Raw genomic sequence first — 116,690 nt, 5'->3', positions numbered from 1 at the left:
GGTTGTTGACAGATTTCCATTAATAATGAGTTGTGCATTTTGTTGCTGATAAATTGCTCCAATCGCCTGCCGAAATCGTGGTCCCATATCCATATTTTCCAAAGTCTTGGTTAGAAAGTTCCAATTCACTCAATCGAAGGCCTTCTCCGCATCCAAGAAAACCAGCACTGCAGAGATCTGCTTATTCTTATCAAGATAGTCAATTAAGTCTATGAGTTGCCTTACATTCTCCTTCATGTGTCTGCCTTCAATAAATCCTGCTTGATCATGATGAATAACCTCTTGGATAACTGGCATCAATCTGTTGGCTAGTACTTTAGCAAATATTTTATAATCTGTGTTCAGAAGAGATATCGGTCTGTAATCCTCTGGTTTCTTAGGGCCATCTTTGTCTTTGGGTATCAATGATATAAAAGCCGCGTTCCATGAGAAAGGTATTTTACCTCCTTTCTGTATGTTGCAAAATAGTTCTGTAAGATATTCAATCATTTCCAATTGTAAAGTTTTATAGTACATTGCAGTCAAACCGTCAGTCCCTGGAGCCTTGGCTAGTTTAAGTTGGTTTATAGCTAAAATAATCTCATCAGCAGTTATCAGATGTTCCAAATTTGCCTTTTGAAGCACGGATATTTTAGTAACCCTTTTTCCTTCCAAAAAGTCATCTACTGACTTGTTCTGTATATTGTCCTGTACATATAACTTAGCATAGTAGTCCACAAATGATTTTTTAATCAGGTTTTGTTGATATATCGTTTTCCCTCCATACTCGATTCTATCAATAATTCTGTTATTTGTGTTCTTTCTCAAGGTATAAGCCAACCACCTACCAGGTTTGTTAGCATTAGCAAAGGTGTTATGTTTGGCAAATTGTAAGTTGGTTGCTGTTTGTTCTGATATAAGCATTTGAAATTGATCTTTCAACAGCTTTATCGCCATCTGAAGTGCCTCGTCTTTTGGGGTTACTATAAGTAACTGTTCCTTTTTTTAAATTTCATCTTCCAGTTCCATTCTCCTTTTCTGTCTGTTTTGTTTATGTTTAAAATTCATATGTATCAGGACCCCACGCATATAAGCTTTACTTGCATCCCAAACTGTTTCAATGGGAGTACCCTTATTCATATTAAAACTAAAAAATTCCTTCATGTGTTTTTTAAGTTCATCAACATTTTTTTCATATCTAAATAAATTTTCGTTTACTCTCCAAGACCTTCTTGGCCTCTTCCCTAACTCAATTTCTAACCACACCGGGCTATGGTCAATTAGTGTCCTGGAGAGTATCTTGGTTTTCTTAGCTTTAGGAAGTAAATCCGGTGTTAGCAAAAAAAAATCAATCCTTGAGAAGGATTTATGTCTATCTGAGTAGAAAGAAAAGTCCATCTCATTTGGATGTTGTATCCTCCAAACATCTTTTAGTTTCAAGTCGTCTTGTAAATCAAAAAAAGCCTTGGGTAATTTGGTAGTAAATTTAGTCATTGTTCTCTTATCTATCCTTGAGGAAATCACTCCATTCCAATCTCCCATAATTAAAATACTCTTAAAATTCCAATCCAAAATTTTTAAATGAAGCATCTTATAAAAGCTTTCTTGTTGTTGATTAGGTGCATATATTCCTACCACCAAAATAGGACCAAAATCTGTATCAAGTTCAATTGCTATATATCTACCACTATCATACGCCTCTATAACTTTAGTTGAAAATCTTTTATTTATATATATCACCACTCCATTTTTCTTTACCAAATTAGAGGCAGCATAAGATGTTCCCAATTTTGAATTCGCTAAATACTTCTGGTCTTTCAACCTAATATGAGTCTCTTGAAGGCAAACAACATCATTATTAAATTGCTTCAAATAATAAAATATTTTTTCCTTTTTTGTGGAGAATTAAATCCATTCACATTCCAAGATAATAATTTAAACATCTTTTGGCCTGATCTGAAGCGTTGAGAGCATTTGCTGAAGATCTCTCTCCACAAGACTAATCTTCGGCTCTGCTCTTCCCATGGCTCCAATTTGCTTCTTACCTTCCTTCTTGGCACATTGTGCTTGGGGCTTCCCCTGCTTCTGAGATTCTAGCATTTGTCTAGTCGTAGATCTAGTAGCACGTTGTTCCACTGGCTTAAGTAATGGCATTTCAATGAGGGTCTTGGACGGTTCCTCCAAGAAAGAGCTTAAAAGAAATCCAGAAGGGTCCATTTGTGATCCACCTACAGCCCCCTGAGCTTCCTTCTCTTTTTGCATCTGCTTTATTTGTTCTTCTGTCTCTTTCTCAAACAGCCTCTGCTCTAAGACATCCAAATCTGCTGGTGTTGGTGTAGTAACCAATTCAGTTTCTGAGTCTCTTTCTAACAATACATTATATATTCTTTTAACCTGTTTTGGGCCAGTCTCTTTTATCTGCTTGATCAGTTCCACTTCTTTGTCCATAAAGCCGACCCTACGATCTTCTTTCCATCTCTTCTGTAACTGTATATAACGTAACCAATTTAAAGTAATTCCTTCTTCCAACAGTTGCTCCAAAGTTTTCAACTGCCATTCGTCCCTATCAGCAATAAGCACGTCTTTATATAAACACCCCCCGAGTGACTTAGTATTCGTAATCCACATGATGTTTGCAAGATCCAACCAAAGCGGTATTTTATAATCCCAATTAGGCCGGTGCTTCTTCCATATTCTCATCAAGGCATTTCGAAGAACATGATTGTTAAACACTTTATCCACCCTATCTTCATAAAAAATCCATGCTTTCTGATCTCGTTTCTCTGTTCAGTTTATTTGTAATCTGTTCTAAAACCCTGTAAGGAAGCTGTACCTGCAGGAATAATGCTAGGAAGATAATGATGGCTGTATTAATATTAATTCCTCCATTCTTCACATCTCCATGGTTTTTAAGGATGATAAACTATTCATGCTAAATTTTATAATAAAATATGTTCTAAAATGTTCATTACATTTTTATTCTATTATGTTTATTAAATTACTATGAAACTGTGATAAAGAAACTTCTGAGCAGTAGGATCTCTAAACATTTCTTCTGGACTACATAAAACATTCCAAAGTCCTCCCCTTTGAAAATGGTCCAAAACAATCTTGCAGTTAATATAACAAGGAAAAAAATTCCTTACAAATTAGGACTGTTAACTTTAAAGGAGAGCTTCCTTGTTTATTTGTATATTTTTTCCTTTAATTCATATGGCTGCCATATTGGTGAAAAGGGACTAAAATTGACTGCTTAGTTTCTAGAAAAAGAGTAAAATGAGATGGAGGTGATGTCCTGAGAATGTGTCCCTCAAACAAGAATCTTTTGCTGCAGCTGATGGGACAAGGGAGTGAATTCTGTGTTAGAAATTGATACTTTGCAACCAGCCTGTTTTTCAAGGTAGGCCAAGCTCGTATCCCCACCTACAAAACGTGGTTACATTCAATTAGCCTCTGGATAGCCCAGGGACCTGTGGCTTGCCCTCCTTCCCCAACCTGAGGTCAGAGAGCTTCCAAAGGTGTGGGGTATGATGGGCATGTGGAGATAATCATAAAATACGTTAATAATAACAATCATTCCTAATTTTTTTAAAAAAATATTTTTGAAAGACATTTTTTTAAAAAGTGTACACATCTGTAAATAGAGGCAGTTGACTTTCAACCACTACCAAGGCCAAAATTTCTGTGGCTAAGTGCAACATTTCTTAAGTGACCTTTCTTGCCACATTTATTAAGTCAATCACTGGAGTTGTTAAGTTAATAACATGGTTGTTAAGTGAATCAGACTTCCTCATTGACTCCGCTTGTCAGAAGGCTGCAAAGGATGATCACATGACCCCGGGGACATTGCAATCATCATAAATATGAGCCAGTTGTCAAGCATCTGAATGTAAATCACATAACCATGGGGATGCTGCAACAGTCATAAGTGTGAAAAATGATCATGTCACTTTTTTCACTGCTGTTGTAACTTCAAATGGGGTTGTTGGAAGAAATATCCATCTGGTTCAGTTCCAGTTCCACTGGAAACATGGAGGCTGATTGGAAAGATAGTTTATTGGTGAACAGGACGACATGGGTTTGAGGTCCTGGCAGCTGACCACATGGAATGGAGAGTGAAGGTTATTTATACCCTTTCTTGGGCCTTGCCCTTGAGCCTCCTGTTCCTGTACAAGAAATGTATTCTGTTAGTTGTCAGACTCCCAGGGGTTTTTGCAGGGATCATAGCTAACTTTGTAGGCTGTCTGAGTCTCAGGTGTGGTTGAAGCTTGCTGATGCAATGAAGGGACTTTTACTTTACTTTACTTTACTTTTATTTGCGCTTCTAGACCGCCCCCTCTCCCAAAGGGACTCGGGGCGGTGTACAGTCCATACAAGAAATACAACATATGAATAATTAAATAATTAAACAGTTAAAATTGTTAAATAGATAGATAGATATGGAGGAGGTTAAAAAGAAGGTTAAAAAGAACTGTACAATTGAGTAAAGTATCTAAATATAGTCTTAAAAACCCCTAAAAATATCCCATAAATTAAATTTAAAAACAGTTCCCCTAAAATACCAGTTAAAAAATATGTCTGCCAGGAGGTAGCAATTATGAATGTGCCAGGCCAGCTAATCGGAACAGGTGAGTCTTCAATTTTTGTCGGAAGGAGCGGAAGTCGGTGGTGGTTCTAATGTTGGGGGGGAGGTCATTCCAGAGGGTTGGGCCCATCACAGAGAAGGCCCTACTCCTTGGCGTCGCCCGTTGGCATTGCCTAGTGGACGGCACCAGGAGAAGTCCCTCCCTGTGAGAGCGAATTGGCCGCAGGGATGTGTGTGGCAGGATGCGATCCCACAAGTAACTAGGTCCTGTGCCATGGAGCGCTTTAAAGATGGTAATCAAAACCTTGAAACGCACGCGAAAAACCACAGGCAGCCAGTGCAGCTCGCGCAGGAGAGGTGTTACGTGGGAGTACCTAGTACTCCCCGTGACAGCCCGCGCGGCTGCGTTCTGGACTAGCTGCAGTCTTCGGGCGCGTCCCAAGGGAAGCCCCATGTAGAGAGAATGACTTTTGAATGACTTTGCCCTGGTTTGGATCTAGGAAGCAAAAGTAGGAAGCAGGCCATCCTGTGAAGGTACATTCTAGTCCCAAAACATACTTAAAACCTTGCTTTCTAAGTAATTCAGTGAAGTCTATTTCTCAAATTGTCCCTGGGTAGCTGCCGTTAAGTTGGACTCATAGGAGTGGGTGACTGTCTACTTTTGGATTATTTCTTGCACAAATCAGGCAAGCTGCTACAGCTTGGAGATAGTGGAATAGAGACCTTGCCTACTACACAGCATGTCATAAAATCTACCAGTGCTTTTGACCCCCAATGTGTGCCAGCATGTATTTGTTATAAAAGAATCCTTAGAGGTGTATCTGGTAGAATAAATTTGTTTTCTACCCTCCACCACCCATCATTCCCCTCCATGCCTCTGATAAACTTGGTCGATGCCCTGTCCCTGGATGTATAAGAGGGCGGGGAAGCGGGTATGGATGGAGACATCGGAATTAGGGAAACTGGTCATTCTGAGTGTCATAGGGCAGCTTCCTTAGCAGCCTTATTTGCAGTCCGGTTCCCTTCGTGTAAAGGGAACTGGGTAAAGAGTGTCTTCCTTAGAAGACACATGCCCCTTGACATGTATGACTGCTACTTCTTTTGGCTGCCAGACTGCTTCCAATAATTGTAAAATTTGTGGCCCATACTTAATAGTTGACCCCTTTGCATTTAATAATCCTCTTTCTGTTAGATCGGGTAATGGAAAGGCACACTCAGGCTAAAGGCAACAACAACTCTTTATTGTAACAGAACATGTATGTACAATCCAGCGAAGGCTCAGTCTGACAGCAGCCCTTTTATAGGGAGCTGTCAGACCCTTCAACCAATGAGATTAAACCTCTGTTCCCGCTGGAACAGAGGACCTTGGTGGAAACTATTACAACAGTTACTAGTATCTAATACCTCTCCCCTCTTAGATGGAATCATCTGACTGGTAACGTAGTCATGCAGGTAGGCGGGCTTTTTGGTAGCTCTGCCAGACCTGCGCAGTTCACTAGGAGGGTGTTCTTTGGACAGGTCAGACGGACCTGTTGGCTCTGCAGCTTCGCTTGGTGGAAACTCCTGGAATCTTTCACAGGCCATGGCTGGAGCTTCCAGAGCCGGTTCGCTCGGAGCTCGCTGCAGGCCTGCAACACAAGTAGCTAAGTAACCCGGTGTCTTTGGGTTTGAGTTGGCTGTGGAAGGAGTGACTTCATGCTCCTTTTGGGTAGGGCTTTGGCTAACTCGTGCAGGAGTTACCTCTGGCTGCCTAAAAGTGGAGTTGGAGAGGCGGCCACAGAGTTAGTCAACGTGCCTTCTCCAATTCCAACCGTCCTCGAGCTCTTCTAGATAAGAGCAAGGCCTGGTAATGCCTATCACTGTGGCAGGAATCCACAGAGTTCCCCCGGCGTAGTTGTGGGCGTAATTGAATCCCCTACGCTAAAGTTCTGAATTTTGCTTGTGGAGTCTGGGGGCGATGTGGCAGAATAGTTTGGGTGTAGTTGGTCTAAGTGGGACCTTGGTCGGCGACCCGTGAGAAGCTCGGAGGGGCTTCTCCCCGTAGTAGTGTTTGGCGTGATGTGTTGAATTAGAAGATAATGGTCAACCCATGTTTGCCAATCACCCATCCTGGATAGGGCCTCTTTTGCAGATCTCACCATTCTCTCCGCCTGACCATTGGGGGCCGGATGGAATGGCGCAACCAGGGCATGTCTGATTCCCTGTGCTGCTAAGTAGGTCTCGAATTGCATGGGCATGAATTGGGGCCTGTTATCAGAGACCAAGACATCGGGCAGGCCGTATGTGGAGAAAAGTCTCCGTATTACCTTGAGCTGGGTGTGGAGGGTCATGAGGACTACCTCTAGCCATTTCAAGTAGGTGTCCACAACTACTAAGAATGTCTGACCATGAACTGGGCCAGCAAAATCTTTGTGCACCCTAGACCATGGTGCTTGAGGTTGCTCCCACTCCTTAGCGGGAGCCTCTGGGGGAGCTGGTCTGGACTCCTGGCACGGTGTGCAGGTAGCCACCCATTCTTCGATCTCCCTGTCCATGTTAGGCTACCACACGTAACTCCTGGCCAAAGACTTCATCCTGACAATTCCAGGATGCCCTACGTGTAAAACCTCTAATACTGCAACTCAGTTTGGGTGGAACAACGACCCGGTCCCCCCACAGCAAACAGCCATTTCTCCAGAGACAATTCATCTCTTTTACAATAATACATTTTGAAATCAAACCCAACAGGCCCCTTGGGCCACCCCCTCCACACCCAGCTCAAAACCTGTTTGATCATGGAATCTCTTGCAGAGTAGCAGCCAACGCCACTATACAAGATGGGACCAGTCTCTAAGCAGTCAATACGAAGGACTGGCATCTCGGTGGTAGGGTCTGCAAGTAGTCCTTTGGTGCTCACATCTTTCAAAGTGTTGTTACCGGTCACTTCTACGCTCAGGGCTTCGAACCAGTCAAGCCCCAAGAGGCTCTGCAGGTCACTGGGAGCTGGCCGTTGAAGTTTTTGAAGTTCACCCGGAAGGTGCCCTGGCCCACAATGGGGACTCGGTTCCCCTGGTAATCGTGAAGGTGGATGTCAGCGGCGCGTAAATGCTGCTTCTTCAGGCTAGGGATAGCCTGCTTTAGTGTAGACCATGGCATGATGGTCAATGATGACCCCGTGTTGATACCCATCTCGCATGGAGAGCCCTCAATGAGGACTGTGACTTCAGTTTTTTTGACTGCCTTGTGCAGACTTGGCAATTGAGGTGTGGTATGTGACTCTGGTGTCACCCTCTGAGAGCCGTGGTGGTGGCTGCCATGCCCCTTGGTTGTGCCTCTGCTGGCGGTTAGGTCGGCTTCTGGGCTGCTTGCTTCTGCAAACCTTGACGATGTGCCCCTTTTGCTCGCAACGCTGGCATATGGCGTCACGGAAACGGCAAAACGATCTGGCATGGTCTCCTCTGCAGCTTGCGCAAGGCAGGACACACGGTTTGAATTTGCACACCGGCTTGGCACGGCTACTGTGCATGCAGCAGCTGTCACCTTTGCTTTCTGGGCGCTCGGCCTTTGTAGCCTTGCAATGTATGCATGCGCTCTTTTGCACGTCTTATGGAGTGCTTTAGCACTGCAGGGTTTGACTTAACAGCTGATTCAGATGCCCTGGCTTCATCCAAGGCAATTTGTAGAGTGAGGTTAGATTTGGCAAGTAACCTCCTCTGTAAATTAATGTCCCGTACACCGCATATAATGCGGTCTAGTATAAGTTCGTCTAGGTCTTGGAACTCGTAGTACGCTGCGGTCTTTTTTAGTGCCACAACGTACTCGTTGATCAATTCGCCTTCCTTCTAATTGTGAATATTAAATTCGTGGCGGCGGACGTGCTTAGACAGCTTGGGAGTGTAGTATGTCCTCTGCGTCTGTTGGAGCACTGACCAAGCGACCGATTGTAGCGGCGTTGGCTCAGATAGGTCTTCGGCTGTTTCGAATACTTCCCGTCCACGGTAACCAAGGAACATGTTCTTCTTGCAGCCTTCAGAAAGGCCCCTGAGGTCATTGGCTTTGAGGAAGCAGTCAAACCTCAGCATATACGATTCCCAGTGTTTGGTGACTGGGTCGTATGGAGTCGGTGGGGCATGCATGGCCATTTTGTGTCCTGAGGGTGCTTTGAGTTTGCTGCTCAAAAATGGCTGCTCGAAGCCACGCTGAGCTCCGGGCTGGATTTACTTGCTGGATTGCTACGCTCTTTTTGGTTCGACTAGTTGCCTTCCAATCCCACCCTCATTGCCAATGTTATAACGGGTAATGGAAAGGCACACTCAGGCTAAAGGCAATAACAGCTCTTTATTGTAACAGAACGAGAATGTACAATCTAGAGAAGGTTCAGTCTGACAGCAGCCCTTTTATAGGGAGCTGTCAGACCCTTTGACCAATGAGATTAAATCTCTATTCCCGCCAGAACAGAGGACCTTGGTGGAAACCATTATAACTGTTGCTAGTATCTAACACTTTCCTTCCATAAAGCTCCATGGGTGTGCAAGATTCCAAAGGCATATTTGCCATCTGTGTAAATATTTACTGTTAGTCCTACAGCCAGCTGTAAGGCTCTAGTTAAAGCTACCAGCTCAGCCAGTTGAGCAGAAGTGTTTACTGGTGGTGATTTGGTTTATATAACTTCCCACAGTATGACCACTGCATATCCTGCCTTTCTCAGACCTTCTATCCTAAAGCTACTACCATCTGTAAACCATTCACAGTCAGCATTTCTGAGAGGCTGATCACTAAGATCGGGTCAACTGGCATATACAGAATCCACCACCTGTAGGCAATCATGATGCAATTCTGTATCCACCTGGGGCAAAAGTGTAGCTGGATTAAGGGTATTGCATACACATACCTCTAATTGTATGGCTGGGGAGTCAAGCAGGATAGTCTGATACTTGGCTTGGCAGCCCCCAGTCATCCAAAGTACTCCCTTCACTTCAATAATCTCCTGAACCCCGTGTGGGACTTTGAATATTAGATGTTGTCCCAGTATTAACTTTTGGGCTTCCTCAACTAGCAGGACAGTTGCTGCCACAGCTCTCAGACATCCAGGCCATCCCAATGCCACCCCATCTATTTGCTTACTAAAATATGCCATAGGCCTTTACCGTGAGCCTAGTTTCTAGGTGAGAATTCCTGCTGCAATGCCTTTCCACTTATGTACAAAGAGGGTAAAAGGTCTAGTGGGGTCCAGAAGCCCCAGTGCCAGTGCTTTCATAACCTCATTCTTTATTTGTGTGAATGCTTGTTGGCATTCCCCAATCCATTCAAATATTTTCCCACCCCCCTTTTAAAAGCCTCATAAAGGGGCTTAACAATAAATAAATAAAAATAAGAATCCAAATTCTACAAAAACCAGCCATCCCCAAGAATCCCACTTGTTTTCTATTAACAGAGGGCTTTAAGAGATTTCTTCCCTTTTTAGGTTAACAGTCTCTGCTGTCCTGTAGAGATGCCATACCCTAAATTTTCACCTCCTGCTCTGCAATTTGGGCTTTTGTTATTTCAGACACATTTTAGCCTTTCCTGAAGCCCCAACAAAAGGTATCTCATTGGTAGTCCGAGGAGCAATACATCTGTTAAAAACAGATCTACTGGCTCCTGTATCTGTTAGCATCTTATGTTTAGATCCCCCAATTTGGACTTCCACAGAGGTGGGTTGAGGGAGCAACAGCTCCCTGCCCCTGGCCTCTTCACCCTTCTTTTTCTGCATGCATGGCTTTAGCCACCAGGGATCCACTCTTCCAATATCCTTCTTTTCCGCATATAGCACACTGGTAAGGTCCCAAGGGGACCTTTCCTCTTCCATGCCCATGCTACTTTCAGATTCCCTAAACTCCCACTCCTCACCATCTCTTCTGTTTTGTCCCCCTTCCTCCCACCTTTTCCTGCCTAAGGGCATCTGCTAGGAAGATAGCATTTCTGCGAGCCTTCTGAATTTCTTTCTCATTTCTTCTTACCCTCCAGTAAGCTATCTCAACCAAGTCTGAAATATCTTTCCACAGACCTCCTTCTACTTTCTGGAACTTTCTTCTAATATCCTCTGGTGGCTTCACTGTAAAAATCATGTTTATCATTTCCTGATTATCTGAGGCTTCATGATCTAAATCAGTGTATTACCTAAAATCCTGGTATATCCTTTCAAGAAAAGTCCTCAGGACTCTCAACTTTCTTTTGCCTTATTTCATATACTTTTACAAGACTCTTAATTTAGGAAACTACATTTTTGGATTCCATATAACATTAAGAATTCTGTAGCCTCATATTGTCCCCATCATCATCCAGATCCCATTCTAGCTCCGTGAGGGGGGCATTCCCAGTGGCTGTCATTCTCATGCTTTTAAAACTGCCACTCCACTGTCTCCCCCTCCCCCACCAATCTCTGTTTCTCTGGTGTTAAAAGGATATCCATCAATGTCTGAATGTCTGCCCAGGTGGGGCTATGCGACCTTATAATAGATAAGAACAGAGTGCATTTTCTCTGGGTCTTCCCTATAACTGGGATTTTGTTGCTTCCAGTTATGAAGGTCAGAAGTAGAAAATGGTGTGTAAACTAGCACTCGATAGAATCTATTTCCTCCCCCTACCACTATATTTTCTTGGAGTGATACTGCATCTCTGGTTTTAGTTTTGAATGAGTTTGGATTTCACAAGAGTCACTCATTGTTTGATTACATTGTTCCTCAGCCTCCCCCCTTTACTGGGATCTCTTTGTCTGGAGTGTCCCATTCCATTAGTAAGTAGGGTGTGGCAGACCAGTCTCAGAGTCCTCCAGTTTAACTGTAGGAGCACTGGGTTTCTTTGTAAGAAAGGTAATCAAAATAATTAACCCCTTTCACAGTCTGGAGATAGGGAGTCAACACACACAAACATTTACACATCAGCCTACTTACAGATTTATCCTCCATTCAAACTGCTTGCATAAAAATCCACATACAAACATTTTGTTTTATACTTTCTCCAGGCAAACCAATCATTATTATCATTATTTTAGGGCGCTTTCACAAACCAATAAACTCCATTTTTTTCCAAATCATTTTTTTAAAGTAAAATAATAAATAATAATAAGGTCCTACTCCTCTCCCAAGTCTTGGAAATGACACAACATAGAAACACAGATACACTACCTCCACACTCCTCTAACAGAAATGCACTATTAACAAGTTTCGCAAATAAACTCAAATATTGTATTTCTGTCTGACTCTTTTGTTTCTGCAATATTCTTTTTAGTTGCTCAATGTCCCATATTATGGGGTCCCTGAAATGGCCAAAAATCACCTGGATTGCCCAAGGGAAGTTGAGGCCAGACAGACATAAAATAATGAGAAGAAGGCTGCCTTTGATCCCTATATCTAATCCTCCTAATATCTCAGATTGAGGCAAAATACAACCCACCGGCAAATCTTTGGGCACCTTCCCTTTTGGCAACTCTGTTGCTCCTAGACTGGATGCCTTTTTGCTACCAATTTCCCATTTCAAAACCTGATCTCAGATGGATTCCTCTAATCCCCTGGGACATCTCCTGTCCAGTCTTTGCCTTTGTTGCCTTTTACTTAGGGTTGGATCTCAGACAGATAGCCCTTATCCCCTGAGATGTCTCCTGTCCAGTCCTTACCTTTCCTCCACATTTTGCCTTTTTCTGTTCCTCCACCAGTTCCTGCTCCTCGCTTTTCTTCAGGGCTTCAGACTTTGAGTTCAATTAAGAAGTCACCAAGGATCTTACTGAGGTTTGATGTTCATTTAGACAGTGGCTCATAGCATTCAATCAACCCACTCTTTGCATCAGTGGAACACATGGATCTCTGCATTACCCCTTGCTTTTCAGAGTACTCAATCACTGTCAAAAGACTCATGAGCTCTGAGGGTGGCGGGCAGTGCAGAAATACAGTCCTGGTCACCAACTGGGAGTTTTATTTCAGAGCAATCACACACCTTTCAGCCACTAAGTCTTATCCATCCAGGGGCCTCCTCTGGTAGTCTTTGATGCCTTCCAATTGAATCCAGGTGTGGAATCCCGGACGAGGCCCCAAATTGTTGTCCCCAATTCGGGTCTGAGCCTGGTGCCGAAGCTAATGATGGACACCAGACACAAGGTGTGATTGCTTTTTATTGGAGTACTCCAAGGAAAAGGGTTCCTGGTCAAAAGCCAAGAACCAAGAAAAAAGGATTAAGTAAGCTTTATACATTTTCACTAAAGGAAAAGGTGGGACAAGGTGAAATAATAAGAAATATTCTCTAATAAACATTTTAGCAGTAATTCTACAATTTGTTCTATTAGTCTATAGCTGTCCCATTCCTAAGCCTTGGCTAATGAATGCTCCAGGAGTTATCTAATAGACATTTCATTTGCTGCAGACCATCTCCATTGCTAACTTTTGGCTGAGGCCTGCAAGTTGTCTAATCCTTGTTATTTTTTATCAACTTTCTAACTACCCATAATTGCTACAAGTTTTACACATGCATATTTCTTGTTGATAAGCATTCTTTCTTCTTGCCAGACAAACACACACATCCCAAATACAGTCTTCCTGATTTACTTTCAAGTGTATGTTGTGACCTTGCTTTAGCAGCCAGCCCATCACTCCGGCCCCACCCCAGTCTCCACAGCTCTCTTGCGCAAAGTACAAGCGGTGCTCCACATGTCCGCGGAGTTCAAAGCAGGGAGAGGAAAGGGTCAAGTCCTCCAACACAGGGGCTGAGGGCCAGGTCAATTTGCAATGCACAACCCTTGCACAGAGACCTTTTCTCCTCCCCACCATCCCCAAGCCTCATTGTATCACGCGCAGAATGCCCAGAAGAAGCTGATCTTCTCACCAGCTTCAGAGGACTAATGGAACATGTGCAAGAGAACGTTGCCTGTAGTAATTCCTGTGGAGCGGGGGCGCAAAGCTTCCTGCGTCTCTCCTCCAGCTTGCAAGATAGGCTGCTGTGATAGGCGGGGACCACCAGGTGGCTCCCTTTGCAGTCTGCGGAATCCTGCCAGCCGCCCGAGTTTCAGAAGGGAACTGGCATGCACCCTTAATTTTTGCCAACCTCCACTTTTCTAGCTCTCCACCCCAATGAAAAGGCACCAAGACCCTTTGTGTCCCACCTCCCCTGACTCTTCACCTCCAGCACCAAGAGGCTGCAGGAGATGCTGCAAGGAAGGGAAGGGCTGGGAGGAACAACTGCTTCCCAGAAATGCCGAATGAGCCGCTGTGCAGCATCCCGAGGAAGGGGATTCCTCCAATTGGCAGGCTGCAATGGGGGAGAGGATACTCAGAGTGAGTGGGGGTCTTTGCAAGGAGGCCACACTCCAGGCTGGGGTGGGGTGTTTCCTCTCCCCTCCTAGCCACAATCTCAGCCAGCGCAGGAATTTCTTTGAAGTTTCTTTTCCACTTGATCCAGTGATGCTGGGAAAGATTGGGTGCTCCTCATGAGCCCCAGGAAGGAGTCCTGTCTTTAGGATGTTTTCCCAGCATGCCATGCAAGTGAGTGCCACGGTCTTCCCGATGGACAATTAGTGGCCTGGATGATTTCTCTACAGGAAAGAATGATGGCAATGTTGCTAGGCGCTCCCTGGTGGAAGCCAGGAGTGAGAGGTTGAGGGATCCCTCATTAGAGTGAGTGGGATTCAGATATCAAGTTTGTGTTTGGGTCTGTCTAGACTCCTGTTGGCCTATCAGCTGGAAGGTGAGGTGGCTGGTTCACTCCAGTCAAAGGAACATCCTGGTCAGATCTTGTTGCACTCAGTAGTTTGAAGACCGATTTGATGGGCTGGCTGCTAAAGCAAGATCATGGCACACACATGAAAGTAAATCAGGAAGACTGTAATTCTGGGAGTATGTCTCGCAAGAACAAAGAATGCTTATCAACAAGAAATATGCATGCATAAAGCTTCCAGCGATTATGGGTAGCCAGAAAGCTGATAAAAAGTAACAAGGATTAGACAACTTACAGACCTCATCCAAAGGTTAGCGATGGAGATGGCCTGCAGCAAATGAAATGTCTATTAGATAACTCCTGGAGCATTCATTAGCCAAGGCTTAGGAATGGGACAGCTAAAGACCAATAGAACAAATCGTAGAATTATTGCTAAAATGTTTATTAGAGGATATTTCTTATTATTTCACCTTGTCCCGCCTTCTCCTTTAGTGAAAATATATAAAGCTTTCTTAATCCTTTGTTCTTGGTTCTTGGCCTTTTGACCAGGAACATTTTTCTTTGGAGGACTCTCCAATAAAAAGCAACCAGAAAACCTGCACCTTGTGTCTGGCGTCCATCATTGGCTTCTGCACCAGGCTTAGACCTGAATTGGGGACAACACTCCTTTCCAGCATCTTTCCTCAGACAGGGAGGTCACTGGGCAGAAAAGGAAGCAAAGCTTCCAATCCTTGGCATATGCCACAGTGTGGTTTGATGGTTTGGTAGTGCTGCAGCCTGCTTTGAGCTGCCCATGCAAGGGCAGACTCATTCTGGTGGTCCGCCCCAGATAACTTATGGACACAGTTGATTTCTGATGAGAGCCTGATTTGCCAGTGATCCTGGTCTCTTGGCATAATTGCTTCTGAATAGTAAGTTTGTAAGGTTTCCTTTGTTTGATTGTAAATTTATTCTATTATTAAAAGTAAATAAATCTGATATGATAAATCAGATGTGCATATGTGTCTCCCTGTGTGTGTTTTTCGCCAAGGATCAGGCAATGGCCCAGGGGCCGGATAAATGGCTCTTTGGGAATCCAAACACAATGAATAGACCAGTTAATGAGGAGATTTCAGGCTTTATTAAGTACCTGTAGAAGGCAAATTAAATAGAAGAAACAATCAAGTCTTAGATGTTTCCCTTCTCATCCAAGAAGCTTCTTCAGCTCTGATTGGATGGTGGGAATGAGAGGATTAATATTCCTTGCAGACAGCTGGTCATTTGCATTCTTTTAGAGAGTTGTTGAGACCACTTGGATGTTTGCCTCATCCTCAGGGCGACTTGAGTAGTGCAAACGGGTGTGCAGCTTTTTTGGGACTGCTGAAAGGATTCCTGTAGTCTGCAATTTTTCTTGAAATCCGTTCATACTACCATCAGGTCCAATGATCTCTGTCTGGCTGCTGGGAACCCCATAACCCCCTATAGTAACGGTGATACTCTAAGGCCCTGGGTGCATAGCCCAGACCATGGACCAGACCATGGTCCAGCACTGTCTGACGGGAATGGAAGTCTCAAGAGGTTTCCTGATAATGCACCCCTTCCCTTCCACATAAGCTGAATTGTTATGCTAGCAATGCTGCAGTCAGGGGAGCCCTCCTGATTTTGGTTCGTTCACTTTCAAAGCTTAGTTTGTCTGTGCTCTACCATTGTCTATTTGTTTGTGGCATTTTGGCATAAATCATGCTTGTTGTTTAGCCCTTCTTTCCTTTCCTTCCTCCATATCAATGTCTCATTCTTTCCTTTTTCCTTCCACTCTCTTTCTTTTATCCTCCCACCCAACTTAAGGCAGCATCTAGATAATCACAATTGTTGATGACAAGGGTTCGTTGGTTATGAAGCTCATATTGTAATACCACAGTCCATTAGGAAAACAGTATGCCACTCACTCCAAAAAGGCCCAAGAAGTTCTTGAAAACCAAAACAATAAATACTTGCTGATAGGTTTCCAGTTTGTTCATTTTGTCAACTTGATCCCAGATCTCATGCTACTCCTTCTCATATTGCACGATTTCTTCAGGACATTTTCTATGGATTCTAGAGCCATTCTTCCGGATTGTTTCTGGCTATTTCTCATCTGTTTTTTTTCAGAGATGTTTGTAGCCATGCTTGCATATCTGTTTTGGATATGGTCGAATCATGCTTTCTGAAACTTGCTAAAGATGTTTGAAGATATCCATCCATCCGTAAGCTTCTTTCAGAGCAAAAAGGTTCTACCTAAATCACTCTCTCCTTCCTCTTTCCCATGCTTGTTTTTGATTCCTTAGATTATTTGAGATCCTAGATGCCCTTAATCGATGCTTCAAGCCATTCCTGAGACCTAGATGGGATGCTTCATGTCCTTCCTCTTTGAAGCTGTTTACAGATACTTCAAGCCATTTTTGGCATCTTGTTTGTATGTTTCAGGACCTTTTCCAAGTTTTTCAGGGATTGCTGAAGTCATTTTTCAAGAAGTGGTATATGTTCTTCAGAAAATGCAAAGCTTTCTAAGGATCTTTGAAACCATTGTAACATATTTCCCACAGTTCCTTCAGAACATTGCTTCTTGAGGTTCTCTATTGATTTTTCAAACCTTCTCATCTGGACTTCTGTAGATCCAGGATGATTTTAACAGAGGCTTCAAAGCATTCCTGAGTATCTAGGTGTGGCATTTTAGGTCCTTCTTCCTCAAGATTCTTTATAGCTATTTTAAGCCATTTGTTGGCATCTTGTTTAGATACTTCAGGACCTTCCTCTTGCACGTTTTTCAAGGATTGTGGAAGACATTTTTCAAGAACTGGTCTAGGTTCTCTAGAAAGTGACAGGCTTTCTAAGGATCCTTGAAGTCATTCTAATATATTCACCACAGATCCTTCAAGACATTGCTTCTTGAGATTGTCTATTGATTTTTCAAGCCATCCATTTTTCCACCCAGCTTCCTTGAGACTCTGACTTGGACTTTTGTAGGTGTTGAATGCCTATAATAGATGCTTCAAGCCATACCCCACATCTAACTCACACGTTTCTAGCCATTTTTCCTGGAGATGATTTATCGATGCTTCTAGCCAACCATTCACATCCTCCCTGGATGCCTCAGCAAATTCCTCCAGGAGATTGGTGGCAGATGCTTTAAGCCATTCTGGCAGGGTGTGTTTTGACCATTCAGAGGAATCCTCAGTATCTTTGGCTAATCTAAGGGTTCCTTAGATTTTTTAATTTTGTCTACCAAAGCTTTAAGCCATTTCTTGTTCAATTGATATTCCACCATTTGAGGCTTCATTTTGTCTTGAGCTTCTGTCTTGTCTTCCATCTGATCTCTGTATATCAATAAGGTGCAGCGGCCCATCTTCAGTTGTTCCTCTCTAGAAAAAAAATCAGAATGTTAGCTATGAATCTGGGCCAACCACAAAGTATTCTTAGTTAAAATAACGGGAACCACTTTGATGTCAGGAAACTCTCACTCTGAAAGTATATAAATATTATTGGGCAGTGGGGATGGAGGTTGAAAAGTCTCTCCTATACCTATCTTCCCATTCCATGAAACTAACTCCTTGATTTGTATATGTAAAAGTATAAGAGCCATAGTTTGTTAATTTATTTCTAAAGTAATGAGAATGTCAGGTTTTTCCAAGCTTTCTAAGTAAGGAGACCCTAATATGAGATTCTGGAAGAAGTAATTTGTGGCTATCTAAAAATTTCTCACCTGCACAGTATTTCTTCATACTCTCTGAAAAGCTCCTCTTTCTCAAGAGTTGTTAAGTAATTAAGCTCCCTGTTAGGAGAGCGAGTGTGCAGAAAAGCGTAATGAGAGTGATATGGAAGAACACGCACAAACCAGCATACACAGACACTGAATAGTATAAAAATATAGTAGTTTACTATGTAAAAATATAGAGGTATTCAGAGTCCAGTTAACAGTCTAAGTCATACACGGTTCAGTCAGTCAGTTATCAATATACTCAGTTTAACACACAAAATAGCTAACAGTAGCAAGACTCAGTAATTCACGAGCAGTATCAAACAGTATCCACAATCAGGATCTAACAAACAGAGAGCTAACAGCCATTCTGGCTCCCTCTTATGGCTGCTTGAGGTAACAAACCAATTGCATCTCTTAAGCATTTAAAGTAACAGTAAAGTAATCATAACTTATATACATTGCCAAGCCAAGCCTAAGGTTACATCCCTATCATTCTCCCCTCTTGGGTTGTCAATGTATTTACACACAACTTCACATTCTCAATCCATAAACATCACAATAATGTTTATGTTTGACCGTACCTTGTGCTTTGGTAAATGATCAGCAACATTCTCTTCAGACATACAATATTCTAGTGTAATCATTCTACAACTAACACTTTGCCGTACATTCATATATCTTAAGTCAGTATGCTTTGTTCTTGTCTTTACAGCAATATTTGTTGCCATCTGGATCGCTGCTTGGTTGTCCTCGTATACAACAATAGGCTCACGAACATTAATTCCCATATCTATCAGTAGTTGCTTGTAACAAATTAAATCGGTACATAACAAAGATAAACTTGAAAATTCAGCCTCCATTGTTGATAAACTTATATGCTTTTGGCGGATAGACCGCCATCCAACCAATGCTTTTCCTAAGAATATCGCGATACCTGATATAGATTTACGTGTGGAAACTTCAGTTGCAAAACTTGCATCAGCGTATGCAGTTAATATCAGCTCATCCTTAGGCTCTAAGTATAATGTATAGTGTATTGTCTGTTTCAAATACCTTAATACACGTTTTGCTGCTTGCCAATGCAGTTCAGTGGGTTCGGCATTCAAACTTGCCAATTGATTAATGCTATATGAAATATCTGGTCTAGACCAATTGCTAAGATAAGATAAACTACCAATTAGGGATTGATAAATATTCTTATCAAACACTGGGCTTTTGTTATCATCATTGCTAAATTTCTGACTCATAGGAATTTTAGCAGTTTTACACAGTTCCATTTTGTAATTCCTAAGTAACTGATTGATCTTATCAGCCTGTGATATTTTATATCCTCCCCTAGTCTTATCTATCTTCAATCCAAGATATTTCTTTATTTCACCAAGATGTTTTATTTTAAACCTCTTTTTTAATAGTTTAATAATTTCAATGGCCTTCTGCTCTGTTTTAGTAATAAACGCTATATCGTCTGTAAACAATAACAATAATGAAGTCATACCATCACTTTCTAGCTTAAATAAACAAGGATCAGCTAAACCAGCTTTAAACCCTATCCTTGCTAATTCCTTCACTATGCATTGATTCCACTCGTAGCCTGACTGTTTTAAACCATACAGGCTCTTTTTTAATTTCCAACAATCAGTGTTTCTATCAGTGTTTAACTCTTCAGGTTTCTTTAAATAAATAGTGTGTTGCAACGGTGCATGAAGATATGCTGTTTCAACATCTGAAAGATTTATTACGTATCCATGCTTAGCTGCCCAAACTAATGATGCACACAATGTTATGGCTTTTAAACTTGGTGCAAACACTTCATCATAATCAGTTGCCGACTGGTTGAAACCTTGTGCTACCAATCTAGCTTTATGGGTAACTGTCCCATCTACACTTGTTTTAATCTTATAAATCCATTTACACCCTATCGCCTGGTGGTAATCTCACATTCTCATATACCTCCAGATCTTGTAAAGATTTCAGTTCCCTGTTCATTGCTGCTTTCCAAACTATTTGCGCCTCTTTAGGATACATTGATAGTTTTCTCTGTTTTACCACTAGGAAAACCTGGGTTTCAATAACTACATCATTGTTTAATTCCAGTTTATCCCAACCAACATGGTCTAAAACTTCACATTTGCACTGTGATAGATCTTAATTGTCCCTAGTTCCCAGAACCTATAAGATCTATGGTTTGAGTTATAACCAACAAAAATAATTTCCTAGCTCTATATTGTCCCTTTAATCTGATCTGTGCTGAATATGCACCCATGCAGGAACTTCAAATATGTGCAAGTAGATCAAATCAGGTTTCCTACCATGCCAAAGAGTAAATGGTACTTCTCCAGTAGAAGCATTTACAACGTTGTTCAGTAAATGATTAGCACACATCATGGCTTCACCCCATAATGTTTCAGGCAATCTTGAATCGGCTGACATGGTTCTAGTCATGGCTTGTAACGTTTGCCCCCTTCGTTCTACAAACGAATTATGTTGAGGTCTATAAGGAGCAGAATGTTTATGCTCAATACCAGCTGTTTTTAACATAGTTTGGAACTTATAATTTGTAAACTCCATCCCATTATCAGTGACTAAAGTAATAACCTTGGCTTTTATCTTTCCGCAAATCTCAGCCAATTAAAAAAATATTGAAATGTTTCTGTCTTGTCTTTCATTAAGTAGCAGAAACCGTATCTTGAGTAATGATCCATGATACTCAAAACATAACAGGCACCTCCCAAACTGGGTTTTATAGGTCCAATTAGAGCAGCAAAAACAACTTCCAAAAGTTCCCTCATTTTAAACCCATTATATCTGTTTGCTGGAGTAACCTTGCTCTTTTCCTTACTACATACATTACAATTTAAATACTTACTGCAAGGTTTTAACCTTACTCCCTCTGACAACTTTACAGTTTGTTGCAGCGTCTTGAAATTAATGTGCCCCATATACCTATGTAGCAGATGTATGCATTCATCATGTGGCTTCACATTATCATAAACTGAGTTAGCAGTATGGTCATCAGTTATAATATATAAACCGTTGGTTAATTTTGCAGTAATCCTATTATCTTCCTTTTCTATGATACATTTATCTCCCCTAAAGGTTACTACATAGCCAATGTTAACTAGAGCTCTTACTGATAGCAAATTAAATTTCAGTTTAGGTATATACAACATGGATAAATGCTCATTTACAAATGAACACCTTGCCATACCTTCACCAGATGCTTTCATCCTCCATCCATTTGCCAAAGATACATTTTGCTTGCTGGCAGACATTTTTATAAAACAATTATTTCTAGTAATGCACTGTAATGCTCCACTATCAACAACCCATGAATCATGGCTTATTGGTGCATTTCTAGAGATAGTCAAAGTAGACATACCTAAGTTGACATTAGCATTTTTCTTAGCTTTTCTAGTATTCTGTTGTTTTGCATTTTTACAGAATCTAGCTATATGCCCTTTAGCCCCCAATAGGCAGTTGAAGGTGACTCTTCATGTTGTGGTGGTTTCACCCTCAGTTGTTCTCTTTCCAACCTTCTTCTGGACTCTTCCAACAGGCATACAGTTATGTCAGTCAATATTAGTTCATTTCGGGTTAGGACCTCAAGGGACGATACAAAATCATCATAACTCTCATCCAGTGATGACAGAATGATATAAACCTGATGTAAATCTGAGAAAATAAGTTCTTTTTCATGTAGCTCTTGGAAAACTTCTTTTATAAAGTTTAAATGAGCTAACATATCTCCACCCTTCAGAAGACGTGCCCTAAGCAGTTTTCAGGTAAGATGTATATGTGCACCTACAGTGCCACGTACAAATATCTTCTTCAAATTCTCCCAACATCTTGCTGCAGAATTCTCCCCACGAATATGAACTAACTGTTGGTCAGTCAATGTTAGACCAATTATACATAATGTTCATTCGTTGCATCTTTGAAACTCTGCTATCTTCTTGGCATCATCCTCGTCATCTGGATTCCAAGAAGTAACGTCCGGTGGATTCTCTACAGCATCCCACAATCCCTCAGTACGCAGGAGTAAGCTGCACTTCACTGACCAGGAAACATAGTTTGTTCCATCCAACCGGGTTATCAGTGATAAATTTGCTGATGGTGCATGTGCCATCTTCTCCATAATAGTAAACACTTATAAACTAAACAGCTATCTGTATACGGTATTGCGTATCAACACCAACTATCTTTTAAGCTACGTCTGGAACACTCTGGGCCCATAACCAGTGTTAAGTAATTAAGCTCCCCGTTAGGAGAGCAAATGTGCAGAAAAGCGTAATGAGAGTGATATGGAAGAACACGCACAAACCAGCATACAGAGACACTGAATAGTATAAAAATATAGTAGTTTACTATGTAGAAATATAGAGGTATTCAGAGTCCGGTTAACAGTCCAAGTCATACATGGTTCAGTCAGTCAGTTATCAATATTCTCAGTTTAACACACAAAATAGCTAACAGTAGCAAGACTCAGTAACTCACGAGCAGTATCAAACAGTATCCACGATCAGGATCTAACAAACAGAGAGCTAACAGCCATTCTGGCTCCCTCTTATGGCTGCTTGAGGTAACAAACCAATTACATCTCTTAAGCATTTAAAGTAATAGTAAAGTAATCATAGCTTATATACATTGCCAAGCCAAGCCTAGGGTTACATCCCTAACAAGGGTTACTTCAATGTTTTTGAATGTCGGAATCTCTGACATTAAATTATGAGGACCAGAGAGATATTAGCTCTCTTAATTTGTTACTTGAATTACTAAACATACCTACATTCCTAATTATTTTTGCATTCCACTATACCTATTGCTCTTCTCTTATTCAGTTATACATATAAGTTTCATAACATCGTAACATATAAATTGGGAGGGAGCATACTGCTTCCCTTTTCTGTCTTTCGGCTCACCCTAGGAGCCATCCAGGCAGAAAGCCATTTTTTTTATGTTGCCTTTGTTACATTTGTGTTGCATTTACTTATTTATTTATTATCAGCACAAATGCTATATATATATATATATATATATATATATATATATATATATATATATATGTATGTATGTATGTATGTATGTATGTATGTATGTATGTATGTATGTATATATATATATATATATATATATATATATATATATATATATATATATATGAATGGAATACTTCTTTTATCCAGTATATCTGGCCTAAGGGATCTAATAAATAAAACCAAATTTCAAAGAAAAAGTCAAATCGCTATCTAAAACTTTCTCACCTATAAAGTTCTTCTTTAAGGTCATTATTCTCTCGTAGGAGCTCTGTTTTCTCCGCAGCTTCTTTCTGAGCCTTGCAGCTGAGTCTCTCATTTTCTCGCCTCATTTTCTCCAGCTGTCCAGGCTCCTCTAAACTAATTTTTCTGTAAAATATCAAGAGCAAAGTGTAATTAGCCCCCAGGTTTTTTTTATTTGAATTATAAAACTTGTTTAAAATTAAAACTAATTGAAATAGCTGAGAAAGGAAGAGAAAGTCAGGGTTGCTATCTAAAAATTTTCACCTGCTCATCTTTTCTTCATACTCTTCGCAGAGCTCCTCTTTTTCTTTGGCCAGTTGGAGGTTTTTCTTTATAAGCTCCTGAATTTGGACTTCCAGCTCCTCTTTTTCTGCCAGTAGTTTTGAGATTTCCATTGTCTTTCTGCAAATTATGAAGACCAGAGAGAAATTAGCCCCTTGGGGATTTTTTACTCGAATTATCAACCTTTTGATACAATTACAACACATTCCACCCTTTTTTCCCAAGCTTTAATAAAATATAATTTTCATCACTTGTTTGATAAAATGACCAGTCCGATTGCCAACGTAGAAATTATGAATGTTGTATTGAAAGTGGGAACTTAATCGGGTTATGCAAAGATTTGATGAACTATGCCAAGACTTACATATAACTCTGGTCCCTCGCTCTCTTCAGGTCTCCTTCCAGTTTTTCGGTGTTTGTCTGAATAATCTAGAGAAGCCAAAATACATCACAAGTCAGGAATATATTTCCATATCAGCCCACTCAGTATCCCCACCTCATCACTCACACTGGGGCTTCTTCACCTCTTCTTATGACAAGAACTGTTTCTCTGTACTGGACTCTCAACAGATTCCTCACATGCTAGGTTGCTTACCTGATGGGAACGCATCTCTAAACTGACGTTCTGGCCCATGTGCATTTCTGGACAACTGGAAACCTGGCAGTTCCGTGAAGAATGAAAAACAAAATGAATTTTAAACGTTTGCTTGATAATTTTCTTCATTTCATGGTCATGAGAAGAATTACATGAATTTGTTTTCCATAAATTCTCTCTCATGTCAGTGTAAAGAAGATATTCATTGAAACATCCTCTTTAGGAAAAGAGTCTGGAGTGTAGACAAGCATATTTGTACATATTAAAATAATGCATGTCAAGATGAGCACAAACGTGCAACTCCCGATTTATTGCTGTAGATGTTCAATACAGGCAATAAAGGTTATTCACAATGGGACAGAAAAAGAAAGATCTAGTTTTAGTTAATTTGCTTAGGAAATGTAAAACACGATGGTTCAAACAAAATCTGAATCATCTACATTTTATTTCACTGCCATTGGTATTGTGTGTGGCCAAAGAAACTAGCAAATGTGGCAAAGAAAGAACCAACCAAGAATGAGCATGAACTCTGATAATTGCCATTCTGGACTAGAAATTACAAATAAAGTAGTTTGTATTGAACAGATGTGTGTGTATGGATTTCATATATATAGTAGAAATATAAAGCGAACCTATATACTATATAAAAGATGCTGCACATGCATTATTCACAATTACCAACTGTGAAAAAATCATTTATTTTCACTTTTCTAATAAATATATTCTAAGGTGAGCTACAAGTATATATTATATACTTCAGCACGTCTCCATTCTTCAGTGGTAGATGACAGAAGAGTTCTTCCTGCAAAGACCCTGTTTTTAATGATTATCAGGGACTGGCTGGATGAGTCCCTGCAGTTTTCTTAGCAAGGTTTTTCAGAAGTGGTTTGGTGTTGCTTTCTTCCTAGGGCTAAGAGAAGCTGACTGGCTCAGGGTCACCCACTTGGCTTTGTTTCTAAAGTGGGGCAAGAAATGTCGGTCTTTGGGTTTGCAGGTTGATGCCTTAACCGTGGCGTAACAGAAACCACAATTCATATTATGTCTGTCTCTAACTACCTAACCTATCATTCATCTGTCTGTCTGTCTCAAATTTCTATACATTTCTTTTTTTTTTTATTAAAAATTTTATTGGTTTTTCAACATTTATAGGGAAAAGGGTAAATGGACAGATATACAAATTTTGGCAGTTGCAAGGTGTGGTAGGCGCCCCTCCCTCCATACTCATAGTATACATTTATATATAATGCATTGGTATATAATTGATTACAATCAGCATGTTAGTTCTCTTACTATTTTCAATCAGATTAGACATTACAGTATAAAATCCAGATATAATTCCATTATCACTTTCGGTCAGTTTATAATAATATGATTTTCTTGTTTATTTTTGTGATCTGAGTTTTCTTGCTATTGCCCCTTCTCCCTCCACTGGCAGAGCTCTGGCCCCTCCCGTGTCCTGTGTGTCCGTTGTAGTGTCTCGTGTTTTTTCTAGGTGTGGTTTGTTTTTCTCCATAAAGGCCTGCGCCTCTATGGGTGAATTGATTCTGATTCTTGTCTCCTCCCAGAATATCAGCATACCTTCAGGCGTCAACCATCTAAACCACACCCCTTTCTGGTATAATTTATTCGCTAATTGCGAATAATTCTTCCTTTTTTCTCTAATCTTCTTAGGAATCTGCTTCAGAATGGTTATCTCCCTATCATGGTATGTCAATGCTTGCCCCCTTTGTACACCCAGAATTTCATCTCTTGTGCTTTTCCTAAGAAATTTAATGTGAACCTCCCTGGGTACATTGTGTGTTCTAGCATAGGCTGAGTTCACTCTATAAACCAGGTCTATATCCCACCCCATCTGTTGTTTTTCTTTGTATGTGTAGTCAGCCAGGATGTTTGTCATGATGTCCCTTATGTTTTCCCCATCTTCTTCTATAACATTTTGAAATCTAAGGTAATAGGACATTCTCTCAAATTCTATTTTCATCTATTGGGTGTCAAGATCTTTGTTCCCTTTCTGCACAGCTTCTACCCCCCCCTCACCTCCTCCACCCCCCCTTCCACAAGATTCAGTCTTTGTGAGTTCTTATATATTTGGGCTTGATTTTCTTTAATTTCATCTTTCATTTCCCTTAGCTGTTTCTTGATTTCCTCCTGGCCCTGTAAAATTTGTTGAAGCATCTGTTGAAAGTCCATCTCTGTAGTCTTAGGTTGCATCAGTTCTGTTATCTTTGACTGTGTGGCTGGACTGGATGTTGGAGATGTTGGAGCAGAAGTGGTAAAGCCAGGTTTTCCAGGAGGTGGTCTTTTGGGTGGCATCATTTATAACGTTAGCAGTTCAGTCCATATATAAGATAGACAGTTAGAAGAGAAGGGTAGCAAGGTGAGTTTCGGGAGCAGAAGAACCAGGCAGAAGAGAGTCTCTCTAATAAGTCTAGCAATAGATAGAAAATTTCCCCTAGAAAGTTTAAAAAATACCAATCCACAAGAGATTCCTCTGGGAGACACGGAGACAAAGACCGGAAGCCTGAATTTTAAAGGTGGAGTCAGGTTTCACAGTTCATGAAGACAACGGAAGTGTGCCATCTTGCCCTGCCAGTTTTGGGCACAGAGGCATAACAAAGTTTTAAAAGTTCCAAAAGTCCTCAAATCATCAATAATATGTAGAATTAAATTGAAGAGAAAATCATTTTAGCCTGAGTGAGGCTTCATTTGTTGGCTCTCCCCCCTCCTCCTTCCCCGGGGGTTGAGAGCAGAATTGTTCCTCGCCGCTCGTCCAAGGGGGGGGGGGAAACCCCCTCCCTCCAGCCGCGCCTCCAAAATGCTCCGAAAGTTAAGATTTTAAAAAGCTGAGTAATTCTTCCGTGCAGAGTAGGGAATGAAAAGAGAAGCAACCTCACCGCACTGCAGCTGCTTCCTTCTATTGTTACATTCTCCAGTCAGCTTGTAGCGAAGCGCGAGGCGCAGAAACGCGAAGCGCCCTCCGAGTTTGCTCCCCGGTGCCTTGGGCGCGCAAGAGACCTCCTGCCGGCCGCCGCTGCTGCAGGAGTCCTCCGCGATGCCACCCCTCCGGCAGGACCCCTCTGCGGGGTGTCCTGTGCCCCCCAAGGAGTGGGGAAGCCCACCGGGGAGCCGGAGCGGGCAAAGAGCTGCCCGTCGCCGTCGGCCGCCGGAACCGGAACTTCCAAATTTCTATACATTTCATCACACATTTACTGTGACAGCCTATGAACAAATATTTTCTCTTACCTCTTTTTGGAGACGTTTCATGTTTTCTCTTAATTTTCTCAACAGATCGTTTTCCATCGCAAAATCAGTGATGGAAACTAGAAGATAAAGTAATAGGTGATAATGCAGAATAGCTTTGACATTTTTATTTCACAAATTGGAATGTAAACTTGAGAGACAATGTCTAGAATAGGACATGATTTGTTAATTATATTTGCCCTCCAATCCCTCTAATCTGATCCTTTAGGACAAGTGTTGCCCATCCCTCCCCAGCAGTTTTCCCTTTCCTTTTTTTTCTTTCAACTAAATATTTGGCATTTCTATTCCAATTGATAAGGTCCCATAGCCTTAAGCTACTTTTCAATCTCCTATGACTTACAGGGGAAGTTTATGATTTTTTTCATGAAAGCAGATGGATAGACCAACATGTGAGAAACATTCCTATTCCCCATGCGATTTCCACCTCTTAAATTGTTTCTAGAAGCTACAGCCTACATATCTACACCCCACAGAATTCACTTTTTCTATTTATATGTGCCCCATCTTACCTAAAGGCAACACTAGGCAGCTAAATGAAATAAAACATTAACAGATTATAACAGGTAACATCAAAACTAACATTGCTTTTAAAATGTAAATCCTACGATGTAGGGGATGCAGCCATGGATCTGTGAACTATCTAAAATGATCTATATAACTGGCCATCAATTTTCCCCATGAAGAGCCTTCAATTCAAAGAACGTTTTTCTTTCATACCACAACAGACACAAACAATTCAAAACAATTTCGAGAGGTACATGTTTTGATTTAGTGTGTGGGAAAAGTTCTCACTTTGTTCCCAAATGCCAATCTGCAAAGGTAGCCCAACAAGTTACTTCCTCACAGTACCTTTTTTGTGAGGTTGCATGAGATCACAATTGCATCAATAAAATTTGCAATAGTGATGAAAGCTTCATATGAAAATCAAGCTCAGATATTGATGTTTGCAGCTTTTTTTCTTCAAAGTTTGATCAGAACAAAGGTCAACAAATAGCAGAGGTCTTTTTTTTAAAAACAAAATTTTATTGGTTTTTAAAACAAAATATTCAAGGAAAGGGGTAATGGATGAAGTACAAATTTTGACAGTTACATTATGCAGGAAATGGCCCTCCCCCCCATTCTCATAACTTTCATTTACTAATACATTGGTTTGTTATTACTTAGTACTATTTTGTCAGCAATAAACTTTTATCTTAAGATAATTTCAATCATTTCATATCACACAGATTTTCAAGTTCATTTTTGTGATCTGAGTTTTCTCAATGTTGCCTCTTCTCCCCCCCCCCCCCGGCAGGGCTCTGGCACCTCCCGTGTCCTGTATGTCCGGTGTAGTGTCTTTATGTTTATCTAGGAGGACTTTATTTTTTTCCATAAAGGCCTCAGCCTCAGTGGTCGTGTTGATTCTAACTCTCATGTCCTCCCAGAATATTAGCATACCTTCTGGCAACAGCCATCGAAACCACACCCCTTTCTGGTATAATTTATTCACTAAGAGCGAATATTTTTTTCTTTTATCTCTAACTTTCTTTGGGATCTGTTTCAGAATGGCTATTTCTCTATCCTTATATTTTAATGTTTGTCCCCTTTGTGCACTCAGAATCTCATCTCTTGTGGTCTTTCTAAGAAATTTAATGTGTACCTCCCTTGGAACATTGTGTGTTCTAGCATATGTTGAATTTACTCTATAAACCAGGTCCATGTCCCACCCCATCTGTTGTCTGTCTTTTCCAATAAATTCAGCCAATAAATTTGCCATAATATCCCTCAAATTTTCATCATCAGCCTCAATTACATTTTGGAACCTAAGAAAGAAGGACATTCATTCAAATTCCGTTTTTATCTGGTGGTTCTCCAGTTCTTGATTTCCTTTCTGCACTCCCTTCACCTCTCTTCTCATCTCAGCCGTTCCTTCCTCCAAAAGTTCCAGTCTCTGTGAGTTTTGGGTCACATGGTCTTTATTCTCTCTGATCTGCTCATTCATTTCTTTCAATTGATTTTTTAATTCCTCCTGCCCCTTTAAGAGTTGTTCAAACATCTGTTGAAAGTCCACCTCAGAGGGCTTGGGCTGGAACAAAGAAGTTAGTGTCTGTTGTCCGCTGGGGCTGGACGTTGAGGATGTTGGGGCGGAGCCCGCAAATCCCGGCTTCCCCGGTGGTGGTCTTTTGGGTGGCATTGTGGTAATCAAAGCTCAGAGATGAAAATGTCAATACAGAGAAGCAGCAACTGGGGAGGTGGGTAGCCGAGAGAGATCGCGAGGCAGAGGAGCCCAGACAAATAGGGACCTAGGTAGTAAAGCAATAAAGTCCTTTGTTCCAAGTCCAGGTTAAGATGTAACACGAGACTTCTCTGAGTGCCACGGAGACAAAGACAAAATGCCAGCAACTTCTGTAGGTGGAGTCAAATTTCAAAGTACATAAAGACAATGGAAGTGTGCCATCTTGCCCTGCCAGCTCCGGGATCCCAAGGCAAAAGTTTTCAAAGTTTTCAAAATACAACAAATCATCACCTCATTTCACAATTGCAGTAAAGGAAATCTGCTTTTTGCTACGAGGGTGATTCCATTCCAAGGCTCCCCCACCTCCTCTTCTTCTGGGGGCAGGGAGCAAAACAGTTTCAAGCCGCTTGTCCAAGGGGGGGGGAATCCCCCTCCCTCCAATCACACTTCCCAGCCACGAATTGAAGATCTTTCCAAATAGCTGACAGTCTGTTTATTTTCATTCAATCATCAAAGGGAACGGGGGGAATCTCCATCTCACCGCACAGCAAATGTGTCCTTCAAATCTTGGGTTTCATCCAGCTGCCTCAAAGCGAAGATGCCACGGAGCCTCCCCTCTTGCCTCCCAGTGCCTAGGGCGATGCGGGGGCCCCCTGGCCGCCGCCAACATAGGAGATCCCCCGCTACGCCACCCCCTTGGCAGGAGCCCCTCCAGGGTGTCCTGTGACCCCCGATCAAAGGGGAGCCCACCAGGAGTGCGCGGGGCGAGCAAAGCTTGCCCATCGCGTACCGGAACCGGAACCGGAAGTCAGCAGAGGTCTTCTTGATACTCTATATTTATTCTATAATTTATCTGCCTTTAAAATGGGGATTGGCAATAGGATTTTACCGAATCCACCAAGGTGTCTGCCCCCCAATTTCACTGTAAAAACTAAATATTGAAAGCAAACATGTCATCAAGGCTTGGAGCAAGGTGGGCAATGACATCTCAGTGCTTTCTCTAGAAGTGTGACCTGTGACCCACTGGGTCATCATTCCAGAAGTGTGTCCTTACCAGGATCCTCAGGTCCTCCACACTTTAGCACCTCAGCACTTCCGCACCTCCACACTTCAGTTTCTCAGCACTTCAGTGCCTGAACACTTCAGTACCTCAACTCCTCAACACCTCAGCACAAAGATTGGGATCCTGGATATATATATATGTGCAGCAGTCAAAGTCATCACAATCAGTGTTTCATGACACGGCCTTAATATTTTATCTAGCTGTGGATAGCTGCTAGGGGTGAACCTTATATGGCTCACAAGAAATGGGCACCTTTGAATATGAAGGGGGACAAGGGGTGCCCTCATGCCACCAAAATAAGGATATCATAGTTCTAATACCAAAGGCAAATGGCAAACCTTTACCCTAAAATCCCCATGGTTCCTCATATAGGTGGTGATCTCGTTTGCTTTTTTGCATTTTTACACTAGAAGCAGCAGAAACAAGAGAAAGGTCTACATGAAGGTTTTCCTGGAAAATTGTATCCACCTCTGTATCCCCTTTAGCCAAAGAATTCAATTTAATTCAATATTTTATGATCCCAGTTGTTGAAAAAAATGAAAGAACATCATCAACTTGCCACATAGGAAGCACTGTGGAAAGTACATTTTTCCCCATTTTTAAATTTGCAAGATGAGATCTAATTGAAGAGAATCTTTGTAGGTCAGGGTTGAAATGTAGAGTCCTTGGTGCTCTCTGAGCTTGGTTCTTTGCTTGCAGACATTTCATTACCCAACATCATCATCACCATCATTGGTATGAGGGTTTGATCCCTATTCATATACAGTACAGGTAGTGCTTGACTTATAACCATTTGTTTAATGACCATTCAAAGTTACAACAGCACTGGAAAAAGTGATTTATAATCAATACACTTACAACCATTGCATTTTCCCCATGTGAACCTGGGATGTGATCAAAATTTGGGTGCTTGGCAATTGGCATGTATTTATAACGGTTGCACTTCCCCAGGTCATATGATCTCCATTTGCAACTTACTCTTCCAGCTTCTAACAAGCAAAATCAATGGGGGAAGCCATATTCGCTTGTTAACAACGCTGTTGTCACTTAAGAACCATGACAAAAAAGTCATAAAATTGGATTTGAATCACCTAACAACTGCCTTGCTTAACAATAGAAATTCTAGTCTGAATTATGGTAATAAATTTGAGACTACTTGTAATTTGCCATGTCAGTGTTGGGGGGTATGATTTTCTCCTTGCTTAGGATATTATTTTCTGTTTGGTTGTTTCGTGTTAATCTCTGCTTATAAGGGTGTAGGCTACTGGAGATGATTCATTCTAGTCTTTTTATTTCCTTCTTAGCCTTTTTTATTGTCTCTTTTGAATGATGTGTAATTGTGCTTTATCTCAATGTGTCCACTGCTGGATGGCTCAATGTCTAGTGAAGAGAAGGACCAGGGGAGACATGATAGCAGTGTTCCAATATTTGAAGGGCTGCCACAGAGACGAGGGGGTCAAGCTATTTTCCAAAGCACCTGAAGGCCAGACATCGAATAATGGATGGAAACTGAACAAGGAGAGATTCAACCTGGAAATAAGGAGAAATTTTCTGACAGTGAGAGCAATCAACCAATGGAACAGCTTGCCTTCAGAAGTTGTGGAAGCTTCATCACTGGAAGCTTTCAAGAAGGGACTCAACTGCTATCTGTCAGAAATGCTGTAGGGTCTCCTGCTTGGGGAGAGGGTTGGACTAGATGACCTACAAGGTCCCTTCCCACTGTGTTAATATCTCTGAAAATCCCCTAGCATTTTTGGGTTTGGCTAGGATGGTCACAGTTTCCCAGTTGAAACTATAGTTGAGTCTGTGTGTGTGTTGTAAGATTAAGGGGTATTTGTGGGTATGTGTCTTCTGACTGCCAGTTGGTGTTAATGGATGCAGTCTGCCAGTCTGTCCTACATAGCAGCTCTTATTCCACCTGTCGTAGATGGCCTCTGGTTTGTCTTCTTAAGCTACTTAGTTGGTTTATGTTTTATGGTTTTATGCACCATAAACAATCTCAAGGCGCAACTGGAACAAACCCAAAAATGTTGACACTGTCATGACTCCATCTCTAAGCCAAAAAAAGGAAAACAAAATTCCAAATCAAACTACTCAAGCTAAACTCCAGAAACAAAGAGACAAATGAGCTCAAATAAGTAGTCAACACATCCAGTTGACCATTCTCTACTGGAAACCACAATATGCCAGAAAGGCCTCAACAATAACATACACAATGCTAATCAGTCAGAGTTTTTTTCTGTTTTAGAATCAGTTTTTAAAACCACAGAACTTCTTGCCCTGGAGATCCAAGCAAACAAAATGCAGGCAATCATACCAGAGACCAAAAGAACCCAGAATCGGAGCTCATTCAAAGTAGATGACAGAGCAACCAAAAACATAAAGAAGGACGAAACTATTACCCTCCTCCCCATAACTAAGGCTGAACCATGGGTATTTTACACAAAACACAATTTACACAAAACATAAAACCCCACGAATTACCAGCACCACCCTTGTGACTGTTCTCTTTTTCCCTTTCTTCTTTTCTTTTGAATCTTTTTTATTTGGTTTCCAGCGATGTGCAGTCAGGTGAGGCAGGGGAGGCACAGCCTCACCACTGTCATCATGAAAAGAAAAAAAAATGTAAAAGGAAAAAGGCGAGAGCTGAGGTCAGGCTGACCTAGTTGCTGCCTCACCGTGGATGACTCTGCTTAACTGTTTAAAAAAGCCTCTAAAAAAGCACCCTCTACTATGAGGCAGAAGAACTGCGTGCCTCATCTAGTCTGACTTTAGGCGTTTTATGATCACTCGAGCAGAGTTAAGCAAGGGTTAAAAGCCTAAAAATTCCTGATGAGGCACGCAGTTCTCCTGCCTCATAGTAGATGGCGCTCGTTTGGGCGGGGCTTCTTCAGAGGACCTGAGGCAAGAGCAGAGTTGAAATCCTCTCTGAAACAGCTGGAAAGGTACGTGTGGGTCAGAAGGAGGGGGAGGAATTCAAACTTCAAACTTCAAAGTGGAGTTTGATTGCAGGCAGAGCCACGTTGCCTTTTCAAACCTGTAATCAGTGAAGCTGGGCTGGATCCTTCCGGGGCTGGGGGAAAATGTGTGTGCTCCAGTATGGCTCTTTGACTGGCTTCCTGCCTCCTCCTGTGGTCTCCTCACTGGTGCTCTTCCCTCCAATCCAACTTTGTGTGTGTGTGTGCATTTGTTTGTTTGTTTGTTTGAGAGAGAGTGAGTAAGGAGAGGGAAGGGGGCAGGAGAGATAGTCCAATCCAGTGTGTGTGTGTGTGTGTGTGTGTGTGTGTGTGTTTGAGAGAGGGGGGAGGGAGGGAGAGAGGGAGGAAGGAGGGGAAGGGAGAAGAAAAAGAAAGAAGGAACTTCTTTCGCAAAGGAGAAAAACAAATGCTGTCGCTTTAAATCAGAACTGAGCATGCCCGGCTGTGGAATTCTGGGAGTTGAAGTCTAGAAGTCTAAAAAAATTTGAAACCCACCACTGTGTCAGTGCCTCACCAGCCATAAACCTCACCGCACATCACTGTTGGTTTCAGTTCATTCTTCCCAGAAACCGTCTTTAATAATAAATAATAAATTTAAATTTATTAGCCGCTCCCTTTCCAGACAGGACTCGGGGCGGCGTACAGTGGAGCATATAAAACATATACAGCACATAAACATACATATATACAGGACATACATACACGGAGGAGGTAACAAATTACATCACATTGGACAATTAAAAGTCACCATTAAAAATACCCCAATTGTAAAACACAATTTAAAATTTAAGGTTTTTGTCTCTGCTTCCTGGCTGTTGTTGCTTCTCTTACCATTAAGACTTTTTATTCCTCATAGTCATGTCATGATGTGTTGTCCTACACTCTGACACAATAGCGGTATTGATTTTTTAGATATAATTTTCTTTCAAGCATTTGAAAAGTATTATTATGTCTCCCTACATGTCATCAATTTTTAAAAAACTGAATTATACTCCACTGTTTGCGGTGTCCTTATCACCCAGGAAGAGGATGAAGGTAGGTTGCTGGCTCTCGTAGATAATCCTCTTTCACAGGGCAGGGCAGCTAAGGGAAAGATGCGCTAACTAGTTCTCACTGGGTGAGAACATCTAAGCGAGGGGGCTGGAGGGACACCTTATCTGACATGGTCGGAAGGGCATATACCCTCAGAGAGAAGCATGTATCCTGCCTCTGTACTATTCGTGCCTTGAAAACTGATACTCAGCACTTTGTATTGTGCCTGAGAAAAAACCAGAAAGTTTGCACAGCACGACTAGCTGTACAGCCGTTACATGACTCCAACTGTGAAAGGATGAATTTGTGACAGACTGCAAGCATTCCTCTCAGTCCAAGAATGGCTGCAGGAGACAGCTCTGTACAAAGCCAGTTACCAGCCACTCCTCGAGCAATAGTTGTGAGTCCAGAGAGAACCCAAACTGCACAGCGGCTGTCTATTGGGAGCGCTTACCCCACTGAGAGTCAGGGTTGAGGTGGGTGGACCCCGTTTCTCCCTAGGCTGAAATTCAAAGCCTCCAAGCACCATGTAAGCATATGAATAGGATGGTCTGAGTGTCCAGGGTTTGTTGCTGTTCCTTTTTAATACCAGTAGATGAAACCATTAGGTGAGGTCATTTGGCAGGAAGGGGTGTAGTACAGTTATTATATGGCCCTTTGTGAGCTCTTTTCTTTCAGCTTAACCTAGAATGAAAGGAACGGAAGGCTTTCTTTGCTGGTGCCCAAATACTAGCTGTCTTTGCTGTAGAATCAGCAAGCCAGCCCAGAACTCTGGTTTCTAGAAAAATGTCTTGGGAGGAAGGCTGCTCCTGGCATGGAGACGATGTGCTCCATTTCACATGGGGAGAGCAGAGCCTGGATTCTTCCCTCACAGACCAAGTGGCAAGGGGCTTGTGCTCCTGATGGGCTGGATGCTAAAGCAAGGTCATGGCACACACTTGAAAGTAAATCAGGAAGACTGTAATTGGGATGTGTGTTTTTGTCTGGCAAGAAGAAAGAATGCTTATCAACCGGAAATATGAATGTGTAAAGCTTGTAGCAATTATAGGTAGTTTAGAAAGTTGTTAAAAATAATAAGGATTAGACCATTTGCAGACCTCAGCTAAAAGTTAGCAATGGAAATGGCCTGCAGTAAATGAAATGTGTACTAGATAACTCCTGGAGCATTCATTAGCCAAGGCTTAGGAATGGGACAGCTATAGTTCAATAGAACAAATTGTAGAATTACTGCTAAAATGTTTATTAGAGGATATTTCTTATTATCTCACCTTGTCACGCCTTCTCCTTTAGTGAAAATGTATAAAGCTTTCTTAATCCTTTGTTCTTGGTTCTTGGCCTTGTGACCAAGAACCCTTTTCTTTGGAGGACTCTCCAATAAAAAGTAATCGGAAAACCTGCACCTCGTGTCTGGCGGCACCAGGCTCAGCCCCGAATTGGGGACAACAGATTCTAACAAAAAGGCTAGAAAGGTTCATTTCTGCCTGGTTTCAAGAATTGGGTGTATTCTCTCCATCCACTGAGCTGAAGCGATATCCATCCCCTTAGGGACCCAATTCAGATCCCCAAGAGAGATGTTTTATTGGCTCTAAAGAGCCAGCCAGGTGGGACTAGATCTCAGGCAGTTGGGACACCCCCAACATAATGGCGATTAATCCTGTGCACAGAGCAGATGGACAGGGGCCCAAGAATGTGCTGGCGATTATGCTGGGCATTTTCATATCAGGATAAATCTGGAAAATTTCCCTTTTTTCAAATGAAAGTCAAATGAACTTTCAGTATAGCAAGGAATGTGTTTGGCAGGATGCCAGTTTCCTTATGTAGGAAGAGGGGCAGCTGCATCCCATCTGATTCCAGCCCTCAAACAACATTTAATCTGGAAGATTTTTCTAAAAAGATCAGCGGGATCCATTTAAGAACTAAAGGATTTCATTCCACAATTGAATTTTTTCTACCTACCTGCAGGGGATAAGAGCACAAACAGGTCAAGGGAATTCCTGATCTTACAACTGATCTTAAGAAAGAATTTTCCTCTTTGCAGATCCAAAGAGATTTCTTGAGGCAGCTTTTCAGCATCATGAAAAAGTGTATTCCACCAGAGGTATAACACCCACACCCACCCCAATCTTTCTGATTGGACCTTGTGGGAAATTCTAGACAAGCATCAAGAGCAACAACCAGAGGCAAGGAACTACAAGTTTTGGTCTATAACAGTGATGGCTAATCATTTCTGAACTGAAAAGCACACATGCACCCGAACCATCAAAATGCAATGCGCATGTGGCCCCTGTGCATGTGCCCCATGTATGTGCTTGCGCCCCCCATGCCCCCACCCCCATGCATGCAGCCTCTGTGCATGCGCCCCACCCCCTACACAGTTGCGCGTTGCCCCACACATGCACCCAATCTCCCATGTGCACGACCCCACACATGCGCCCCATCCCCCACGCATGGACGTGTGGTTCCACCGCACACACCTCCTTGCACATGTGCGGCAGAGACCCACTGGCTGGCACACATGCATGTGTGGTGGAGCTGAACTAGGGCAATGGCTCACGTGCCCACGGAGAGGGTGCTGCATTCCACCTCTGGCATGCATGCTATAGGTTCGCCATCACGGAGAATTGTGCTAGCAGAAGGGACCCTGGAAATGTAGAAGCCACCATCATTGACATCAGTGACTGAACCCAGCAAAAAACTCCAGAAACTGAGATGCTGGACTGGATAGTCCTGTAGCAGTTCCTGGCCATCCTATCCCTAGAGATGCAGAGCTGAATTTGAGAATGTGGAGTGAGAATCTGTTTCTAGATGGTGTCCCTAGCAGAAGACATCTTCCTGAGCCAGGAAGAGGACAAGGAGTTGAAGATGAAAATTTTTTGAACAGCTTTTAATAGTTTATCAATTTTTTTTAAATGCCTCCATACTAGTGTTTTCTAAGAATACAACAAAAAGGGCTCTCCCTCTAGGTCATGGTGTCAGGTCTGCAGTCATCATCTTTGGCCTGCCACAATCTCTCTCTCTTTCTTTACTGTGCTGTTTCATTAGTGGGGAATTGGGAGGGGGAATAGTAAGGAGTAGAATGTGTTTGTTTTCAAAATGAAAAAAATCCTTTCTAGAAATCAAGGTCATCCTTTGTCTTTGGACCTCTGCACCTGACTGGAAGTGGATGGATGGAATTGCCAGTGTGGCAGTGGAAGATTGGACCATGTGATAAACTTGGAGGTGTGGGGGGCAAGATCATGAACTTTCAACTGGGTGGGAAACCCCGGAAGCTTTCAGATTCGGGTTTCCACAGATGTACCAACATGTCTTTCTTATTAAATTGGAACTTTGATGAAAGCTATGCATTGAACTCTGATTTAATTCTGAATGATATTTGGAACGCTAACATTAACCTGAATCTGCCTTTAAAATAAATCACCAGCAACCCTGGTACGGGCTGCTGGTGAAGGGTGCTGACTCCCAACACTGACCTGACCCGGTCAGCAGAAAATATCAGCGAAGAAGCTGAGATGAGACCTTTCTCTAAAATCTTCCAAGCAGCAAAGGAATTTGTGGGAGAGGAATTTTGGAGATTTATAGTGTCTGGAAAGATGCAGCCAGAGGGGGCTGGAAAAGCTAATTCAATACACAGCTGGGGAATGCAAGAACATTCACCCATTACCAATTGGAGCCTCCCAGACCAACTTGTGCAGCCAAACGTGAGTGAATCTTTCCCCTCCTTCAATAGTAAAAGCTGCAATGGATGGAGGACTGGAGTGGAAATAATTACTCCTTCCATACAGCGATAAATGAGCTGAGCCACCAGGAAGGGATTTGGCCAACATCTCCCATTAGGCAGCCACCGATATTTGGCTGCAGCCTGTGACTCAAGCACCACCAAATTGGGCTTTCTTCCACTGGCATGGATGGGAGAGATGCCAGTGGGCACCTGCTTGGCCATCAACATGGGAAAATCAACCCAGCCAGCAAATGATGATTAGGCTGCAACCTGTGAATCAAGCAACCCCAGAATGGCCTTCCTTCCCAGGTCATGGATGGGAGAGATGCCCATGGGCATCTGCTCTCCCTCAGCAGATGGCACCATGTCAGATAACTGGGCAGTGGCCAACCCGGGGATTGACCTCCCCCCCACCGAGTCCAATCTCAACTGCAATGCCCCAACAGGTTCTTACCCCACCTTCTGACAGAGAAATGTTCTCGAAAATGGAAGAAGGGATGAATGAGGGGGAAACTGCAGGATGGATAGTGGAACAATGTGATGAGGCGGTTCCAAAGTTTAGAGATGCAACTGGGTTCCGTCCCTTGGGAGGGGGAACAATAAAATGCCGCCGTTGCAACTCAGCCATAGAGCGTCAGAGTGCTTGACTCCAACCCCAATAGCACAAACGTGGGCACCAACTGCCAGCGCGGTAAAGAGAAGGACCCAGAAGCTACCACAGAAGAGTCATCTGGGCCAACAACCTCAGAAAAAGGATCCCCAACCTAAGGTGATGAAGAGTCCTACCAATGGGGAGGTCTCAGAGGAGGAAAATGCTGAATATGACCCAATGGTTAGTGCACCCATCCACCCCTTTACTATAAAATGCAACCTCCAAGTGCCAGAAACGTGAGTGGAAGGGGAAGTTGGGAAAATTGTGGACACCGTCTGCACCAGATGCTTAATCAGCATGTCGATTGTGGAGCAGCTAGGCATATGCACAAGACCTCTAAGCCATTCCATTTGGTTTGAGCAAGTGGATGGAACACTAATTGGAGGGGCCCCAGCAATGAAAATTACCGAGTTGGTAAAGTTGATGATAGGCTGCCACTATGAATTCCTCAGATTCATCGTAGCTTCAAGAATGCAGGGATCAATTATCTTGGGGCTTGCATGGCTGGACAAGTGGGCGCCTACAATAAAGTGGGAGGACGGTGTTAGGAAATTGATTATCGGCTTTAGGCCGTTATCACCGGTGGAGCCAAAAGGCCACCCAGGAATGATTGAACCCAACAGCCCAGACCATCTGGAACCTGCAGCACCTGCAGCAGACACCAAACCCCCAGGGATCCAAAAGACTACTGGGACCTCGTGGGGGTGTTCAGTGAGGAAGATTGCAATTATCTTCCCCCTCACCGGCCCACAGATTGCGCAATAGACTTCAAACCTGGGGCTACCTTACCGAAGCCGAAAATGTACTCCATGACTCTCAAAGAGATGGTTGAATTGAGGAACTACATTGACATCAATTTGAAACAGGGCTTTATTGAACCAGCCAAAAGTCGAAAGTAGCAGCCCCAGTGCTCTTCAGAGAAAAGAATGATGGCAGGGTTCATCTCTATGTTTAGCTGTGAGCCTTAAATGCGGTATGAGAAAAGAACACCTATCCCCTTCCCCTCATGAAAGATATGTTGAACCACTTGGCTAAAGGCAAAATCTTCACCAAGCTGGACTTGAGAGAGGTGTATTACCACATACGGATCAGAGACGGAGATGAGTGGAAGACCGCTTTTAACACCCCCCTTGGAAGTTTTCAATACAAAGTCATGCCATTTGGGCTACAAGGAGCACCCACAGTCTTCATGCAGTACATAAATGAGGTGCTACATGAACACCTGTACTGTGGAGTGCTCGTTTATCTAGATGACATCTTGATCTTCTCTGAAACCCTAGAAGAACACTTGAAACTGATACGGCAAGTCCTGAAAAAACGTCTGGCCGCCAAGGTATACGCAAAGTTGTTGAAGTTGAGTTCCACAAGACCTCGCTAGATTACTTGGGTTATCGCATCTCCAACAAGGGGATAGAAATGGATCCAGGAAAAGTGAAAGCTGTATTAGACTGGAAATCTCCAAGCACTCGCAGACAACTACAAAGCTTCCTCGGATTTGCCAATTTCTATAGCAGTTCATTCCGACTTTTGTGGAAATTGCCCTCCCATTGACTGAGCTATTAAAAATGGGGCCTTTCCCAACGAAGCCAAAAGCAAACCAACCCCTGGACAATGTACTGTCAAAAAGCCTTTAGAAATTAAAACAGCTCTTTGCCCAAGAGCCCATACTGCAACACCCCGACCCAAAACGACCATTCATAATCCAGATGGATGCCAGTGATGTAGCAATAGCTGCAGTGCTATTGCAAAAGGATAAAGAGGGCCACCTCTTGCGTGCGCTTACACCTCCAAGAAACTCACCACTACTGAAAGGAGGTGGGCCATTTGGGAGAAAGAAGCGTTAGCGAGCAGGTGGAGCCTGCTCACATGGAGACATTGCCTGGAAGTGGGGGATATGCCATTCGAGGTCTGGACTGATCATAAAAACCTTGAAGTTATCCACGCCCTTTGAAGACTATCCCCCAAACAAGTTCGCTGGGCACAATACTTCCAAAAGTTCCAATTCAAACATAAACACATCCCTACAGGGAAGAACTTGTTGGTGGATGCTTTGTCAAGAAAAGCGCAGTACGATAGTAAGAAGGAAGAAGTTATTTAATTCATCATTTCTTCCTCCCACCAAAAGGTGGCCCAGGTCACCACCGGAAGCCAGGATAAGCTGACGACAAAACTGAAATCGGTACTCCCGGCAGACCCGTGGCTCAACAATAACAAGGACATTCTAACGATGAGCGGTTAGGGTTATTCCTTTTAGGATCTTTGGCCTACCACAATCTCTCTCTCTTTCTTTACTGTGCTGTTTCATTAGTGGGGAATTGGGAGTGGGAATAGTAAGGAGTAGAATGTGTTTGTTTTCAAAATAAAAAAAAATCCTTTCTAGAAATCAAGGTCATCCTTTGTCTTTGCACCTCTGCACCTGACCGGAAGTGGATGGATGGAATTGCCAGCGTGGCAGTGGAATATTGGACCATGTAATGAACTTGGAGGTGTGGGGGGCAAGATCATGAACTTTCAACTGGGTGGGAAACCCCGGAAGCTTTCAGATTTGGGTTTCCACAGATGTTCCAACATGTCTTTCTTATTAAATTGGAACTTTGATGAAAGCTGTACCTTGAACTCTGATTTAATTCTGAATGATATTTGGAACGCTGACATTAACCTGAATCTGCCTTTAAAATAAATCACCAGCAACCCCGGCACAGGGTGCTGGTGAAGGGTGCTGGCTCCCAATACTGACCTGACCCGGTCAGCATAAAATATCAGCGAAGAAGCTGAGATGAGGCGTTTCTTTACAAATCTTCCAAGCAGCAAAGGAATTTGTGGGAGAGGAATTTTGGAGATTTATAGCGTCTGGAAATATGCAGCCAGAGGGCGCTGGAAAAACTAATTCAACACACGGCTAATTCTGGATGATATTTGGAACGCTGACACAGGGATCTGCAACTTTAAATACTCATTGGACCTGTTTTCCACAGAAAACAAAACACAGGTAGCCACAAAACCTGGGTGGGCACGGCCAACTCAATGTCATCCCCCCCCCCCAGGAAAACAGGTCCAAATGGCTGTGTGTGTGTGTGTGTCTGTCCGTCCCCTTCTCTCCCATCTTTCTCCCTTTCTCATCTTTTTCTTCCTCCCTCTCTCCCATTTTTCCACCTCTCTCATCTTTTTCTCCCTCCCACCCCACTTTCTGTCTCCCATCTTTCTCCCTCTCCCTTCTTCTATTTATTTCCCTCCCCTCCATTTCTCGATACCTCCCCATTTTTCTCCTTCTCTCCCTTCCTCCCCGTCATCGCTTTCTCTCTCCCTCTCCATCTTTCTCCCTCTCCCCCCGTGTATCACTGTGTGTGTGTCTGTCTGTCTGTTGTCCACAAAGGGCATCTGCCTGTCTGCTCGGTTAAGGAGGGTTTTAACAGGATGCAAAAGGACATGGCTTCTCTCCTGCAGTATAAGCCTCCAGCCATCACTTTGCCATGTCATCCCTCCCTCCCCCCACCCCCAGCTCTTCAGCCAAGCATGGAGGACGCGAGCTCCAGCCCGGAGCAGCAGGAAGCGAAGGCTGTCTTACGTGCAAATGTAGTGTGAAGGCAGGTACAGGGCTGCTTCGCTCCTGCACTAAGCCTCCAGCCATCACCTTTCCGTGTGTGTCTCCCCCCCCCCTGGCATGAGAGGAGGAGGGGAAGGAAGAGGATCACTGAAGCCTTAGTGCAGGAGTGAAGCGGCCTTGTACCTGCCTTCGTGCTCACATCCTCAGTGCTCGGCCAAAGTGCTGCAGGAATGGGGAGGGGCGACATGGCAAGGCGATGGCTGGAGCCTTAGTGCAGGAGAGAAGCCACGTCCTTTTGCATCTTGTTAACACCCTCCTTTGGCGTGCGCTTGAGGAGGGTCTCCTTGTGCGTGCACACTACCCCCAGTCCCGCTGGCCACGGCAAGAGGATAAGGAGGGGGAGGAGGGTTGCCCAAAGACAAAGCCTCCACCGCGGCTGGTGATCATTCCCCCACCCGGATTTCCAAAAAGAAGAAATAATAGTAGTGAAGCACCCAAAGGAGAGCTTGCTGGCTTGGTCAGAGAGAGAGAAGAGACACAGAGACCGAAGTGATGGGACAGGGAGCCACAGCAGAGGACCCAAAGAGCTGCATGCGGCTCTGGAACTGCAGGTTGCCAACACACGCTCTAGGTAATCATTCCTTTGCTTTGCCCTGGTAATTTCTGTTCTTCCAGCTTGTTCCTAGCTGGCAAAATGGCAACAGAAAGTGAGAATTCAGTCCTTATTGTATGTTGTCCTCTAACTCCTCTTTTCTTTGCTTCCAGGTGAAGAACCTGCAATGGAGGCAATACTTCCAAGTCAAGAGGGAATCTGCAAAGTCCGTCCCAACAGCCACACTGTTGGGGGGGGGGAATCTCCCTGGAGGATCTAACTTGGGTCACATTTGGGTTGGGTTGCTTGAATGCAGTGAGGTCCCAAGAATTTCCAACTGCCTTCATTCATCATCTTCTATTACACTCAAACTGTTTCAATCAAAGAGATTTATTACCCTTCCCAACTGACTGACACCGATTGAATATAAATTTCTCATTATTAGGATAAGTTTGATTTTGTTGTTGGACAGGAGATCACGCTGTAGTGACCCTTTTTATTTAAGAGACAGATGTGGTCACCCATCTTATACACAACATCCCTGGGTGGGTCAGTGCATAATAATAATATATAAAAACCAATAAAATAATAACCACAAACCGTACACTGTATGGTACCAGCAAAACCATTCTCCCTGTGGACTCAAGTCTCAAACTACCCCATGTATTGGAAGACGAACCGGCTGTTTGCGGGGTCCTTATCACCCAGTAAGGGGAGGGAGGGAGGATGCTGGAACTCAGAAAATCCTCTATCACTTGGCAGGGGCAGCTATGAGAAAGGTGCACTAACTAGGTCTCACTGGGTGACAACATCTAAGTGAGGGGAATTGGAGGCACCCACTTTATCTGGCATGGTGGGATGGGCATGTACCCTCAGAGAGAGGCCTTCTTGCAAGTATCCTAGCTCTGTGCTATTCGTGGCTTGAAAAGTGTTAACTTTATTTTAAACCTGAGAAAACCCCCGAAAGAGCATGATCCCAAAGGAAGACTAGCTGTATAGCCCATGAGTCCAGCTGTGAAGAGACCAAGTAGTGAGGGACCGTGAATAAACTCACTCAGTCAAGTGATGGGGTGGAAATGGACCCAGGGAAAGTAAAAGCCATACTGGAGTGACAAACCTCCCGGACCTGAAAGCAACTGCAGAGCTTCCTAGGATTTGCAAACTTTTACAGGCACTTCATCCCCTCCTTCGCCAAGTTTGCCCTGCTGATCACCAAGTTACTGAAAACAGGAAAGACAGGAGGAAACCTCGGCCAGGTCAACCCAACCACTAAATTGGACAATGGAGTGCCAGGGAGCTTTTGAGGAGTTGAAGAGATAGTTTGCAGAGCGTTCCAAAACACCCCAACCACAAGCCAGCTAGCTACAGTTAACAATCGCTCCTCAAGCAACAGTTGACCAGAGCCGTGATGGTGAACCTGTGGTACGCAGAACCCTCTCTGCGGGCATGTGAGTTGTCGCTCAGTGCACCTCCACTACGCATGCGTGCCTCATACCAGCCAGCTGATTTTTGGGTCTGCTGCGCATGCATAGGGGCAGGGTGTATGCAGGAGATATGTGCAAATGTGCAGGATGTCATGGGTCGCACACGCATGTGCAGGGACGGGGGAATGGTATAGGTTCTTCAGAAAATGAAAAGCTTTCGGGAGAGGAGGAGCCAACGTCACGAGACATCGTGCGGTCTCGATTGTCCGAGACCGTAGTTGATACTTTTACCGCTGCACGGTCCATATGGACCTAAACCATCCCATAGAGACGGTGAACAGGGAGACAAATCCTTGCTGGTCTCAGGGACATTGCAAAGTCCCTGATTGACCCAAGGGAAGCTCTCCAAGCTGGCGGTAAACAGGCAACCCCCAGGCTGACAAAGTCGGAGACAGCTCCGGAAAGAAGGCAGTGAAAGTGAGTCCATCTGGTGAGATTTTTTCTTTGAGAATGATTGCCCAAAGAAAATCCTCTTTTTAAGATAAATTAGTCTTTTAAACAAAATAATAAAGCGGCGAAATTTATCTCTATTGGACTGCCTTAGAAAGTTTTTTTCTTCCTTTTTCTTTGTAACAATGTTTTGTGGATTGAAGTGATTGTAACGCTTTCCGTTTCTCCTCTTAACTGAATGAATTGATTTTTTTCCCTTCTATTCTTTGCTACTTTATTTTTTGGCTGAATCAAAACCTTTTTTTATTTTAATAATCCTTCCTTCTACTGCTTACTAAATTTTATTAAAGACATTTGGGGACTTCTGTTTTCTTTAAGCTTGAAATGAATAAGAGAAAGTTGAATCTGCCATTCGGAAGCCAGAACTTGGTTTTTCTTTTTCTTTTTTTGAAACAATGTATCCTTTGTTCTATTTCCTTTGATTCTATTGACGTTGTAACTGGAGGGTTTGCAGCTTATTTGTGGAGACTGATAAGGACTCAAGGACACGGACTGTTAATTTGCAGGTGTCTGTGAAATATTTTGGGCAGGGAAGGAAAAGAAAAGAAAAGAAAAAGATAGAACCCTTCCTTTTTGAAAAAATTAAAAGAATCTTGTACTTAAGTAAATTCAAAGTAAAAGTATTTTTATACATCTAAGACATTGAAGGCGAGAGTGGCAGTGGATTCCAGACTCTTTCTTCTCTTTGGAGGAATATGTATCAATATACAGATGAGGAAGTCCTAAGTTTTCAGGATTTTTTGGATGGAATTCAAAATATATTGGAAGGATTTGAGAGATTTGATAAGAAGTTGGATAGACTATTGTCTGGCACAGCAAAAGATGAAGGGGTTGGAGCCCCAAAAATTAAAGGAGAGAATGAAGAAGATAAAGATAACAGATGATCTTACTAATGGAGCATTCATGAGTGAAAGTGGAAAGAAGGGAATATGGAAAAGTGAATTTGATAATCTGGAGCTCTATCTCTCTTGGCAAGATATGTATTTGATGATGGAATTAAGAAGAGAAACAATTTCAGAAATACATCTGATAATCAAAGATATGTTAATTTCAACACCAATTCAAGGGCAATAAACAAGCAAAACAGTGTGGAGAGAAGTCTTTAAAAACCTTATAAATAAGTTAATAAGAGAATTGACCCAACAACTGGCTAAAGAGATAAGATTGTTTTCTTACTGGAAAGATACAGGTTGATAAATGTTGATAATTAAAAACTTAGTTAATTTTTGGTGACTAACAAGTAGGATTTTCTAGATGTTTTTAGAATGTTTCTTTAAATGTTTATCCGTTAACAAATAATTCATTATGATAATAATAACAAAATAATAATTTCAACTAGTAAAAGCAATTTGGATATAAACTACAAATCGGGACCTGGGAAAAAGATTTATCAATTTTACTAACACATTTTTTTTAGATTTTATTATTAAGATGTAATCTTTCTTGGGTCGGATGAGAGGAGATGTGATATGAATAGTAAAAAATTTTTAGATAACTATAATAACAAGGAAATGTTAATGTCTAATATCTAATGTTTTCTACATGTGTTGGCATTGATAAAAGTAATTAGATATAAGCCTTGAACAGTGAGTTGGGGGAAAAATGTTATTAAAGGGTAATTATTGGAGTATTGAAATAGCTAACGAATGCCAGTAGGTGGTTGTGTCTTTAAATACAAATGATTCTAGATAAAAAAACATTTAAATAATTCTAGTCAAATGAAAATGATGGTACTTTGATAGTAAAATAAAGATTTTTGATTTAAAATGTACAATTTAATATGAAGGAAGTATAAATAATGATTGTGGTAGTAACACACAAAATCTATTTGTAACCAATCGACATGCTTTCTATAAGATGTAATGAAGAATGATTCTTTTTTTGTGTTTTTGTTTAATTAAAAATAAAAAAAAATCCAAAAAAAGAAAAGAAAATGAAAAGCTTTCTAAGGATCCTTCAAGCCATTGTAATATATTTTCTACTGGTCCTTCAGAACACTGCTTCTTGAGGTTCTCTTGATTTTTCAAACCATCTCTCCCTTGGCCTTCTTGTAATCTCTACCGTGGACTTCTGTAGATCCCGAATGCCTTTAATAGAAGCTTCAAATCATTCCTGAGTACCTAGGTGTGGCGTTTTAGTGATTTGGCATCTTGTTTAGATATTTCAGGACCTGGCTCTTGTAGGTTTTTCAAGGATTGTCGAAGCCATTTTTCAAGAACGGCTTGAAAAAGGGGGAAGCATGAGGGAGCACAAGGGTGGGGTTGCGTGTGCATGTGGGCGGGGCATGCAGGGGTGGGGTCGCTGCCCATTGCATTAAGGGTCCGGGCACGCTGTCACATGTGCACGCTTTTGGGACGCGACAAAAAGGTTAACCATCACTGGTTTAGAGGAATCCTCTTTCAGGATTTTCAGAGATTACTGAAGCCACCTCAGTATATTTGGCCCGGGTTCCTTGGGTTGTTGTTTTTTTTTTTTTTAGGCTGTCTACTGAAACTTTAAGCCATTTCTTGTTTAATTGATATTCCACCATTTGAGGCTTCTTTTTGTCATGAGCTTCTATCTTGTCTTCTGTAATGGCTGTCCTTGTTTGGCAAACACTCACAGAGCCTCTTTTGCACTAGGTCTCTGGTCCATTTGGTCTCTGTCCATCAATAATGTGCAGCAGCCCTTCAAGTTGTTTCTTTCTAGAAAAAAATCAGAAGGTTAGATGTGAATCTGAATATTCTTAGTTAAAAAATGATTTGCTTTGATGTCAGGAAACTCTCACTCTTAAAAATGTATAAATATTGTTGGGCAGTGGGGGGTATGGAGTTTGAAAGATCTCTCCTATACATATCTTTCCATTCACTTCCATGAGATTAACTCCTGGATTTGTTTATGTAAAAGTATAATGAGCCATAATTCATCAATGTCTTTCTAAAGTAAGGAGGTTTTCACCATTTCCCTAGCTTTCTAAGATAAGGAGACCCTAATATGAAATTCTGGAAGTTGTTTGTGGTGGCTATCTAAAAATTTCTCACCTGCACAGTATTTCTTCTTACTCTCTGAAGAGCTCCTCCTCCTCATCCATTACTTCAATGTTTTTGAATGTCAGCAGCTTGTTCTTGTTTCAGAGCTCTTCATTTTCTAGTGTCAGTTTGGACACTACTGCTATCTTTCTGTAAATTATGAGGCCCAGAGAGATATTAGCCCTCTTAATTTGTTACTTGAATTACTAAGCATACCTACATTCCTAATTATTTTTGCATTCCATTATACAGTGGGGCAAAAAAGTATTTAGTCAGCCACCAATTGTGCAAGTTCTCCCACTTAAAAAGATGAACGAGGCCTGTAATTGGCATTATAGGTAGACCTCAACTATGAGAGACAAAATGTAAAAAAAAAAATCCAATCACATTGGCTGATTTGGAAAGTATTTATTTGCAAATTATGGTGGAAAATAAGTATTTGGTCACCTACAAACAAGCAAGATTTCTGGCTCTCACAGACCTGTACCTTCTTCTTTAAGAGGTTCCTCTGTCCTGCACTCATTACCTGTATCAATGGCAACTGTTTGAACTTGTTATCAGTATAAAAGACACCTGTCCACAACCTCAAACAGTCACACTCCAAACTCCACTATGGTGAAGACCAAAGAGCTGTCAAAGGACACCAGAAACAAAATTGTAGACCTGCACCAGGCTGGGAAGACTGAATCTGCAATAGGCAAGCAGCTTGGTGTGAACAAATAAACTGTGGGAGCAATAATTAGAAAATGGAAGACATACATGACCACTGATAATCTCCCTTGATCTGGGGCCCCACGTAAGATCTCTGGAGTCAAAATGATCACAAGAACGGTGAGCAAAAATCCCAGGACCACATGGGGGGACCTAGTGAATGATCTGCAGAGAGCTGGGACCAATGTAACAAAGGCTACCATCAGTAACACACTACGCTGCCAGGGACTCAAATCCTGCAGTGCCAGACGTGTTTCCCTGCTTAAGCCAGTACATGTCCGGGCCCGTCTGAAGTTTGCTAGAGAGCATTTGGATGATCCAGAAGAGGATTGGGAGAATGTCATAGGGTCATATGAAACCAAAATAGAACTGTTTGGTAGAAACACAACTCGTCGTGTTTGGAGGAGAGAGAATGCTGAGTTGCATCCAAAGAACACCATACCTACCGTGAAGCATGGGGGTGGCAACATCATGCTTTGGGGCTGTTTCTCTGCAAAGGGATCAGGACGATTGATCCATGTACAGGACAGAATGAATGGGGCCATGTATCGTGAGATTTTGAGTGCTTTGATTTTTGAGAAACCTCCTTCCATCAGCAAGGGCATTGAAGATGAAACGTGGCTGGGTCTTTCAACATGACAATGATCCCAAACATACCGCTAGGGCAACAAAGGAGCGGCTTCGTAAGAAGTATTTCAAGGTCCTGGAGTGGCCTAGCCAGTCTCCAGATCTCAACCCCATAGAAAACCTTTGGAGGGAGTTGAAAGTCCGTGTTGCCAAGCAACAGCCCCAAAACATCACTGCTCTAGAGGAGATCTGCATGGAGGAATGGGCCAACATACCAGCAACAGTGTGTGCCAACCTTGTGAAGACTTACAGGAAATGTTTGACCTCTGTCATTGCCAACAAAGGATATATAACAAAGTATTGAGATGAATGTTTGATATTGACCAAATACTTATTTTCCACCATAATTTGCAAATAAATTCTTTCCAAATCAGCCAATGTGATTGTCTGGATTTGTTTTCTCATTTTGTCTCTCATAGTTGAGGTCTACCTATGATGCCAATTACAGGCCTCTCTCATCTTTTTAAGTGGGAGAACTTGCACAATTGGTGGCTGACTACTTTTTTGCCCCACTGTACCTATTGCTCTTCTCTTATTCACTTATACATACATATAAAAGAATGGAATACTTCTTTTATTCAATATATCTGGCCTAAGGGATCTAATAAATAAATCTGAATTTGAAAGAAAAGGTCAAATCGCTATCTAAATATTTTTCACCTATAAAGTTCTTCTTTAAGGTCATTATTCTCTTGTAAGAGCTCTGCTTTTTCTCCAGAGTGTTTCTGAGCCTTACAGCTGAGTCTCTCATTCTCTTGTCTGAGTTTCTCCAGCTGGCCAGACTCCTCGGAACTATTTTTTCTGTAAGATATAAAGAGCAAAATGTAATTAGCCCCCTTAAGTTCTTTTATTTGAATTATAAAACTTGTTTAAAAATAAAACTAATTAAAATAGATGAAAAAGGAAGAAAAATTCCAGGTTGCTATCTAAAATTTTCTCACATGCTCAGCTTTTCTTCATACTCTTCGCAGAGCTCCTTTTTTTCTTTGGCCAGTTGGAGATTTTTATTCACGAGCTCTTGAATTTTTAATTCCAGCTCCTTTTTTTCAGTCAAGGGTTTTGACACTCACTACCTCCACCACCCTATCACTCACACTGGGCTTCTTTACCTTTTAATATGATGTGAACTATTTCTCGGTAAAGTACACTCAAAAGATTCCTAACATGCTAGATTGCTTACCTGATGGGAATGTATCTTTAAACTTAAATCCTGGCCCACGTACATCCTAATATTTTCTGGACACCTGGAAACCTGGCAGTTCCGTGAAGATTGAAAAACAGAAAATGAATTGTAGATTTTTGCTTTTCTTCATTTTGTGGTCATGAGAAGAATTACATGCATTTGTTTACCATAAATTCTCTGTGATGTGAAATAGTCAAGAAAGGAAGAGAAAGTCTGGGTTGCTATCTAAAATTTTCTCATCTGCTCAGCTTTTCTTCCTACTCTTCACAGAGTTCCACTTTTTCTTTGGCCAGTTGGAGGCTTTTGTTTATAAGTTCCTGAATTTTTCATTCCAGCTCCTCTTTTTTTCTGTCAGCAGTTTTGACATTTCCACTGTTTTTCTGCAAATTATGAAGATCAGAAAGAAATTAGCTCCCTTAGTAAAAAAATTAGCTTTCTTGAATTATCAATATTTTTCTTCAATTAAAACACATTAAAAATTCCTTCGTGTGTGTGTATGTATGTGTGCATGTGCGCGTGAGGCTCTAAGTGCTTCAAAAGGCAACTCCCATTGCTTCCCCTAACTGAGGGAAACACAGTCCAATCTTCCTGGATAGCACCTGGTTGCCAATCCCACTCCAGGAGTTTTTCTTTCCACATTATAACAAGAAATATCAACACTAGCTTTGTTTGGAAAATGTTAATCCTACTATGTAAGAGTTACAACCATGCGTCTGCTAAACTCTCTAGAACAGCGATGGCGAACCTTTTTTGGCTTGCATGCCAGAAGTGGGGGGAGCACAGGGGGGTCGTGTGCGGGCATGCCACACCCATAATGCAATGTGCAACCCCCCAGTGCGCATGCACGCACTACAGGAGCGACTCCCCATTTTTACATGCTTTTTTCGCCCTCCCCAGGCTCCAGACGCTTTATAGGAGCCTGGGGAGGGCGAAAACAGCCTGCCCCGCCTCCCCCAAACACCCTCCGGAGGCTTCAGGGACCTTTAGGAGGCTTCCCTGAAGCCTTTGGAGCAGTCAAAACGACCCTCCGAGCAAACCGGAAGTGACTTCCTGTTTGCTCGGAGGGTCATTTTGAGCACTCTGAAGGCTTCAGGGACCGTCCGGGGACTTCCCTGATGTCTTCGGAGCACTCAAAACGACCCTCCGAGCAAGGAAAAGGATTGAGTAGAACCCTAGCCCTTCCTGTTCCTTGGGTGCCTTTTCTATAGCATTTATAGAAAGCAGGTGATCGATTTCCGAGTTCATCAGGTGCCTTTTTATCTGGCACCGTGGTACGGGGCACCTGATGAAATGTCTTGGGGGAAGAGCGAGGAATTCCAGGATGAGACCCAGCCTCACAGTCTGGAGACCCCACACGTCCAAGGAGGTTTCTGCCCATTGGGGGGCAAACAGTGCCAGACGCCCGCCAATGGGACCCCCTTCGTGTGAGTCACCGGAACCTGCGAAAGGAATGGGTACTGTTCCCGCGAAATGGCCGCCGGGCCTGTTGCTGTTGCTGCCCCTGTTGGCGGCCCCAATCTCTGCTAGCGGGCGGTCCTGATTCCTGTCCTGTGTCTGGAAGAACGGTCTGGAATAGGGGGGACGTATGGGGTAGTCGTATACCCGGAGTCCCCGGCCCAAAAGGACTGCCTCCTGTGGTATGGCTGCTGTCTCCGGTGCCCACGTCTGGTGGTCGAGGGGAGCACCTTGCGTTTGTCCCTATTTTCAATTAAAATGGGATACAACCCAGCTCCAAATAGAGACCCTCCCTTGAAGGGAGTGGAGGCCAGGCGCCACTTGGAGTGGAGATCAGCCTGCCAGTGGCGAAGCCAGAGGAGCTGGCGGGATGCCACATTGGAGACTGCGCGCGACGCGAACTTGGCCGCGTTAAGGGTAGCATCTGAAGAGAACTCCAGTGCTGCCACCAGGTTGTTTACATCCTGGTGAAGGCGCAGGTCCTCGGGAGGGAGCCTAGCCTGTAGCTGCTGCAGCCAGACCAAGGATGTTCTATTAATGACGGAAGCCGCTGTAGTGGCCCGCAACACCCAGGCAGTCGCTTGGTGCGTTTTTCAGATAACCAGTTCGGCCTTGTGGTCCTCGGCCTTAAGGCCCTCGGAGATCTCAGAAGGAATCTAGGCCGGGGAAGCCAGAACCGCTACTGGGGGGTCCACAGTAGGGAACTGGAGGAGTTGGTCCAGTTCGGGTGTGGAAGCATAGAGCTTCCTGTCCCCATTACTGGGGGGAGAAATGGCCATTGGTTGGGTCCACTGCTTCTGGACCACGTCCAAAAACAGTTTAGGAACAGGCATGACCTCCTGTTCCTGCACCTGTTCTGCGAAGAACCGGCCAGTGGAATCAAGTCCCACGGCTGTGCTAGCCTGGGTGGTGCCCCCGCCCCCCCATCTTGGTAGTTGCCTTGGCCTTATATAACAGCGACTTAAATAAGGTAGGCCGAAATAGGCCAGAGAAGGCCGGGGTCTCTTGGCTCGGGCCATCATCATCAGACAACTCCAGGACTGCTACTTCTTCTTCTTCACCAAGAATAGAGCCCTCGCTGTATGCAGAGGGCGGTGGTGAAGGGGGGGTCAGCCAGGTCAATGGAGAGGTCCCTGGCGATGCCAGCAGGGGCCTGGCGATGGGCCCTGCACTGTAACTCTGCATCTACCCCCTGGGAAATAGCAGCAGATATCATGCTATGAATCTCAGGAGGCAGGGTCATTTTGGGCCCATCCCTTCCTCTGAGGCCTGCGACCGTTGGTGTAAACGTGGCCGCAGGTTCTGAATGCGGAGAGGCCTGGCTCCTGGCTGGGCCACCTGCAGAGAGATTTAGGGTAGACCGGGGCCCTAGATCTAATTCCACCGAACCCCTTCCCGATGGAGTGGGGAGATAGGGGGACCAGCCTTGGACCCCCGTGAGGGGGGCCAAGCGGGGAGGAGAATGGTGCTCGGCCACAAGCCTAGGAGGTGACCTAGGGGCAGACCCGATGGTTGAGGCTGAAAGCCTGTCTCTTTGCGCTTTGAGGCCCTGTCTGGGATTGCAGATGAGGCGCGCACCCTGCTTCTAGGGGCCTTAGTGGTCAGTCTGGTGGTGGATCTACTGGCCGAAACTGGGCCCCGCGAGATCTGATTGCGGGGGGGGGAATTGGGAGTACCTTTGCTGCCCCCGGAAATGGAAACATCGGCCATGGTAGAAATTGGTGATAAAAATGCGCCTGGCGGGAATGAAAGGCTCAAACTCACTCAGAATCCCGAGAATTGGGAGTACCTTCGCTGCCCCCGGAAATGGAAACATTGGCCATGGTAGCAATTGGTGGTAAAAATGCGCCTGGCGGGAATGAAAGGCTCAAGCTCACTCGGAATCCCGAGAATTTTCATCGAATTTGCAATCAGAAGCCTTCTAGTGCTAGCGATGGCGGCGAACCGACCTCAGCAGCACAACTCCGTTTGCAGGCAATCGAGTGCGCAATGGCAAGCTCCACTGCTTCTGCAAAGTGGCGCGAAGGCACCAACGGTCCAAAATGGCCAACGCCAGTTGTCCTTTCTGTGCGAAATTCAAACACAGGCAAGATGGCCACCATTCCCTGCCCGCCCGAAAGGGGAGGTCACCGGCTGCCGAAAAGGCACGGCAGACTCACCCTCGTTAGGCGGTATGTCGGCTTTCGCGCTGGACGCTGGCGGTAATGACGTGATGCCCTCCCGCGGCGATGCAATCAACGGCGGAAAGCGAGCTGGGAGTGCCGACACGAGAATGGCGAACCGACTCTCCCTCCGGCCACAATTCAGAAAAGAAGGCGGCGAACCGATCTTCTGCTGATTAAGCTCTTCCCAGCGCCTCAGCAGAAGTTTGTCTGGCGCGCGCGTTCCAGAGGCCGCTAGAGCCGCGAGGAACAATCAACTTTCTTTACCAAGGCAGAAAACCGCATTTCTTAGTCCAATTGAAATTCAAGCTAGATGAGTTAATTTTGTCTATTAACCTAGAGGAGAAAAAAATTTTTGCGTCTCTTTAGGCTGGACTGATTTAAAAAACTGAACCATCCAGTCAGAGGAGGCGTGGTCAACAATTACATAACTCAGTCTCTAGGCTAATGGACAAAGTTAACCCATGCTTAGATTCCCCAAGCAGCGCACAGGAGAATAAGCATATGCAGGGTGGCACATGTTTGATGAGCAGTGTTTGGTTTTCAGTGTTTTCCAGAAAGCTAGTAAATATACACTATTGAAATATAAACTATTTGGAAACATAATTGGATGATTCCTATTAAAATATTTTGAATGATAAACTTATGCCTCAGTATCTTGCATTGTAATGGTTACCATTTTTCAAATAGTTCCAGGGCAACAGCATTCCAGTGTGCCTCACGATCTGCCTTAAAGGCAAACTTCAGGCAGGCAATTGAATTGTTTGTATCACACATCCACCCTGTTAGCTGCAACGATCAGGCCATGCCCATCCCAGTCCCCAAGGGCAAACAAAATCATGATATAGCCCACAATGGGATCGAATTTGACACCCCTGATCTGGACATTTAGATGTATGTTGTTATAAATGCAGCATATAAGTAGAAATATGAGTAAAGCAAGGAGGAGATTGAAGCTCATCTAATATGTAGGAATATTAAAAGCTACAATTTTATTGTACACAATTGTCTACTTACAGCAGATGTTAATGTTTTATATTTTAACAACTTCAGTTGTTCAGTGTGACTTATTATGTTACTAATTAACTTTATGAAACTAAGCATTTAAAAATGAATAACATTTCATGGAATATGTCCCAATCCACATTGCCTATATTAAAATGTACACCTTAAGCAAAATTTTCCCCATCTTATACAGAAGTTCCTTAAAATTTCTCTTTTAATAACTCTATAACTTTAACTACAAATTGTCAAATGTACAAAATGGTTGGTATGGTATTCATTTTTTCCTACCTTCCATATTAGTTTCATGTATGTCTCTTTCTATTCAGACAAAACCAAAAGAAAGAATAAATTCTAATTCAGTTTTATTTTTTCCTATTTCTAACATCATTACATGAAACAAATAATTGTTTAAAATAAATTATTGATCAGCAATCTGAGGGCTGGCAAGGTCACTACTAAAAAGTCCAAGATCAGAAAAAACTATTATCGAGAGAAAGCGGAAATGTTGCGGCGAGACCGGCTGGAAAAATAGTGGGCTCTGATGAGTTCCGCGAAAATCCAGCCAGAGAAACTGCTGTCGGGGGGAGTGTCTTCAGACGGAAACTGTCCTGTAGGGACGGGGAAGAAGGAGAGGCATCTCAGACGACCAAGAGGAACCGCCAAATTCCTTGGTAGGTCAGAGAAAGCTCTTTGGACTGATGGCGGGAGCCATTTTTAAATGGCCACTCTAAAGCTGGAGCAACCGGACTACGTTTTTGAGCAGGAGTGGTGTTGGAACCAGGTGAGTGATTGGCCAACTCACAGGTAAAAGAAAACTTTAAATTAGTCTTAAAAAGGGCCCTGGAGCTGAAATTAGTGACTAATTGGTATTTGGGAAATTCCATGGAGGAAGAAGGATAAAGTGGAAGCTAAAACACCAAAACCCTGGAAGATTTTTGCTTTTATAATCAGATTTGGAGAAACTAAATATAATAAATGTGATATAACTCAAAAGTTTTGAAAATTTATTAAATTGGCAATATGGAGCCTTGGATGTATGATTAATTATTTGAGATGCTAAAAAATACTCATGAAACTTTAAAAGGCAATAAAAAGTCAGAAATCCTACTGGAGCACACAGATCAAGAAACAGGAGAGAAGGGGGTAAAAGAGAGCATAAATGAAGAACAAGAAAATAATATTGAAGAAAAGGGAACTGAAAGTAAAAAACAGTTAGATGATTTCACTGGGATTTACAATGGCAGAAAAAGGGTAGATAGAGGTAAATGTCTCCCCAAAAAGAATCAACCAAACAGCAAAGAGGGAAATAGTGGGAAGAGACTAGGGCAGGGATGGCGAACCTATAGCACATGTGCTAGAGGTGGCACTCAGAGCCCTCTCTGTGGGCACATGTGCATCATCCCAGGCCAGCTCCATCGCATTTCTCCCACAAGGGGGAGAGAGGGAGGGAGGGAGGGAAAGAGAAAGAGAGGGGGAGGGAAAGAGGGAGAGAAAGAGAGAGGGAGGGAAAGAGAGAGGGGGGGAGGGGGGGATAAATGATATTACAAAGTTTTTCTTTTTTATTGTTGCTAAACGTAATATTTCAAAAGCAGAAAAAAATGAAGAGGCATAAAAGTGCATTCATCACATTTTTCTTAGAACAATTAGCTGAACTGCCTTGTTTATCATTATTTTAGGTATTAAAACCTCATTATTCATGTGTCCCATTATAGCACTTTGCGATAAATAAGTGGGTTTTGGGTTGCAGTTTGGGCAGCTGGTCTCTAAAAGGTTTGCCATCACTGGACTAGGGAAAACAGTGGGGGAAACTACTTGGACAATAAAGCTAGAGGTGAGAAAAAGGATTCAGAAGAAAAGATACAATAATTATAAAAAGAAGAAGCTAAGAGAATGGGATAAAAGATAAACGAATCTTTGAGTGACCAAGAAAAATAATTAAAGAAGAGGAGGAAGAGAAATAAGGTACATGTTGGTAGATTAAAGGGAATTGTATTAAATATATTAATGGTGGATAGTTAATTAAGATGTAAGGGAATTATACCAGCATGATTAATAGTGGATAATTAAGTTACTGTAACTGTTCTTTATGTAAAAAATTGATTTTGATTATGTATGTTGGTTATAGCAAAACAGATCAACAGATGAAATGTGAAACACAATCTGGTTTAACCTTGAAGATAAAGGGCGATTAGTGATGTTTTTTATGTACTAAGAAGAAAATAAGTTTAAGATAAAAAATATGGAAAGAGAATAATATGGCTGAAATTAGAAACAGAGATATGATGTAAAATGGATTATGTATATGAGAATGTAAAAGAAAAGACCTGGACAACACTTTGTTCATAAAATATGTAAACATTTGCAATAAAAAATAAAAACCTTGAAAAAGAAAAAACTATTATCAAACCACTATACAAATGCCACTATTTCCAAGAAAAGAGCAGAAAAAAGTTTGTAAACCCATCTTGGCAGGAGAATTGGGTTATAGGCACTATGACTTAAGAAGATTTTATGGTGAATATGTCACCGTGAAAGACCGAAATTGGTGAATGTCGACATTCACCGGTGAATGTTGGTGAATGTCGACATTCACCGGTGAATGTCGACACATACCAATTTCGGTCTTTCACGGTGACATATATATAACGAGTCAGCGTAACGCTTTACTTTTGCTTTTCAATTCGCGGTCCTGGAAATTACTCGTTCTAACCACGCAGGATCGCAGGTTTTTAAAAAAAAGAAGTCCGCGAATAGAAGACGCTTAAAAGGAAGCGAGGAGCCGAGGTGTCGAGAGGATAAGGGTATTAGGGTAAGGGTGTCGAGAGGATAAGGGTATTTAGCAAATATTTAGGACATACACCAAGCGACTATGTGAATGTCGACATTCACCGGTGAATGTCGACATTCACCAGATTTCGGACTTTCACAGTAACAAATATACAATTCATTTAGCACAAGACCTATTTTGATCTTCACCCTTCCCTCTTCACATCTCAAAATCAAATATGACTAAGGATTATTATATTATTTAGTTACTAATCATTTTCAATTTGTTGCTTTCACAATCATGGTCCACCACAGACTCTTTCAACTTCATCACTTACTGTTTTGAAAAGCTGAGGTGATTTTTATATCACTGAATACCTGATAGATATTCAGATATTACATGTCCAGGAATGTAGTCTATGTTATACAAAATCAACGGAAGCATGTGAAGCATAATAAACAAATAAACACCAGCAAAAAAAAGTTCAATTATTGAGAAAATTATCAAGGTATGATTGAAGGCTGTATTACTGAACATTAAAACTTACCTAAAAAGTTGGGATGTAGATGATCAATGTTATCCACAACATAATTACATTTGGGGCATCTGTTGTTATCTTCCAGGCTTCGCTGAATACACTTGTAACTGTTCAAGCAAAGTAACAGAACAGTGAGAAATATTGCACAAATTTATTAAGATGTGTTTTTAAATATGATATTACATTCTGTTTATTAGCTGAGAATTGGTGGTTGCACAAATTACATAGGTTGCATAGATAGATAGATGTAGGTTGCATAGATAAATCAAATAAATGAAACAGCTTCAAATCACCAAATTATTATCTAGTTTAAAATGAAATTTAATCTGAAAAAAAATGAGAACAGCAATTATATCTTAAACAATGACTTAATTTATTTAAATTTATCATGAATGAGAAGCTAATACACCTTCAAAAAAGCAGAAAGGAGTCATTAATTAAAACCAGAAAATCTTTCCTTATGATTGACATCTTTGCCTATGAAGTTTTAACTTTAAGGAAGGGCTTGAAGAAAGAAGTTAAAAATAAATAACTGGTTGCTTTAATCTCTCTTGTAGGTTAAGTTTATAGAAAACATTACTAAATGTAAAGTAATTAAACACACTGAACACATAAAATAACGAGTCTTCTTAAGGAATAAACTTTTTTCTGCAAAACAAGTTACATTTGTTTTAAAATTCTTTGCGCTAAGATCAGCAAGTATGTGAAAGTGGGAATCTTGTTTCTAGACTCTGAAGGCTTCACATACCAAAGAACCCTGAGCAAAATTAACCATCTCAGAAATGCAGAGCTTCTCTTATGTTTAGATACTGTCTGAATATCACTGGAGGATGACAGCCATGTTAGCCTGAAACCAGTTTCCAAAACTTATGTCTTCTAAAAAATGTCTTAGTTGAAAAGGTGCTGTAAGATTCTTTCTGATAGTCTGAAGAACAGTAATCTGTGAGCAACAGGATCTTTAAAAACCCACATTCAAACTAATGCTTTGTAAGATGTTAGAGGCAAGAAATAAGGCAGCCAATAATTTGGATGACAAAAAATTGTTTAGAACAATCAGCAAAGGATTGTAGAATACAGAATAACAGAGTTGGGTCATCTAGTCTAGTCACCTACTCAAGCCGGAGACCTTATACCATTCCAGACAAATGGCTGTCCAATCTCTTCTTTAAAACTTCTAGTGCTGGAGCATCACAACTTCTGGAGGCAAGCCGGTCAACTGATTAATAGTTTATCCAAATTAGAGGAACAGGAACTAAGATGAAAGAAAGGATAAAGACTTTCACACTAAAGCAAAACATCCTAAACCTTCTACAATTGATCAATGTCTGATCTGGTGATGGCTAATCAGAAAAAAAGAATTAGGTTTGTGATAGATGATAAAGATGACAGTACAGCTACTATGTAAATGTTTTCACTTGTAGATCATTGCAGAATAAACCAATAATAAATGTTATAACATCATATTATAAATCACATGATTTAACAATATTGTTGACAGCTTTGGTTACACCTTCCCAAATACAATGTCAAAACAGATCCAGAAAGAGCCAACTTAATTGTTTAGATCTAGGTGGAACAAATATCCAAGGAAGAAAATAAATGGGGAAAAAAGCCTCAGTACGTAGTACAGATACACAGAATCATGTATGTTGAAGAGAAATTACATAGGGTTAATCTTTTTTTATTTTGCTCCTATAATACTAAGACCATCCAATGAAACCATATATTCTTCATTTAGGTCAGCGATGGTGAACCTTTTTTGGCTCGCGTGCCATAAGTGGGGGGAGCGCAGCGGGGTAGTGTGCAGGGATGCCGCACCCATAATGCAATGCGAAACTCCCCAGTGCGCATGCACGCACTCCACCCCATTTTTTGCCCTCCCCAGGCTCCAGAGGCTTTATAGCCTTGTTCCCCAACCCCCGGGCCGCGGACCGGTGCCGGTCCGTGGATCAATCGGCACCGGGCCGCCCAAGGAACTTCAAATCATTTCACTGTGGCGGGCGGCCGAGGCGCAGAGCATTGCGCCCTCCCAAGCCCGCTCATTGTGTGACAATAGCGAATGAAAATTCGCTATTGTTACACTGATGCTCCTCCTGGCCAATCAGGGAGCGGGTCCTCCCGCTTCCTGATTGGCCGAAAGGCAAACCTCACGCCATTGGCCGAAAGGCAAACCTCACGCCATTGGCCGAGGAGGAGGCGCCACGGGAGGACTGAGGACTCGAGGTCGGAGACGCGGGGACTGAAGAGAAGCTGCCGTAAGATAAGTGCATGGAGGGGGGGGGGGGAATCAGCACTATCAAACGGAAAGAGGAGCAGCAGTGGTTTTATTAGAATGCCCTCATTCACCCAGGCCTATTGCACTTATTTAGGTCAACAACTCCTGGGTCGAATGTGTTTGTGCGGGTTCAGGCATAAGTGCAGGGAGGGGGGGAGGGGGTTCTCTGCTATTGAGGAGACTCAGCACTATGGCGCGATGATCTCTGTATTGAAAGGGGTAATGCTGGGGCATCTCTGTATTGAAAGGGGCATGCTGCCATCTCTGTGTTGAAAGGGGCACGCTGGCATCTCTGTATTAAAAGGGGCACGCTGGCATCTCTATATTGAAAGGGGCACGCTGGCAACTACGTTCGAGACAACAACTCTGCCGGTGTTCTGGATTAAAGTCATGGCGGAATACCCTGAGATTGCCACCACAGCACTTAAATCCCTATTGCCATTTCCGACAACCTATCTGTGTGAAGCGGGGTTTTCTGCAGTGACAGCAACCAAAACAAAACAACGGAATAAACTGGACATAAGCAACACACTTCGGGTGTCATTGTCTCCTATTACCCCCAGATGGAACCATCTCGTTGCAAAGAAACAAGCTCAGGGTTCTCATTGATTTGGCATTCTAGTGAGTTAAATAAAATAAATCACTTTATATTCATTTTTTGGTGTAGCTGTATTTTATTTTGAAGGCATGTTTAAATACAATTAAATTAAAATTATTAAATCAAAACAAGCGGGCCACCGAAAAATTATCAAACATTTACCGGTCCGCGGCGATAAAAAGGTTGGGGAGCACTGCTTTATAGGAGCCTGGGGAGGGCGAAAACAGCCTCCCCCTCCCCTTCCCAGAGGCCCTCCGGACGCTTCATGTGCTTCCCTGAAGCCTCCGGAGCAGTCAAAACGAACCTCTAAGCAAACCGGAAGTGACTTCCGGTTTGCTCGGAGGGTCGTTTTGAACGCTCCAAAGGCTTGAGGGACCTTCAGGACACTCCCTGAAGCCTCTGGAGCAGTCAAAAAAACCCTCTGAGCAAACCAGAAGTCCGTTCCTGAACTTCCGGTTTGCCCATAGGGCCGTTTTTTGTGCTCCGGAGGCTTCAGGGAAGCACATGAAGCGTCCGGAGGGCCTCTGGGAAGGGGAGGGGGAGGCTCTTTTCACCCTCCCCAGGCTCCTCTAAAGGCTCTGGAGCCTGGGGAGGGCGAAAAATGGCTTTAAAAAAGGGTGAACTCAGCTGGCCAGGTTCGCTATTTAGGTCGTGGCTAACTGTGAAATTGGATATCACAATAAGAAAGGATAGCCAGCGATCTACATGATTTTAGAGGAATTTACATAAATGTATGAAGAATAGCCCAGAAACCAAGTAGACAGCTGGTCTATCTAGCGTAAAATAGTGTTTAGCCTTGTCTATCCTTCCTCCACTAATCCCTAGAGGCAGTAAGCATGTTTGCTGATCAGGCACTTGGGGACCCAAATAAAAATGTCTACTCTATGAATTAAAAGACTAATAATGTATCAAATTTATATTGCCCAACTTACAGATACTCTTTTAGAAGAAAAGACAGAAATTTGAGACACATTCCTTGCACAAGCATCTTCTGTAAGAAATGTGGATTAAGTCTTTTGTCTGGGGTACTTAAAGAAGTCCTATTGACTGGTTCTGCTGGAATAGTGCTCCAAGATAAGCACACTGAATTAATTAGTGAAGCCCTATGAACCCACAAGCCGATTCTATGCCGATTTCAGAAAAGAGAATGGAAAATTGAAATGTCCCAAACCACAATTTTTCTTCCTGTCACTCAGTATCAAAACAGAATCCTGCTGCCAACACGAATATTTCAATCCTGGTTTATTTGTAATAATCTGAGTTTAGGCAAATGCAGGGCAGCTGAAACCTCATCATCTACTAAACCCCCCAGAACTTATTCTTTAATCATAGGTGTGCACGTGTGTGTGAGAAAATCACAAGCTACCAAATCCATAGCTTAAATCTTACAGTCAGCCATGAGTTCGCCGAGTGGTCATTCCCTTCTTTCTTCCATGGCCAACTCTTTGATGCGGTCGCAGTTCCCAGGCACTTAGATGAGCTAACGCTCCTGCTAGCATGCCAGCAAGAGTCCTGAGCTACAAGGCACAACCGGAGGGCGGCATTATGAACCAGGGCGAGTGTTGCACTTGGAAGAGCAACGTTGAGAGACGCCTAGGTCTACACCAGCGCCAGCCTAACCCTAACCCCATGACACCCCCAGCCCCCCCCCGGCTCTGCCCCCAAACACACGGGAGTAGCAGGCTCTTCCCCATCGGTCCAGCGCCAACTCACCAGACGAAATCGTTGCTTTTGTCCTCGTAGGAATTCAGAAGGCCGTTGCAAAGCGGAGTCAGAAGCGGCCTCTTCCTGGTGCCGCTGCCGGCTGCGCCACTGCCGCTCCCGACTCGGGTCCCCGCCAGGCGAGAAAGGCCGCTGCCGCAGGAGGATCCGGACACGGCGGCCGCCACCAACACGGGTCGCGAGGGGACCGCTGAGGAGCCCGTCACCATCACGGTGCCGAAGCAGGCCGAGGTGGTGACCGAAGAGGTCGAGGAGGAGCCCGGCCAGAGGGTGGACATTGCCAAGTCCTGCCTGAACCAGCTACGGCGGCGAAGAAGGGCCTTTCCTCCTCGCTTACCCCTCACCCACCGCAACGCCGACCAACTGCGGGGAGAGAGGAACTAAAAGGCTTCGACGCAGAAAATAAAAACTCTCACTGTCGTCCCGCCTCAGAAAGTCAGTACGTCGCATCTGATTGGTTTCCGGACTCCCTCTGCCTCTCCTCCCCCCATCCGAAAGCAAAAGGGGCGGGGAAATGCCTCCCGCTTGTCTAACCGATACAAAAACACAAGCACTCCGAAGGCTAACAACAACGCATGCGTCGCTGACGAACCTCCTCGCTCCCTCTATGCTCGAGGAAAGCTGGACGGTCGCGCGCATGCGAGACAAACTGTCAGAACGGTTGAATCGGCGCTCTTGGGAGGGTTCGCCTTCCTTGCACGACATCTACTTGCGAGGAAGGATGAACTCTCATCGGCACGCTCCTCCATTTCCAAAGCCCTAGTCTTTCCTAGGCTCATTTTGCGTGGCCTTCGGACACCCAGATGCCTAAAATTTCTGGTTATCCGTTGGGGTTGGCCTTGGTGCTGTGGCTGCGTTCAACTGTTGCCTTCATTAGACAGAGAAGAGGATCATTCCTGAGCGTCTCCGCCCGCCCCACCCCCACCCCCACCCCCATAAAATGCCTTTTGGGACTCCTAAACAAGTCGGCAGTTTTTCCCTTTGGAGATCAGTTAGATTTTTGCACATCCATTGGCAGGTCACCTGTCTCAACAAGAGACCGTGATTATCAAATTGGGCAGGTTTTACAGTTTCATTGTGCAAGAGCCCTTGATGTGACATTGTCTGCTAGTTATATGTTTGCCCTTTCTTGCAACAGCTGAAACTTTTGGTTCTAGCACTACCTTCCTCGACTGGGAGCAAGACATCTTTGCCTTCAGACTCATCAGCTTCTTTCAGCCAGATACCTTCGGAATAATTCAGAGGCTGTGATCGTGAATAATGAAGGATTTTTTAGCACTTCTATGGAAAGGTTTGTATATGTGCCCCTAAACTCAAATATAAAATTTGCAGGCTCTCCTGGTGGAGAATAAGAAACCGAGAAATTTAGAATCAAAGAGATTTATTCCCTTTCCCAGTTGGCTCACACCGACTGAATGCAAATTTTTCATTTATTGGGATCAGCTTGATTTTGTTGTTGGACAGCAGATCACATGGTAGTGACACCTTATTATTTAAGAGACTGATGTGGACATCCATCTTATACACAACATCCCTGGGTGGGTCAGTGCATAACAGTAAAATATAAAAGCCAATAAAATTATAATAACCACAAACCGTACAGCGTATTTTCCGCGCAAAACCATTCTCCCCTCACACCTTCTGAACTCTAGTCTCAACCTACCCCATGCATTGGAGGAAGAAACGGTTGTTTGCGGGGTCCTTATCACCCAATCGGGATGGAGAAAGAATGCTGGAACTCAGAAAATTCTCTTTCATTTGACAGGGACAGCTATGAGAAAGGTGCGCTAACTAGGACTCATTGGGTGACAAGATCTAAGCAAGGACACCTGGAGGCACCCATTCTATTTGGCTTGATTGGATAGGCATGTACCCTCAGAGAGAGGCCTTCTTGTAAGTATCCTTGCTCTGTGCTATTTGTGGCTTGAAAAGTGATAACTTTGTATTAAACCTGAGAAAAAACGGACAGTCCATGCAGCAGGATGGCCAATGGAAGACTAGCCATATAGCCCATTGCAGGAGTCCAGCTATGAAGGGACCAAGTAGTGAGGGACTGTCAACAAACCCTCTCAGTGAAGGAATGGAGGAGATGGCTCTGTGCAAAGCCAGCTAGCCAGAGCTAACAATTGTTCCTCAAGCAACAGTTGTGAGACCAGAGGAACCCAAATTGCATACCAGCTGTCTCGGAGAGCACTTACCCCATTGAGAATCAGGGTTGAGGTAGGCCGCATTCCTACCTACTCCAAAATTGACAGCCTTCAAGCACTGTGTAAGCACATGAATAGCATGGTCTCAGTGATCAGGGTTTGTTGCTGCTCCTTTTTGATACCTGCAGTAGATGAAACCATTAGGTGAGATCATTTGGCAGGACATGGTGAGTACAGTATTATGTGGTCCTTTGCTAGCTCCTATCTTTCAGCTTAACTTAGAATGGAAAGAATGGAAGGCTTTCTTTGTTGGTGCCCAAATACTAGCTGTCTTTGCTCCAGAATCAGCAAGCCAGCCCAGAACTCTGATTTCTAGAAAATGTCTTGGGAGGAAGGCTGCTCCTGGCATGGAGATGATGTACTCCATTTCACATGGGGTGAGCAAAGCCTGGCTTCTTCCCTTACAGACGAAGTGGCAATGGGCTCATGCTCCTCTCCAGCCTCTTTAATCAGCCGGGGAGATCACTGTGTAGAAAAGCAAGCAAAGCTTCATATCCTTGATATGTGCCACAGTGTGGCTTGATGGTTTGGCAGTACTGCAGGATACTTTGGGCTACCTATACGAAGCTAGACCCATTCTGGTAGTCTGCCCCAGATATCTGAGGGATACAATTGATTTCTGGTGACAGCTGGGTTTGCTAGTGATCTTGGTCTCTGTGCAATTGCTTCTGAATAACAAATTTCTTTGGGTGGCTCCTTTGGTTGTAAATTTACTTTGTTCTTCAAAATAAATAAATCTGATGGGATAAATCTGATATGTTTATGTGTGTCTCTCTGTGTGTGTGTTTGGCTAAGTATCAGGTGGCAACAGTCAGGTGCTCTGAGTGTTCCAAGCCACTGCAGTGCTCAGTTCTTTTATTATTATTATTTTATTTAAAAAAATTGATTAAACATACATTAAAACATTGGACACAGTGTAACCGTCCTGGCAATGTCTTTGCCATACATACTAGAATATAAAGTTAAATATTATAACCACCATGCTTATTTATAATTGGTCTATTCAGTATTTACAAATATAAAGATATTATATTTCCATCCAGGTTCTTTGTTCTTGTCTTATACGTTTTCACCTTTATGATTTCATACATCATTCTAATCTCCATTCTATAAATCTTAGTCATTACCTATTTTGGGTCTTTCCTTTTTTGTTCCAACCATCGATAAAATTTATCGCAGATATTATAATATTCTGATTCGTCTTTATTCTTCAATTCCCACATCAATTTATCCATTTCAGCACAAATCAGAATTTTTCTAATTACTTCCCTTTCTTGTGGAATCTTCCTGTTTTTCCAGTGTTGGGCAAAGACCATTCTTGTTGCTGTAATAATATGTATTATTAAGTAGATTACCCCTTGTTATGTTTATCGTTTATGATTCCCAAAATAAATAGTTCTGTTTTGAATGCTATTTTCTCTTCAGTTATCTCTATCAACCATCTTTGAATTTTCCGCCAATATTCTTTTGTTTTTTGGCATGACCACCACATATGGTAGTACGTGCCTGATTCATAATCATATTTCCAACACTAAAATTTAGTTGGCACTAAATTTTCTAAACATTTTGGCTATTCTCGCAGGTGGGATTTGCCACCTATAAAACATTTTATATACGTTTTCTTTAGACAGTATTGACAATGTTATTTTCTTATTCCTTTCCCATAGTTCTTGCCATTTTTCCAGATGTATATTGTAGCCAAAGTTTATCGCCCATGCTACCATTGTCTCCTTAACCTGCTCTTCTTCCTTCTTATATTGCAATAAAAATGTGTAAATCTTCTTTATCAATTTATCATTTATCCCCAAAAGGATCTGACCTATTGCCATCAACTCCCTATTAATGCCCCACTCTTTCATATCTTTTGAGTAACATGATTGGATTTGAAGATAGGACCACCATTCCAATCCCTTGCTCTTTTAGCTTCTGCCTCGATCTTAATCTCATATCTTCTTTGTCTATTATATCTTTATAGATGACCTGTTTTTCTTGGTTAATAAGAATTGGGTGCACTGACACTTCTAATGTTGATAGCCAAATCAGAACCTTGTAAATTTTCCTCTTGAATTTATTCCATATTTCTAATAATGCCAGCCTTAGGAAGTATTTCTGAAAATATTGATGTGCTACCTGTTTCCCGTACCACAGGAATGCATGCCATTCTAAATGTAAGTCTTGTCCCTCTAGTGTTAGCAGTCTATTATTTTTAAATTCTTTTACCCAGATAAGCATTGTTGCTTGGTGATATAATTCCCACTCTGTACACCAAATCCTCCTCTTACTTTTACATCATGCAGAAGTTTAAATTTAATCCTTGGTTTCTTCCTTTGTCAAATGTATTCTGATGTCATTTTATTCAATTTTCCAAAATACTTTTTATCTAATTTTATGGGAATATTTTGGAACAAAAATAATAATTTTGGTAGAATATTCATCTTGATCTCCGCTATTCTTCCCATGAAAGCGAGTCTGAAATTTTTCCATCTCTCCAAATCCTCCTTTATATAATTTATTAACATACCATGTTTCCCCCAAAATAAGACAGGGTCTTATTTTCTTTTGACCCTTGAAATAAGGGTTTGGCCTTATTTTCGGGGAGGTCTTATTATTTTTCAGGTGCAGGAGGCAGCAAGCCCACCAGCCCCACCCTCTCCGTCCCACCACCTGCTTGCCTGCGGCCACAATGACTCAAGTTCTCCTTGCACGCTGGCCTTTGCCTGCCCTGCTTGCTGGCCGCTGAACAGCTGACTGACTCGCAGGGGCTGTTCCTGGCAGAACACACACACACATACACGCACAGAGGTCCCTCACACATACCATCCCCCTCCAAGGCAGCTACATCCCTTCACTAACTTGCTTTCCAGCTACATTCTTCGCTCCACGTGCAGGACAAGAAAAGTAGTCTGTGTGACTATGGTAAAAAAAATACCAGAGAATACCTTCCAACTCCCCCCCCCCCCCCCAAATCTTGCAAAATTGGAAGTCATCCCACAAACTACTTTTTTTGCCCTGCATGTGGCTGTGGAGAATGGAGAAGGAAAGCAGGTTAGTGGAGGGATATGGCTGCCTTGGAAGGGGTGGGGGTGGGGGTGGGGGTTTAGGGATTTCTCTCTCTCTCTCTCTCTCTCTCACACACACACACACACACACACACACACACACACACACCATTTTTCCTTGGGAGCTCTGCACAGAGACAAGGCTTCAGATAGAGCATTTGGGAGATGTGCCTCTACGCTGAGATCCCAAGGAAAGAACGATTACCAGGAAAAGGGGGGGGGGAATTTTGCCTCTTATCCAGTCCTGAGTCTGTGCTGAGCTTCAAAACAGGGTAAGAGGAAGGAAAATCTCCCCTCCCCATTTTCAAGCTGTTTGCAAAAATGTCCCATTGCAAGCCTTCAATGCTGCAATCCTGGAATATGCTGAAGGCTCAAAATAGGCCGTTTTTGCAAACAGCTTGAAAATGTAGAGGGGAATAATCCTGCCTCTCACCCTGTTCTGAAGGTCAGCAGACGCTGAGAACAGGATAAGAGACAAAATCTTCCCCTCCCGATTTTCAAGCCGTTTGCAAAAATGTCCCATTCCGAGCTTTCAATGCTGAAGGCTCGAAATGGGATGTTTTTGCAAACGGCTTGAAAATGGGGAGTGGGGATTTTGTCTCTTATCCTGTTCTCAGTCTGTGCTGACCTTCAGAACAGGGTGAGAGGCAGGAATATCCATCTCCACATTTTCAAGCTGTTTACAAAAACGCCCCATTTCGAGCCTTCAATGTGAATATGCAGGTGAAAAGCGACCTCCCGTAGGCATGGAAATCCATACACTTGGGACATCAGAGGAAGCCCTGTGAGGAGATGCTGCTGCCGAAGTGCAGGAAATCCCCCCACCCCCACCTGCAGATTGTCCTTTCAAAGAGGAGTTTCACCAGGACGAAGAGGTGGCTGAAGGCGGCGTTTGTGTCTCCTTCATCCTGGTGAAACTCCTATTTGAAAGGTGTGGGAGGAGATTTCCTGCACATCAGCAGCGGCGTCTCCTCGCAGGGCTTCTTCCGATGTCCCAGGTGTATTGATTTCCATGCCTTCCTTTCCTGTTCCGTAGACGGAATTGCCTGCTGTGACTCTCATTGTTAGGTAAGGAGGGAATGAGGCATGTTGGTTGTGTTGCTTGGCCTCTGGCTTCTTTTGCAGCCGCAATTGGCTGCAAAAGTGACCAGTGCTTGCTGGAGGCAGAGGCCTGAGTGGCACCCGCGAATCAGCTTTTTTGTGAATGGAGTGGCTCAGCTGATCCGATTAAGGGGCTGAGAAGCCTTGAGGTGACGGGCGAAGGGAAGGGCTGCTTCCTGTTCTGGCTAAATCCACCCCTTTACTAGGGCTTATTTTCAGGGGAGGGCTTATATTTTTGCCCACCCTGAAAATCTGGCATGGCCTTATTTTCAGGAGATGTCTTATTTTGGGGAAAACACGGTAGTTATCCTCTTTGATTGATGTTTATCTTGCTGTTATATAGATTCCTAAATATTTCATTTTTTTCTCAATCTGAATATTTATTCCCTTGGCCAATTCCTCCTTTTGCTTCTCCGTCATATTTCTAACTATCATTTTAGTTTTATCTTTGTTAATTTTCAGTCAGACTACTTTCCTGTAATCTTCTAGTACCTCCATCAGCCTCGTCTTGTAATTTGTTAATCTATCTCTTCTCTGTTTGTTTTTTGCAATTTATATGCTAGCCATCTCCCTGGTTTGTTAGTGTTCTCAAAAGTATTTCAGTTTATCTTTTTTAATCTGTTGTGCCAGGTCCTCTTTTTCAAATTTAATTTATGTCTAATTAAGTCCATTTGTTGTTTTATATTTCTCTCTTGCTGATTATCGTGTAGTTTCTCCTCCAGTCTTTTGTATTCTTTTTCCAAAGAATTCTCTCTCTGCTTTTTAAATATATTTTCTTTTGCCATATAAGATATGGCAACTCCCCTCATGTATGCCTTTGCCGTATCCCATAAATTTTGTAGAGATGCATCTTCTTTTTTGTTTCCTTTAAAGAAGAGATGCAATTGTTTAGTCATTGTTAATTTAAATTCTTTGTCTTTTAAAATTAATCTTTTCAGTGTCCCTCTTGTCATCCTCTTTTTCCCTATCAAACTTATTTTTATGGGATTGTGGTCCGCTTAGAGATTTGTGACAATTTCAAATTCCTTCACATCTGATTGCAATTTTGTTGATGTTCAGACCATATCGATTCTGGACCATGATTGATATCTGTTTGAGTAATATGTTTTTGATATTGATTTATAAATCAATTATAATATTGATTTATACCCTGGTTTCTCTCTCTCCAAATAACTTTTATTTTCAGTTCCTCCACCATTTTGAAAAAAGGTTTTTGGTAACATTCTTCTCTCCCCCCCTCTTTTTTTTTTTTTTTTGCTTTTATAATCTAATTTTTTATCAATTATTGGATTGTAATCTCCCAGGATACAGATGTTATCGTGCGATATATCACCAATAATGTTATGTAATTTCCTGTAGAATTGCTCCTGTCCTCCATTCAGAACATGGATCTCTACCAATAGAATTTTCTTCTGGTTTATTTCTATCTCAAGATCCTTCCTTCTTCATCCTTATAAATTTTCTCTTTGTATATCAATCTCCCTCTGCTGCCTCCATTGCGAAAACCATCTCCTAAACTGCCTCCCTTTGTATATCTTCTATATATTAGACGAAACCTACAGAGTACAGACAAATTATGCGAGGAGACATAATCTATCATGTTAGAGTGGTGAAGAAATCAATCTGAGACAAAATACCAAATAGAACGAGAGATGAACCGATAGAATATGAGGAAGGCAAGTAATAGTCCTAAAGCAAATACCAAGAAGGGTCAGAGAAATGCAAAGACCTTACCAATTCTTGACTTCCAAACTAATCAAATATAACATCAACTTCTGGTGGCTGAGAGCGGGCATTATGGTCTCGTGGCAGGATAAAAGACATGGAATAGACACCATGGACAAGGCGGAGGAATTCTACAGCCAATATGTTAGCAATGAAGAAGACTTGGAAGAAAGGGAAGAAATGGAAGGAGAAGACTCAAGATTAGTGGAAAAAGAAAAGAAAGTACTATAGATTAAAGAGAGAGGAGAGGGAAAGGAAGAAAAGATGGGTTGAAAGGGCAATTTCCTGGTTTTAAAGTTTGGCGCCCAAATTCCATGGTCGTGGCAAGATCGGACCATGGCCCATAAGTGTTCGATGGTCATAGAAGTCTGAGAAGTTTCCTGATAAGGCACCCTTTCCCTTCCACATAGGCTGCATTGTTATGCTAGCAATGCTGCAGTCAGGGGAACACTCCTGATTTTGGTTGATTTGTTTTCACCTTCAAAGCTTCCAGCTTTCACATCTGGCTTTTTGATGAGAGCTGCATGTGGTTCTCTATATCATTTTATACATGCAGCTCAGTTGATTTCAAAGAAACAATAGGATCAACAGTGAAGATCCATTTGAAATAGTCCAAGAGCAGCACATGCTGAAATTTAGCTGACATTAGACAAATCTCCTCCTGTAAGAATCAGGTGAAAACACAGCATTTCTCTGAAGAGCAGGGCTGCAGATGTTCCTGGATTCCATCCCCCAAGAGAAGGCCCATGAGCTGGGAGTTTGCACCCCAAAACTACAGGAGGCCCACAAATATCCCAGCAGAGTATTCACAGTGCTTCTCATCAAGATGCTTCTGAAATCCTTACAACAGCCATGACGAATAAATCTGTCTTGTTCCTTTCCTAAATATGCTGAGCTAAGTGATCATGGCTTGCTTAAGGTATCTCTTGAGTTCATGCGAGAGTGATTTCCAGACCTTCTGATCCAAAAACTAATCTCTTAGTTATAGAATGATCTCTCATTTTGTTTAAGTCTATATAGTCTAAATTCACATAGGACTGTTCATAACATATAGAAACATCTAAAATTGTTGTCATTGCTGTCTGATCTACCGTATATTTTGGAGTATAAGACGCACCGGAGTAAAAGACGTACCAAGGTTTTAAAGAGGCATTTTTTTAAAAAAAAGTAGATAGGTAGATAGAGGGATAGAGGGGGAGAGAAAGAGAGAGAAATACAGTAGGTAGGTAGGGAGAGAGAGTAGTTAGGCAGGTAGATAAAGGGGGAGAGAGAGAGAAATAATACAATATATACAGTAGCAGAGTTGGAAGGGACCTTGGAGGTCTTCTAGTCCAACCCCCTGCCTAGGCAGGAAACCTATACTGTTTCAAACAAATGGCTATCCAACATCTTCTTAAAGATTTCCAGTGTTGGGGCATTCACAACTTCTGGAGGCAAGCTGTTCCACTGATTAATTGTTCTAACTGTCAGGAAATTTCTCCTCAGTTCTAAGTTGCTTCTCTCCTTCATTAGTTTCCACCCATTGCTTCTTGTTCTACCCTCAGGTGCCTTGGAAAATAGTTTGACTCCCTCTTCTTTGTGGCTACCCCTGAGATATTGGAACACTGCTATCATCTCTCCCCTAGTCCTTCTTTCTATTAAACTAGACATACCCAGTTCCTGCACCCGTTCTTCATATGGTTTAGTCTCCAGTCCCCTAATCATCTTTGTTGCTCTTCTCTGCACTCTTTCTAGAGTCTCCACATCTTTTCTACATCATGGTGACCAAAACTGAATGCAGTATTCCAAGTGTGGCCTTACCAAGGCATTATAAAGTGGCATTAACACTTCACGTAATCTTGATTCTATCCCTCTGTTGATGCAGCCTAGAACTGTGTTGGCTTTTTTTGGCAACTGCTGCACACTGCTGGCTCATATTTAAATGGTTGTCCACTAGGACTCCAAGATCCCTTTCACAGTTACTACTGTTGAGCAAGGTACCACCTATACTGTACCTGTACATTTAGTTTTTGTTGCCTAAATGTAGAACCTTACTCTTTTCACCATTGAATTTCATTTTATTAGATAGTGCCCAATGTTCAAGTTTGTCAAGATCCTTCTGTATCTTTAGCCTATCTTCTGAATAGGCTATAGAGATAGAGAGATAAATAGAGATAGAGAAATACAGTAGGTAGGTAGGGAGAGAGAGAGGGTATAGGTAGGTAAGTAGAGGGATAGAGAGAGAGAAATAGAAAGAGACACAGAGAGAAATACAGTAGATAGGTAGGGAGAGGGAGAGAGTAGGTAGTTCGGTAAGTAGAGGGATAGAGAGAGAAAGAGAGAGAAAGAGAAATACAATAGGGAGGTAGGGAGAGAGTGTGGGTAGGTAGGTAGATGTTTCCAGGTATATTTATCCATGTGCTGGAGAAGGAAATAGCTGACAATCAGTAGCACCTAAGACTTTCTTTCTGCTGGCACAGCACTTGATCAATGTAATTCTCATCAATCAGTTGAAGAGTTTTCCAAAAGGAAAAAAATGTTTTTGCACTCTGCAAACCTCCCCCAAATGGCTCATTTTTCATGAAAACGCCCCCCCCTTTTTTTTAATAAAAAAGGCATGAATAGCTGGGGGGGGGCTTGCAGAGTGCTCCTGGGGAAGGGGGGGGGGGCTAAAACTGAGCCAAAAGGCTCATTTTGGTCAAACAAAATTGCATGCATAGCCTTATGGAGGCTTATGGAATGCTGCTGGGGGGGGGGCAAAAAACGGCCCTTTTTTGCTCATTTCTGCCCTCCCCAGCTCCTAGGAGCTCTCTGAAAGCCTCCATAAGGGTATGCATGGCCATTTTGGTGAAGGGGTGGGGCTTCGGGAGGCAAAAATGCTATATTTGATGTACAAGATGCACCCAGATTTTCAGCCTCTTTTTTGAAGCAAAAAGGTACGTCTTATACTCCACAAAATACAGTAATTTCTAAACTAATGCTTAAATGCATTTCTTCAACTAGATTCTTGGTGACAGCTGAGTTTGCATAGCTGCCCAGGCTCATTTGAACTATTTTTCTTATAAAATATCAAGAACAGAGTGAAATTAGCCTCCTTAGGTTTTTTTTAATTTCAATTATAAAACCTGTTTAAAATTAAAACTAGTTAAAATAGCTGATATTGTGTTTGTTATACATATTTAGATTTAAATTAATGTAGTTTTGCTATTTCTATTACAACAATTAGTAAGCTCTTACAAGAATCAATGCTGGAATGATTTACTGAGTACTTTTCAGAGGTGAGTTTCTGTCAGTTCGCCCCGGATTGGGCGAACCGGTAGTGGCAGCGGTGGGAGGCTCCCCCTTCCCACCCAGACGCTACTGCATATGCACAGAAGTAATGTCAGGCGTTCTAAATACCATGTATGAAATCAATCAGAGACCAGGCAGAATCATCTTAAAGTTCCAATTTATTCATACAGGCAAGTTAGCACGTCTATCGAATTCCAACTCTAATGTTCTTATGAGCGCACATGAGCAAACTGGTAGTAAAATAAATTGAAACCCACCACTGGTACTTTTGAAATGCTCAGTAAAAGTGATGAATCAGTAAATCTATCAGACTCTACCTCTATTATATTCTAAAGGGATTTGATTAGCTAAGTTAATGGTTGTCATTTTCAGTATTTAGCATTACTTTAGTTAATTATCACCAAGACATTTTCAGAGCTTAAAAACATTTTTTCTTTTTTCTCTTATATACTAAAACAGGCACGAGCCAATTCAAAACAATTTCCAGAAGCAAAGTTTCTTCTGTGTACAAAATGATGGGTAAGACTGAATTTGTGAGAATTAAAGAACGAAGTGGAAGCTGAGATCTGGCGTGATGGAAAAGGACAGTAGTAGGTAGGAGATAAAACCGAGGATCTCCTACCTATACATGGTTGGGACATGAAGATTTCATGTGAAGAGATTCCTGATGTCTAATACCCATCTGGGACCCTGTGCTCTTTTCTTTTGCAATTGCTTTAATCAAAAACAAAGTCTCTGGAAGTGAAAGTCTTTGAAGAAACAAGGCTTCGCTGCGATCAGAAAAACACACTAGCCAGGCTTGGAGAGCCAGAATGTTTGGAACAAGTTGAAAAGAGTCATCTTTTCTTTTCCCTTACCTTGTTCTGGGCAATATAATTCAATCCAGAACATTGTGTTAAGTACATCCAGGGGAAGGAGCTTAGGAAAAGAGAATATGAAATTCTGGAAGAGAAAGTCAGAGTTGCTATCTAAATTTTCTCGCCTATTCAGCTTTCTTTCATACTTTTCGCAGAGCTCCTCTTTTGCTTTGGTCAGCTGGAAATTTTTATTTATAAGCTCCTGAAGCTTTGCCGAGCTCCTCTATTTCTGTCAAGAGTTTTGAAATTTCCATTGTCTTTCTGTAAATTATGAAGACCGGAGAGAAATTAGCTCCCTTAGTTTTTTTTTACTTGAATTATCAACCTTTTTCTTCAATTAAAACACTAAAAATACTTCTCACAAATGGCTAACTGTCGACATATCCTAACAAGTTGCTTCCTTGGCAGTACCTTGCTTTTGAGGGAGCATGCAATAACAAGGGTATTAATGAAACTGGCAATCATTATGAGAGGCTCTGTTAAAAAAACACATTCAACTCTTGCTACTCCCAGCTTATTATACCAAGCTTTACTAGAATGTAATATTCATCACTTCCCTATCATTTTTAACAGAAAGTTGTCAAATTTATCAAAATGGCCTTATTTATTTATTTACTTACAATAACTTATATTTGATAAAATATATAAATAAGTCCCATTGTCAATGTAGAAATTATGACTTTGTGTAAAAGGGTGAACTAATAGGATTATACAAAGATTTGAAGGAGTGCTTCTGTTTTATGAAGCTATTATCATGCTACGTAACCACAAAATAAACTAGGTGAGCATTAAGAGTCAACACTGACTTGATGGCAGTAAATTGTGACAATACTTTTCAGAAGTCATTCTCAAGAGGATATTTAAAGAGTTTGTGCACCACGTAAAGGCATGACTTATGCCATGAACTATGCCAAGCCTTACATATAACTTCTGGGCCTTTGCTCCCTTCAGATCTACTTCCACTCATTGATATTTTTTTTGAACAATCTAAAAAAGCCAAAATATATCACAAGTCAGGAATATATTTCTATATCAGCCCACTCACTTCCCACCATGACCCAATCACTAAGCTTTTTCACCTTTTAATATGACATGAAATATTTTTAATTAATACCCACTCAAAAATTCTTCAGATGCTAGATTGCTTACCTGATGGAAAAGTATCTTATAACTTAAATCATGGCCTGCTGGTTCCTCATGGCCCACAGGCATCCAAATGTTTTCTGGATGCCAAGAAACCTTCATGACAGTTCCATAAAGAATGCAAAACATAAAATGAATTGTGAATTAGATGATTCCTAACGCTAACCCTAACCCTAACCTATTTCTGTACATCTAAATAACATGTTTCTGGCCCTTCTTGGAGGGACTTAGCAATACATCCAGCCAACCATTCACATCCTTCCTGGATGCCTCAGCACATTCCTTTGGGAGGTTGGTGGCAGATGCTTTAAGCCATTCTGGCAGGATGTGTTTTGACCATTCAGAAGAATCCTTTTTCAGGATTTTCAGAGATTACTGAAACCACCTCAGTATATTTGGCCCGGGTTCCTTAGATTTGATTTTGAGGTTATCTACCAAAGCTTTAAGCCATTTCTTGCTTAATTGATATACCACAGTTTGTGGCTTCATTTTGTCATGAGCTTCTTTCTTGTTTTCTGCAATTTCTGTCCTTGTTTGTCAGACACTCACAGAGCCTCTTTTGTACTCTCTACTATTAGATCTCTGGTCCATCTGGTCTCTGTCCATGTGCAGCAGCCCTTCCTCAGTTGTTACTTTCTAGAAAAAAATCAGAAGATTACATGTGAATCTGGACCAACAAAAAAGTATACTTAGTTTAAAAGTGATGGGAACTGCTTAGATGTCAGGAAACTCACTCTGAAAGTATATAAATATTTTTGGGCAGCGGAGGTGGAGGTTGAAATAGGTCTCCTCTACCTATCTTCCCATTCCATGAGACTAACTCGTAGATTTGTATATGTAAAAGTATAATGAGCCGTAATTCATTAATTTTTTTTCTGAAGTAAGCAGATTTTCAGGGTTTTCCAAGCTTTCTAAGATAAGGAGGCCCTAATATGAAATTCTGGAAGAATAAGTTCATGGTGGCTATCTAAATATTTCTCACCTGCACAGTATTTCTTCATACTCTCTGCAGAACTCCTCTTTCTCATCAGTTAGTTCAATGTTTTTGAATGTCAGGATCTCTGTCTTGTTTCACAGCTCTTCATTTTCTAGTGTCAGTTTGGACATCACTGCTATCTTTCTGTAAATTATGAGGCCCAGAGAGTTATTAGCCCTCTTAATTTGTTACTTGAATTACTAAGCATACCTACATTCCTAATTATTTTTGCATTCCATTATACCTATTGCTCTTCTCTTATTCAGTTATACATACATATATGAAAGAATGGAATACTTCTTTTATCCAGTATATCTGGCCTAAGGGATCTAATAAATATATTTGAATTTGAAAGAAAAAAATCAAGATCACTATCTAAATATTTCTCACCTATAAAGTTCTTCTTTAAGGTCATTATTCTCTTGTAGGAGCTCTGCTTTTTCTCCAGCATGTTTCTGAAACTTGCAGCTGACTCTCATTCTCTCGTCTGTGTTTCTCTAGCAGTCCATGCTCATCTGAACTATTTTTTTCTGTAAAATATGAAGAGCAAAGTGTAATTAGTTTTTTTATTTAAATTATAAAACTTGTTTAAAATTAAAACTAATTAAAATAGCTGATAAAGGAAGAGAAATTCCAGGTTGCTATCTAAAATGTTCTCATCTGCTCAGCTTTTCTTCATACTCTTCGCAGAGTTCCTCTTTTTCTTTGGCCAGTTGGAGATTTTTATTTGTAAGCTCCTGAATTTTTAATTCCAGCTCCTCTTTTTCAGTCAAAGATTTTGACACTCACTACCTCCACTACCCCATCACTCACACTGGGCTTCTTTACCTCTTAATATGATGTGAATTGTTTCTTGGTAATGTACACTCAAAAGATTCCTCGCATGCTATATTGCTTACCTGATGGGAACGTATCTTTAAACTTAAATCCTGGCCCTAATATTTTCTGGATGCCTGGAAACCAGGCAGTTCCATGAAGAATGAAAAACAGAAACTTAATTGTAGATGTTTGCTTGATAATTTTTTTAATTAAGAATTTTTTTTAAAGGAGATACATTTCATGATCATGAGAATTACTACATGAATTTGTTTTCCATAAATTCTCTGCTATGTCAGTATAAAGAAGATATTAGTTGAAACGTCTTCTTTAGGAAAAGAGTCTGGGGTGTAGACAAGCATATTTGTGCATATTAAAATTATGCATGTCAAGATGAGCACAAACGTGCAACTCCCAGTTTATTATTGTAGAGAGTCAATACAGCCATAAAGAGTATTCATGCTGGGATAGAAAAAGAAAGACCTGATTTTAGTTAATTTGTTTAGGAAATGTAAAACACGGTGGTTCAAAGAAGATATGAACCATCTAAATTTTATTTCACTTACTGATATTGCATGTGGCCAAAGAAACTAGCTTATGTAGCAAAGGAGGAACTAATCAAGAATTAGCATGAACTGTGATAATTGCCATTTTAATAGAAATTGCAAATACAGTTAAGAAATTTAATTTGCATTGAATAGATATGTGTGTATGGATCTCATATATGTAATAGAAACTTAAAGGGAACGTATATTCTATATAAATGCAGCTTTATAGCTGCACTTGAATTATTAACAATGACCAATTGTGAAAAAACTATACATTATATACATCAGCTCATCTCCGTTATTCTGTAGTAGATGACAGAGGAGGAAACCTACTTCTTTCTTCTGCATTAACAATATATCCTATTTTAAAAAGACAAATTATCAGTGATTAAAGACACTAATTTTTCTAACAACTTTAAGTGACATGGTTTCTTCATCTTCAAATCTTAGGTGCCAACTGGCATCTTAACTTTGCACCCTTGCCTAGAAGTTTACACTACTGAATAAAAGAAGATTTTGATATTCTCCTAGTAGGTGGAGACATCATCCAATCCGACTGGGTCTACAAGCATTAAAGACACGTCCACGAGGCTCCTCCTACCCAGATTAGACTCAGTCAATCCTTCGATTAGCTGTGCCTGTGTTTCTCTCCTATCTAATTAATTCATTTTAAATTAAATTTCTTCAAAAAACTTCTAAATTTCTTTAATGGCTTCTTTCTTCAAATTTAACTCATTTGGCTTACTATTGGATTGATTGGAGGCTCGTAGCCCTTGGGGTTGCAGACCTCCCTTATCTTGCGCTTGCCATTGCGCAGAGATTCAGTGGCAAACCTACGCGGTCTTCCTCAGGCTCTACCTCTCTTCTGACGTCGCTGCAGCTGCACTGCTTGAGAAGCCACAGGAGATCACTGCAGCTGCACTGCCAGATAAGCCGCTGGAGTGCAGGGCATTTTGCACGCTACCGCTCGTGTTTGTCTCTTCAGAGTAGCCCTTCGTTGGGCGAGCTGCCGGGGAACTGCTTCGATTGCCTTCGTTGCTCTGATTATCGGCTCTGGCCATTTAATTAGTGAAACAGCCGACTTGTCAGTTTGCTACCTCAGCCCTTCCTCAGGGCCCTGTCTACTCGGGCGGCCATTTTTTTTGGCGGGAAGCCTGCGGTGGCCATTTTAGGTGCTCTCCTCAACTGTGAGTATTGCCAACCAACAAGACCACCATTACGCAGGGGGATAATCCACCTTCTCCAGCCATTATTTCTCCTCCAGCCCCCTCCGAGTCCAGAAGCAAAAAGAGAACCACCCTAAGGCCCCTAAGACTGTCCCACCTCAGGAAGTCCCAAGCAAAGCCAGCTTAGCCTAGTGGTTTCTTCACGGCCTATTGATTGTAAATAAAAAATAAACTATTGTTGTTCAACTGACAAGGCCTCAGATTCTGCTACACGAAAAGCCACTTATAAGACCAAGCATTGCACTGCCCCCATCTCTGCCCCACTGGTTTCTCCTCCAATAATAATCAATCCTACTGAAGATCTCTCTACTAATACTGATGAGGAAATCTCCACTCCTGCTTCCCCCTTAAACCCTGAAGATGGGATTGGGTTTCAAGTGGAGTATGATTCCGAGGGGGATGGTAGTGTCACCTCGGACATAGATGTGGGTTCTCCTTCCCCCAGAACTATTACTGTCAATCCTAATGATATGGCTGACATCATAGCAGCTGCAATTGAACGGCATTGCTACAAGCCTTCAACATCGGGCACCTGCTACTGCCACCCCTCAGTGTTCTACTTCTAATAAGTCCAAAAAGGGTCCCTCTTCCCGTTCTCAAGGGGCGGCTTCTGCAAGTACTTCTCAGCCTTCTGCTGCTGACCCTGAGGAACAGGTAACACGTGATTCCGACCTTTCAGATGACTAGGACTTGACACCTGCCCTTTTGGCCTTAATGGGTCTGTTCAAACCCACCTTATTTCACTTATTTCACCTCTTATTCAAGGCCAAAAAGGTATCTGGCATCCCGGCTTCAAAGCCATCCTCTACTGCAGAGGTTGACAAGTCTGACACCACAGATCCTCTCTTTTCACGCCGACCTGTCGAAAAGGATGTGGTTCCTTCCCCAAAGCTGTTCTTGGAAGTAATTCAAAATCAGTGGGCATCTCTGGGGGCGGGACCCCTCCCTTCTACATTGGACAAACAACTGTACAATGTCAATCCAGAGCTCTCTAAGCTTTTGGAAGTCCCTTTCATTGACTTACCTGTGGTTTCTCTTTCGTCGCCCAATGCAGCCACTAATGCTCCAGAGGACGCTCTCCGTCCTGAGGACAAGTGCTTTGAACGGTCATTAGTCAAGGGTCATCAGTCCTCCGCATGGGTGGTTGGGGCCGCTTCTTCTGCCTATTTTTTCAACAGGACAGCCCTCCGTTGGCTGAAGCAGATGCAGGACAGAATTCCTCCTGCTGACTCCTGTTCTCATCAGGACATCAACAAGCTCAAAGCGGCAATGGAATACGCTGCCGATGCCTCCCTGGATGCGGCTCATTTCTCCTCCAAGTTGATGGAGTCCTCAGTCACCATAAGACGTCTTCGATGACTAAAACAGTGGCAAGCGGAGGCCAGAGTAAAGTGCCATTTGGCTTCTTCTCCTTTTTCTCCTGGTCTGCTTTTTGACCCGCCTTTGGAACCTCTCTTAGTAGAGTCCAAGGACAAGTTAAAGGTGCTTCCTTCTGCCAGCCGCAAAACAGATTCTAAACCCTCTTCTTTTTTCCATAAGATGACATCACCAACGATGCCTGGATCAGGCATACTATCCGATTTGGCCTTGCCCTGGAGTTTCTCTCCAGTCCCCCGCGGACTTTCGTACTATGTCCGGTCTCCAGGGACATTACCAAAAGACATCTGGTTGAACTCGCAATTGATCATCACCTCCAAATTCAGGCCATTGAGGAGGCCTCCTGACCAACATGGGCAGGGGTTTTATTCCCGTCTCTTTATAGTGCCTAAGTCTTCGGGGGGGGGGGGGGGGTTGAAGAGCAATCCTCGACCTCAAATTTCTAAATAAATTTATAGTCTACAGGAGGTTTAAAATGCATTCTCTGTTATCCATCTTGGAGAGCATTCGGCCTAATGACCTCCTCTCCTCGGTGGACCTCACAGAGGCATACCTCCATATCCCTATTTTTCCAGATCACAGGAAATCCTTCCGTTTCTCCTATGCAGGGAATCATTTTCAATACCGTGCCCTTCCTTTTGGTTTATCCACTGCCCGAAGGGTCTTCACCAAAATCCTTGCTGCGCTGGCTGCCCATCTTAGAACTATGCCGGTCAGAATTCTCTGTTACCTTGATGATATTTTGTTACTGTCCAGGTCTCTCCATCAAGCACACAGAGACGTCCAGATCACTCTTCAGACTGTAGAAGAACATGGCTCCCTGGTCAACTTGAAGAAAAGCCATCTGCAGTCCCCGACTCGCCTCACCCACCTAGGGGCAGTGATAGACACCTCCCTGGAACAGGTCTTCTTTGCCAGAGAGGCAGGTGAGCATTCGCGATCTAGTCTCATCCATCAGAGGCCATCCAAAGATTCCTCCCATTCACTGTCGCAACTTCTAGGAAAAATGGTGTCCACCTTCAACATTGTCCCATGGGCCAGATTTCACAGTTGCCAGCTCCAATGGTTTCTACTACCATATCAGAAGACAGACTGCAGTTGCTCGAGTCATAAGGTTTGTCTCACTAGCGGTCCCTTCGCTGGTGGCTCTCCCATGCCTTGGAACAGGGCTCTCTATTTTGCGACCCTCCACACATCACTCTAACCACGGGTGTGAGTCTGCAAGGCTGGGGAGCTCACATTCTGTCGCACACAGCCCAAGGCCTTTGGTCACTCTCTGACCAGAGGAACAGTATCAACTGGTTGGAGCTAAAAGCTGTCCTTCTGGCTCTTCTTCAATTTGAACATCTCGTAACCAATGCGCACATGCTCGTCCTTACGGACAATACCACCACCAAAGCGGACATAAACCAGCAGGGGGGGACAAAATCCTGGCGCCTAATGACTTTGTCTTTCCAACTGGGGTCTTGGGCGGAAACCCACCTGTTGTCTCTCCGGGCCGATCACATCTCAGGGGTCCAGAACACTCAGGCAGATGACTTCGGCTGCATGCACATCGACCCGGCAGAGTGGAGCCAGCATTGGCACATCTTTCAACAACTGACGGTCAGGTTCGGCCTTCTGGTTTTTAACCTCTTTGCTTCCCAGGGCAACAATCAACTGCCTAGGTATTTTGCGTGCGATTCGACCCCCAGGGGTGAAGGGCGTCGACGCTCTGAGGTGCGAGTGGCCTCCAGGCCTTTTGTATGTGTTTCCCCCATCCCTCTCATACAGCAGGTAATACGGAAAATGCTGATCGAGGAGGCGGAACTGATCATGATCGCTCCTCACTGGCCCCTCAGACCTTGGTTTGCTGATCTGCTGAACCTTTCAGTAGCTCCTCCATGTCAACTTCCTCAGTTTCCCTCTCTGCTCATACAGGGGTTGTTCCAACATCCGTCTCACCACCTGGAAATTGAGCGGGAGGCTCTAAGGACTGCCAATCTATCCACACAATTCAAGCCTCCCAGCGCTCTTCTACTAACCGCATTTACGATGCCACTTGGACACAGTTCTCTGTTTGGTGTCATAGACAAGACATTACTCCTTTACAGGCTTCTATTCCTAATATTCAACAGTTTCTGCAACGTTGGCTAGATCTAGGACTCTCGCCAAATACCCCCGTCGCCAGGTTGCGGCCCTGTCCTCAGTTCTGTCACTATCTTCCACTCAGACCCTTTCTCATGACCTGCTTATCCGTCGCTTCTTGAGAGGTGCCACAAACATCAAACCACCAACAATACACAGGTTCCCATCTTGGGATGTCTCCAAAGTCCTGGACTCTTTACCTCAGACTCCCTTTGAGCCTTTACATTCTGTATCTTTATATGATTTGACTTTAAAAGTGGTTTTTCTTGTAGCCATAACCTCAGCGAGACATGTTTCCGAGCTGACGGCATTGTCCATCAGACAAGATTTATGCATCTTTCATCCAGATAAGGTCGTCCTCCGCCTTGATCCAGCCTTTGTACCTAAGGTAAATTCTGTATTCCACAGAGCCCAGGAACTGGTGCTTCCCGATTTTTGCCCTCAACCATCTCATCGGCTGGAGTGTAAGTGGCATTACCTTGATGTACGTTGTGCTCTACGTGTTTATATTAAACGAACTGCCGGTTTCAGGTGTTCTGAGGCTCTTTTTGTGAAGTTCCAGCCGGGAGGTAAGAAAGGCTTCAAGGCCTCTTCTACTGACATGGTCGTTGGGTGTGAGCTGCTATTTCTAAGGCCTACTCCGCCCTATCCGTGCCTGTTCCTCCCAATATCACTGCACACTCCACTCACAGCGCTGCCACCTCTGCTGTCTGGTCATCTCAAGATTCATTAGAGGAAATTTGCCGAGCGGCCACGTAGACTTCAATTTCTCCATTCATCCGCCATTACAAGCTCGACAGATATGCCTCATCTGACGCTCCATTCGGACGGCACATGTTGCAGTGAATGGTTTCTACTCAAGATTATTACATTCTTTCAGGACCCTCCCGATGGGACAGATTGGGCTTTGGTATGTCCCATGCCTGGATGATGTCTCACCTACTAGGAGAATGGGCGTTGGTTACTTACCTGATACACCCTTTCTCGGGACGGTGGAGACGTCATCCAGCCCCACCCTTTTTTTATGCCTTACATCTGGATTTTTCTCTGTTTCTTACCTTGAGGAGAGATAATATCTATCATCTGAGACTGTTTACAGAGATGTCTACAAGTCACTCCTTCATCTAATCTGGGTAGGAGGAGCCTTGTGGCCGTGTCTTTAATGCTTGTAGACACAGTCAGATTGGATCCTGACGGAGTCATACCTCATGCCCGGATGATGTCTCCACCATCCCGAGAAAGGGCGTATCAGGTAAGTAACCAACGTCCATTCCTCTATCTGTAATACCAGCATTTAATATACGGTAAACAATGTAACTGCAGTCTTTGCTGGCATAACTTGTCTTGGCCCTTTTCACCTCTACCTTATAGAGCCTGATGGGTTGGAGAAGTGAACAGCCTGCTAATCATTTTGTGGCATCTTAGTCATCTAAGTAAATTTAATATTGATTTTCTTTCTTTAAAATTGGTCTACCACTTCGGCTTGCACGTGTTCTCTTTATATAAAGAATGGATTAAAGAGGATCTATGGAGATTCTACCTCAAAATCAGTGATGGAAACTAGAAGATAAAGTAATAGGTGATAATGCAGAATAGCTTTGACATTTTTATTTCAAAAATTGCAATGTAGACTTGAGAGACAATGTCTGGACTAGCACATGATTTGTTAATTATATTTGCCTTCCAATTCCTTCAATCTGATCCTTTAGGACAAATATTGAACACAAGTAACATAAAAAGATAAGCAAATAAATAATGTTTCTGTCCTAAAGAATCTAGAGGAATACACACAATAACGAAAAATGCGACTGGTAAATGAAAATCCAAACCTTAACAATAAAGGCCCCTAAAGACCATACTAAAAATAGATGTTTTATGTATTTTATAAAGACAGAGCTGTAGCCAAATGCAGCTGCCTCAAGAGTGCCTTTTAAACTCTGGGAATGATGTAGGAAAAGGCCCTCTCCCATCTGCCAAATAGTTCAGTCTCAAAGACCAGCGGAGCTTCTGGGTTTCTCCTGCAGACTTCAACGTCTGCTAAAACGCATTCTCTTTGGTAGTCAGGCTCTAAGTGCTTCAAAAGGCAACTCCCATTGCCTCCCCTAACAACTGAGGGAGATACAGTTCAATCTTACAGGATATCACCTGGTTGCCTATCCCTCTCCAGTAGTTTTCACTTTCCACATTAAAACAAGAAATATCAAGCCTAACTTTGTTTTTAAAATGTTAATTCTACTATGTAGGGGATACAACTTTGGATCTGCTAAACCAGCGGTTCTCAACCTGTGGGTTGCGACCCCTTTGGTTGTCAAACAACCCTTTCACAGGGTTGCCTAAGACCATCGGAAAACACATATTTTCGATGGTCTTAGGAACCGAGACACCTGCGTGCCAGTGTTTGGAGCCAGGGGAGCGGAGGCGGCGGGCGGCAGCAGGTACTGCCTTGCAAAAGGGAGGGACTATCTGACAGGAATGGCAGCGGGAGGACAACCAACGCCCAGCCAATTGCGACACGAGAGGCACCGGTAGGCAGATCGGACAGTTGCGCTTGACGAGGGAAGGGGAAGGGGGAGAATGGAGGCGAGGTAGTGCCCTGAGAGGTGGCCGGGCTGAGCTCGGTCTCCCAGCAGCAAGGGGAGGGGATGCTGGGAAGGAGGAGTCCAGAACCGAGGCAGGAAGGATGGCGACAATGTCTCTTCGGTCTGCAGCCTCCTCCTTGGAGGCTCGGAAGTTCATGCAGGTGCTCTGCAGCAGCTGGCTCCAGATGTTCGGGTTTTCCCTTTTCTTTAAAAACTTCCGTCCATTCCCACGTCCATTCGCCTTCGTTTCCTTCCCGCGATATCTATGAATAAATGAGTGGTTGAAAAACTAGGGAACGAGAGGATTCCAGGAATTTAGGGGGGGAGGAGAAAAAAGGTAGCCGTCACAAAACATCTTCAGCAGCTGCTTTGAAAAAAAATAAAGCGCTACATCTTTTTAGTTTTAAGTTTTAAGCTTCCATGCTTAGAATAGAATGGAATGGAATAAGAAAATGGAATGGAATGGGAATAGGAATAGGAATGAAATAGGAATAGGATGGAATAGAATAGAATGAAATAGGAATAGAAATGTTTATTGGTGAAGTTTGATAAGACACACAAGGAATTTGTCTCCAGCGCACCAACTCACAGTATACATATAAACAGCAAGTAATAGGTCAGAGGTCATAATAATAGTTACGATCATTAGTTACAAACAACAATTGATAAATCATAAACAACCAATAGGACAAGATGAAAAATAGGAGGGGATATCCAACCTAGTACTGTATTTCTCTGACTCATTTTTCTTTTTACTGTCTTTCTTCTCTGTTTTATTTTTATTTTGTTACCAACTGAAATGTTTCATGGACTGTTTGTAACAAGTTTAGAGGTTATAATTATATTATATATATTATTTTCATTAGCAAACCATTTCACAATATATAATTACATATTGTTTTTGTGATTAATCACTATGCTTTAATTATGTTCCATTTGTAATAATGAAAATACATCCTGCATATCAGATATTTACATTACGATTCATAACAGTAGCAAAATTACAGTTATGAAGTAGCAACAACAATAATGTTATGGTTGAGGGTCACAACAACATGAGGAACTGTATTAAAAGGTAGCGGCAGTGGGAAGGTTGAGAACTACTGTGCTAAACTATCTAGAATGATGTGTATAACTGGCCATGATTATTCCACATGTAGAGTCTTTTAATTCAAAGAACTTTTTTTCTTTCATACCACAAGAGACGCAAACAATTTCTAGAAGTAAAGTGTTTGATTTAGTGTGAGAAAGTTTTCACTTTTTTTCCCAAATGCCAATCTGCAAAGGTAGCCCAACAAGTTACTTTTTCACAGTTTAGGCAGTACCTTTTTGTGAGATTGCATGAGATCACACTTGCATCAATAGAATTTGCAATAGTGATGAGAGCTTCATATGAAAAACAAGCTCATTGTATTGGAGCCACCAATGAATGGTATTCTATGTTTATTGTATAATTTGTCCGCTTTAAAATGGGGATTAGTAACCAGATTTTACAAGGTGCCAAGATTTCTGCCCTCCAATTTCAAAGTGGTTTTGAATTTGATGGAGGATCCAAATTAAACATATTTCTGAAATCCAAGATCAATTATTCACTGGAACAGCTTATATTATTTTTACTCTTGAACCTTAGACTCTTGGAGTGGCTGACAACCCTGACTCTACTCTTAAGGCTTGGACTGACTTTAGATTACTCTTTTGCATGCTTATCTTTAGAAAACACTTTACATAATGAAATGCCTCTGAACAGTCAGTTTCAGGAAGAATTGGCAGAGATTTTGGATACCGAGAGAGAGTCTGAGCACAATTCAGCTTTGCTTGCAGATGGGTGGGCACTTTTATAACAACAATAGGTCAGAGTCTGAAGTCACAAATCTGTTATCATGCCTGAAAAACCTCAGTCCATGTACAGTGTTGAAAAAAACTTCCCTCTAGGACCTCATGCAGATTGGGGGTCGGGGCCATTGACAGAGCAGAAAAAGCACAGAGATAGAGAGAGGGGATTTCCTTGTTATATGGCGACCAGGGACATATGGCAGCAAAAGGCCCTGCCAAAAAATAGTCCAATTTAGCTCTCTTGGAAAACTCTTTACCTTTAGCTGGACTACTAAATTGCGTTCTCGCAAACCAAGGCCAAATATCATGTCCTCCATCAAAACCTGGAGTGTTATGGCAGATACAAGGGAAACATATTTTGGAAACCCTCGCCATTTTTTATTCTGGAGGTAGAACCAATTTTGTGGATCACCAGTTTGCAGTACATCATAGCATTCCTACGTACGCCCTCTAATCTCCCCTAGTGCTCAAATCAATCAATCAATAAAAAGATGGAAAGAGGAGTGGTTGTCATAGGAGACAACAGCTCATATTTCTGGAGATTTTGCTCATTGTGTTTCATGCAACAAAGATTGCCAGAACTGAATTTGCAGTCTTTCAGCTGGGAGCTCACGGCCTTGCAAGTATCGCAAGGAACTGATAAGGTCTGTTGCTGCAGTTTACTCCTTGCAGGACTCTTGCTTGGACTTCTTGGTGGGTGAATGCAATGAATTCCCAAGAGGTAAATAAAGAGAGGCTTTTCGTGACAAGGAGTCTGTTTCTTGCTTCCGCTAAGGCTGGGTCAGAGCAGGTGCTTCTACTATGCCCATTATACCAAATGTGCTCTGACTCTGGAGAACGATGGAATAGAACCATTACAGGTCACGAGACCATTTCAGTGGGTGGGGTCCTATTTTGAAGTCACACCATTTTGACAAGTGTCCATCTACTGAAATGACCGCTTACAAATGATTTAAAAAACTCTGAGCATTTCTCAATTTCTAGCATGTGACTGCTTTTTTTCATCCCTCTGGTGAATTACCTTCCTATTTTGCCTGTGGAGAAATCCTTGGGACACATCTGTGCCAGGAACACAACACTGCTTAATGTTCTCAAGTGGCAGCTGACCTGTGGAACAGACTTATGTGCCTTTCGACTATTGGAACAGTTCAGCTACGACCAAGGTGGCCAAGGGAGGGTCGTCCTGTCTTCCCCTCTTCTCTGTATGGAGGTCTTTTAACTCTAGCATGAGGACATTTTGAGAGAGTTACTGATTAGTCTCATCAAGATAATTTTAAAGGGAAAGGGAAAGGGAATTACTGTCTCCAGAAGAACATGAGAGAGTCGATTTTATCTCTGGTGCTTCAGAAGACAGAATCAAAACATGGAAGGTTTTCAGCTGGACATTAGGAGAACTTTTTAAAGTGAAGAGAGAGAATATTAGAGAATTGACAGTCATCAATTTTTCCTCCCAACTTTGGATTCTTCAAAGCCCTCACTTTATCGTCCCCATTGGGTCTGAAAAAAGCAGTTAAGCTCTAAGCAGTTTCAGAAGAACATTGGCTCTGCTGGGAGATCCTAAGCCAAGTCTAAGAAATTTTAGAATGGTTCCACAAGGAAAAACGTAAGTAAACCACCAAAGTTGAGAGTTCAGATCAATTGTGATGCAGCAGTCAAGGTATCAGATGAGGAACAAGGAGCCTCCCAGTTCAAATCCAATCATGGACGTTCCTGGATGACTTCATCACACTTTCTCATCCCTTTGTCTCACACAGTTAATGGATGGAGGGAAAGGGGAACAAAAACTCTCCAGTATTTTGAGCTCCTGAACATGAAGCAATACAGGCTGACACACAAACATCCCAAATTCCAACTGTGGGTTGTCCAGAGGTACGCTCCTGCATGTGCACAATTGGTTCAGTTTTCCTAATGGGAAACGGGAAGGCAAGGCACATACAAGCAGGAAATGTTAACATTTGCTGCTGTACAAAAGGAACACTTATGCAACTGTCCCTGAATAACAGATACATATGTTCCCTCTTATGCAGTGCCAGAGTAGCCTGCTCAAGCTGTAAGTCCAACCTGCCTTGAATTCTGTTGTCTATTGTCTCACTACAAGCAGGTTCTAATTATTGGTTGAGAAGATTCTGTGCATAGACTGTTTAGCAAAAAATTAGTTTAATTGGACCTTCACATGTGGACCTGGTCTTTCCGTCAGACACCATGTTGTCAAATTGATGCCATTTCATCCCTGGGTCATAAATTAATTATTCACGACATCATGTGACAGCTTTAGCATCATCACCTTTACTGTGTAATCTCTTTTTCTTTGAATGTTTTCTTTTAAGTTCTTTGGCTGGGAGCTCAGTGATCTCTACATTTTCTTGATACTTATAACATGGTCTTTTTGCAATCTCGAAATGCTTTGGTTCTTCTTAAGGGAGTAGATTATTTTATGAAACAGATAGTATTGTACCCAGCAGCTAGATCCTACTGCAACTGCTCCAAGGTCAAAACCAGATTTACTTGGCGATTGCTTATATATAGTGGGCTCTCAGCTACTTGTAACAGATTCATGGTGGATTTGAATTTATGACTGTCGCAGACTCAACAGTACTCCAGAGGAGACTGAAGTCCTCGAGTGCCACCAGTCTCAAGTATTCTACCACTAAGCCAGCAATGGAGTTTAGCAGCTGAAGGGGAAATGATGCCATATATTATGGAGGCAGGTACAGCAGCAATAATCCCAATTGCTCTTTAGAACCCAGCTTCAGTCAGATAATCTGACACCCAGTTACTTCTTTATGTATATATCTGGAAAAAGTAATTGATAAAAATTATCTCAGGTTCTACATTTAAAATCTAAATAGAAAAGTGGTTAAAATGAGGAAATAGATGCTTTTTAAAAGTAACTAAATTATTTAATTTTAATTTTAATATTAATTACTTAAATTATGGCAGAAAATGTATCAAGCAAGATAGTTCTTTTGCATAACAATGATGGCACAACATAAAAATATATTAAAAACAACCCAAATGGGTGTGGAGCCTTTTTGGAACTGCTGAAAGGATTCCTGTGGTCTGCAATTTCTCTGGAAATCTGTTCATACTGCCACACCATTAAGTCCAATGATCTCTCTTCGGCTGCTGGGAACCCCATTTCAAGTAACGGTGATACTCTGAGGCTTTGGGTGTATAGCCCAAACCGTGGACCAAACCATGGTCCATCACTGTCTGGTGGGCATGGAGGTCTCGAGAGGTATCCAGATAATGCACCCCTTTCCTTCCACATGATCTGAATTGTTATGCTAGCAATGCTGCAGTTAGGGGAGCACTCCAGATTTTGGTTGATTCCTTTTCACTTTCAAAGCTTTGTTTATCTAAGGTCTACCACATCATCTGCACAGTCCCTTCCCCAGCCACATTGCAGAGTAAATCTCCCTGGAGGATCTAACTCAGATCACATCACAGGTAAGGTAGGGCTGTCTGAATGCAACGAGTTCCCAGGAGTTCCCTTCATTCATCATTTTCTGTTACACTCAACTGCTACAATCAAAGAGATTTGATTCCTCTTCCCCTTCCCAATCAGCTGACACAGACGGAATGCAAATTCCTCATTTATTGGGAAAAGCTTGACTTTGTGGTTGGGCAGCAGATCACACAGTAGTGACACCTTTTTATTTAAGAGACTGATGTGTACACACATCTTATACACAACATGCCTGATGGGTCAGTGCATAACAATAAAATATAAAAACCAAAAAAATGATAGTAACCACAAACTCTACACCGTACAGTACCTGCGAAACCATTCTTCCCAACACACCTTCTAGACTGGTCTCAACCTACCCCATGTGTTGGGGAAAGAACCAACTGCTTGCGATGTCCTTATCACTCAGTAAAGGGGTGGAGGAAGGATGCTGGATCTCATAGATAATCTTCTTTCACACGGCAGGGCAGCTATGAGATAGATGTGCTAACTAGGTCTCACTGGGTGAGAACATCTAAGCAAGGGGGCCTGGAGGGACCCACCCTATCTGTCTTGGTTGGATGGGCATGTACCCTCAGAGAGAGGCATGTATCCTGGCTCTGTGCTATTCGTGGCTTGAACAATGATAACTAGCACTTTATATTGCGACTGAGGAAAAAATCTGAAAGTTTGCGCAGCATGACTAGCTGTACATCCCGTTACATGACTCCAACTGTGAAAGGACCAATTGTGACAGACTGAGCTTTCCTCTCTGTCACGTTTGTATGTATGTAAGTATTTTATCTCAGGCGCTTGAGGCAACGTGAGGCTCTATGCTTGTACAACCGTTTATTTCAGAACCTAACGGACGCGAGCACCAACAATCGCTCTGGCAGCTCTTTTATACCCCGAGCTGTCAGAGCCACAACCAATAGAATTCTTCAAAACTTGCCCGCCTTTAACTAAACTCCATTGGCCCAATCACTTGACTGATTGACAGGGAAGGCGGCCATGTACATACGTGACACTCCTTCCGCCCGGTTAGAACATACATAGTCTTTTAGGTAAGCAGGTTTAATATGGGCCCTTCTGGAACACCTGGGGCCTGCCGCAACTTCATTCGGGTTCTGCCCCTGCACCAAGTCTCGGGATGTACTGAGGTTGCTGCTATAGACGACGTCGCACGCCTCATTCCGTCATCCTCCTCAGGTAAGTCATCCGACGAGAACGAGGCGGTCGTGCTTGGGGAACTTCTTGTAGTTGGGCCAGGCTCCAGTTCATCCGGACAGTCAGTATCTGTGTCTGTTGTAGTTGCTTTCGAGGCGGTCTGTCTCTAGTCTGATCCGTGCCTCCAAAGTTGGTCTACATGGCGTCGCCACAACCGCCCGTCATCCAACCGGACCCTATAAGAACATGATCCTGTTACCTGTATAATCTCACCTGGAACCCACTTGGGATCCCCTACACAGTTTCTCACAAATACCCTTTCTCCTTGTTGGAATATGCGAGTGGCATTATGTAGTACAGGATTGTCAGATTGGTATGTAGGGTAAAGGCAGTCTACAATTGTGCGCAACCTACGGCCCATAAGGAGTTCAGCTGGACTTTTTCCAGAGATAGGACATGGTGTTGTATGTTGTGCTAACAGATAAGTATTAACCTTGTGTTCCCATGGGCCTTGCCCCATACGGCTGAGTGCTTCCTTGGCCGACCGTACAGCACGTTCAGTCCTGCCGTTGCTCGCTGGATGGTATGGAGCGATTAGTGCGTGTCTTATGCCCAAACTTGCCAAAAATGCTTGGAATGTGACTGAAGTTAGTTGCGGCCCATTATCAGACACTATAGTGTCGGGAATTCCATGGGTTGTGAATATTTTCTGTAACTGTCTTATTGTAGATTCAGAAGTAATGGAATGCATGGTACAGAGTTCTACCCAATGTGAAAATGCATCTACTACTATTAAAATTGAGTGCCCTTGTATGGGGCCTGCAAAATCTATATGTAGTCTCGACCAGGGGCCCCTGGGTACTTCTCATTCCCTTGGTGCTGCTGCTGGAGGATTCGGCCTCGAGCTTTGACATGGCAGACATGCTGTCACCCAATTGGATATGTCATTGTCCATTTTGGGCCACCAAACATACCCTCAAGCTAATGCTTGCTACGGCTGCTAATGCCTCCTTGTCCAATTACTGTAATTTCTTTCCGATTTGGACAAGGAGTGGGAAAAATACGCAATGGGAGCCTCCATTCCATTGGGTAGTCTGTGGCTCAAGACTGCGCCTATGCCATATGGGGATGCATCAGAGGCTATCAACAGTGGAAATGATTCGTTGTATTGGATTAATACGGCTGATGACATCAGCAGAGATTTGACAGCCGCGAACGCTTGCGCTTCGCGACTGCCCCATTTCCAAGTTGCTGAACTGTCAAGTAACCTGTGTAAAGGCTCCGCTATGGATGCCTTATGGGGTAAAAACATCGCATAGAAATTTAGTAGTCCTAGAAATGCTTGTAGCTCAGCTCTATTAGATGGTGTTAGCGCATTGTTGATTGCCTCCACTTTAGTTTTAGACGGATGTATACCTTGAGCATCAATTTGGAAGCCTAAGAATTCTACGGAGGAAACCCCGAAATGGCATTTAGACTTTTTAAGTTTTAGCCCCTTTTCCTGAAATCTTTGCAAAACACTTCTTAGCTTCTGAATTAATTCTTGTTTTGTGTTAGCTGCTATAAGGATGTCGTCGAAACAAGGTAACACCCCAGGAATTCCTTGTAATGTTCTTTCCATTATACTTTGGAATATTCCGGGTGCTACACAAACCCCAAATTGAAGTCTACGACAACGGAACGCTCCACGATGTGTCACTATCGTTTGAGCGTCTGCTGTCGCATCGTCCACTTTTAATTGTTGATAAGCTTGAGCGAGGTCAAGCTTAGCAAAAATTTTACCTGTACCTAATGAGTGCAGCAGATGCTGTACTACGGGAACCGGATATGAGTGCGCTTGCAAGGCCTTATTGATAGTTGCCTTATAGTCGGCGCATAATCTAATTGAACCATCTGCCTTCATTGGTATAACTATAGGTGTTTCCCACCTCGAATAATCAACGGGCTGTAATATCCCTTGCTGCAATAATTTGTCTATTTCCTGGTCTACCTTAGTTTGCAAAGCGAAAGGAACTCTTCTAGCCTTAAGTCTGATTGGGGTTATTTGAGGATCTAAATTAAAGGATATAGGAGATCCCTTAAATGTGCCTAATGAGTCATTGAATACCTCTGAGAACTCTTTGATGAGTTCTTCAAATTCATTTGTGTCTTTGGTATTATGGATTCCTGTTATTTCTAAACCTAAGGCTTCAAACCAGTCCAATCCTAATAAAGTAGCTAAGGGTTTTGTTACTACGACCATAGGAAATTTTCCTTTGAACTGACCGTGTTCTACTAAAACCCTTCCGCTCCCTGTAAGAGGGATTGGATTGTTCTGATAGTCTTTTAGAATGCACTTGCACTTTTCCAGCTGGTTTTTTGAAAACCCTGGCACCAGTCTTTTAAAAGTGTCCCACGATATGATGGATTTTGAGGATCCCGTGTCTATTTCCATCTCACAAGGGGCTCCTTCGATGAGCACAGTTATGTATTTCTTCTTACGTTTGCCTGTAGTCACCGATGCTGTGTTGATATTCTCCACTTCTTCATCCTCCTCCGGGTCCACAGCATAACAGTTGTCCGTCCCTCTGAATGGTCTTCGAATGGTAGGTCGGCTGCTTGTGCGATTGTGTGGCCTGGTCGCCATGTCAGCAGACAGTTGGGTAGCCCTACATACATAGGCTAGATGCCCCGTCTTTCCGCAATAGCGGCAAACGGCTGTTTTAAATCTGTAGGTTGAGCGCAAGTGATTTCCCCCGCAGCTTAGGCAGCCAGCTTGAGGTAACACACTGTTTTTTTTCCTGGCTGCGCTAATGTTTAAACGGCTCACTTCTTCTGGCAGCCAAGTGTCATCATTAAACTCCACTGCTTGTTGATTTACTATGGCAGAGGACACTGGTGGGTTGTGGGGAGATTGGTACCTCCTTATTTCAGCTGCTGATCTATCGGACTGCTCAGCAGCTCTGGCTTTGTCCATAGCGATGGCTAAATTTAAATCAGAGCAAGCCAATAAGCGCCTATGCAATCGAGGGTCTTTTACCCCACAAATTAACTGCTCTAACAGAGCGTCGTCCAGGTCAGGAAATTCACAGTGTATTGCGGCGTTTCTTAGCGCAGCCACATATTGACTCACAGTCTCATTTTCGCCTTGAAAACACTGTCTGAATGCGTACCTTCTTGCGTAGCGGGATGGTTTTGGGGCATAGTGACCCTTAAGCTTATTTATTAATGTCTCCCAAGGTACATTAAATACTTGGGCTGGCACGACTAGGGCTCGTGTAGTGGCGAACATTTCAGGACCACAGGAATTGAGAAAGTATCCCCTCCGCCTTTCATCTGACGCATCTTTTAAATCATTAGCGAAAAGGAAACATTCAAATCTCTCAATAAAGGACTCCCATGATTCCCTTTCAGGCAAGTAAGCAGCAAACGGTGAAAGATTTGCCATGGTTACGGCTGCCAATTCAGATGAGGACGAATTAATCTTATAACATCGATTTTGAGTGCTTAGTTGCCTCAAGATCCCACCTTCGTCGCCAAGTATTTTATCTCAGGCGCTTGAGGCAACGTGAGGCTCTATGCTTGTACAACCGTTTATTTCAGAACCTAACGGATGCGAGCACCAACGATCGCTCTGACAGCTCTTTTATACCCACGAGCTGTCAGAGCCACAACCAATAGAATTCTTCAAAACTTGCCTGCCTTTAACTAAACTCCATTGGCCCAATCACTTGACTGATTGACAGGGAAGGCGGCCACGTACATACGTGACAGTCTCAGTCCAAGAATGGCTGCAAGAGATTGCTCTGTGCAAAGGCAGTTATCAGCCGCTCCTCAAGCAATAGTTATGAGTCCAGAGAGAACCCAAATTGCACAGTAGCTGTTTCTCAGGGAGCGCTTACCCCAATGAGAGTCAGGGTTGAGGTGGGTGGACTCTGTTCCTCCCTAGGCTGAAATTGTGGCCCTTTGTGAGCTCTTGATATGACATGTTTTTTTTAAACAAAGTTTTATTGGTTTTTTTAAAAAAAATAATAAGGAAAAGGGTATTGGAGTAGTTACAAATTTTGGCAGTTACAATGTGTGAAGGGTATCCCCACCCCCCGTACTCATAGTATTCATTTAAACAAATAATTCAATATTACATAGTAGTAATTTGTCAGCATATAAATTCATATAAAAGTTTCAATCAATTTGTATCAAGCCGATTTCCTTATTCATTTTTGTGATCTGAGTTTTCTTGGTATTGCCCCTTCTCCCCCCGGCAGCAGAGCTCCGGCCCCTCCCGTGTCTTGTATGTCGGGTGTAAGATCATCAGATACGTCTAGGAGTGCTTTATTTTTTTCCATAAAAGCCTGTGCCTCTATGGTTGTGTTGATTCTAACTCTAGTATCCTCCCAGAAAATTAACATACCTTCAGGCATCAACCATCTAAACCACACCCCTTTCTGGTAAAGCTTCTTCAGTAATTGCGAATAATTTTTTCTTTTCTCTCTCACTTTCTTGGGGATCTGTTTCAGAATGGCTATTTCTCTATCTTGATATTTCAACACTTGCCCTCTTTGTGCACTCAGAATCTCATCTCTTGTGGTCTTTCTAAGAAATTTAACATGTACCTCCCTGGGAACATTATGTGTTCTAGCATATGCTGAGTTTACTCTATAAACCAGGTCCAATTCCCACCCCATCTGTTGTTTTTCTTTCTGTATATATTCAGCCAAGATGTTTGTCATGATGTCCCTTAAATCTTCATCATCTGCCTCCACTACATTTTGGAACCTAAGAAAAAAGGACATTCTTTCAAATTCTGTTTTCATTTGGTGGATTTCAATCTCCTGGTTCCCCTTCTGCACCCCTTGCACCTCCCCCCTCATCTCAGCCGTCCCTCCCTCCAAAAGATCCAGTCTCTGTGTGTTTTTACTCGTCTGGTCTTGGTTCGCTTTCAGCTGTTCTCTCATCTCCTTCAGTTCACTTTTTATGTCCTCCTGTCCCTTTAAAATTTGTTGGAACATCTGTTGAAAGTCCGTCTCAGCAGGTTTGGGTTGCATCAATGATGTTAACATTTGTTGTCCGCTCGGACTTGAAACTGTAGATGTGGGGGCGGAGACAGCAAAGCCCGGCTTCCCCGGAGGTGGTCTTTTAGGTGGCATTATATTGAGCAGTGAAAGTTCAAAGTCAATACAGAGAGGAAATTAAGGAGGGAAACCGCCGAGAGAGTTCAGGAGGCTAGGAGTCCAAGCAGAGAGGAAATTATTCTAATTGCTTCTGGCAGTGGAGTAAAAAAAGTCCTTTGTTCCAGGGAGATGCAATTCAACAGGAGATTTGTCTGAGTGTCACAGAGGACAAAGACAGGAAGCCTGAACTTCTATAGGTGGAGTCAATTTTCAATGTTTATAAAGACAACGGAAGTGTGCCATCTTGCCCTGCCAGCTTCGGGGTTTAGAGGCATAACAGAAAGTTTTGAAAATTTCCAAAGTTTTCATATCATCACCTCATTTATAAAGTTAAAATCCAAAATCCGCCTTTGTTATGGGCGTGAAATCATTAGTTGGCTCTCTCCCTTCCTCCTCCACTAGGGCGGAGAGCAAAAGGTTTTAAAGCCGCCTGTCTGAGGGGGGGAAAATCCCCCTCCCTCCAGTCACGCCTCTCCAGCCAAGTTGAAAACGACTTTAAAGACAGCTGGCAATTTTTTCTTTCCTTTTCTTACGAACAAGCAAGGGAATTGGGGGGGGGGGGAGTTTCCACCTCACCACACAGCAACCGCGTCCTTCAAATCGCGCGTTCTTCCAGCTGCCTCCTCACGAAGACGCCGCAGCTGCCGCCGACTCGGGATCCCCCGCTACGCCGCCCCTTTGGCAGGAGCCTCTACGGGGCGTCCTGTGCCCCCCAAGCGGTGGGGGGCACACTAGAAGAGCGCAGGGCGAGCAGAGCCTGCCCGTTGGATCAGCAGCCAGAACCCGAAGTCCGTGAGCTCTTTTCTTTCAGCTTAACCTAGAATGAAAGGAACGGAAGGCTTTCTTTGCTGGTGCCCAAATACTAGCTGTCTTTGCTGTAGAATCAGCAAGCCAGCCCAGAACTCTGGTTTCTAGAAAAACGGCTTGGGAGAAAGACTGCTCCTGGCATGGAGACGATATGCTCCATTTCACGTGGGGGGAGCAAAGCCTGGATTCTTCCCTCACAGACCAAGTGGCAAGGGGCTTGTGCTCCTCTCCAGCATCTTTGCTCAGACAGGGAGGTCACTGGGCAGAAAAGGAAGCAAAGCTTTCTATCCTTGGCATATGCCACAGTGTGGCTTGATGGTTTGGTAGTGCTGCAGCCTCCTTTGGGCTGCCCATGCAAGGGTGGACCCATTCTGGTGGTCCTCCCCAGATACCTTATGGACACAGTTGATTTCTGGTAAGAGCCTGGTTTGCCAGTGATCCTGGTCTCTTAGCACAATTGCTTCTGAATAGTAAGTTTGTTTAGGTATCTCCTTTGTTTGCTTGTAAATGTACTTTGTTACTGAAAGTAAATGAATCTGATATGATAAATCAGATATGTTTATGTGTCTCTCTGTGTGTGTTTTTCGCCAAGGATCAGGCAATGGCCCAGGAGCCGGATAAATGGCTCTTTGGGAATCCAAACACAATGAACACACCAGTTAATGAGGAGATTTCAGGTTTTATTAAGTACCTGTAGAAGGCAAATTAAATAGAGGAAACAATCAAGTCTTAGAAGACATTTCCCTTCTCATCCAAGAAGTTTCTTCAGCTCTGATTCAATGGTGGGAATGGAAGGATTGATGTTCCTTGCAGACAGCTGGTCATTTGCATTCTGTCACAGAGAGGTTGAGGCCACTTGGATGTTTGCCTGTATCCTCAGCATCACCTGAGTAGTGCAAATGGGTGTGGAACCTTTTTGGAACTGCTGAAAGGGTTCCTATAGTCTGCATTTTTTCTGGAAATCCTTTCATATTCCTGTACCATTCAAGGGTGTTCAACCCAAAGTGCACAGCTAAACATCCATGGAAATTCTCAGTCATCCAGGTCACAGTTGTCCCAAAGGTGCTTTTTCAAGGGGCCTTGTTTTTCTGAGAAGATATTTCCCTTCTCGTCCAAGAAGCTTCTTCAGCTCTGACTGGAGGGTGAGGAATGGAAGCTTTGATATTCTTTGCAGATAGATGATCATTTGCATTCCATTTCAGGGAGTTGTTGAGACCACTTGGATGTTTGCCTGTGGTCCTCAGGGTCACCTGAGTAGTGCAAATGGGTGTGCAGCTTTTTTTGGAACTGCTGAAAGGATTCCTGTAGTCTGCAATTTTTCTTGAAATCCGTTCATACTGCCACACCATCAGGTCCAATGATCTCTGTCCGGCTGCTGGGAACCCCATAACCCCCTATAGTAATGGTGATACTCTAAGGCCCTGGGTGTATAGCCCAGACCGTGGAACAGACCATGGTCCATCACTGCCTGACGGGCATGGAAGTCTTGAGAGGTTTCCTGATAATTCACCCCTTCCCTTCCCCATAAGCTGAATTGTTATGCTAGCAATGCTGCAGTCAGGGGAGCCCTCCTGATTTTGGTTGATTCCTTTTCACTTTCAAAGCTTTGTTTGTCTGTGCTCTACCGTTGTCTATTTGTTTGTGGCATTTTGGCATAAAACATGCTTGTTGTTTGGCCCTTCTTTCCTTTTCTTTCTCCATACTGATCTCTCCTTCTTTCCTTTTTCCTTCCACTCTTTCTTTTCTCCTCCAACCCAACTTAAGGCAGCATCTTGATAGTCTCAATTGTTGATGACAAGTGTTCATTGGTTATGAAGCTCATGTTGTAATACCACAGTCCATTAGGAAAACAGTATGCCAATCACTCCAAAAAGGCCCAAGACGTTCTGGAAAACCAAAACAATAAATACTTGCTGATAGGTTTCCAGTTTATTCATTTGGTCATCTTGATTGCAGTAACACTAGAAGCAGCAGAAATTAGGGACAAGTCTATCCCAAGATGGGATGGGATGTGAAGTTTCAGGCCCTTCCTCGTGGAGGTGATTTAAGGCTATCTCAAGCTACTCTTTCACATATTGCTTGGTTTCATCAGGACATTTTCTATGGATTCCTAAAGCCATTCCTCCAGATTGTTTCTGGCTTCTTCTGGAGATTCTCCTCTGAGTTTTTTCAGAGATGTTTGTAGCTATACTTGCATATCTGTTTTGGATGCAGTAGAACCATGCTTTCTGGAACTTGCTAAAGATGTTTGAAGCCATCCTTCCTTCCTTAAGTTTCCACCAGAACAAGCAGGTTCTACCCAAATCACTCTCTCCTTCCTCTTTGCCATGCTTGTTTTTCATTCCTCAGAGTATTTGAGATCGTGGATGCCCTTAATAGATGCTTCAAACCATTCCTGAGTACCTAGATGGGATGCTTCACGTCCTTCCTCCTTTATTGGCATCTTGTTTGTATGTTTCAGGACCTTTTCCAAGTTTTTCAGGGATTGTTGAAGCCATTTTTCAAGAAGTGGTATAGGTTCTTCAAAAAATGAAAAGTTTTCTAAGGATCCTTGAAGCCATTGTAATGTGTTTTCCACGGGTCCTTCAGAGCTTCTCTATTGATTTTTCAAACCATCTCTCCCTTGGCCTTCTTGTAATCTCTACCGTGGACTTCTGTAGATCCCAAATGCTTTTAACAGAGGCTTCAAGCCATTCCTGAGTATCTAGGTGTGGCGTTTTAGGTCCTTCCTCCTCAAGATTCTTTACAGCTATTTCGAGTCATTTTTTGGCATCTTGTTTGGATCTTCCTCTTGCAGGTTTTTCAAGGATCCTCAAAGTCATTCTAATATATTCACCACAGATCCTTCAGGACATTGCTTCTTGAGGTTTTCTATTGATTTTTCAAGCCATCCCTTTTTCCTCCCGGCTTCCTCAAGACTCTGACTTGGACTTTTGTAGATGTTGAATGCCTATAATAGATGCTTCAAGCTATCCCTCCACATCTAACTCACACGTTTCTGGTCCTTTTTCCTGGAGATGATTTATCAATGTTTGTAGCCAACCATTCACGTCCTCCCTGGATGCTTCAGTACATTCCTCCGGGAGGTTGGTGGCAGATGCTTTAAGCCATTCTGGCAGGGTGTGCTTTGACCATTCAGAGGAATCCTCTTTTAGCAGTTTGAGAGATTTTTGCAGCCACCTCAGTATCTTTGGCCCGGGTTCCTTAGATTTTTTTATTTTGTCTATCGAAGCTTTAAGCCATTTCTGGTTCAATTGATATTCCACCATTTGAGGCTTCATTTTGTCTTCAGCTTCTGTCTTGTCTTCCATCTGGTCTCTGTATGTCAATAAGGTGCAGCGGCCCATCCTCAGTTGTTCCTCTCTTGAAAAAAAATCAGAATGTTAGCTGTGAATCTGGGCCAACAACAAAGTATTCTTCGTTAAAATAACGGGAACTGCTTTGAGGTCAGGAAACTCTCACTCTGAAAGTATATAAATATTGTTGGGCAGCGGGGGATGGAGTTTGAAAAGTCTCTCCTATATCTATCTACCCATTCCATGAGACTAACTCCTAGATATGTATATGTAAAAGTATAAGAGCCATAGTTTGTTAATTTCTTTCTAAAGTAAGGAGAATGTCAGGTATTTCCAAACTTTCTACAATAAGGAGACCCTAATATGAAATTCTGGAAGAAATATTTTGTTTTGGCTATCTAAAAATTTCTCACCTGCACAGTATTTCGTCGTACTCTCTGGAGAGCTCCTCTTTCTCATCAGTAAGTTCAATGTTTTTGAACATCAGAATTTCTGTTTTGTTTCAGAGCTCTTCGTTTTCTACTGTCAGTTTCGACATCACTGCTATCTTTCTGCAAATCATGAGGACCAGAAAGATATTAGCCCTCTTAATTTGTTACTTGAATTACTAAGCATACGTACATCCCTAATTATTTTTGCATTCCATTATACCTATTGCTCTTCTCTTATTCAGTTATGCATTCATTCATTCATACATACATACATACAAAAGAATGGAATACTTCTTTTATCCAGTATATCTGGCTTAAGGGATCTAATAAATCTGAATTTCAAAGAAAAAGTCAAATCACTATCTAAATATTTCTCACCTACAAAGTTCTTCTTTAAGGTCATTATTCTCTCGTAGGAGCTCTGTTTTCTCTGCAGCTTCTTTCTGAGCCTTGCAGCTGAGTCTCTCGTTTTTCGCCTCATTTTCTCCAGCTGTCCAGGCTCCTCTGAACTAATTTTTCTGTAAAATATCAAGAGCAAAGTGTAATTAGCCCCCAGGTTTTTTTTATTTGAATTATAAAACTTATTTAAAATTAAAACTAATTGAAATAGCTGAGAAAGGAAGAGAAAGTCAGAGTTGCTATCTAAAATTTTTCACCTGCTCATCTTTTCTTCATACTCTTCGCAGAGCTCCTCTTTTTCTTTGGCCAGTTGGAGGTTTTTCTTTATAAGCTCCTGAATTTGGACTTCCAGCTCCTCTTTTTCTGCCAGTAGTTTTGAGATTTCCATTGTCTTTCTGCAAATTATGAAGACCAGAGAGAAATTAGCCCCTTGGGGATTTTTTACTCGAATTATCAACCTTTTGATACAATTACAACACATTCCACCCTTTTTTCCCAAGCTTTAATAAAATATAATTTTCATCACTTGTTTGATAAAATGACCAGTCCGATTGCCAACGTAGAAATTATGAATGTTGTATTGAAAGTGGGAACTTAATCGGGTTATGCAAAGATTTGATGAACTATGCCAAGACTTACATATAACTCTAGTCCCTCGCTTTCTTCAGGTCTCCTTCCAGTTTTTCGGTGTTTGTCTGAATAATCTAGAGAAGCCAAAATACACCACAAGTCAGGAATATATTTCCATATCAGCCCACTCAGTATCCCCACCTCATCACTCACACTGGGGCTTCTTCACCTCTTCTTATGACAAGAACTGTTTCTCTGTACTGGACTCTCAACAGATTCCTCACATGCTAGGTTGCTTACCTGATGGGAACGCATCTCTAAACTGACGTTCTGGCCCATGTGCATTTCTGGACAACTGGAAACCTGGCAGTTCCGTGAAGAATGAAAAACAAAATGAATTTTAAACGTTTGCTTGATAATTTTCTTCATTTCATGGTCATGAGAAGAATTACATGAATTTGTTTTCCATAAATTCTCTCTCATGTCAGTGTAAAGAAGATATTCATTGAAACATCCTCTTTAGGAAAAGAGTCTGGAGTGTAGACAAGCATATTTGTACATATTAAAATAATGCATGTCAAGATGAGCACAAACGTGCAACTCCCGATTTATTGCTGTAGATGTTCAATACAGGCAATAAAGGTGATTCACACTGGGATAGAAAAAGAAAGATCTAGTTTTAATTCATTTGCTTAGGAAATGCAAAACGCGGTGGTTCAAACAAAATCTGAATCATCTACATTTTATTTCATTGCCATTGGTATTGTGTGTGGCGAAAGAAACTAGCTAATGTGGCAAAGAAGGAACTAACCAAGAATGAGCATGAACTCTGATAATAGCCATTCTTGACTAGAAATTACAAATAAACTAGTTTGTATTAAACAGATGTGTGTGTATGGATTTCATATTTATTTATTTATTTATTTATTTATTTATTTATTTATTTATTTATTTATTTATTTATTTATTTATTTGATTTGATTTGATTTCTAGACCGCCCCCTCTCCCCGAAGGGACTCGGGGCGGTGTACAGGTACCAAATTAAAAACCATACAAATAATAATAAATATAATTAAAATCGGATTAAACTTTAAACCCCTGTACAAGTTTATAAAAATTAAAAACTTAGCCTTAAGACCAACCCGTGAAATTTAAAAATACAGACTGAGGTGGGAGAGCTGGAATTAGGCCAGGCCGGCTAGATTAAACAGGTGGGTTTTGAGCTTCTTGCGGAAGGAGCGGAGGTCCGTGGTTGTTCTAATATCAGGGGGAAGGTCATTCCAGAGGGTCGGGCCCATCACAGAGAAGGCCCTTCCCCTGGGCGTCGCCCGCTGGCACAGCCTAGTGGACGGCACCCGGAGGAGTCCTTCTCTGTGTGAGCGGATCGGCCGAAGGGATGTGTGGGGCAGGATACGATCCTGCAAATAACTAGGTCCTGTGCCATGGAGCGTTTTGAAGATGATAATCAGCACCTTGAAACGCACCCGAAAAGCTACAGGTAGCCAGTGCAGCCCGCACAGGAGAGGTGTTATGTGGGAGCATCTAGCGACTCTCGAAACTGCCCGCGTGGCCACATTCTGAACCAACTGCAGTCTTCGGGTGCATCTCAAGGGGAGCCCCATGTAGAGAGTGTTACAGTAGTCTAACCGGGACATCACAAGCGCATGGGTGACTGTGCGAAGGGCGTTCCGGTCCAATAGGGGACGCAATTGGCGCACCAGGCGAACCTGGTGAAACGCCCCCCTTGCCACGGCTGTCACATGGTTGTCCATTGACAGCCGGGCATCTAAGAGGATGCCCAAATTGCGTACCCGATCCACGGGGGCCAGATGTTCGCCCCCAATGGCCAGTGATGGAATCAGCTGGTTGAACCGGGGTGCCGGTAGCCACAGCCACTCCGTCTTGGATGGGTTGAGCTTGAGTCTGTTACTTCCCATCCAGATCCGTACGGCTTCCAGACTATATATATATAGTAGAAATATAAAGCAAACCTATATACTATATAAAATATGCTGCACATGCATTATTCACAATTACCAATTGTGAAGAAATCATTTATTTTCATTTTTCTCATAAATATATTCTAAGGTGAGCTACAAGTATACATTATATACCTCAGCACTTCTCCATTCTTCGGTGGTAGATGACAGAAGAGGAAGTCTTGATCGTTCTTCCTGCAATGACCAAAGACCCTGTTTTTAATGATTATCAGGGACTGGCTGGATGAGTCTCTGCAGTTTTCTTATCAAGGTTTTTCAGAAGTGGTTTGGTGTTGCTTTCTTCCTAGGGCTAAGAGAAGCTGACTGCATCAGGGTCACCCACTTGGCTTTGTTTCTAGAGTGGGGCAAGAAATGTCGGTCTTTGGGTTTGCAGGTTGATGCCTTAACCGTGGCGTAACAGAAACCACAATTCATATTCTGTCTGTCTCTAACTACAAAACCTATCATTCATCTGTCTGTCTGTCTCAAATTTCTATACATTCCATCACACATTTACTGTGACAGCCTATGAACAAATATTTTTTCTTACCTCTTTTTGGAGACATTTCATGTTTTCTCTTAATTTTCTCCACAGATCGTTTTCCATTGCAAAATCAGTGATGAAAACTAGAAGATAAAGTAATAGGTGACAATGCAGAATAGCTTTGACATTTCTATTTCACAAATTGGAATGCAAACTTGAGAGGCAATGTCTAGAATAGGACATGATTTGTTAATTATATTTGCCCTCCAATTCCTCTAATCTGATCCTTTAGTGTTGCCCATCCCTCCCCAGCAGTTTTCCCTTTCCTTTTTATCTTTCCACTAAATATTTGGCATTTCTATTCCAATTGATAAGGTCCCATAACATTATTTTATAATTTCTCTGCCTTTAAAATGGTGATTGGCAACAGAACTTTGAAGCAATACAGGCTGACACAAACACACCCCAAATTCCAACTGTGGGTTGTGCAGAGGTTTGCTCCTATATGCACACGATTGGTTCAGACTTCCTAATGGGCAAGGGGGGAAGGCAAGGCACATACAAGCAGGAAATGTTAAAATTTGCTGATGTATAAAAGGAACTGGTGTAAAAAAGCAGCTGGAACCAATCATATCGGCTCTGCCATTCCATTGGACTATTTTAGCGACATGGAGAGAGGGGATCTGTTGCTTGGGTAACAGTCTATCCTCCATATTAATCTCCCCAAGCCTCGTGCTCTGGAGAGGACACTCCAGCTTTGCATACAGCATTGAAACAACATGGAAAGTGGCAGTTACCTGTTATAAGTCTTTGACTGATTGGTGTAGAGAGTGACACCAGGGGCCACTTTCGACGGTTGGAGAGATCATTGTACCTCATTGGGCAGCTACCGCCTACCTTAAGCTGGGCAGCCCACAGCCAGTAAGATGCTGGCGTGCCACAGTCTGCTAGCCTCACAGGGTGCATGGGGTTTACGGTCAAATCTGACAAGCAAATCTATAACTCTGCACCATACAACAAGAAAACTTTAGCCTAAAGCTGGGCACTTGGAATATGTTCAGACAATGACCCCCGGCCTTTCCGATGATTTGCAAGAAATAGATGACTTACGTAAGGCAGTTGTCATTGACATGGATCTGAGCAGACTGAAGATGGACTTTGTTGCCCTCCAAGAGAGAAGGCTGTCAGACTCGGGACCAGTTAAGGAGAGAAACATCTCGTTCTTCTGGCAGGGAAAACCATCAAATGAGACTAGGGAATATGGGGTTGGCTTTGGTTCCTCATATACTTGGTGGTCTCCTCTGCTTTTTTGCATTTTTACACTAGAAGCATCAGAAACAAGAGATAAGTCTACATTATTGGTTTTCCTGGGAAAATTGTATCCACCTCTGTATCCCCTTTATCCGATGAATTCAATTTCATTCAATATTTTATAGATTTTAGGAGTGCACTTTGTATGCCCCACAGTGTCAGGGCAGATACCAGATACCTCCTCCTATTAATCCTAAGTGCTAAAATCAGTCAATGACTGTCCACTATCATGTGGTATTGGAGCTTGCGCTACAACACCATCGAAACATTCTTTGCTTTTTCATTAATTTCAGAACAACTAGAACACCTCAAAAATGCTTTGCTGTTTATCAGTCTTTAGCGGTGCTTCTACTATGTCCATTATACCAAATGTCCTTTGCCTCTAGAGTGCAATGGAGTAGAACCATTACAGGGCATGAAACCATCTCAGTGGTTGGAGTCCTTTCTGCAACAATAACTATGGTGAGCTCACATCATTTCAACAAGTGTCCATCTACTAAATGACCACTCACAAATGATTCCAAAAACACTGAGCATATCTCAATTTCTAGCATGTGTCTGCTTTTTTTCATCCCTCTGGTGAATACAAAGATCCAGGTCGTCCTGAGCACCCTCTTGTACTGCAGTGTACTGGACCTTTTACACACAGCAGGAGAGAAAGTTGAACAGCTTTCATATGCACTATCTCCAATGTATTCGCCATAGTGGTGGAGGTCAACCCAGCATCCAGGCTGGGTTGACTTTCATCCACTCATTGCAAGGACTGAGTCTGGTAAAGTTGTTAAACCAAACCCTTGTCGCTAGGCAGATCCAGCTTTCGACTCAGTCCCTCAATGAGGACAGCTGCGTCATTGTTTCTCTCCGATCTTCAGAACATTTGTGGTTATTTAAAATTGAGATTGTGAGTAATTTCTGCAAATTTCAACTGGCTTGGATTTCTAATTACCAGTGACCCTCGTTATCCAAAGTCCCTTGTAGGGGCAGCGTGTTTGGTGGGTCTAAGCCTCAAAGCCCTGTCAGGGCACGAAGGCTGTCATTAAGGCTGACGTGATTGGAACGTTCCTTCCCTTTGCCTGTGAGCCGATTGTCTTGCCGCTTCGGCTCTAACTATTGCTGCGCTCCTTTATTGTACTGTTGGCATCGGCTAAGCAATTCTGTCAGAGTCCCCATCACTCTGCCGCTCCTGTCAGACAGTCGAGCGGCAAACCGCAGCAGCTCAGATGGCTAAAATTCTACCTGAATCCCTTTAGGCTGCCATGGAGTGACCCAGACGCCTTGAAACAGCAGGAGCCGGTAATTAGCAATTGGAGTGCAGATAAGGGGGCTGCTACAAGTGGCATTGAGAAGAAGCCGAGTTCTTGCAGCGCGGGCTCTTGGGCCATTGGGAAAAAGGCGTGAATCGCCATTTTGAAGCTCTTCTGTCAATTACGCAAAATGGCAGCCGCCATTGCATCGGAGACACCCGCTGCTGTACCAGAGATGCCTGAGGAGGCACAAATCACCCAGCCATGTGAAGGGGCCCCGGTGCCTCAATCACACACCCCCCCCCAGCCTTCCACATCCGATGTCAGGGAATCAGGCAAGGCTACTAAGAAGTCTTTAAAAGCCGCAGTTAAGATAAAAAAAATCTAAAAAGTCCTCTAAAGCCAGATCACACTATGAAAAGCAAAAAGACAAAGTGCTGGAACGCATTTACAAAAAGGCGGCCAGTAAAAAGGCTTCTTCCATCCAGGCCTCTGACAGACTACAGCAGGTTCAGGGCCACTTATCACTGCTGCTTTCTCCTGGGGCTAGACAGAATAGGGAGGCTCCCCTTGATCACCTGTTCCCTATTGATGTCTCAAACATCTGGGGGCCAGCTCAGGAATCTCAGGCCCCTCTGCCTGACAGATATGACATGCTTCCACCTGGTGTCCAGAGGTTGAATGCAATACCATCCACCTCAAGTGCAACACGCCTGGGCCAGGCAAATCCCTTGTGCATGCCTAATTTTCAAGATATCATGGCCAGTGCCATATCTCAAGATATTGCAGCAGAATTGCAGCAACGAGATGCCCTGTCTCAAAGACAAGCGGTTACTACAGTCACAGCGCCTCCAGCACCCATTCCAATCGCAGGTTCTGCAGGTCCTGCGGTTTCTGATCAAGAGGACCAAAACCAATCCTCTGAATTGGAGGAAGGCGAACTCAAAGAGGCTGAGCCGTCTGAGGATGAGGGCAGGGAGACTGAGCAAAAGGCCTTTTCAGGTCTCTTCCCTCCAGCCCTTTTTCAGTCCTTGTTGTATAAAGCCAAAATAGCCTCAAAAATTGGAGCTCAGCCAGCAGCTACCACCTCTCGACCAGCAGCTGTTTGTGCAGAAACCCTGTACTCAGAACAGGCTCCTCCGTCCGAAATGGTGTCAATGCCAAAAAATTTTGTGGATCTAATTCAGTGCCAGTGGGTGGCTCCCACATCTGGGCCAAGCCCCTCTGCCTCAGATAAGAAGTTTTTCAACGTTGATAATGAGTTGGCACAGTTTCTATCTATTCCCACTATAGATGCTCCCGTGATTGCTCTCTATACACCAGCTCATATGCCAGGGGCTCCAGAGGATGTCCTGAAACCTGAAGAAAGGAAGGCGGACCTCACCTTGCAACAGGGACACTAGGCTGCAGCTTGGGTGGTCCGTGCCTCCACTATGGCTTCATTCTTCACCCGTCCCTGTCTTCTCTGGCACCAAGTCTTGCAACAGCGCATCCCCATCACTGATATATGGGCACACCATGACATCGCAAAGCTGGTGGCGGCAGTCTAATTCGCTTCAGATGCTATGCAGACATCAGCCAGATTCACTGCCAGAGTCATGGCGTCCTTGGTGGCATCCCACAGACTCCTGTGGCTCCGGCTGTGGCAAGCTGATGTGCACCACAAGTGGCGTTTGGCTTCTGCTCCCTTCAAGGGCAGCTCTCTTTTTGGGGATGCCTTGGATCCATTTCTGGTGGAGAACAAGGAGAAGAGAAAGGTCCTCCCCACAGCGCCCAAGAGGGGCTTCCCTATCCCAGACGTCCTTCCTTTCAAGGGCAGGACTATGGTTCGTCCTTTCGGGGGGCGGACTATGGGAACCAGGGATATAGGCAACAGGGAGGTTACAACTCCAGGCAGAGAGCCCAATTTGATTGTTACCAGTGGGGAAAATCCTCCAAGCGCCCCTTTCGGGGAGGTGGGACGTTTTTACTGCCGAAACTAGCTCTCCGGTGGCCAGTTATCCCATCGGGGGTAGGTTAGCCCTCTTCGCTGATTTATGGGACAACACCCCCTCTGATGCTTGGGTTAGATCAACTGTTAGAGTAGGGCTTGCCTCGAGTTTATCTCCAAACCCCCTAGGCTCTTTAGGACCTGTCCGGTTTCATCCAATCCAGCTCAGCGATGTCTCATGCAGGAGGCGATCCAACACCTCCTCGACATACGGGCCATACAACCAGTACCGACGGACGAATGCGGGCAGGGTTTTTATTCAATCCTCATTGTTATTCTTAAGGCCTTGGGGAGCTGGAGAGCCATCCTTGATCTTAAAAAATTAAACAAGTTCATTTGTTATAAACGTTTCAAGATGCATTCTTTGCAGACCATTTTGGGTTCCATTAGACTCGGTGATTTCTTAACTTCAATTGATTTAACAGAGGCCTATCTCCATGTCCCTGTTTTGCCCCAACATAGACAGTTTCTCCATTTTTCCTATCTAGGTCAGCAGTTCCAATATACAGCTCTCCCCTTTGGGCTTTCCTCGGCACCTCAGGTATTTACGAAGGTGCTAGTGGCTCTGGTCACTGCGCTGCGTGAGGTGTCCATTAGACTACAGGCCTATCTAGATGACATTATTGTTCAATCCTCGTTGTCTAGGCAGCTACGAAGGGACCTTGCGACCACCATACAGGTCCTTCAGGACCACGGGTTTTCAATTAACGTACCCAAAAGTCATCTTCATCCAACCACTAGGTTGGTGCACCTTGGGGCGCTGATCGACACCGTAGATTGCAGGGTCTTCTTGTTGCATGATCGACAGGAGTCCCTCAGGACCATAGCGGGTCAGGCGACCAGGAAACGTAGATGTTCCTTGGCATTTCTTTCTAAGTTATTGGGGACCATGGTGTCGGCCATTGGAATTGTTCCGTGGGTACGTTTACATTCTAGAGACCTCCAATGGTTCCTCTTGCCTTTTCAGAGGAGACTCCTAAGCTGTTCCTTGGCCAAGGTACGCATCCCAGCGGAGGTCTCTCACTCCCTTAGGTGGTGGACGTCCCAGGCCATCATCAGGGGCCAGCTTTTCAAGGACCAGGACTCATTGACTGTCACTACAGATGCCAGCCTTTTCGGCTGGGGGGGCCCACCTCCAGGCGCAAATAGGACAAGGTCAGTGGGACCAGGTGAACCGCACCCACAATATCAACTGGTTGGAGTTGCATGCGGTCCACCTAGCCCTCCGTCACTTTCTTCATCAGTGGCGGGCAAACATGTTCTTGTACTAACGGACAATGTGTCAGCCAAGGGCACATAAACTGACAGGGGAGAATCAGGTCGCGTTCCCTCATGGATGAGGCCATGAAACTAGGACTTTGGGCTGAGAGGAACTTGCTCTCTCTCACTGCGGAGCACATTTTGGGGGTGGTGAACGTGCAGGCAGATTGGCTCAGCCATGAGGTTCTGGACAATGCCGAATAGTGCCTGCACCCATCAATCTTCCAGGATATTGTGGACAGATTTGGCATGCCGGTGATCGATCTCTTCGCCACCCCCAACAATACACAGTTCCTGTAGTTTTATTCTCGGTTCCCAGCACGGCAGTTGGAGGGGGTGGACGCTCTGTGATGCAGTTGGCCACCCAGCCTCCTATATGCTTTTCTCTCGTTGCCACTTCTGCCACGAGTTATCCAGAAGATCATTGAAGAGTGGCCCGAGGTCGTGTTGGTCCCACCCCACTAGCCACACATGACTTGGTTCGCCAACCTGTGGACACTTTCGGTGGACAGACCCTGGAGGATCCCTCGGGACAGGATCTCCCTCAGCCAGGGGTCACTGGAACATCCGGATCCTCAGCGGTTTCAGTTGACCACCTGGCGCTTGAGCGGAGCATCCTAAGGGGGGACAACTTCTCCTCCAGGGTCATTAAGATGATTCAGGCTGCTAGGTGACCATCCACCGAACGAATCTACGACACCACCTGGAGATCATTCTGCTCCTGGTGCTCTGGTAAGACATTAGACCCTACCAAGGCCACAATTCCTCACGTTCTTGAGTTCCTACAGGATGGCTTGGATAAAGGGTTAGCTCCCAACACCATGCGGAGGCAGGTGGCGGCTATCTCCTCAGTATTGACATGTGGAGGGTTCCACTTTGTTATCCCAGCAGCCTATGGTGCACCGTTTCCTTAAGGGGGCTTCCAATCTTAGGGACCCAGTGCTTCACAGATATCCTTCCTGGGATTTGCCCAAGGTTCTCGAAGCTTTAACAAGGGCTCTTTGACAAGCTTTGAGCCTTTACGGGAAGTTTCCCTTAGGTTCCTGACCTTAAAAGTCTCCTTCCTGGTGGCCATTACCTCTGCACGGAGGATTTCAGAACTGCAGGCACTCTCAGCTAGGGAAGACTTATGCGTCTTCCATAAAGATTGTGTGATGTTAAGGGTGGACCCTTCTTTCGTTCCCAAGGTGTGCTCCTGTTTCCACCGAGCTCAGGAGCTCATTTTGCCCAACTTCTACCCCTGTCCAAATCACTCCTTAGAACAAAAGTGGCACACCTTGGACGTAAGGAGGGCTCTCAAGGTTTACTTGAAATGAACCTCTGCTTTTCGAAGACTCTCTTTGTGTCCTTCCAGCCGGCATCCTTGGGCAATAGAGTTACCTCTTCTACTATAGGTAGATGGTTGAGGGCCTGTATTTCCTTGGCATACCAATCCCAATCTTCACAGGTGCCAGGAAGGATAACCGCACACTCTACAAGGCCTGGGCCGCACAGGCCTCCTTGCAGGAGATATGTAGGGTGGCCACTTGGGCCACTCCGTTGGCCTTTATAAAGAACTATAAATTGGACTCCTTCGCATCCGCAGATGCAGCCTTCAGCCGCTACAGTCTGTTATTAGGGCTGAGACATCATCGAACCAGTCTTAAACCCTCCCTGGGACAGGTACAGCTTTGGTACGTCCCAGCCTGGATGCTGCCTCCACCACTATGGAGAAAGGGCATTGCTTCTTACCTGAGACGCCTCAGGTAAGGGTGGAAGCAGCATCCAGCCCCTCCCTGGAGGGAACTGATTCGCTGGTAATTTTTCTATTTCTTTGATGTTGGTGTTTTGGTCTTGACTTGTATGACTGACCTTCGTTAGACACCACTGCAGTATTGTTCAGGTTCGGACGGCCGGATTAATTTTTCACATCACGCTTGAGACAGATGACGCATTTGGTCTGGAATTCCTTCATCAAAAGCTGGGTCTGCCTAGCGACAAGGGCATGGTTTAACAACTTTACCAGACTCAGTCCTTGCAATGAGTGGATGAAGGTCAACCCAGCCTGGATGCTGCCTCCACCCTGAGAAAAGGCATCTTGGGTAAGAACCAATGCCCTTTCTTGGCATCACCTGGCATGACAAAGTTCTTCCAAATGCAGTCTTGGAATGTGCTGTCTCTATTGAAACAGTGACGTCTACGCTGGCTTGGGCATGCCGTGAGAATGGCTGATGGTTGGATTCCGAAAGATCTGCTGTATGGAGAATTAGTGCAGGGAAAACGCCTCAGAGGGAGACCAGAGCTACAATATAAGGATATCTGCAAGAGGAATCTACAGGCCTTGGGAAAGGTCATTAACAGCTGGTCTTGACCTCTGATTGTTCAGCTTGGAGGCTAAAGATGCAGCATGGCCATCTCCAATTCGAAGAGACACTTGTCTGGCAGGCTGAGGCAATCTGGGGGATGGGCAGGGGACAGAATGTATCTGCCCTCAGTGTGGAAGGGATTGCCACTCCCGAATTGGACTTTTTAGCCACACCAGATGCTGCGTTAGGACCTCTTTCTAGAGCACGATACCATAGTCTTTTGAGACTGAAGGATGCCAATAAAAGGAACACGTATGCAACTATCCTTGAATAAGATACATATGTTACCTCTTATGCAGTGCCAAGGTAGCCTGCTCAAGCTGTAAGTCCAACCCACCTTGAATTCTGTTGTCTATTGTCTAACTCCAAGCAGTGCTAATTGTTGGTTGAGAAGATTCCTGTGCATAGACTGTTTAGCAATAAATCAGTTTAATTGGACCTTTACATTTCATCCCTGGGTCATAAATTAATTATTCGCAACATCATGTGACAGCTTTAGCATCGTCACCTTTACTGTGTAATCTCTTTTTCTTTGAATGCTCGGGCTTTTAAGTTCTTTGGCTGGGAGCTCAGTGATCTCTACATTTTCTTGATGCTTACAAAGTGGCCTTGTTGAAGTCTCAAAATGCTTTGGTTCTTCTTAAGGGAATAGATTATTTTATGAAATAGATAGCAATATAGCAACTGCCCCAGGATCAAAACCAGATTTACATGGCAATTGCTCATATGTAGTGAGCTCTCATCTACTTGTAACAGATTCATGGTGGGTATGAATTTATGACTGTCACAGACTCAACAGCACACCAGAGGACCAGGTGGGAGGGAGCAGCGAGGGCTCTGCGAGTGGGGTGGGGAGCAAGAGCAAAGGCAAGGAGCTCCATGTTAACCTGGGGTGAGGTGGGAAAGGTTTTGAGGGCACTGAACACAGCTCTGCCCTCCACCTTCCTGGCTGAGTTCCACAGCTGAAGGGCAATGGAACAAACTGTACACAGCTGGCAGCATGACTTTTGCCCTACTCTGTCTGGGCACGGGGCTTTTGCTTCTTGAGCTGCTTCCCTGAAGCCGGCAGCTCCATGACCAACTGCTTTGCTTTTCCCCCCTTTTCCCTCATGGGAGGCTCGTGGGAGGATTGCGCAGTAGCACTAGCAGCAGGCCAGGGATGAAATGCTCCCGCTTTGACCAGTTCACCTGAACCGGTAGTAAAAAATGCTTTAAAAAGTTTTTTAAAAGTTCAAACGATCTGCTGTGCGACAATCAGCTGTGCCGTGCAATCATGGGAACTTTTAAAAAACTTTTTTAGTGTGGTATGGGGTTAATGGGGCCCTAACGGGATTCACACAAGCAAAGATGTAAGGCAAAGTTCATTTTAGCCCCATTACTATTTAATTTATACATCAATGATTTGCCAGGATTAATGAAAGACCTTGTGATGCACATGCCAACAAGCCTAAATAGATATTGTAACACCTTGCTGGTGATGATATGATCCTATTATAGTACTTGCAAGTGGAGGTGGCATTCAGCCAGTTCGGACCGGTTTGGGCGAACTGTTACTAGAAATTTTGAGTAGTTCGGAGAACTGGCAAATACCACCTCTGACTGGCCCAACCCCGGCCGGCTGCTCACCCAGCCCACCTTGCCCCACTTAGTCATTCCTCATCTCGCCTCTCCAGCATAGCACACTGTGTGGCTCCTTGGTTGCATTGACCACTCTCTGCGGCTTGCCTGCCTTCCCAGTGTCTGTGGCCCAACTGAATGGCCCTGATCTGTCTGCCTGGTAAGCCTGAGAGTCGCGGCCTAGCTAGCTTCCCCCCCCCCCCGCCTTCCCTACTCCCTTCCACACAGCACATGGCCCCGTCATGCTCGCCTGCCTTCCCTGCAGCCTTCCCAGCACACACCATGGGCAGGCCTGCTTGCCCGCCTTCCCTACTCCCTTCCACGTAGCCCCCACCCCCGCCATGCTTGCCTGCTTTCTTTGCATGGAAGGGAAGCAGCTGGGCTGCCACTGCCTCTCATTGGGATGTGTGGAGCGAAATGGAGCTCCTCCTGCTGTCTTTTCTCTTCCCCCTTCTCTTCTCTTTGTGGGCAGAAGAGATTTCCCCACCACCACCACTCAGGGGCCCTCGCTTTCTCCAAATTCCCCATGCATTTCTTTGCCTACCTGATTTCCAGCTCCATTGTTTCTCACCATCGGGCGCAGGGAAACGAGTTTGAGGGGCTAAAAAAAAAGTTCAATCAATCAATTCCAACTTCTCATGAAAAAGATCTTGCGAAGTTGGACATTTTAGGTAATGAGTTTGATTTTCAGAAGGGAAGTTTTTACTTTTTCTGTACTCATTATATGCCCTCTTCAGTTGTACACAACCTTGATCAAACCACTTATTGATAATAACCTGCTTTCTGGACTGAGGCAGCATTCCATTGGTGAGAACTTAACGTTTCTAAGAAGGATCATCTAGATATGATCCTTGAAATTTACTTTCTAAGAGATTTGCATACAATTCTGGTGTTTCTGAGTCTTGCACCCATTTAGTGACTGTAATTACATTTTTCTCAGTCCATTTAATTCTCACCTGGGTATTATAGTTATCAAGCTTTGGTGGATAGATTGAATTATTGTAGCTCTCAGAATTTGCCAGTGGAATGTCAGTTAGAATTACTGGAAGTGGTCAATTTTTAATTGTGAGGCTACCTTCATCTTCCGTACAAAATTCAAAAGATCAAATGATACTATCCAGTAATCAACTGTAGATTTTCTTCCTGCATTCCAATACGGTAGTTATATTCTGTTGGATCCCTGCTTATGGAGCCATTAAGAATACATAAGTCCAGA

The 116,690-nt window shown here is 43.1% G+C and overlaps 2 protein-coding genes and 2 long non-coding RNA genes across 10 annotated transcripts; 1 reads left to right on the top strand and 3 right to left on the bottom strand.

Moving 5' to 3' along the window:
* Positions 1 to 17,426: 17,426 nt before the first annotated feature.
* On the bottom strand, positions 17,427 to 116,080 carry LOC309390068 (uncharacterized protein; the record flags this gene model as incomplete). The annotated part of the gene is made up of 8 exons (XM_081949149.1): positions 116,019 to 116,080; positions 27,336 to 27,412; positions 24,093 to 24,155; positions 23,862 to 23,926; positions 23,480 to 23,617; positions 23,201 to 23,341; positions 17,943 to 18,011; positions 17,427 to 17,601 (listed from the first exon to the last, which is right to left on the bottom strand). Exons 2-8 carry the CDS (start codon positions 27,390 to 27,392, stop codon positions 17,427 to 17,429), a joined length of 708 nt encoding a protein of 235 aa, XP_081805275.1. The 5' UTR covers positions 27,393 to 27,412; positions 116,019 to 116,080.
* LOC309389243 (E3 ubiquitin-protein ligase COP1-like) lies at positions 47,539 to 63,702 on the bottom strand. Of its 7 annotated transcripts, none has more exons than XR_014174913.1 (7): positions 63,124 to 63,698; positions 59,647 to 59,789; positions 58,547 to 58,644; positions 50,608 to 50,990; positions 50,088 to 50,228; positions 48,102 to 48,239; positions 47,539 to 47,765 (listed from the first exon to the last, which is right to left on the bottom strand). XR_014174913.1 is itself a non-coding variant. In XM_081947384.1 (7 exons), exons 1-3 carry the CDS (start codon positions 63,408 to 63,410, stop codon positions 50,962 to 50,964), a joined length of 414 nt encoding a protein of 137 aa, XP_081803510.1. In that variant the 5' UTR covers positions 63,411 to 63,702; the 3' UTR covers positions 47,539 to 47,765; positions 48,102 to 48,239; positions 50,088 to 50,228; positions 50,608 to 50,679; positions 50,778 to 50,961. The 7 variants fall into 7 exon arrangements, 5 of the variants coding, with proteins under 5 accessions (XP_081803510.1, XP_081803509.1, XP_081803511.1 ...); XR_014174914.1 differs by having other exon boundaries at positions 59,651 to 59,789; positions 63,124 to 63,694; XM_081947384.1 differs by lacking the exon at positions 59,647 to 59,789 and having other exon boundaries at positions 50,608 to 50,679; positions 50,778 to 50,990; positions 63,124 to 63,702.
* Positions 63,784 to 75,901, top strand: LOC309389245. The gene is made up of 3 exons (XR_014174916.1): positions 63,784 to 64,423; positions 64,898 to 65,025; positions 74,954 to 75,901. It is a non-coding gene; the product is annotated as an uncharacterized lncRNA (long non-coding RNA).
* On the bottom strand, positions 101,841 to 102,742 carry LOC309389244. The gene is made up of 3 exons (XR_014174915.1): positions 102,654 to 102,742; positions 102,258 to 102,395; positions 101,841 to 101,911 (listed from the first exon to the last, which is right to left on the bottom strand). It is a non-coding gene; the product is annotated as an uncharacterized lncRNA (long non-coding RNA).
* Positions 116,081 to 116,690: the final 610 nt, after the last annotated feature.

Source organism: Natrix helvetica (genome assembly GCF_964273705.1).
Source record: "Natrix helvetica genome assembly, chromosome: 3".
NCBI lineage: Eukaryota > Metazoa > Chordata > Lepidosauria > Squamata > Natricidae > Natrix > Natrix helvetica.
The sequence above is the reverse complement of the archived record's forward strand: the minus strand, read 5'-3'. Positions and strand labels throughout refer to the sequence as shown.

Excerpts from the sequence above, each read along its gene's own strand:
- LOC309389243 (XM_081947383.1), bottom strand. The coding sequence starts at position 63,410 with ATGTCCACCCTCTGGCCGGGCTCCTCCTCGACCTCTTCGGTCACCACC. Across the intron at positions 58,645-63,123 it reads AAAAGCAACGATTTCGTCTG|TTACAAGTGTATTCAGCGAA; the intron begins GTGAGTTGGCGC and ends TTGCTTGAACAG. Across the intron at positions 50,991-58,546 it reads TCTACATCCCAACTTTTTAG|AAAAACAGTGGAAATGTCAA; the intron begins GTAAGTTTTAAT and ends CATAATTTGCAG.